We start from the raw sequence: 121,896 nt of genomic DNA, 5'->3' as shown, positions 1-121,896 counted from the left end.
TTCTCTTGCCTCAACCTCCCTAGTAGCTGGGACTACAGGCGCCCGCCACAACGCCCGGCTATTTTTTGGTTGCAGTTTGGCCGGGGCCGGGTTTGAACCTGCCACCCTCGGTATACGGGGCAGGCGTCTTACCCACTGAGCCACAGGCGCCACCCGAGACTACTCTTTTCAACAAATGATTCTAGGATGCTAGAAATTCACTTGCAAAAGAATGAAGAGAGATGTCAACCTTACACCATATATAAAAGTAAGTTATTTGGCCGGGCACAGCGGCTCACACCTGAAACCCTAGCACTCTGGGAGTCCAAGGCCCATAGATTGCCTGAGCTCAGGAGTGTGAGACCAGCCTGAGCAAAAGCGAGACCCCGTCTCTAAATATAGCTGGGTGTTGTGGCAGGCACCTGTAGTCCCAGCTCCTCAGGAGGCTGAAGCAAGAGGATTGCTTGAGCCCAAGAGTTTGAGATTGCCGTGAGCTGTGACAATATCATAGCACTCAACCCAGAGCGATTGAGACTCTAAGAAGAAAGTGATTTTATGCTATATTTTGTCACACACACACACACACACACACACACACACACACACACACAAATTGATTCAGTGTATCGAAGACCTAAATGTAAGCGTGAACGCTGTAAAACCCTAGGGCAGTGGTTCTCAACCTTGCTAACGCGGCGACCCTTTAATACAGTTCCTCATGTTGTGGTGACCCCCAACCACAAAATTATTTTTGTTGCTATTTCATAACTGTAATTTTGCTACTGTTATGAATTGTAATGTAAATATGTATAATGCAAGATATATTTTCATTGTTACAAAGAGGTTGCAACCCACAGGTTGAGAAACACTGCCCTAGAGGAAAACATAGGTGTAAATGTTCGTGACCTTCCAGGGGTCCTCAAACTGCAGCCCGGCCCGTAGGCCACATGAGGTGGTGTGATTGTATTTGTTCCCGTTTTGTTTTTTTTACTTCAAAATAAGATATGTGCAGTGTGCATAGGAATTTGTTCATAGTTTTTTTTTTAAACTATAATCCAGCCCTCCAACGGTCTGAGGGACAGTGAACTGGCCTCCTGTTTAAAAAGTTTGATGACCTCTGGTAGGTTTCTTAGCTATGAGCCCCAAAGCACATGCAACCAAAGAAAAATAGGTAAAATTAATTGCATTAAAATTATCCGGGCATGATAGCATGTGCCTGCAGTCCCAGCTACTGAGGGGGCTGAGTGGGGAGGATCTCTTTAGCCCTGGAGTTCAAGTGCAGCCTGGGCAAAGTTGTAAGACCCTATCTCTAAAAATTAAAAATATATATATTATAAATTTTCGTGCTTCAAAAGACTCTATCTAGAAGATTTAAAGGCTTGGCGCCTGCAGTTCAAGCAACTAAGGCACCAGCCACATACACCTGAGCTGGCGGGTTTGAAGCCAACCCGGGCCTGCCAAACAACAGTGACGGCTGCAACCAAAAATAGCCGGGCATTGTGGCAGGCACCTGGAATCCCAGCTACTTGGGAGCAGAGGCAGGAGAATCGCTTGAGCCCAGGAGTTGGAGGATGCTCTGAGCGATGCCCCGGCACTCTACTCAGGGTGACAGCTTAATGCTCTGTCTCAAAAAAGAAAGAAAAGTTGGGCGCTGCCTGTGGCTCAAGGAGTAGGGCGCCGCCTGTGGCTCAAGGAGTAGGACGCCGGTCCCATATGCCAGAGGTGGCGGGTTCAAACCCAGCCCCGGCCAAAAACCACAAAAAAAAAAAAAAAAAGAAAAGAAAAGTAGATTTAAAGACAACCTATAAGAAAAGAAAATATTTATACCTCGTACATTTGCTAAGGAACTTGTGTTCAGAATATATTAAAAACTCTTACAACTGGGCGGCGCCTGTGGCTCAGTCGGTAAGGCGCCGGCCCCATATACCAAGGGTGGCGGATTCAAACCCAGCCCCGGCCAAACTGCAACCCAAAAATAGCCGGGTGTTGTGGCGGGCACCTGTAGTCCCAGCTACTCGGGAGGCTGAGGCAAGAGAATCGCTTAAGCCCGGGAGTTGGAGGTTGCTGTGAGCTGTGTGAAGCCATGGCACTCTACTGAGGGCCATAAAGTGAGACTCGGTCTCTACGAAAAAAAAAAAAATAAATAAATAAATAAAATAATAAAAACTCTTACAAATACATATAAAATGACAAATAACCCATTTTTTTTTTTTTGAGACAGAGTCACTCTGTCACCCAGTTCTGTAAAGTCAGTCTAGCTCACAGCAACCTCAAACTCCTGAGTTCAAACAATCCTCCAGCCACAGGCTCCCAAGTAACTGGGACTACACGTGCCCACCATAACGTTCTGCTAATTCTTTTCTATTTTTAGTAGAGACAGAATCTCACTCTTGCTCAGGCTGGTCTCGAACTCCTGAGCTCAAGGGATCCTCCCACTTTGGCCTCCCAAAGTGCAGGGATTACAGACGCAAGCCACCGGCACTGTGCCCCAAAAATCCAATTTAAAAATAGACAGGTATCTGAGCAAACATTTTTTTTTTTTTTTTTTGTAGAGACAGAGTTTTACTTTATGGCCCTCGGTAGAGTGCCATGGCATCGCACAGCTCACAGCAACCTCCAACTCCTGGGCTTAAGCGATTCTCTTGCCTCAGCCTCCCGAGTAGCTGGGACTACAGGCGCCCGCCACAATGCCCAGCTATTTTTTGGTTGCAGTTCAGCCGAGCCCGGGTTTGAATCTGCCACCCTCGGTATATGGGGCCGGCGCCTTACCAACTGAGCCACAGGCGCCGCCCCTGAGCAAACATTTTTAAAATATATATATACAAACAATCTATAGCTACATAAAAAGATGATTAATAAAAACCGCAATGAGATGCTTTGCACACACACACACACACACACACACACACACTAAGATGTCCATAATAAAAGATGAACAACAATAAGTATTAATAAAGATGTAGAAAAATGGGACCCTTCATACATTGCTGGTGGTATTGTAAAATGGGGCAGCCACTTTGGAAAACAGTTTGCCAATTCTTCAGAAAGTTAAACATAGAGTTACCATATGACCAAGCAATTCCACTTCTATACCCAGGATAAGTGAAAGCATATGTCTACACAAAAACTTGCACATGAGTGTTCATAGCAACTTTACTTATAATAGCCAAAAAGTGGAAACAACCCAAATGTCTATCAACTGGTAAAAGCATAAACAAAAAATGTGGTCTATCCAAATACCATCATAAGAAGGCATGAAGGACTGATACATGGAACATGGAGGACCCTTGAAAATAGTTCATTATGTGAAAGATTACCTATTGTATGATTGCATTTACATGAAGATCCAGAATAGACAACCTATAGAGACAGAAAATAGATTTGCAGTTGCCTAGGGCTGGGATGGGGTGGGGGTGGAAGGAAATGGTGACTGCTGATGGGTATGGGCTTTTTTTATTTTGAGATGGAGTCTCACTGCATCGCCCTCTGTAGAGTGCTGTAGAGTCACAGCTGACAGCAACCCCAAACTCTTGGGTTTAAGCGATTCTCTTGCCTCAGCCTCCCAAGTAGCTTGGACTACAGGCACCCACCACAACTCCCAGCTATTTTTTTGTTGTTGTCATTGTTTAGTAGGCCCAGGCCGGGTTCAAACCTGCCAGCCCTGGTGTACGTGGCCAGAGCCCTAACCACTGAGCAACGAACACTGAGCTGAGGTGATAAAATATTTTTGAGGTGATAAAAATATTCTAAAATTGACTGTGAATTTAATAAAAACCATTGAACTGTATTATTTATTTATTTATTTTGAGACAGAGTCTCATTCTGTTGCCCTGTGTAGAGTGCTTGGCATCACAGCTCACAGTAATCCTCTTGCCTCAGCCTCCTGAGTAGCTGGGACTACAGGTGCCCACTTTAATGCCCAGATAGTTTATCGATTTTTTTTTTCTTTTTTTGAGACAGAGTCTTAAGCTGTCGCCCTTCGTAGAGTGTCCTGGAGTCACAGCTCACAGCAACCTCAAACTCTTTTGGTTAAGAAACCCTTTTGCCTCAGCCTCACAAGCAGCTGGAACTAGAGGCACCACCATAATATCCAGCTATTTCTTGAGACAGGGTCTTGCTCTGGCTCAGGCTGGTCTTGAACTTGTGAGCTCAGGCAATCCACCTGCTTGGCCTCATGGAGTTCTAGGATTATAGGCATGAGCCACTGTGCCCAGACCCTATTTTATTTATTTATTTATTTATTTATTTTTTGCAGTTTTTGGCTGGGGCTGGGTTTGAACCCGCCACCTCCGGCATATGGGGCTAGTGCCCTACTCCTTTGAGCCACAGGTGCCACCCTATTTATTTACTTATTTTTTTGGTAGAGATGGGGTCTTGCTCTTGCTCAGGCTGGTCTTGAACTTGTGAGCTTAAGCAATCCACCCACCTCAGCCTCCCAAAGTGCTGGTATTACAGGCGTGAGCCACCATACACAGCAACAATTGAAACTGGTGAAGGAGTGGGAGGGTAAATGAGGAAAAGGAGGATGTTAAAGTGTACAAAGTTTCAGATAGACAGGCTTTAGTGACTTAATACATAGAATGGTGACTGTAATAATATACTGTATACCTTTTTTGTTTTGTTTTGTTTTTTGTTTTTTGAGACAGTCTCACTTTGTGGCCCTGCAGTGGAGTGCCATGGCATCATCATAGCTCACAGCAACCTCAAACATCTTGGGCTCGAGTGATCCTTATGCCTCAGCTTCCCAACTAGCTGGGACTACAGGCACCTACCACAATGCCCAGTTAATTTTTCTATTTAGTAGAGACATGGTCTCACTCTTGCTCAGGCTGGTCTCTGAGCTCAAGTGATTTGCCTGCCTTGGCCTCCCTGAGTGCTAGAATTACAGGTGTGAGCCCTCTCACCTGGCCAGATTAAATATTTGCTGAAAGAGTAGATTTTAAATGTTTTTACCACGCAAAAAATAAGTATGTGATGGATTTGTTAATTAGCCTTATTTCGTCATTCCACATCGTAAACATATATCAAAACATTGTACCCCTAAGTATATACAATGATTATTTGTCAATTAAAAATAAATCGGTGAAATACATGGTATATGAATTTTCCATAAAGATATAAAACAATAAACCACGTGTATATACACAAAAACAAGGAATTGTTTCTATAGAAAGTGTTATGCAGTAAGTTTAGATAGGTGATGCTAGACAAATAGTTTAAATAGAGTCCCCACAGAACTTGGGGCATTATTATTGACCCTAGTTTATGGGTGATAAAACTGAACTCTAGAAAATTTAAGGTCATATAGCTGGTACAGAATGGAAGCCAGATTCAAATCCAGGAAGTTAACAACATATCTGGGACCTACTGCTACAGTGTTTTGCCTCCAGGGAACACATGTCTGCTCTAAGATTAAGGCAGGGCAGAGGACACCCATTGATGAGAATTTCTCCATGAGATTGCTCTCTCTTCCTAGTACCAACTCTACAGTGCTCTTCAGAATGTCCTCATCATTTGGGTGCCTACCATCTGTTTAAGAGACACCGTAGAAACCATTTCTGCAATTTCTAGAGCGAAATTCAGGACAAAACAATCTCTGCAAATATTCAGCATGGTGCTTCTCTCCTTCAGGGAAATGAGGAAGTGATGTCTATCTGCCAATGTGAATACTCTGCTGAGAATGAACACATAGAAGGCTTTGCGACATGGCCTCTGATGTCACAGCAACCTCTAAAAACTCATAAAAAACATGTACTGTATATAAGCCCTTTGAATGTATAGGACAACTGAGGACAATGCTAATTCTTCAGTATAAGTTTAGTACAGTAGACTTCTCTATCTCACGACATTTCTGGGCTTTAAGGGTAGAATTTGTTTGTTTGTGTTTGATTATCTCTAGATTTTTGCATTTTGGACTATTTCTGTGAGCTAGATTCCCAGATGTGGAATAATCCTGAGTCAAAGGGTAGGAACATCTTTAAGCTCTTGATCTGCATTGCCAAATTGCTTTGCAAAAGAGTGAACCAATTTACACTCCCACCAGCAGTATGAGAATATAGTTAAATGCAAATTCCAAACTGCAGAGCGTCTCTTTCTTAGGTATTTCACTTAAAAAAAATTTTTTTTTAATGCTAAGCAAAAGCTGACCCACGGTGTTAAAAAAAGAGTCTGCAGATAGTTAAAACAGCTGTTAGGCAGAAACAAGCTTTAAGAGGCCTGAGCAGGACGTAAAAAATTTAAGGCATTATAAGCGAGAAGCACGATTCTGAAGGGACCTTAACAGTTTGGCTGAGATTGGGAAAGTAACCGCCAAGAATGTTGGGTGTGGTCGATGTACCAAATACTAGATTAGAAAAAGCAAGCTATTTCGTTTATGTTTTCACTTTGTTCTGAAGGTGATTTACGATACCTAAAGGCAGAATCTTGAAAGAAGTAGCATTGTTTGAATAATCAATCTCGTGAAAAATTAAACCCACGCCCCCTAAACTGTGGTCAGCTCTTCTCTCTCCCTCCGCGGGATGCCTCTCTAATCTGAGTCTAGCTTAAAACCACAACGTCTCCACCCTACCGGGGACAGTGATTTTAGGGGGAATAGGGGTAGGGCAGCAGCAGGGCACCCCAGACTTTTGAGTACCCAAATCCAAAAGCTGCTAGCACCTCAGCTTTCAACCAGGACTCCTCCCCCAAACCCCCCAATTATTTGGGACACCGCCCCGGCCCCGCCTGTGAGTCTTCCATTACTACTTTTCGGTGGCCCCTTACGACCCGCTTCCACCAGACAGAAAGAGCTGACGGCCAAGGAGCGAGAAACTCGGTTTCGCCCCTCCCCAGGTCTCTTTTCTCACTTTCGTTCCTCTTCTCCAGGTTTCCCTTCCTTCTCCCGTCCTTTCTTCTCTCCTCCCATCCCTCGCTCCTTCTCCCCTCAGCGCCCTTCCTCCCCGCGCGACCCTCCTCCCCTCTCCTCCTCCGCACCCCCTCCCTTCTCCGCCCCGCTCGCGGCCCCGCCCCCAGCCAATCAGCGTGCAGCCTCCCGCGGCCCCGCCCCTCCCCGAAGGTTCCGGGCGGGCCGGGCAGAGCCCAGGCCGCGGGTGCGGAGGGCGGCGCCGCGGGGCGGGGGCCGATGGGGCCTGGCGGACGGACGGCGCCAGCGCGGGGCTCGCCTGGGAGCGGGTGTGCGGGCTTGTGAGGGGGCGACGCGGGCGCTGCGGCCCGCCCGGGATGGGCCAGCCCCGGCTTGGCTGGGCCGAGCCAGAGGCGAGGGAAACGCGCGGGCCAGGCCTGCCGGGCGGGCGGCCCGGGGGCTGAAGTAGAAGTGGGCGCGGAGGAAGGGGCCGAGCCAAGGCGGTGGGTGGAGCGGCGAGGGGGGCGGAGGCTGGGCCGCGGCCGGCAGGCAGAGCGGCGCGCCTGTCCGGAGCTCGGCTGTGGCGCCGGAGGAGGCTGAGGCGGCGGCGGCGGCGGCGGCGGGCCCGGACCAGCTCCCGGAGGTGGCGGACGAGGCGCCGGAGTCCCCCATGGGCGGGTGTGTGGGCGCCCAGCACGACTCTTCAGGCAGCCTCAACGAGAACTCGGAGGGCACCGGAGGTAGGTGAGCGCCAGGGGGCAGCCTCGGCCCCCCATTGTTCCCGGCCAGGCCCGGCCACCTGTCCCGACCCCCGCGGGCCGCGCGGCCGGGTCCCCGCACCCCTTTGTCGTTCTCCCTTCCGCGTCACTCTCGCGCTCGGCTTCCGGCTGCCTCGCCGGCCGCGGGGGTCGTCCCTTCCCTCCCCAGCCGCGGAGAAAAGTCCTCTGCACGACAGGGATTTAGTCCTCGGCCTCGCCGACCTCACTGCTCGGCTCGGGGAACTCGGACCCGAGACTGCCCTTCTGGCCACCTCACTCCGTCTCCAGCCGGTTTAATTATTCAGGAACAGGATGGCGGCGCTGGGGTTGCAGCAAAGCGAATTGATGGGGGTGGGAGGGAGACTAATGCGTTCCCTCCGACGGGCCCCCGCCACATCTCTCCGCACCCTTCCTCGTTCAGCAGAGTTGGCTGGTCTCAGCTTTCCTGAGTTTCAGATGACAGCTGCCCGGGTTGGTTCCAATTTGGGCATTTAAACCTGCGAGTTTCTGGAGCTGGGCTGGAGAAGTCTCAAGTGGCCACAGGCATTGTATTAAGAAGAGAAGGAAACGGTCTGCCCAAGTAAACGTGGCTTCTTGCTACAGTATGAGGGTGTTGGGCCGGTGTACTGTCGGGGTGGGCTAGTCAAATTCCGATCCATCTGACGTAAAAGGAAAATATGTAGGATAAAAGTACAAATCTTTTAAAAAGAGTCTGACTTACCCCTGAAGCATCAGTACTTTAAAAGTTTTCTAACACGCAACGCACTTTCACTTAATAGTAAATAACTGTGCTGTGAAGTATTTTAATCCAATCAATAGTTGTGTGGCGATAAAATAAAATAATTCTACTTTTACTTAAGTGACCTTTTACCGAGTCCATTCTATAGAATATTTTAGTCAAAAACAGCTTCTAGGAGGAGCAAAGATGGCAGTGGTGGTTTGATTGCGACCTAATGGTAGAAGCTTATTTGTAAGTTACTAAATTGTTTGGGTGTGGGAGGGCTTACAACTTTTTCTTAACATAGTAACATTTAGACCACTCGCTTTGCCCTGTTACTTAAGCTCTGTCCATGAACCAGTACACCTAGGTTTTGGCTAATGGATTTTCTGGATGACATGTTTTAGCCATGACACTTTATTAAAATCTATGAGTATCCTGTGTGACCAAATCCTGGGCACATAATTGGAGAATTCACTAAAGGTTGTCCTGAAAAAAGTAGTCCTTTAGTGCATTTCATGTCATCACATTATTGCTTGGTGGCACATTAATGAGTGACAACAAAAAAGAAAGATAAGAAAATGCCAGGAAGGCTATGTTAACCGGTGTGGTGAAAATGTGTCAAATGGTCTATAAAACCAGTGTATGGTGCCCCATGATCGCATTAATGTACACAGCTATGATTTAATAATTAAAAAAATACGTCATAAAAAAAGACAAAAGAGGAAGATAAAAAGGGCATGATTTAAAGCAGACTTGGGTTAAGGTCAAATTGGGGGTTAAATGATTCTTCCTGTAATTGAAGTGATTGTTAGTGATACCAAAGTATTAATCTAATAGTATTTGTTATAGGTAGGGTTTAGTTTTAATTATTTATTCACATTCATTTAAAAATTGTCATAAATATTTTTGTTTGTAATACATTTGAACTAATTTATTTAAGCCTTTTGGTAGTGTGACTTCTGAACAGCCAGGCATCATTACTATGGGCTTTTAAAAGCATGAAATCTTAGCTTTGGATAATTTATTACCAGTCTTACCCAGTTAGATAGCAATAGTATCGGTTTCTTTGAGCACTGAGTTCTCCCGACTGTGAACTGTAAGTTGTGCTCTACCTTTCCAAAGTAAAGTTTAGAAAAAGGAACATCAACCACCAACCTTATTTTCTTCTAGAGAGAGAGCATGGGCTCAAAAGTAACTGGAATGTGGAAGAGGTGGTGTGGATAAAAGGATTGTTTCTGGAATTTAATTATGGATCCTTTTATTGGCCATGATGTAAAAGTTAAGAGTTAATTGTGTTTTAACATCAACCACCAACCTTATTTTCTTCTGGAGAGAGAGCATGGGCTCAAAAGTAACTGGAATGTGGAAGAGGTGGTGTGGATAAAAGGATTGTTTCTGGAATTTAATTATGGATCCTTTTATTGGCCATGATGTAAAAGTTAAGAGTTAATTGTGTTTTAATGAAATTAGTTTAGGTGTGTTGCAGGTTAACATGTTTGAGAATTCTTGCTCATTAAGTAGGTTTTTATTGTGAAGGGAAAGACTTTTTCCTAAGGGTATTGTCACAGATCTTTAGTTTTTCAAACATACAGTGGTGGTTAGTGGTATTAATCTGCACGCGTAGGGTATGGAAAATTCTTTTATCAATGTGGAGTAAAATACAGTCTTCAGATGCTTTTCATGACAGTTTTAATTACACTGACAATGTTGTGCAAACATTCTAAATATCAGCCAGCCTTAGTTTAAAAAATAACTTTAAACATCTTTTTTGACCATTTCAGATACTACTTTACTTTCCTTTTCCTTCTAGAACTGTGTCTTATGTGTACAAATTTTTGTGTATGTATCAAGAAAAACTTATTAGGCAGATTACTTTGAAGAAATTTGGGAAATTTTTGCAACAGACTGTAAAATATGGAAATGGCTTATCATATATACAGGGGTCCTCAAACTGTGGCCCGCGGGCCACATGCAGCGGTGTGATTGTATTTGTTCCCGTTTTGTTTTTTTACTTCAGAATAAGATATGTGCAGTGTGCATAGGAATTTGTTCATAGTTTTTTTTTTTTTAAACTATAATCCGGCTGGCCCTCCAACGGTGTGAGGAACAGTGAACTGGCCCCCTGTTTAAAAAGTTTGAGGACCGGGCGGTGCCTATGGCTCAGTCAGTAGGGCGCCAGCCCCATATACCGAGGGTGGCGAGTTCAAACCCAGCCCCGGCCAAAAAACTGCAACCAAAAAATAGCCGGGCGTTGTGGTGGGCGCCTGTAGACCCAGCTACTCGGGAGGCTGAGGCAAGAGAATCGCTTGAGCCCAGGAGTTGGAGGTTGCTGTGAGCTGTGTGAGGCCACGGCACTCTACCAAGGGCCATAAAGTGAGACTCTGTCTCTACAAAAAAAAAAAAAAAAGTTTGAGGACCCCTGAACAAGATTTGTGTTATCTATTATTTTGGAATCTGTAGTATCTTCCTCTAGCACAGCAGTTCTCAACCTGTGGGTCATGACCCTTTTGGGGGGTCTCCTGCATATCATTATGATTTATAACAATAGCAAAATTACAGTTAGGAAGTAGCAAGGAAAATAATTTTATGGTTAGGGGTCACCACAACATGAGGAACTGTATTAAAGGGTTGCGGCATTAGGAAGGTTGAGAACCACTGCTCTAGCATATCCTGTCTAGGATTCTGTTTTTGAGTTTGAGCTACTTAGGCTATTTTTCTAATGCCTAATTTTTTTTTTTTTTTTTTTTTTGCAGTTTTTTGGCCGGGGCTGGGTTTGAACCTGCCACCTCCGGCATATGGGGCCAGCGCCCCACTCCTTTGAGCCACAGGTGCCGCCCTTAATGCCTAATTTTATTCAAGACAAGTCTATCATGGAAGTTATACAAGATTATTTAACTTGGCTTGGCATCCAAAGCTCAGTGAGCAGGGCGCTGGCCCCATACACCAAGGCTGGCAGGTTCGAGTCTGACCCAGGCCTGCTAAACAACAATGACAACTTCAACCAAAACATAGCTGGGTGTTGTGGCGGGCACCTGTAGTCCCAGCTACTCGGGAGGTTGAGGCAAGAGAATTGCTTAAGCCCAAGAGTTTGAGGTTGCTGTGGGCTGTGATGCCATGGCACTCTACCAAGGGTGACATAATAAGACTTGGTCTCAAAACAAACAAACAAAAAAAAAAACAAGATTATTTAACAGTTCTCTCCAAATTTCCATGCTCCTAGAATTCCCATTGTTTTGATATTTTTAGATATACTCTGCATGATTCTTTATTATGACATTGTGATCGGGGTTGGCATTGAAGGCCTCTAGACAAGGCTTTGGCTCATAGCAATTGCTAAGGAACTAAACCTCTTATGATTTAAAAAATATATATGTCTATATATATATGTCATACCTGTAATCTTAGCATTCTGGGAGGCTGAGGTGGGAGGTTTGCTTGAGGCCCGGAATTGGAAACCAACCTGAGCAAGAGCAAAACGCCTTCTCTATAAAAAATAGAAAAATTAGCTGCACATAGTCCCAGCTACTGTGGAGGCTGGGGCAGGAGAATTGCTTGAGCCTAGGAGTTTGAGGTTGCAGTGAACTGTGATGAAGCCACTGCAATCTAGCTGGGGTATCAGAGCAAGACTCTGTCTCCAAAACAAACAAAAAGACATACATGGGGAAAAACCCAATAAAATTATGTTAATTGAGGGCAGCCTAACCTTCTTTGTTCACCTGTACAATGAAAGTGTAGTCATGTATAAAGTACATCTCACTTTATGGGTGTGTCATTTATTCTGTACATTCAGTGATATCCCAAGAGAACTGAGCCTGGAGGTCACAAGTTTCCAGGTTTATAGGAGGATAACTGAATACTGGACATTCATTTGTGTAGACTTTATTTCAAAATGTGTTGGGAACATCATGGAGTTCTTTTAAATGCTGCCTTACACCTACTCGATGAGTAACATCTACCATTTATCTAGTATTTATTATATAACAGGTCCTCTGGTAAGTGATTAGGTTCTTTCATTTAATCCTCAACAACCCTGTGAGGTGGATAATATCTCTATTTTATAGACAAAGAGATTGACTCTCAGAGAAACTAAGTAATATCACATAGCTTAATGTGTGGCAGTCAGAACTTAAACCCATGGCTATAATAAAGAATGCTAGTTCCGCCCCTCCCCCCGTTTTATTTTAAGAAATTATGATAGCACATATAAAACTTGCCATTTTTACCATTTTTTATTTTGAGACAGTCTCACTATGTCGTCCTCAGTAGAGTGCTGTGGCGTCACAGCTCATAGCAACTTCAAACTCTTGGGTTTAAGTGATTCTCTTGCCTCAGGTTCCCAAGTAGCTGGGACTACAGGTGCCCGCCAAAATACCCAGCTGTTTTTTGTTGCAATTGTTTAGCTGGCCTAGGCTGTGTTAGAACCCTCCACCTTTGGTGTATGTGGCTGGTGCCGTAACCACTGTGCTATAGGCACCAAGCCTTTTACCATTTTTAAAGTGTACAGTTTAATAGCTGGGTATTGTGGCAGGCACCTGTAATCCCAGCTACTTGGGAAGTGGAGGCAGGAGAATTGGTTGAGCCCGGGAGTTGGAGGTTGCTGTGACCTATGATGCCACAGCATTCTACCCAGGGTGACAACGTGAGGCTCTGTCTCAAAAAAAAAAAGTATACAGTTTAGTGGCATTGATTGTACATACATATTCTCAATATTAAACAGCCATCAGCACTATTTATTTCCAAATTTTTTCATCACTCCAGAGATTGGATCCATTAACCAGTATCTTCCCCCTCCGCCAGTTCTTGGTCACCACTAATTCACTTTTTGTTTCTAAGAATTTTCCTATTCTAGATAGTTCATATAAGTGGAATCACATAATGTTTGTCCTTTTGTGGTTTATTTCACTTGGCACAATGTCTCCCAGGTTTATCCATGTGGGTTAATGGCTGAACAGTTCATTGTATGTCTATACCAATACCACATTTTTTTTATACCATCTGGTGACGGACATTTGGGTTGTTGTTTGCATGTTTAGTGTGAATAATGCAGCTGTGTACTTTGGTGTACAAGTATCTGTTTTGAGTTGCTGTTTTCAGTTCTTTTGACTGTATACCTAGGAGTGGAATTTCTGTATTTATCTTTTTGAGGAACTGTCATTTTTTTTTCATAGTGGCTGTACCACTTTTTATGTTCTCTCTGAAAATTCGCATCTTCAGCAATATTTGTTATGTTCCATTTTCTTTTTCTTTATTAGTATGTATTTTTAGAGACAGAGTCTCACTTTATCACTCTCGGTAGAGTGCTGTAGCGTCATAGCTCACAGCAGCTTCCAACTACTGGGCTTAGGCGATCCTCTTTCCTCAGCCTCCCAAGTAGCTGGGACTACAGGCGCCTGGCTATCTTTTTGTTGCAGTTTGGCTGGGGCTGGATTTGAACCCTCCACCTTCAGTATGAGGCCAGCGCCCTACTCACTGAACCACAGGTACCACCCACTTTCTTTCTTTCTTTTTTTTTTTTTTTTAGAATAGCCAAATCTTTTAACAGTTATTTCCCTGGGGTGATTAGCAGTGAAATGGTTTTGTAAAAGTTGACAGAAGTGGGTGGTGCCCGTAGCTCAGTGGGTAGGGCACCCACCACATACACCTAGGTTGGCAGGTTCAAACCTAGCCTGGGCCAGCTAAACAACAACTGCAACAAAAAAAATAGCCAGGCGTTGTGTCAGGTGCCTATAATCCTAGCTACTTGGGAGGCTGAGGCAAGAGAATCGCTTAAGCCCAAGAGCTTGAGGTTTCTGTTAGTTGTGATGACATAGCACTCTACTGAGGGTGACATAGTGAGACATTGTCTCAAGAAAAAAGAATTTGACAAAAGTAATCCATAAACCCTCTTCAGTTTCTTCTTTTTTTTTTTTTTAGACAGAGTCTAACTTGGTCAACCTTGGTAGAGTGCTGTAGCATCTTAGCTCACAGCAACCTCAAATTCTTGGGTTCAAGAAATTCTCTTGCCTTTAGCCTCCCAGGTATCTGGGACTACAGGCGCCCACTGTAGCGCTCTGCTATTTTTTAGAGATGGGGTCTCATTGCTCAGGTTGGTCTCAAACTCAAGCTGCTCAAGCAGCTCCTCTTCAGTTTCTTTTCTTTTTTTTTTAAATTGAGACAGTCTCACTGTGTCACCCTTGGTGGAGTGCTGTGGCGTTACAGCTCACAGCAACCTTAAACTCTTGGGCTTAACCTCATTCTCTTGTCTCAGCCTCCCGAGTAGCTGGGACTACAGGTGCCCGCCACAACGCCCAGCTATTTTTTTTGTTACTGTTGTCACTATTGTTTAGCAGGCCCTGGCCGGGTTTGAACCAGCCCGGTACATGTGGCCGGCGCCCTAACCACTGAGGTACAGGCGCTGAGCCTTCTCTTCAGTTTCTTAATCAAGAGATGATGGTTGTATTTTCTTGGGAAGCATTTTTTTGTTGTTGTTGTTGTTGTTGCAGTTTGGCCGGGGCCGGGTTCCAACCGGAACCACCCTCTTGGAAAGCATTTTATAATTAACAAACATTGAGTACCCAGTTTTTTTTGTTTGTTTGGGGACAGTGTCTCACTATGTCGCCCTTGGTAGAGTGCTGTGGCATCACAACTCACAGCAACTTCAAACTCTTGGGCTTAAGCGATTCTCTTGCCTCAACTTCCCAAGTAGGGAGGGCCCACCACAACGCCCGACTAGCCAACAGCAGTTTTAAGGTTGATGTGGTTTAGGAAGAACACATTCTTTATAAGACTTTCTTCACCTGGTGCATCATGTACACCTTTCTTATGTATTTTCAGTGTCCCATATGTTACTTCACATCATCTAATTAGGTTGTTTATTCAATTTCCTTATGCTTCTATTCTTTGAGTTGGGCTATAGTAAAGAATAAAGTAAAATTGAGCGTGAGAAGATTTAGTCTCCTTGTATCCATGGTGTGACAGTAGAAGTAAAAGTCCTTCATGTTTTCTGGGTTGATGAGCCGTGGGCCTTTATGAGAGGGGTGCATAAAATTTCATACCAGTTTGGAAAGAGAGACTTACATTGTGAAATATTAATTTACTTGATGTAAAGCAGAGAATGGCTAATTTTACTAGGAAAAATGCAGATGCGGGGAGAGGAACAAAAGGAAAATGGGCAGCAAGAGGTATAGATTGGAAATACATTAGTCTTCTGGGTGGGTACTTATGGGAGCCAAATCCTCTTTGGGAATTCAGCATTAGAGTTTATATTAAAAACTGATAATGGGTGGCGCCTGTGGCTCAAAGGAGTAGGGCCCCAGCCCCATGTGCTGGAGGTGGCGGGTTCAAACCCAGCCCCGGCTGAAAACTGCAAAAAAAAAAAAACTGATAATGGACCATTGTAGCTGCTACCTGTTCATCTACCTCTCATAGAGCTAGTTTCACCCTATTTTATTTTCTTTTTTTCCGAGACAACATTCTGTTGCCAAGGCTATAGTGCCAGGGCATCAGCCTAGGTCACAGCAATTTCAAACTCCTGGGCTCAAGTGATCCTCCTGCCTTAGCTTCCTGAGTAGCTGGGACTATAGGTGCACACCGCCAGGCTGGGCTAATTTTTCTTGCTTTTGTAGAGACAGGTCTTGCTATGTTATTCAGGCTGGTCTTGAACTTGTGGCCTAAAGCTATTCTCCCACCATGGCCTCCCAAAGTGCTAGGATTATAGGGATGAGCCACTGCACTCAGCCTCCTTTTTCTATTAAATAAGGGGTTAAAATTCCAGTGAAGATGATCTGGAATGTCTGTGGGAAGACGTTTTTAAAGAAGATTCTTGCAGTGGATATAAAATGAGACTTTTTTCATCTCTAGTTTTAATTTATTTAGGAATCATACTATGAACAGAAGCTTTAATCTACTAGAATTGATAGGAATCTTTATTCCTCTAACTTTTTTTTTTTTTTTAGAGACAGAGTCTTACTTTGTCACCCTGGGTAGAGTGCTGTGGTGTCACAGCTGACAGCAACCTCTTGGGCCTAGGCAATTCTTTTGCTTCACCCTTCCAAGTAGCTGGAACTACAGGCGCCTGCCACAATGCTCAGCTATTTTTTGTTGCAGTTTGGCCGGGGTCAGGTTCGAACCCACCACCTTTAGTATGTGGGGCCAGTACCCTACTCACGGAGCCACAGGCACTGCCCTTATTCCTCTGACTTTTGATAGCTCTAGTTTATTTTATTTATTTATTTATTTATTTCATTATTATTATTTGGCCGGTATATGGGGCCAATGCCCTACTCCTTTGAGACACAGGTGCTGCCCTTGATAGCTCTAGTTTATAATATCTCTTTCTTTTGAACAGATATTAATAGATTGAATTTTATTTTTAAATCTGATTTTCTTTCTTTTTTTTCTTTTTTGAGACAGAGTCACCCTCCGTAGAGTGCTATGACGTCACAGCTCACTGCAACCTCAAATTCTTGGGCTTACGCACTTCTCTTGCCTCAGCCTCCCAAGTAGCTGGGACTACAGGCGACTGCCACAACGCCTGGCTATTTTTTGTTGCAGTTGTCATTGTTGTTTTAACTGGCCCGGGCTGGATTTGAACCTGCAAACTTTGGTGTATGTGGCTGGCACCGTAACCACTATGTTAACGGGTGCTGAGCCTAAATCTGATTTTCTTACTATAAATGCAAAGCTTTAGTATTGCCTTGTTAGTAGTACTTTACCCGGTTGAGTCTTCTAATGAAAATGATTATTAACTGTTTAAATCACTAGTAATACCAAATTTTTGCCTTTATATTATGAATTAGTTATCTTAACTGTGGCTTGTGGCCAAAACATACTTTTATTTTGTTGCAGGAAGGCACTAACATTGACTTAGCTTAAGCAACATGATCAAATTAATTGTAAATGATGATTAATTTGCTGATTTAGTGGGTTCATTTTTTTCTTACTGCAGACCACCTATATGGTTTACCTCCATTTGGTGCACAGCCATACCTGATTCTTCCCGCCGCCTCTCTTCATTTCTCCCCGTTTTCAGCTTCTGCTTATCTGGCAGGACTAGGCTGCCTGAAGGCTCCTCTTGATTCACTGATAGTTTGAGGACCATAGTTGAGACTTTAATGCATATGTACTTAAAGGTGCATGTGTGTTGGCCAAGAACAATCTTCATATCTTGTCTTGCATCGGCTACTTTGGTGTGTAGTCAGCAAGAATCAAGTTTGGTTTCTTATGTATCCATGTATCGAGCTGACAGGTTAAATATTGAGTATACACTGGATGTTGTGATGCCATATTGCTGTATGTTTGCAATAAAACTTTTATAAGTATCCATTTTAGCTCTGCTTTCTGAAATAGGTTTTTTTTGTTTTTTTGGCTTTTTCTTTTTTTTTTGAGACAGAGCCTCAAGCTGTCACCCTGGGTAGAGTACCATGGCATCACAGCTCACAGCAGCCTCCAACTCCTGGGCTCAAGCGATTCTCCTGCCTCTGCCTCCCAAGTAGCTGGGATTACAGGCTCCTGCCACAGTGCCCGGCTATTTTTTGGTTGCAGCCATCATTGTTGTTTGGCCGGCCTGGGCTGGATTCAAACCCACCAGCTCAGGTGTATGTGGCTGGTGTCTTAGCTGCTTGAGCCACAGGTGTCGAGCCTGAACAGAAGTTTTATTGAAGTTAAACATCTAAGAAAAATGAAATATTTGTGTGTGTTATTTTAAATGAATTTTACTTGAGTATGGGGATCTTAGTGCTATACATTTGCTCAAACCTTTATGAAGTAATGAATTAGTTGCTGACTAATGAGTTATTTACTTTTGGGCTTTTCTGATGGAGTTCTTATTCTCACAGGAAAATGTTTAGATATTTTTTTGCATTTATCATAATTGGCTTTTAGGCATAAGCATGCCAGACTACTTCTTTGCACTGTTTTAGATACTTTCCATGCATGTGGGCTATGTGACAGAATATCAAAAGGGCAGAGTAGTAAACAGTTCAGTTCCTGTAGTTATGAATCTGCTTATCTGCTTTCAAGTCAGACTATTTCTTAGGTGGTAAGATGCATCTTCCTAAAACTTTTAAAAATGGTCTCTCTTATTCCAACTTCCTGTATTTGAAGCTACATGTAATTAGACATATAAATAAGGCCTGCTTTTTGATATCAAGTAGCTTATGCTCTACTGGAGGAATCATACATTTAAATAAAAGTTAGTTTTAAAAGTCTCTATAGCAATGAAAACAGTATTATAAAAGTTCAAGGAGTAGTAGAGAACAGCGTTATTAGAAAGCTTCACTGAAGAGGTGGTATAAGAAGTTGGTTTTAGGCTTGGCACCTGTGGCTCAAATGGCTAAGGTGCCAGCCACATACACCTGACCTGGCGGGTTCAAGTCCAGCCCAGGCCCGCCAAACAACAATGATGGCTACAGCCAAAAAATAGCCGGGCATTGTGGCAGGTACCTGTAGTGCCAGCTACTTGGGAGGCGGAGGCAGGAGAATCGGTTGAGCCTGGGAGTTGGAGGTTGCTGTGAGCTGTGATGCCATGGCACTCTACCTAGTGTGACAGCTTGAGGCTCTGTCTCAAAAAAAAAAAAAAAAAAAGTCGATTTTGGCTGAGTGTGGCAGTTTCTTCATGTTTCAAATGTAATCCTAGCACTTTGGGAGGCCTAGCTGGGAAGACTGTTTGAGACTAGGAGTTTAGACCAGTCTGGGCAACATAGTCAGACCTTGTCTGTAAAATGAAAAATGAGAACAAATTAGTAGGATATGGTGGTGTGTACCTATAGTGCAGTCTCAACTACTTGGGAGGCTGAGGCAGAAGGATCAATTGAGCCCAGGAGTTTGAGATTGCAGTGAGCTATGATTGCACCACTGCACTCTAACCTGGGAGACAAAGTTTGTTTAAAAAGACAAAAATGTTGGTCTTGAAAGAGTAGTAGATGAAGAAAAGGCAATAGAGTATTTTGCATGCAGAAGAGATTACTTATACAGAGATGTGAAAAAAAATGGCATTTTGGGGATTTGTGAAGTTGGTAGAGGGGATAGGTAAAATTTTAAATTATTAAGCTATGTTGTCAGATATAGGAAGGTGTAATTAGCATTATTAGTAGACCAAGTTATAAGACAATATTATAGGTGATATTAGCTGATTGGTTTAAAAAATTATTTTTGTCCGGGCACCCTGGCTCACGCCTGTGGTCCTAGCATTCTGGGAGACTGAGGTGGGTGGATTGCTCACGCTCAGGAGTTTGAGATTAGCCTGAACAAAAGGGAGACCCCGTCTCTATTGAAAATAGAAAAACTTGCTGGGTCCAGTGCCTACTGAGGTGAGAGAGTTGTTCAACCCCAAGAGTTTGAAGTTGTTGTGAGCTGTGACACCATAGCACTCTACCCAGGATGACAGAGTGAGACTATGTCTCAAAAAAAAAAATTATTTTTTGTTTTTTGTGCTTCTAACTATAATCCACATAATGCTGCATTTTGCAAGACAATTCTGTACAAAATTTTGATGTGTACTAGGTTGTTACAGTCTATCAGATTTTTATTCTTTTTTTTTTTTTTTTTAGCAACAATATCACTTTGTAGCCCTCGGCAGAGTGCTGTGGTGTCACAGCTCACAGCAACTTCCAGCTCTTGGGCTTAGGCGATTCTCTTGCCTCTGTCTCCCAAGTAGCTGGGACTACAGGCACAATGCCCAGCTATTTTTTTGTTGCAGTTTGGCCGGGGCCAGGTTCAAACCCTCCATCCTTGGTATATGGGGCCAGGACCCTACTCACTGAGCCATAAGCACCGCCCTATTCTTCTATAATTTTAATGCTCCAGTGAAAGTTTCCTTTGACTGTCATGCCAATACTTAAAAAGTTTGGGATTTGGAATATTTCAGATTAGGGATGCTCAACCACTATGTATGTATTCTACAAATATTCAAAATCTAAAAAAAATCCAAAGCCAGGCATTTTTGATAAAGGATATTCAACCTGTATTATCACAGTTTAAGCATAAAAAATGTGTTTAACTTCTTCACCATGTGTATGTTGGTCACTGATCAGTCTGTCTCTCAGGTCTCAGTTTTCTGGGGCTTGATAAGAGTTGTGCTAAGGGGTGGCGCCTGTGGCTCAGCGGGTGGGGCGCCGGTCCCATATGCCGGAGGTGGCGGGTTCAAACCCAGCCCCGGCCAAAAAAAAAAAAAAAAACAAAAAAAGAGTTGTGCTAAGATTCTGTAGACCTTCTTGGGTTTTACTTTTCTTATGAGAAGAGGCCTACATTAGCTATGGTACTTTGGGCTGAGTTTCTTCCATTGTTGAAAGGAGTTAATGGATTAAATTATTTTTATCAGGTTTACCTCTGGCCAGGTGCCATGGCTCATGCCTGTAATCGTAGCACTCTGGGAGGCTGAGGTAAGTGCATTGCTTGAGCTCACAGGTTTGAGACCAGCCTGAGACAGAGCGAGACCCTCGTCTCTACTAAAAGTAGAAAAACTGAGGCTTCCCAGAGTGCTTGGCTTATAGGTATGAGCCATCGTGCCTGACCATACTTAACTGTTTGAAAGTGAGAGTGGCCTCATTACGCTTGAGTATCAATCTCTTTAAAACTGCCTATCTAAATAACTATAATATGGGGTCGGCGCCTATAGCTCAAGCAGCTGAGGTGCCAGCCACACACACCAGAGCTGGTGGGTTCGAATCCAGCCCACTCCTGCCAAACAACAATTACAACTGCAACCAGAAAATGGCCGGATGTTGTGGTGAGCACCTGTAGTTCCAGCTGCTTGGGAGGCTGAGGCAAGAGAACCACTTGAGCCCAGGAGTTGGAGGTTGCCGTGAGCTGTGATGTAACGGCACTCTATCCATGGTGACAGCTTGAGGGTCTGTCTCTAAATAAATAACTATAATACCATTATCACGCCTAAGAGCTGATGCACCTGAGCTTGCTGTGCCATTTGATGGAGCCTAGACTTCTATGTATTGTGTTAGTGTGCTCACTTAACACAGTTTTACATGGATAGGTACATTTGTTCCTGTATTAATAAAAGGCACCATGCAGACTGTGGTTTTTTTTTTTTTTTGTAGAAACAGAGTCTCACTTTATGGCCCTCGGTAGAGTGCCGTGGCATCACACAGCTCACAGCAACCTCCAACTCCTGGGCTTAAGTGATTCTCTTGCCTCAGGCGCCCGCCACAACGCCCGGCTATTTTTTGGTTGCAGTTTGGCCGGGGCCGGGTTTGAACTCGCCACCCTCGGTATATGGGGCCGGCGCCTTACCGACTGAGCCACAGGCGCTGCCCGACTGTGGTTTTTCTTAATCGGTAACAAATTTGCAAGAAGTTCCCTAAGTTTTATATAGGCTTAGAGAAGGCAAGAAAAGCTTCATTCCAATGTCTTAATGATCAGTTTGATCAAATAGCATAAACTAACATGCCTCGTGTATGTTTGAAACTTAACATTTTTGGAGCTTTTTATTATAGTTCCTAAAAACAAAAATGTATTTTACAAAATACAGTAGAACCTCCAAAGTTGACCACCTCCTTAAATTGGGCTAATTTTCATAGACTGGAGATGTACCACGTATATGTTATCAGTATAGTAGGCCTAGTTTCTTATGTTGACCACCTTCAAATGTTGACCAGTTATTACAGTTGTTTGGGTGGTCAACTTACAGAGATTTGAACTATGCTTATAGAATTCTGAAGCAAGTATTTGTTTTGTTCTCTTGGCTTCTTTGGAACCAGTTTTTTTTTTTGAAGACAGTCTCACTATGTTGCCCTCGGTAGAGCGCCATGGCATCACAGCTCACAGCAACCTCAAACTCATGGGCTCAGGAGATTCTCTTGCCTCGGCCTCCCAAGTAGCTGGGACTATAAGCATCTGCCACAACGCCTGGCTGTTTTTTATTGCAGTTGTTTAGCTGTTTAGCTGGCTTGGGCCAGGTAACCCGCCACCTTTGGTGTATGTGGCTGGCACCGTAACCACTGTAGTACAGGTACTGAGCCTGGAACCAATTTTAAAAATCATGTGATAAGATAGGAAAAAATGTTTACCTAACAGATAATTTCAGTCAAGGCTTCTTTTTTTCTTTCTTTTTTCCTCTTCCTTCTTCTTCTTCTTTTTTTTTTTTTTTTAAAGATATAGGGCAGGGGTCCTCAAACTTTTTAAACAGGGGGCCAGTTCACTGTCCCTCAGACCGTTGGAGGGCCGGACTATAGTTTAAAAAAAAAAACAAAAAACAACTATGAACAAATTCCTATGCACACTGTACATATCTTACTTTGAAGTAAAAAAGAAAAAAGGGAACAAATACAATATTTAAAATGAAGAACAAGTAAAGTTAAATCAACAAACTTACCAGTATTTCAGTGGGAACTATGGGCCTGCTTTTGGCTAATGAGATGGTCAATGTCCGGTTTCATATTTGTTACTGCTAGTCATAACAAGTGATGCAAGTGTGCATCAGTTAGTCTAGATCTGGTTGGAGATTTCAGATTTTTCATTCTGGAACAAGTCTGTTCACAGACATAAAGGCTGCCAAAGATGGTTGCCATTTTGAGTGCATGGTTCCTGAGATTAGGATATGTCTCAGAGGGGAGGGATGCATAGAAATTAGGAAGGCTGCTTGACTTAAATGCGTCTCTCAGAGAGTCACAATTCTGCAGTTCAGCCAGTTCCATTTGGTAAATCGTATCCACATGTTCAATGTCAATAGAAAATGGGTTATGGAAAAGCTGTACGTCCTGTTCATGGAGATGAAGCTCTTTAAATTTAAATTGGAACTCCTTTTGCAACTTTTCCAGTGAATCCACACGTTTTATTTGGGAATGCAACCAATGAACTTTCCGCTAACAGATTTTGAGTTGTGGGGAGACAGCAGAAATTTTCCTCCTTCACTTGTTTGATGAGCAGGCCTAATTTTACTTCAAATGCTTTCACATGTGATTGCATATCACAGATGAGCTTCCCCTTTCCTTGAAGTTGCACATTGAAACTGTTGAGTAGCTCTGTTACATCTGTCAGAAAGGCAAGGTGCCATTTCCATTCTGCATCATTGAGCTCTGGTACTTCTTTGTTTTTTGAAAGCAGAAAAGCTGTAATCTGTGGAAGTAAGTCATAGAAATGTTTCAAAATTCTCCCTCGACTCAGCCAACGGACTTCTGTGTGGTACGGAACATCACAGGCAACATTTAGCTCAGACAGAAATTCCTGAAATTGTCTGTGGTTTAGTGCATTACCTCTAATGAAGTTAACACAAGATATCACAGTTTTCATAACAAGAGTCCCACTTCAGTGATTTACTACACAGTGCTTGTTGGTGGATGAGGCAGTATATGGCTATTGGGTGAGAATGGTTATGTTTGTCTGTCTCTTGGTTAATGCGAGCAATTACTCCTTTCTTAGACCCCACCATGCTAGGAGGACTAGTTGTCACACTGGCTAGTTTTGACCAGTCCAGCTCCAAACTATTCAGTTTGGCAAGCTTTTCATAGATATCTTCTCCTGTGGTTGTTCCTTTGATGCTTTGCAGTGCAGCAAGCTCTTCTGTGACTTCAAAATGGTCATTCATCCCACAAATAAAAATTAGAAGCTGTGCAGAGTCACGAACATCATTACTTTTGTCGAGTGCCAAGAAAAAATAGGAAAGATTTTTTTGCGGAGTTTTGCAAATACTGATGCAAATTGTCTCCCATTTCTTCAATCCTTCATCTAATTGAGGGTCCTGAAAGACTCGCTGTACTAAATAAATAGGCCTTCTCTGGACACATCTCTTTGGCAAAGAAAGAAGGCATTCTTTAACAAATTCTCCCTCCACGAATGGTCTGCCAGTGCATGCTATTAGCTTGGCAACTTGAAAACTTAACTCACAGTGATGAAGTATTTAGCTGTTTCCCCTTCACGAAAGTATTTTGCTGAGTTGTCGATGTATATTTCAGTTTTAATATTTTATCTTTTCTCACTTCTCCAACCAATCATATTTATCTTTATGTTGAGTTTGATAGTGTTGAAGCAAATTGTATTCTTTGAACACAGACACTATATTCTGGCATATCAAACACACAGCTCTTTCCTTGTACTGCATGAAAAAGTAATCATAAGTCCACTGTTCTTTGAATATCCTACATTCCGAGTCAGTTTTCTCTTTCTTTCTTTTTTTTTTTTTTGTAGAGACAGAGTCTCACTTTATGGCCCTCGGTAGAGTGCCGTGGCCTCACACAGCTCACAGCAACCTCCAACTCCTGGGCTTACGCAATTCTCTTGCCTCAGCCTCCCGAGTAGCTGGGCTGCAGGCACCTGCCACAACGCCCGGCTATTTTTTGGTTGCAATTTGGCCGGGGCCGGGTTTGAACCCACCACCCTCAGTATATGGGGCCAACGCCTTACCGACTGAGTCACAGGCGCCGCCCAGTTTTTCTCTTTCTTGATGATATTGTTTCCTAGGGATTCCAAATTGCTATTAGTAAAATACATATATATATAGACAGCGCTCCAAAAACAATATACCAGCAATAACTTTGCCCACTCAGAGACATAGACTGCACTGCCCATTAATGCAGTCTGATCAGTGCCCATCAATGCTGCCCTGCCAGTCCATATCATTTCAGCTTTGCCAGTGCCCATGTGGTGGAACTCCGCTTTTACCTCAGGCTCACTGGTGCGGTGTGGGAATAGGCATACAGAGCCGGTTCCTACACCACCTTTCCAGTTCACACTACCTTGTGCGAACCGCACTGCGATCTGTGAACTCGCACAGGAATCTGATTGCATGGGTCTTCTCTGTTTTCTGCAGGAAAAAAGAAGGCACGTATGCCTTTTTTCTTCCAAATCTAATGTGAGTTCAGCCATACAAGCATATGGCTGAACTTGCACTGCTCAGAGATTGCAACGGTGTGAACCGGGGCTTATATAGCACACAACATACAACATCATACACAACTGAATAGCAATCAGAATATAAATGTACTTACTGTCAGTTAAATTGGGTTTCCTCCTCCTTGGCTGTCTGCAGAGCCAGATTAAGTTCCCATGGGGCCCTAGGCAGATTACCAGTTTGGGGCCCCCATGCGATAACACTGAGCACTGACCATTTACATTAACACTGACTGATGACCATTTGTGATAACACTGAGCATTGACCATTTGCATTAACACTGACCGCTGACCATTTGCAATAACACTGCTGAAAATTTGCATTAATACTGAGTGCTAACAATTTGCATTAACACTTACAATTACACTTACATTAGCACTTAACAATTATCATTACCACTGAGCACTATTTGCGTTACCTCTGAGCTCTGACCATTTGCATTACCTCTGAGCACTGACAATTTGCATTAGCACTGAGCGCTGACTATTTGCATTATCACTGTGATGCAACCCCCCCTAGAAGCTACCCCCAACCAACTTAAAAAAAAAAAAAGGCTCTCCTATCTTCAAAAAAAGGCTCTTCTAACTTCAAAAAAAATGGGACCCCATCTGCAAAAAAAAAAAAAAAATACCTCCTAATTTCAGAAAAAAAGGCCCCTCTTAACTGCAAAAAAAGGCCTTTATAACTGCAAAAAAAAAAAAAAAAAGACCTCCTAACTTCAAAAAAATCCTAACTTGTTCTTACCTCGGTCCTTAGGCAGCAGCAGGCTCTGCATAGGCAACCTGATGACTCCTCCGATTACACCAGAGACTGAGAGGAAGAGTCAAGAGACAGAGAGAAGGATTGGAGTCAGAGAGTTGGCTCACATTCCACACATGCACACTGCAGGCCAGGATGAGTGGGCTGCTAAGCAGGACAGCAAAAACACCCAGCGGGGAGAAACAGAAAGAAGGAGGGGCAGCAAGAGACAGAGAAAAGGAGCGGAGTTGGAGAGTTGGCACACATTCCACACATGTGCACTGCGGCTTGGGACAAGTTGGCTGCTAAGTATGACAGGCAGGGCCGCAGAAACACCTGGTGGGCTGGACTACTCACCTGTTAAGCAAGACAGGCAGCTGTGGCAAAAACACCCAGCGGGCCGGATAAATGTCCTCGGCAGGCCTGATAAATGTCCTCGGCAGGCCGCAGTTTGAGGACCCCTGATATAGGGTTTTCTGTAATCCTAGCACTCTGGGAGCCTGAGGCAGGTGGATTGCCTGGGCTCATGGGTTGAAGACCAGCCTGAGCAAGAGTGAGACCCCCATCTCTAAAAATAGCTGGTGTTGTGGCAGGTGCCTGTAGTCTCAGCTACTTGGGAGGCTGAGGCAAGAGAATCTCTTGAGCCCAAGAGTTTGAGGTTGCGATGAGCTATGACGCCATGGCACTCTATTAGGGGTGACATAGTGAGACTCTGTCTCAAAAAAAAGAAAAGAAATAGGGTCTTTTTTTGCCTAGGCTGAGGTGCAGTGGCATGATCACAGCTTACTGTGATGTTGAACTTCTGAGTTCAAGCAATCCTACCTCAGCCTGCCTTGTAGCTAGGATTACAGTCGTGTGCCACTATGTCCAGCTAATTTCTAAAAAATTTTTTAGAGACAGAATCTCATTATGTTGTTGAGGCTGGTCTTAAACTCCTGGCCTCAATTGAGCCTTCTGCCTTGGCCCCCAAAAGTGGTAGGATTACAGATAGAGCCATCTATTGCACATGGCCAATCAATTTTTCTCTACTCTGAGAATAAATATACTTTTTGCCATTGTGTTATAGGAAGTCTGACAATTAAGTTCACAAACTCATCCTAGAAAAAGTACTGCACACCTCATTGCTGAGTGTCATTATGGTCACTTTCAAAGTAACCTCCTTGAGAAACTATGCATCAAATGACACCACCTAGTCCACCCTTCAAAGCAATTTTAGAACTTTTTCTGGAACAACCATTAGAGCTGTTGTCATGGCACACGAAAACATGCAACAACAATAATAAACACCACTCAGTAAGACACCACCACACATCTACATGAACACAGCTGTGGGACACTGATATATAAAAGTTACAAAATCTTACTGAGTTGTTCGTATAGTGCTGCCAGCGTAAGCACATGGTGGCAAGTTTGTGAACTCAATTGTCAAATCTTCTACAATGGTATCTCTTATGGTTGTTCCAGAAAAAGAATGGGGTTTCATAGAATTACTGAAAGAATAGTACTAAATTGAGAAGTGTATACAATTCAGGCTGAGTGCAGTGTCTCACACCTGTTATCCTAGCAGTTTGGGAGGCCAAGGAAAGAGGATCATTGGAGGCCAGGAGTTCAAGACCAGCCTGAGCAACATAGCAAGACCCCATCTCTACAAAAAAAAAATAGAAAAATTAGCCAGGTGTGGCACTGTACCTGTAGTCCCACCTACTCTTGAGGATGAGGTGGCAGGATCACTAGAGCCCAGGAGTTTGAGGTTTCAGTGAGTTATGATGGTGCCATTGCACTCTAGCGTGAGCAACAGAATGAGACCATGCCCTCCCACACCCCAACAACATAAAAGAAATGTATACAATTTGGAGGAAATAATTGGTACCCAAATTAATTGTCTTTTTTGTTTGTTTTTGAGACGGAGTTTCAAGCTGTTGTCCTGAGTGCCGTGGCATCACAGCTCACATCAATCTCAAACTCTTGGCTTAAGCGATTCTCTTGCCTCCGCCTCCCAAGTAGCTGGCTGGGACTACAGGCACCCACCACAGTGCCCAGCTATTTTTTGGTTGTGGTTGTCATTGTTTGGTGGGTCCAGGCTGGATTCGAACCTGCCAGCTCTGGTGTATGTGGCTGGCACCCTAGCCGCTTGAGCTACAGGTGCAGAGCCCCAAATTAATTGTAATACTAAGAAAACTTTAAAAGTAAACAAAAGAAAGATAAAACATTACAAATTAGCAGAGGGATCAGTGAAATGGTGACTGTGGATATCCCACTAACCGAAGTCTGGTTATGGAAGTTTGTTTACTGTTCCCCCACCCCCTAGTTGACTTTTGTAGGAATTAAAAGAGCAAGGAACAAGCCCTTAGTCTTTCTTTTACAGGGCAACTGGAAGTGAAGTTTCATTATTTATGATGTGAACCTTACCTCTCCCATTTAAAGCTAGAAATGCAACTTGGTGCTGTTAGGCCTAGTCCTCCCTATCTTACTACTTATTTCCTTTTCTTCTTTCTTAGCATAAAATATTCCTGCAATTGGAGCAGACTCCGTATTATTTTAACCTTAGAAGTCTGACAGGAAGTACTTCATGGAAAAGGAACTGGTGAATTTGATGTGTTTGACAGTTTGCCTATAGCCTGTGGAGGAAGAATCAGAATCAGATGAGATGTTGGGAAGGACCTGGTGGTGAAGTCTAGTGTCTACAGAGTTTTTAAAAAATCTGTTGCTTATGAAAAATGGATTAGATTGAGATGAAACAGAAGGACGTCAGTGAAAGGTCTTTGCATATAGTGAATAAGGCACAGCTTCTTCCCATGTCAGGACTTTCCCCCTGTTTCCTTTACTTAGAATATAAAGAATGTATGGTGCTTTTTATTAAAGTTCTTAAAAATAGCATGCCCCTGCCTTGTTGTTTTTAAAAATTACTTTTAGAAATCATTTACTTATGGGTGGCGCCTGTGGCTCAAAGGAGTAGGGTGCTGGCCCCATATACCAGAGGCGGCGGGTTCAAACCTGGCCCCCACCAAAAACTGCAAAAAAAGAAAAAATTATTTACTTGTCTCCTTTCCTGCTTTCCCCCAGAATATTGTAAGCACTATGAGGGCAGGGACCTCATCTGATTTATTCTTTATCCTGGTATCTGGTATAGTTCTTAGTATATCTGCAATAAATAGTTGTTGTTTGAGTAAATAAATGAAATAAGGAATGGGCGGTTGTGGCTGTTTTATCACTCGGAGAATGAAAAGTTTACTACTTAGCTTTAATTATTTCTTTTGGTTTTTGGGTGAAATTATTTTATTACTAACTGGCTCCCCAGTTGTACAAAAGCCCATTATCTTTAGAGATTCTTTTCACAGTAATTGATGCTGGGATGGATTCTTTTTTTTTTTTTTTGTGGTTTTTGGCCAGGGCTGGGTTTGAACCCACCACCTCTGGCATATGGGACCAGTGCCCTACTCCTTGAGCCACAGGCGCCGCCCGGGCTGGATTCTTATTTGCCCTAATGATGAAAGGAGGCAGCGACGTAATGTGCTTATTAAGATCTCCCTGCTTATTGTGTGTTTGCATGTTGTTTTATCCTGTGATCCTAGGCAAACTTAGTAGTGATTTAACTTGCGTCGGATGTACACAGAGAGTTTAGTATATTTATAGTCTACCCAGCCTAGGGGAATCTGTGTCTTTGCTTATATTGAATGAAGCAGCAATTTGGGTTTCGTGTGCAGCCTGTACTGAGTTCTATGGAAAATGATGAAGACATTCTTTAAGAATACTCTATAAAGTTATGGCTTAGCACCTGCAGTTCAGTGGTCAGGACACCAGCTACATGCACTGGGTCTGGTGAGTTTGAACCTGGCCCGGGCCTGCTAAACAATAGCAACAGCAAAACAACCGGGCGTTGCAGTGGGCACCTGTAGTCTCAGCTACTTGGGAGGCTGAGGCAAGAGAATTGCTTAAGCCCAAGAGTTTGAGGTTGTTGTGAGCTGTGACACCACCGCACTCTACCGAGGGTGACATAGTGAGACTCTGTCTCAAAAATAAAAGAATTCTCTGAAATTAGTTTTGTTTAAGAGACATTTTGGAGGATGCTGGAAGAGGGACAAGTTATTGGCTGGAACTGATCTTTGAAATACTTTAGTAAAGATTAATTTCACTTCAAGGGTCAGAATTACCCATTTTTCATCTTTTTACTTAAAAACTATATGTCTTCAAATAAAAATTATAAAGAACATGTGTCTTGGAAAGAATTTATTATTCAAGTATGTAAATACAACTTTGAAATATATAATGTAGTTTAAACTTTATAACATAACTTGAACTTTACGTAAATATCCCTACGCAGTGATTCGTAAGTAGTGGGTAGGTAATAAAATATTTTTTGAATATGAGTGTATCTTATTGAAATCATTAAAATAATGGCTTTTCAATTGCTTAAGGCTCACAAATATAATTAACAAATATGTAAGAATCATGATTATTAGTGATAAATTTTGTTGAACATTTTGGTTATAAAGAATCTTCACGTAACATTTTCTTGATTGTTACGAGGAGCTTTTGGTTATAGGGAAGACATGTTAATATTGCCATTTTACAGGGAAGGAAACAGGCACAGAGATGTTTTGATGCAAAAGAAACAGAAAGCGTAACCCATGCTTTAAGCTGTTGTTTAATTCAGTATTCACAGATGTTAAGGGCTTTTGGTTGGCTTTTTCTTTCCTTGCAGCACAACTGTGTTTTTCCTCATGATAGTAAATGGACTTGAGCTGAAGTTAATGGACTGTGGGTCATGAGGACTCTTGTGCTCATACTCCAAAATGGAGATAATGCCAGTAAAAATTTAGGTGGGTGATTGTCTTTGATCTTAATTAACAAGTTATATTGCATTTCACAAGTTAGTAATTTTGAACAAAGATTTTATTTTATTATTATTATTTTTTTGGCCAGGGCTGGGTTTGAACCCACCACCTCCGGCATATGGGACCGGCGCCCTACTCCTTGAGCCACAGGCACCGCCCTGAACAAAGATTTTAATTATCTAACCAGATCAAATAGAAAAAAGGAATAATCCTGCTTATCCTCATTTGTGCTCTTTTCCTGGCTTATCTTCTTTCTCATCATTACCTCTGCCTCCTATCCCAGACTGAATGTTTGCAGCTTAAAATTCAGTTCATTCAAGCTTGACTTGAACTGAACAGTTGAACTGTGTAGGGAAACAAGTTTCTTTGAGCTCCTTAAGATACAAAAAAGGAAGGCTTTGTCTAATCTGAAAGCTTAATAAAGTTTTTCTTTGCCCATGCTCTTAAATCACTCTTAATGGAGTATTGGAAAATCTATCTCAGATTATAAAGCAGTGATTGTCCCAAGGGCTAAATTGCAGGTGATTACATAAAAGTGCTCTCTATACTTACCAGCATATGGTCATTTGGAACTCTGTCTTGGTTTTATAGCTGATGACAGGAAGAGAGCAATTCTTACTTCCTAAAAGTGTCTTACTCTGAAGTGAGTGAAGGAGGAGGGAGCCTACAGTGGTCACATAATAGAGTTTCATTATCATAGTTTATGACTTTCTTGATAGTCACCAATTTCTGCCCTGGATGGTTATCTGCCAATAATTTAAACTTGGTGATGATTAAGAAACTTCTGGATCTTTGATCATTATCGTGTTGCCAAAAATTAACACGAAGGGGCCTGTTGAACAATATCTGCTGTGAATCTGGCTTTTGCTGCGCTGGGTTTGCCATGGTTGCATCACATCACAGAAACATCTCTTTCCCTCAAGTTTCTGTTTTTAAATTCTCATAATTTAGCTCGGTGCCTGTGGCTTAAGCAGCTAAGGCGCCAGTCACATAATACCTGAGCTGATGGGTTCGAATCTAGCCCTGGCCTGCCAAACAATAATGATGGCTGCAACCAAAAAATAGCCGGGCGTTGTGGCAGGCACCTATAGTCCCAGCTACTTGGGAGGCGGAGACAGGAGAATCAGTTGAGCCCGGGAGTTGGAGGTTGCTGTGAGCTGTGATGCCACAGCATTCTACCCAGGGTGACAGCTTGAGGCTCTGTCTCAAATATAAATAAATAAACAAATTCTCATAATTTTGAAGTTAAAAGTTCAGGTGTGCCACTACATAAACCAAATAGGACATGGTGCAAAGGAACTTGAGAAACAGTAAAATGATCCCTAATGCTTCTGAAATGAGCTTTGATTAAAACACTGTAATCTGTAGTGAGAATAGGAAGAACTGTTTATCTGTTTATTGAATAAAATGAAATATAATAGTATTGAAAGGAGACTATCTTCTGCATTGGATAGGTCATAGAAAACAGGTTCTTGTGTGTATTATTGTTTTTAATATACCAAGACTAAATGTACTAACTACAACTTACAATGTCATCTGCATTAAGTGAGCAAATGACTGAAAAATAAGTTTATTCTGTAATAGGTGATCCTTAAGGATTTTTTTTGTTTGTTTTTTGAGACAGGGTCTCCATATGTCGCCCTTGGTAGAGTGCTTGGTGTAACAGCTCACAGCAACCTCAAATTCTTGGGCTTAAACTCTTGCCTCAGTCTCCCAAGTAGCTGGGACTACAGGTGCCCGCCACAACGCCCAACTATTTTTTTTGTTTGTTTTGTTCCAGTTGCCATTGTTGTTTAGTTGGCCCCAGCTGGGTTCGAATCCACTAGCCTTGGCGTATGTGGCCAACACTGTAACCACTATGCTACGGGCACTGAGCTAGCACTAAAAGTCTTATGTTTAGGAAGTTTCACACTTGGTTAGAGAGGGAGGAAAGATAAGTTTTCAGTCAAAATGTTGAGGAAGATTAAAGAAAATTAAGATGTAGGATAAAATTCAGTTTCCACTAAGAAATAGTTCTGATTTAGTAATAAGTAGGAAGTGTAAAACTTATCAGTAGGTTATTTTTGTAGTGCAGTCTCAGGGAAATATTATAAAATTTTAATGAATAGGAAAATATTGATTAATAATGTCTTTGCATTTATTCTTGATACAATCTAAAAGCTTATTATGACTTTGCTAAACTAAATCAATACCTTGTCAGAAGTTCCGACTGAAGCACTTACAAGATTACTTTGCCTCCTAGGTAACAAAAGAGAAAAATTAAAGCTTTGATTCCATAAATATACATGGATACCTAAATATATATGTATATATAAAATATATATACACATATATACATACCATGTATGAGTGTATATATACACATACATACATATGTACAGACACACATTATGATGGTCTCACTGGGTTCAGGATAGCCATTACTAAGTTTTCTGTAATTGCTATATGCTGCCTGGGAAATAGTTTATTGGTCACTAAAGATGAGTATCAATCTGTTTTCCTAGTGGAGATAGAAAGTGCAGTCCTGCTCCCCATTATGTATGGAGGCAGAGCGAAAGGCTCAGGCCCCCTAGGCATTATGTCTTCAGTGCCAGCATCTTCTTGTACCCTGGTTCTAACTTCAATTGCCAGGATACCAATTAATAAGAAAAAAGATCAATACCAACTGACCATGCCATCCTAAACATAGGTTCACATCTTTGAAACCTAATGGAGCCCTGAGACCCTCACAGATGGGTTGATGATGCAGTTTCACTTAGGGAGAGTAGGTGAAAGTCCAGGTCCATGATGAATTTTCTTTCTTTTGTTCTTTCTTTCTTTCTTTTTTTTTTTTTTTTGTTTTAATTAAATCATAGCTGTGTATGTTAATGCAATCATGGGGTACAATGTGCTGGTTTTATATGCAATTTGAAATATTTCCATCAAACTGGTTAGCACAGCCTTCACGGTATTTTCTTAGTTATTGTGTTAAGACATTTATATTCTACATTTAGTAAATTTCACATGTACTCTTGTAAGATATTTATTCAAGTAATTTCTAAAGACTATGAACTTTAGAAATGAATATGGAATCAGTCTGGAATTGAATCCCTGCTATACCCTTTGGCTGTATGATCCTTGAGAAATATTTACTTTTAATTTAACATACATCTGTGTATAGTAATGACAGGCACTGTACTAATTGTTTTAGAAATATTACCTCATTGTGTCCTTGCAATGATTCTATGAAAACAGATGCTATGATCATGTCCCTTTTCTTCCTTCCCATCCTCACCCCTACCCAGTTTCCCTCCTCATGTGTGTTTCCAAAGTCAGTTGTACCTTCCACATTGGGAACTATCTATATTCTTTTTTTTTTTTTTTCTTGAGATAGAGCCTCACTTTGTCACCTTGGTACAATGCTGTAGCATCATAGCTCACAGCAACCTCAAACTCCTGAGCTTAAGTGATTCTCTTGCCTCAGCCTCCTAAGAAGCTGGGACTACAGGCACCTGCCACAATGCTGGCTATTTTTAGAGACGAGGTCTCACTCTGGCTCTGGCTGGTCTTGAACCTGTGAGCTCAGGCAATTCACCCACCTCAGCCTCCCAAGTGATGGGATTATAGGTGTGAGCCTCCGTACCTGGCCTGGGAGCTGTATATTCTTGATTTGAGTGTACTTGAAGTACACCCCAGTGACTTTTATACTTTCAAATGTTCTTGTGTTACTCATTAGCATCTTAATCATTCAGGTTGAAAAACTGTTTTTAGTATTTCTTATAAGACAGGTCTGGTGGTGATGAACTTTCTCTGTTTGTTTGTCTGGGAAAGCCTTTATCTGTCCTTCAATTCTGAAAAACAGCTTTGCTGGGTAGTGTAGTGTTGATAGGCAGGGTTTTTCCTCTTCTGTTAGCACTTTCAGTGTATTATCCCACTCTCTCTTGGCCTGAGGTTTCTGCTGAGAGGTCTGCAGCTAGCCATATTAGAAACTCCCTTAGATGTTATTTGCTTCTCTTACTTGTTTCAGAAACTTCTCTGTCTCTGATTTTTTTTTTTTTTTGTAGAGACAGAGTCTCACTTTATGGCCCTCGGTAGAGTGCCGTGGCCTCACACAGCTCACAGCAACCTCCAACTCCTGGGCTTAAGCGATTCTCTTGCTTCAGCCTCCCAAATAGCTGGGACTACAGGCGCCTGCCACAATACCCGGCTATTTTTTGGCTGCAGTTTGGCTGGGGCCGGGTTTGAACCCGCGACCCTCGGTATACGGGGCCGGCGCCTTACCGACTGAGCCACAGGCGCCGACCTGTCTCTGATTTTTGACAGTTTGATTATGAAGTCTTTGAATGGGCTTGTTTGGATTCAACGATTTGAGACCTTTAGTTTTCCTGTACTTGGAACCATTTGATTAAATTCCTGATAGGAACTGCTTTTATTCCTAAATACCTTAATAGCTTTTTCTTAAGGAAAAAAAAATCATATTTATTTATTTTAGAGACAGAGTCTCACTTTTTTGCCCTTGGTAGAGTGCTGTGGTGCCACAGCTCACAGCAACCTCCAACTCCTGGGCTTAGGTGATACGCTTGCCTCAGCCTCCCAAGTAGCTGGGACTACAGGCGCCCACCACAATGCCTGGCTATTTTTGTTGCAGTTCGAACCTGCTGCACTCGGTATATGAGGCCAGCACCCTACCCATTGAGCCACAGGTGCTGCCCTATTTATTTATTTTTTGAGACAGAGTCTCACTTTGTCACCCTCAGTAGAGTGCTGTAGCATCATAGCTCACAGCAACCTCAAAATCTTGGGCTCAAGCGATCCTCCTGCCGCCTCCTCCCTTGTATCTGTAACTACAGACACCTACCACAACACCCAGCTATATTTAAGGATGGGGTCTCTCTTGCTCAGGCTGATCTCAAACTCCTGAGCTCAAGCAATACACCTGCCTTGGCCTCCCAGAATGCTAGGATTATAGGCATGAACCACTGTGCCCACCTAAAAGAACAGTCTTTTTTTGTTTGTTTGTTTGTTTGAGACAGAGCCTCAAGCTGTCGCCCTGGGTAGAGTGCCGTGGCATCACAAGCTCACAGCAACCTCCCAACTCCTGGGCTTACGCGATTCTCGTGCCTCAGCCTCCCAAGTAGCTGGGACTACAGGCGCCTGCCACAACACCCGGCTATTTTTTGGTTGCAGCCATCATTGTTGTTTGGCGGAACCAGGCTGGATTTGAACCCACCAGCTCAGATGTATGTGGCTGGTGCCTTAGCCGCTTGAGCCACAGGTGCCCAAGCCAAAAGAACAGTCTTTTCATAAGCATGATACAATTATTACAATTAGAAATTGGATATTGACATAATGCTATGTCTACTTCACAGACTTTATTCAGGTTTCCCCATTATCTCCTCTAATATTCAGAGAAAGTTATCCAGGATCAGACATCATGTTTAGTTCTATCACTTTAGTCTGCTTTGATTTGAAACAGTTCCTGAGACTTTTTGTCTTTTCATAACCTTTGAATTTGGAGAAGTTCGGACCAGTTATTTGGCAGTGTTCATTAGTTTAAATGTGTAAGTTCCTTGTGGATTACATAGGAATAGTACAGAAGTGTAATGGTGTCCTTAATGCAGCAGTGTCAGAAGTCATAGAATGTCTGTTTTTTCCTGTGATATTGATTTTCATCTCTCAGGGTGTCTACCAGCTTTCTTCTTGTAAATGGTAAGTATCTTATGAGAAGATTTATGTCTATATAAAACCCTATTTCTTATCAAATACTAGCTTTAGCATCCATTGATAATTCTTTTTTTTTTTTGAGACGCAGTCTGACTACCGTGGCGTCACAGCTCACAGCAACCTCAAACTCTTGGTCTTAAGTGATTCTCTTGCCTTAGCTTCCCAAGTAGTTGGGACTACAGCTACCATAATGCCCAGTTATTTTTTGTTGGAATTGTCACTGTTTTTAGTGGACCCAGGCCAGGCTCTAACCAGCCACCTTTGGTGTATGCAGCTGGCATCGTAACACCAAGCCAATTGATAATTCTTACGTGAAACATCTATTTATGATAATTGCCAAATGGTAATTTTCTAATTTCATCATTTCCTTTATAACTATTAATTGGCATTTTTAAATGTAAACAAATCTTTCTCATCGCCCCCATTCATTTACTTATTGATGTTGGTATGAACTTAATATTTAGATTTTCTTTTTTCCCCCCAAGAACCAGTGCTATAGTAAAGATTTTCTTTATTCAGTGGGGTATAATCTATTAATTATTATTTATTTTGATGCTCAAATTGACTAGATTGGCTAGTGGGATCCCCTCCCACGGTGATTTTATGACATGCCTTCAGCATTCCTTGAGTACTTCTTTGGTTTCTGCCATAACAGATGTTCTAGACTCACCTAATATTTTACTTGGTCTTGTCCTAGACTGAACCAGGGTTCCCTTGTTCATTTAGTGGAGGGTGATATTCAGAAGGTGAGATCTAGACTCTAGGTAGTATGCTTAGTCCTATGAGGGTGTCATTGCCTCTAGGTTTTCTCAGTTTTAAGAGTTAGGACAGACATACTTACAAATAACACACATCTGCATCTTTTATATATTAAAAACAATGAAACAATGATTTTATACTCATAACTCTGATTCCAGCATGACACTAGGATTCTTTTGAGCTTTCCTGTATCTGCATTTATGTCTCTTTTCTAACAGAAATCTGGCTTCTAATTTCCACAGTATATTTGCTTGTGTGTTCAATCTGAGAATGCACACAGTTTCAGAGTTGCTAATTTATATCATTATGAGAAACAAAACTACCAGTTAGAGTTAAATATTTGTTTATATTTTTTTTTCTTTAGCCTGATGGTAAAATTACTGACAAAATTACTGTGTTCAAAATTTGGGTTAAATTCACACCCCTTTAGAGTAACTTTAGGTTATTTATTTGAAATATAGGTAGATTCATTGTTTCTATTTGTTTCCTATTTTAGTTTCTCCCTCTTTCCTTGATTTTTTTTCTTTTTTTAAATTCGAGTAAGTGAAATGTTAACATACTTTCCTGTCTTCCTTAACCTCCGGATGCTTTATCAACCCTTGCCTACTTGGATATATCTGTATAAATGTATAGTAATTATAGATAACTAGTTTTAGATGTGGCATTTGTTATAAAATCTCTTTATAGTTATAACTATGTTCTAGGATTTGAACATCTTATAGAACTTCTGTTTTAAAGTGAGGCTACCGTGTTTTCATTGTATAACTGTATGTAGTGCATTTCTTCAATTGAATATTTAAATGAGGTTTAAATATCATGGTAGCTCCAATATGTCTAACCAAAAAGTTTTTTGAGTTTCCAAAGAATGATAACTTTTTTCTTCATTGTGCAATTAAGCATACTATACTTAGAATATACTTTTTGATTATTGAATATTATTGCTATAGGATCTCTCTCTCTCCCCCTCTATTTAAACTTCAGCAAGAATTCCTTAGCTCTTACCTCGTCTTCTTCCTGAAAGGTGGGGGAAACTTCCAGTGTTTTTTCATTGAATATGATGTTAGATTTGAGTTTTTCTTTTTTTTTTATATATCTTTTTTCTTTTTTTTAGAGACAGAGTCTCACTTTGTCGCCCTCAGTAGAGTACTATGGCGTCACAGCTCACAGCAACCTCCAGCTCTCGGGCTTAGGTGATTCTCTTGGCTCAGCCTCCCAAGTAGCTGGGACTACAGGCACCCGCCACAACGCCTGGCTATTTTTTTGTTGGAGTTTGGTCAGGGCCAGGTTTGAACCTGCCACCCTCGGGATATGGGGCCAGCACCCTACTCACTGAGCCACAGGCACCGCCCAGATTTGAGTTTTTCATGAGGATTCTTTATTATGTTGACATTTTATTCTGTCCTTAGTTTTATAAATCTTTTTATCATGATATAGAGTGTTGGGTTTTGCCATTTTTTCTGCATTAATTGAGAAGATTTTATGGGTTCCCCCCTTCATTCTATTAATGTGCCACAGTACACTGATTTGTCTTTTGTTTTTATATTCCTGGGAAAAATTCCATTCGTTGTGATGTATAATCTTTTTTAATGTGCTGTTGAATTCAGTTTGCTGGTATTTTATTGAGGATTTTTTTTACCTACCTTAAGGGATGTTAGTCTATAGTTTTCTTGTATTCTCCTCATTATAGGGCAATGTTGGCCTCATACAATGAGTTAGGAAGTATTGTCTACACTTCTGTTTTTGGGAAGAGTTTGAGAATAATTGGTGTTAATTCTTTAAAATGTTTGGTGGAATTCACCAGTGAAGACATCTGGTCTTGGGCTTTTCTTTGTTGAGAAGTATTTGATTTCTCATTGCTTCTCGGCCTTTTGGCTGAGATCAAGTGGAGAAGTATTTGATTTCTAATTAAATTTCTTATTATAGGTCTGTTTAGAGTTTCTGTTTCTTCTTTAGTCAGTTTTGATAATTTGTGTTTCTAAGAGTTTGCCCATTTCATCTAGTCATCTATTTGCATACAACTATTGATACTATTTCTTTATAATCTTTTTTATTTCTGTAAGATTGGTAGTAGTAGCCACACTTTTATTTATGATTTTAGTTGTGCCTTTTTTCCTCCACCTAACTAAAGATCCTTCCATTTTTTGAATCTTTGTTTTTGTATTCTGTTTTATTTATGTTTGCTCTAATCTTTTATCTTTTAGTTTTTGGATTTAGTTTACTGCATTTCGGGGTTCCTTAATATGTAAAGTTAGGTTATTGATTGCGATCACCTTTTTTACGGTAGGTCTCTACGGTTTTAAAATTCCCTTTGAGCACTGCTTTCACTACATCCCAGGAGTTTTTATGTTGTGCTTATTTCTGTTCACCTCAGTGCATTTTCTTTTTTCCTTGTGACTTCTTTTTTGACCCATTTTATATGATTGTATTAATTTCTATGTATTTATAAATTTTCAAGTTTTCATCCTAATGTTGATTTCTGGCTGCTTCAATGTGGTGATAGAAGGTGCTTTTTATGATTTCAGTCTTACATACTATAATCTTTCTTGGAGAACTTCAGTGTGTACTTAAGAAGAATATTCTGTTTTGGGGTGGAGTGTTCCATTTGTCTACTAGGTCTAGATGGTTTATAGTGTTTTTCCTCTGTTTTCTTATTGATACTCTGTCCAGAAATATCCATGACTGAAAGTGAGATATTGAAGTTTCCAAGTTTTATTATAGAACCATATTTCCTTTCAGTTCTGTCAGTGTTTGCTTCATATGTTCTGGGGTTCTATTGTTAGGTATGTGCTTATTATTGTTTTATCTTTCTGATGAATTGACCCTTTCATTACAATTTTTGTCTTGACGTCCATTTTGCCTGTTATATATATTGCCACTCCAGTTTTCTTTTAATTATTGCTTGCATGGTAATATGTTTTTTTCCATCCTTTCGCTTTCTTTTTTTGTTTACAGAGGCTCACTCTGGTACCCTGAGTAGAGTGCCATGGCATCATAGCTCTTGAGCTCACGTGATTGTCTTGCCTCAGTTTTTCTATTTTTATTAGAGACGGGGTCTCGCTATTGCCCAGGCTAGTCTTGAACTCCTTAGCACAAGCAATCCACCCGCCTTGGCCTCCCAGAGTGTTAGGATGACAGACATGAGCCACCATACCCAGCCCCCATCTTTTTGCTTTCATCTTATCTGTTTTTGCAGCTAAAGTTGCATCTTATGGTCAGCATAGTTGGATTGTGGCTTTTTGCTCACTCTGCTAATCATTTCATGTAATTAGGAATAAGGTATGATTTATAATTGTCATTTGCTATTTTTTGCTATATGTTCTATTTATTTTCCTCTCTGTATTCCTCCATATGTGCCTTCATTTGTATTAAGTAGATAGTTTCTAGGATACCATTTTCATTCCCTTGTTTTCATTCCCTTGTTTTACTGTTTTTTTTTTTAATTCTTTTCTTAGTGATTGCCCAGACATTATAATTAACATTTTAATTTGTAACAGTGTACTTCTGATGGAAACCAACTTACTGGTTAGTTTAATTTCTTTTTTTTTTATTAAATCATAGCTGTGTACATAGATATGATCATGGGGCATCATACACTAGCTTCATTGACCGTCTGACATATTTTCATCACAATGGTTAACATAGGCTACCTGGCATTTTCTTAGTTACTGTGCTAAGACATTTACAGTCCACATTTACTAAGTTTCACATATATCCTTGTAAGATGCACCGTAATTTCTTTCTTGCTTTTTTTTTTTTTTTTTTTTGAGGCAGAGTCTCAAGCTATAGCCCTGGGTAGAGTGCTGTGGTATCACAACTCACAGCACCTCAAACTCTTGGCCTTAAGTGATTCTCTTGCCTCAGCCTCCCAAGTTGCTGGGACTAGATTGGTTTAATTTTAATAGCATATAAAAGCTTTTATATAGTTCCATTTCCTCCCCTTTATTTTGTACTGTTAACTGTCATACAAAAATCTTTTACACATATGTGCCTATAAACAAATTTGTAATTATTGCTTTATGCAGCTGCTTTTTAAATAGGAGGGAAAAATTTGTAAAGAAAAATACGTATGTGCTATCTATTATGTTTCCCTAGCTAGTTACCTTTATCAGAGTTCTTTATTTCTTCAGGTACATGGTATATTTGAGTCTCATATCCTTTTATTTCAACCTGAAGGATTCACTTTAGTACTTTTTGTAAGGTTTCCCTGTTAGCAACGAATGCCCTCAGCTTTATTTACCCTAGAAGTGTTTTATTAATTTTTTCTTAGTTTTCTTTTTTTTTTTTTATAGAGACAGAGTTTCACTTTATTGCCCTCGGTAGAGTGCCGTGGCGTCACACAGCTCACAGCAACCTCCAACTCCTGGGCTTAGGCGATTCTCCTGCCTCAGCCTCCCGAGTAGCTGGGACTACAGGCGCCCACCACAACGCCCGGCTACTTTTTTGTTGCAGTTTGGCCGGGGCTGGGTTTGAACCCGCCACCCTCGGTATATGGGGCCGGCGCCCTGCTCACTGAGCCACAGGCGCCGCCCTTTTTCTTAGTTTTCAAAGGATACTTTTTGATATTTATAGCATTTTTGGTTAACATCCTTTTCTTTCTTTCTTTTTTTTTTGAGACAGTCTTACTCTGTCACCCTAGGTAAAGTGCTATGATGTTGCTCACAGCAACCTTAAACTCTTGGACTCAAGTGATCCTCTTGCCTCAGCCTCTCAACTAACTGGGACTACAGGTGCCTGCCACAATGTCCAGTTAGTTTTTTTCTTTTTAGTAGAGATAGGGTCTAGTTCTTGCTCAGGCAGGTCTCAAACACCTGAGCTCAAGCAATCCACCCTCCCTGGCCTCCCAGAATGCTAGGATTATATGCAGCAGCCACTGTGCCTGGTCCATCCTTTTCCTTTCATCCCCCTGAATATGTTGTCCCACTACTTTCTGGCCTCTATGGATTCTGATGAGAAATCAGCTATAAATATTTTTTTTTAATAATTTTATTAAATCACAACTTTATACATTGATGCATTTATGGGGTTCAGTATACTGCTTTGATATACAGTGTGAAATGCTTACATTGAAGTAAGTAACACATCCATCACAATTATACTCATTTCTTTTTTTTTTTTTTTTTTTGTGGAGACAGAGTCTCACTTTATGGCCCTCGGTAGAGTGCCGTGGCCTCACACAGCTCACAGCAACCTCCAACTCCTGGGCTTAAGCGATTCTCTTGCCTCAGCCTCCCAAGTAGCTGGGTATACTCATTTCTTAATAGTTTTGAAATGTACCATTGCATCATGCACATTAGGTAAGGTCCCCCCCAAATACCTTCCCTCCTCCCATATTTCCCCTTGTTTCCCCCTCTTTCCTCTTCCCTTCTACTTTCTGGACTATAGTTGTGTTTTGCCATTCATATGAATGTATAGGTGATTATATATTGATTTCATAGTAGTATTGAGTACATTGGATACTTTTTTTTCCATTCTTGAGATTCTTTACTAAGAAGAATATGTTCTATCTCCATCCTTTTTATGGCTGCATAGTATTCCATGGTGAACATATACCACAATTTGTTAATCCATTCATTTGTTGATGGGTACTTGGGCTGCTTCCAAGTCCTGGCTATTATGAATTGGGCTGCAGTAAACATTCTAGTGCAGATGTCTTTGTTGTAAAATAATTTTTGATCATCTGGGCATATACCTAGTAGAGGATTTGCAGGATCAAACAGTAGGTGTACTTTTAGTTCCTTGAGCGTTCTCCAAACTTCTTTCCAAAAAGGTCATATTAGCTTGCATTCCCACCTGCAGTATAGAAGTGTTCCCTTCTCACGGCATCCACGCCAACATCTGTAGTTTTTGACGTGGGCTAATCTTACTGGAGTTAGATGATCTCAAAAGTGGTTTTGATTTGCATTTCTCTGATGATTAAGGATGATGGACATTTTTTCATGTGTTTGTAGGCCATGCGCTTGTCTTCATCAGAGAATTTTCTATTCAAGTCTTTTGCCCACGAAGCAAGGGGGTTATTTTTTCTTTTCTTTTCTTTCTTTTTTTTTGTGAGAGAGTCTCACCTTATCGCCCTCGGTAGAGTGCCGTGGCGTCACACAGCTCACAGCAACCTCCAAATCCTTGGGCTTAGGCGATTCTCTTGACTCAGCCTCCCAAGTAGCTGGGACTACAGGCGCCTGCCACAACGCCTGGCTATTTTTTTGTTGCAGTTTGGCCAGGGCTGGGTTTGAACCCGCCACCCTCGGCATATGGGGCCGGCGCCCTACCCGCTGAGCCACAGGCGCCGCCCTATTTTTTCTTTTCTTATTGATTATTTGAGTTCTATGTGGATTCTAGTTATCAGATCTTTGTCAGAAGCATAACTTGCAAAACTCTTCTCCTATTCTGAAGGTTGTTTGTTTGCTTTAGTTACTGTGCTCTTGGCTGTGCAAAAGCTTTTTAGTTTGATCAGATGCCAGTATGTATTTTTGGTGTTGCTTCAATTGCCCAGAGTGTCCTCCTCATGAAATATTCTCCCAGGCCAATTTCTTCAAGTGTTTTTCCTACATTCTCTTCTAGTATTTTTATAGTTTCATGCCTTAAGTTTAAATCTTTATCCAGTGAGAATCAATTTTTGTTAATGGTGAAAGGTGGGGGTCCAGTTTCAGTCTTCTACACATCACCAGCCAGTTTACCCAGCACCATTTGTTAAATAGGGAGTCTTTCCCCCACTGAATATATATATTTTTTTAAGTTTTTTTTTTTTTTTTTTAAGATAGAGTCTCACTTTATTGCCCTTGATGTGGTGTCACAGCTCACAGCAACCTCCAACTCCTGGGCTTAGGCGACTTTGCCTCAGCCTCCCAAGTAGCTGGGACTACAGGTGCCCACCACAACGCCCAGCTATTTTCTTCTTGCCGTTTGGCCATGGTTGGTATATGGGGCCGGTATATGGTATATACACCCTTGGTATATGGGGCCGGCATCCTACCAGCTGAGCCACAGGTGCCACCTCCCTCCCCCCATTGAATATTTTTGATAGGCTTGTTGAAGATCAAATGATAACAAGTGGCTTGGTTCATCTCTTGGTTCTCTATTCTGTTCCATAAATCTACCTCTCTGTTTTTGTGCCAGTACCATGCTGTTTTGAGCACTATAGATTTATAATATAGCCTGAAGTCTGGTAATGTGATACCTCCTGATTTGGTTCTTATTTCTGAGTAATGTATTTGCTATTCGAGTTTTTTTCTGATTCCATATAAAATGAAATACTATTTTTTCCAGTTCTTTAAAGTATGACAATGGTGCTTTAATAGGGATTGCATTAAATCTGTAGATTGCTTTGGATAGTATGGACATTTTCACAATGTTGATTCTTCCCAGCCATGAGCATGGTATGTTTTTTCATTTGTTAACATCTGCAGCTATTTCTTTTCTCAGAGTTTCATAGTTCTCTTTATAGAGATTTTCCACATCCTTTGTTAAGTAAATTCTCCCAGTATTTCTCTCAAAGTAAATTCTTTGGCACTACTGTAAAAGGAATAGGGTCCCAGGAGGAGAGCAAGATGGCGGCCGAGTAACAACTTCCTCGCATCTGGGCACCGTAAGTCTGGGGAGATAAAAGACTCCAGGCATCCCTGGCTGGTGGAATCTCCTTATAATCATCCCTTTGAGGATACAGGGAATCAGTGAGAGACTTCTGGACCCCAAGAGGAGAACAAAAACAGTGGAAAACTGGCAAGTGGTCGCATGTGTTCAATTGGTCCAATCCCACCGACAGCTGTAAGTATAGTAGCAGAGAGACTATAAACGGAAAGGTCTTACCTGTGAACTGTTTTGGTGTTTTTGGACTTGGCACTCAGTTGAACTGCCTTGGGGAGAGCTTGAGCAGAGTGCGGAGAACTTTGGGCGTTGTCTAGGACCCCAGACTGAGCCGCTGAGCTGGACGGAGCTAATAGTGTTTGGCTGTGGGCATTAGGGGGCCATTCAGAGAGAACTACCCCAGCAAGGTCTGCCCTCAGGGTTGCAGAGCAAGGATCAGGCGGGAGCTAGTAACCTAGTAACTGAGCAGCCTAAAGGTGGGAACTGAGCTGCCTTACAGCCCTAACCCTCAGGGGCAGAGTGAGACCGGTTTTGGCACACTGGGTAAGTGGATAGCCACTTTGGCAGTGATTCCAGTGACAAACAGGTTCCTGGGAAAGCTTCTGCTTAGCAAGTTTAGAACTTTAGAGTGCCTTTTAAGAGGGCTGAAGAGAAATTTAGGGTGTCTACCATGTGGGATTTGAGAAATCAGCGGAGGCCTCCAGTCGTATCAGCATTGTGATTAACATCTCATACCCTAGAAGACCACCTGTTGCCCAGACAATATACAACTAGATATATATACTGCTTTGTTTTTGTTTTTGTTTTTTTTGTTTGTTTTTTCTTTATTTATTTATTTTGGTAGAGATACAGTCTCACTGTACCGCTCTCAGGTAGAGTGCCGTGGCGTCACACGGCGCACAGCAACCTCTAACTCTTGGGCTTACGCGATTCTCTTGCCTCAGCCTCCCGAGCAGCTGGGACTACAGGCGCCCGCCACAACGCCTGGCTATTTTTTTTGTTGCCGTTTGGCTGGGGCTGGGTTTGAAACCACCACCCTCGGCATATGGGGCCAGCGCCCTACTCACTCAGCCACAGGCGCCACCCTGTTTTTTGTTTATTTTGACGTTGTTGTTGTTTTGTTTTTTAATTTCAACCTTTTCCATACAGATTTTTTCATTTCTTTCTACATTTTTCTAGTTTAAATATAATTTCCCATTGCTGCCTTTTTCAATAACTAGAACTTCATTTTTGCTAGTGTTTCTACCCCTATTATTTGGTTTTTCACCCAATTTTATCACATAAAGTTTTCTGTTTGCTTGTTTTGGTTTCATTTACAGCATTTTTGTCTTTCCTCTCTACTTGGTTGAGGTGGGGTACTGTGTCTGATCAGGTTAGCAAAGAGTTGCTGACCTCAAGGGAATCACCCAACCGGGCACCCCCAGAGGTTGGGGTTTTTTAAGCTCATGTCAAAGTACCCTACTGTACACCTATATTGCTCTGTCTCCCTCTTTCTGTGCCTCTCTTCTTTTTGTCAATATTCCTTTTACCCACCCCCTCTCCTTTCTCTATTTTCTTTTCATTCTCTCCTCCTTTCTTTAATCCCTTCTTGCTTTTCAACCTTCTCATCCTTCTGGTCCTATACCAAAAGGACTCATCAAAACCTTAGTCCACAGGTACGGGAACTTAAAGAGGAAATGAAAGGAAAATTAGGGCAAGGAAACACATAAATCACTCATGAGGAAGAATCAGCAGAAAACTCCAGGCAACATGAAGAACCAGTCCAGAGCAACCCCTCCAAGGGGCCATGAGGCAGCTACTGTAGAGGATTCCACTTATAAAGAAATGTTAGGAATCACAGAAGGGAATTTAGAATACACATGATGAAAACAATGAAGGAAATGATGGAAACAATGAAGGAAACTGCTAATAAAGTGGAAAATAACCAAAAGGAAATCCAAAAACAGAATCAAATAAGAGATGAACGATATGAAGAATATAGAAAGGATATAACAGAGCTGAAGGAACTAAAGCAGTCAATTAGGGAACTTAAAGATGCAATGGAAAGTATCAGCAACAGGTTAGACCATGCAGAAGAAAGAATTTCAGAGGTAGAAGACAAAGTTCTTGAGATAACTCAGATAGTAAAAGAGGCAGAAAAGAAGAGAGAGAAAGCAGAACGTTCACTGTCAGAATTATGGGACTTTATGAAGCGTTCCAACATACGAGTTATAGGAATCCCAGAGGGGGAAGAAGAATGCCCCAGAGGAATGGAAGCCATACTAGAGAATGTAATAAATGAAAATTTCTCATATTTCACCAAAGATTCTGACACACTGCTTTCAGAGGGATATTGGACCCCAGGTCACCCAAACTCTAACCAAGCTTCTCCAAGACACATTGTGATGAACCTGTCCAAAGTCAAGACAAAATAAAAGATTCTGCAAGCTGCCAGGAGTAAGCTCCAGTTGACCTACAGGGCAAATCCATCAGAGTGACTGCAGACTTCTCTAATGAAACTTTGCAAGCATGAAGACAATGGTCATCTACCTTTAATCTACTTAAACAGAACAATTTCCAGCCCAGAATTCTGTACCCTGCTAAACTAAGCTTTAAAATTGACGGAGAACTGCTCGGGAGGCTGAGGCAAGAGAATCGCTTAAGCCCAGGAGTTGGAGGTTGCTGTGAGCTGGGTGAAGCCACAGCACTCTACAGAGGGCCATAAAGTGAGACTCTGTCTCTACAAAATAAATAATAATAATAATAAAATAATAAAATTGATGGAGAAATCAAATCATTTACGGATATACAAACATTGAGGAAATTTGCCACAACAAGACCAGTTCTACAGGAAATACTTCAACCTGTTCTACACACTGACCATCACAATGGATCAGCAGCAAAGTAAGAACTCAGAAATTAAAGGACAGAACCTAACCTCCACACTGATGGAAAAGATAAAACCAAGCAATGGACTCTCACAAAATAAGATGAATAGAATACTACCACACTTATCAATTATCTCAATAAATGTTATTGGCTTGAATTCCCCACTGAAGAGACATAGATTGGCTGACTGGATTGAAAAACACAAGCCATCCCTTTGCTGCCTGCAAGAAACACACCTGGCTTCAAAAGACAAATTAAAACTTCGAGTCAAGGGTTGGAAGACAATTTTTCAGGCAAATGGAATTCAGAAGAAAAGAGGAGTTGCAATCTTATTTTCAGATACATGTGGATTTAAAGCAACTAAAGTCAAAAAAGACAAAGATGGTCACTTTATATTGTGGTCAAGGGAAAAATACAACAAGAAGATGTTTCAATTCTAAATATTTATGCACCGAATTTAAATGCTCCCAGATTCTTGAAACAGACCTTACTCATTCTGAGCAATATGATATCTGACAATACCATAATAACAGGGGACTTTAACACTCCTCTTACAGAGCTGGACAGATCCTCTAAACAGAAATTAAACGAAGATATAAGAGATTTAAATGAGACCCTAGAACAACTGTGCTTGATAGACGCATATAGAACACTCCACCCCAAAGATAAAGAATATACATTCTTCTCATCACCCCATGGAACATTCTCCAAAATTGATCATATCCTGGGACACAGAACAAATATCAACAGAATCAAAAGAATTGAAATTTTACCTTGTATCTTCTCAGACCGTAAGGCACTAAAGGTGGAATTCAACTCTAACAAAAACGTTCAACCCCACCCAAAGGCATGGAAATTAAACAATCTTCTGTTGAATAACAGATGGGTGCAGGAAGAAATAAAACCGGAAATCATTGACTTCCTTGAGCATAACAACAATGAAGACACAAGCTACCAAAACCTGTGGGATACTGCAAAAGCAGTTTTGAGAGGAAAATTTATCACTTTAGATGCCTACATTCGAAAAACAGAAAGAGAACTCATCAACAAACTCACAAGCCATCTTATAGAATTGGAAAAAGAAGAACAATCTAAGCCTAAACTCAGTCGAAGAAAAGAAATATCCAAAATCAAATCAGAGATCAATGAAATTGAAAACAAAAGAATCATTCAGAAAATTAATGAAACAAGGAGTTGGTTTTTTGAAAAAATAAATAAAATAGATAAACCATTGGCCACACTAACGAGATATACAAAAGTAAAATCTCTAGTAACCTCAATCAGAAATGATGAAGGGGAAATAACAACTGATCCCACAGAGATACAAGAGATCATCCCTGAATATTACCAGAAACTCTATGCCCAGAAATTTGACAATGTGAAGGAAATGGATCAATATTTGGAATCACACCCTCTCCCTAGACTTAGCCGGGAAGAAATAGAGCTCCTGAACAGACCAATTTCAAGCACTGAGATCAAAGAAACAATAAAAAAGCTTCCAACCAAAAAATGCCCTGGTCCATATGGCTTCACACCAGAATTCTATCAAACCTTCAAGGAAGAGCTTATTCCTGTCCTGCAGAAATTATTCCAAAAAATTGAGGAAGAAGGAATCTTCCCCAACACATTCTATGAAGCAAACATCACCCTGATACCAAAACCAGGAAAAGACCCAACCAAAAAGGAAAATTTCAGACCAATCTCACTCATGAATATAGATGCAAAAATTCTCAACAACATCCTAGCCAATAGATTATAGCTTATCATCAAAAAAGTCATACATCATGATCAAGTAGGCTTCATCCCAGGGATGCAAGGCTGTTTTAACATACGCAAGTCCATAAACGTTATCCACCATATTAACAGAGGCAAAAATAAAGATCAGGCGGTGCCTGTGGCTCAAGGAGTAGGGTGCCGGTCCCATATGCCGGAGGTGGCGGGTTCAAACCTAGCCCTGGCCAAAAACCACAAAAAATAAATAAATAAATAAAGATCATATGATCCGGGCGGCGCCTGTGGCTCAGTCCATAAGGCGCCGGCCCCATATACCGAGGGTGACGGGTTCAGACCCGGCCCCGGCCAAACTGCAACCAAAAAATAGCCGGGCGTTGTGGCGGGTGCCTGTAGTCCCAGCTACTCGGGAGGCTGAGGCAGGAGAATCACTTAAGCCCAGGAGTTGGAGGTTGCTGTGAGCTGTGTGAGGCCACGGCACTGTACCGAGGGCCATAAAGTGAGACTCTGTCTCTACAAAAAAAAAAAAAAGATCATATGATCCTCTCAATAGATGCAGAAAAAGCATTTGATAAAATCCAGCATCCTTTTCTAATTAGAACACTGAAGAGTATAGGCATAGGTGGCACATTTCTAAAACTGACTGAAGCTATCTATGACAAACCCACAGCTAATATTTTACTGAATGGAGTAAAACTGAAAGCTTCTTCTCTTAGAACTGGAACGAGACAAGGTTGTCCTTTGTCACCTTTACTATTCAACATAGTGCTGGAAGTTCTAGCCAATACAATTAGGCAAGACAAGGAAATAAAGGGAATCCAAATGGGAGCAGAGGAGGTCAAACTCTCCCTCTTTGCTGACGACATGATCCTATACTTAGAGAATCCCAAAGATTCAACCACAAGACTCCTAGAAGTCATCAAAAAATACAGTAATGTTTCAGGATATAAAATCAATGTCCCCAAGTCAGTAGCCTTTGTATATGCCAATAACAGTCAAGATGAGTAGCTAATTAAGGACACACCTCCCTTCACCATAGTTTCAAAGAAAATGAAATACCTAGGAATACACCTAACGAAGGAGGTGAAGGACCTCTATAAAGAAAATTATGAAATCCTCAGAAAGGAAATAGCAGAGGATATTAACAAATGGAAGAATACACCATGTTCATGGATGGGAAGAATCAACATTGTTAAAATGTCTATACTTCCCAAAGCAATCTACCTATTCAATGCCAGTTCCTATCAAAAGAACAACATTGTACTTACAAGATTTGGAAAAAATGATTCTGCATTTTGTATGGAACCAGAAAAAAACATGTATAGCTAAGGCAGTTCTTCCTAATAAAAATAAAGCTGGGGACATCAGCATACCAGATTTTAGTCTGTACTACAAAGCTATAGGGGTCAAGACAGCATGGTACTGGCACAAAAACAGAGACATAGACACTTGGAATCGAACCGAAAACCAAGAAATGAAACTAACATCTTACAACCACCTAATCTTTGATAAACCAAACAAGAACATACCTTGGGGGAAAGACTCCCTATTCAATAAATGGTGTTGGGAGAACTGGATGTCTACGTGTAAAAGACTGAAACTGTACCCACACTTTTACCCACTCACAAAAATTGATTCAAGATGGATAAAGGACTTAAATTTAAGGCACGAAACAATAAAAATCCTCAAAGACAGCATAGGAAAAACACTGGAAGATATTGGCCTGGGGAAAGACTTCATGAAGAAGACTGCCATGCCAATTGCAACAACAACAAAAATAAACAAATGGGACTTCATTAAACTGAAAAGCTTCTGTACAGCTAAGGAGACAACAACCAAAGCCAAAGGACAACCTACACAATGGGAAAGGATATTCACATATTTTGAATCAGACAAAAGCTTGATAACTAGAATCTATAGAGAACTCAAATTAATCCACATGAAAAAAGCCAAGAATCCCATATATCAATGGGCAAGAGACATGAATAGAACCTTCTCTAAAGAAGACAGATGAATGGCTAACAGACATATGAAAAAATGTTCATCATCCCTATATATTAGAGAAATGCAAATCAAAACCACCCCGAGATACCATCTAATCCCAGTGAAAATGGCCCACATCACAAAATCTCAAAACTGCAGATGCTGGCGTGGATGTGGAGAGAAGGGAACACTTTTACACTGCTGGTGGGACTGTAAACTAGTACAACCTTTCTGGAAGGAAGTATGGAGAAACCTCAAAGCACTCAAGCTAGACCTCCCATTTGATCCTGCAATCCCATTCCTGGGCATCTACCCAGGAGGAAAAATATTGTTTTATTATAAGGACACTTGTACTAGACTGTTTATTGCAGCTCAATTTACAATCGCCAAAATGTGGAAACAGCTAAATGCCCACCAACCCCGGAATGGATTAACAAGCTGTGGTATATGTATACCATGTAATACTATTCAGCTATTTAAAAAGATGGAGACTTTACATCCTTCGTATTAACCTGGATGGACGTGGAAAACATTATTGTTAGTAAAGCATCACAAGAATGGAGAAGCATGAATCCTATGTACTCAATTTTTATAGAAGGACAGTTAACGACAATTAAGGTCATGGGGGGGAAGGAAAAGCAGAGAGAGGGAAGGTGGGAGGGGGTGGGGCCTTGGTGTGTGCCACACCTTCTGGGGGCAATACATGATTGCAAAAGGGACTTTACCTAACAAATGCAATTAGTGTAACCTGGCTTATTGTACCCTCAATGAATCCCCAACAATGAAAAAAAAAAAAAAGGAATAGGTTCCTTGACTATTTTCAGCTTGATTGTTGTTGGCGTATGTCAAAGCTACTGATTTGTAAGTATTAATTTTGTATCCTGAGGCGATGCTGTATTCCTTGATCACGTCTAAGAGTTTTGAAGTTGAGTCCCTGGGATTTTCTAGGTATAGGGTTATATCATCAGCAAGGAATGAGAGTTTGATCTCCTCTGATCCTATAATGGATACCCTTGATTGCCTTCTTTCGCCTGATTGCTATAAATATGCTTTAGAATGTCTTGTATATGATGAGCTTTTCCTTACTGCTTTCATGATTCTCTTTGTCTTTGTTTCAACAGTTTGATTATGACGTGTTGAAGTGAAGAAGTCTGGATTTTTTGAGCATCTTACATTTATTACATTATATTTTTTATGAAATTTGAGAAACTGTGGCTTCTTCTGCTACTCTTTATGTCCTTTTCTCTCTTTTCTAGGACATCCCTGATGTGTATATTTGTATACTTGATGGTGCCCACTGTCACCATCAAGAGTTCTCTTGAAACTCTATTATTTTCATCATTATTCCTCAGACTGGATTGTCTCAATTGAGGTATCTTCAAGTCATTGATTTTTTTCTTTTGCCTGCTCAAATCTGCTATTGAATGCTGGACACAGTAGCTTACCCCTGTAACGCCAGCACTCTGGGAGGCCATGGTAGGTGAATTGCCTGAGCTCACAGGTCAAGACCAGCCTGAGCCAGAGTGAGACCTCGTCTCTAAAAATAGCTGGGTGGTGTTGTGGGCATCTGTAGTCCCAGCCACCAGGGAGGCTGAGGCAAGAGAATCTCTTGAGCCCAAGAGTTTGAGGTTGTTGTGAGCTGTGTTGCCACGGCACTCTACTGTCTCAAAAAAAAGAAAAAGAAAAGTAATTTCTATCACTTTATTAAGGCTTAGATAGTAATTTCTATCACTTTATTCAGTTCTTCACACATGGCTTCCTCTAGTTCTGCAGACATATTTAGAAGCTTGTTAAAGTTTGCCCGTTATCGGGCTTTCCTTAGCAACAGCTTCTATTATCTTTTTTCGTTACTGTATTTTGTTTCTTTGTGTGTCTTACTTTTGGCTTGAAAACTGGACATTTAAGATAATTTGGCAGTCTGGAAATCAGACTCTTCCTTCTTTCCTTAGGGTCTGTTGTTACTGCTGCTTTTTGTTTGTTTACTGCTTTTTTTTGTTTGTTTGATGTGCAAGCTTTATTTTATTTTATTTTATTTTTGTTTACTGCTTTTCTTTTTTTTTTTTTTTTGTAGAGACAGAGTCTCACTGTACCGCCCTCGGGTAGAGTGCCGTGGCGTCACACAGCTCACAGCAACCTCTAATTCTTGGGCTTACGCGATTCTCTTGCCTCAGCCTCCCGAGCAGCTGGGACTACAGGCGCCCGCCACAACGCCCAGCTATTTTTTTGTTGCAGTTTGGCCGGGGCTGGGCTTGAACCCGCCACCCTCGGCATATGGGGCCGGCGCCCTACTCACTGAGCCACAGGCGCCGCCCTGTTTACTGCTTTTCTTGAACTAAGTCTGTCAAATCTTTATTGGGTGTAGCAACCGAAATCTCTGCTTTGTGATCAGCTAATGATTGGACAGACATTTCCTTAAAACCTTGGAACTAATAAGTCTCACAGTTTTCAGCTGCATGGCCCTGTATTCACAGTGGGCACACCTTGATATTCAGGCAGTTCATAACTCTACCTTGGCCTTTGCTTCCTGCTTGAGTAGTCGTAGTTAGGAATGAATGCTTAGGACATTTTTTGGTCTTTCCTGAACAAATATACAGGCCTCATATATGCAACAGGCCTATGGAGAGTTTTGTGTTTTTGTTTTGTTTTGTTTTGAGACATTGTTTCAAACTGTTGTCCAGGGATTAAATGCCATGGTGTTAGCCTAGTTTGCAGCAATCTCAAACTCCTGGGTTCAACCAATCTTCCTGCCTTTAGCCTCCCAAGTAGCTAGCACAACACTTTTAATGCTATTCCCGTATTGATTTTTTTGCATAGTCCCTGAGGCTCTATTCACATAACACTTTTTTTCTTACTTCAAATTGGATAATTTCTAGTCTCAAATTCAGTAACTGTTTCCTCTTCCATCTCTATGGTGCTTTTCAGGCCATCCAGTCAGTTTTAAAATTTTAGATATTTTCTTTCATCTAGCCGTCATAAAAAATTTTCAGCTATTGTATTTTTCATTTCTAAAATTTGTTTTTGTTTCTTGACTACAGTTGTTTCTCTGTTAAAAACTTTTCATTTGGGGCGGCGCCTGTGGCTCAGTGAGTAGGGCGCCGGCCCCATATGCCGAGGGTGGTGGGTTCAAACCCAGCCCCGGCCAAACTACAACAACAACAACAAAAAAAAAAAAATAGCCGGGCGTTGTGGCGGGTGCCTGTTAGTCCCAGTTGCTCTGGAGGCTGAGGCAAGAGAATCACATAAGCCTAAGAGCTGGAGGTTGCTGTGAGCCGTGTGACGCCACGGCACTCTACCGAGGGCAGTAAAGTGAGACTCTGTCTCTACAAAAAAAAAACAAAACTTTTCATTTGTTTTAATAGCTTTTAACCTCATGGAATAGGATGATAATAATTGCTTTAAAGTCTTTGATAATTTCAACATCTGGATCATTTCAGGGTTTTTCATTTGCTGATTGTCTTTTCCCTTGAAAATTGGTCACATATTTATGGTTCTTTGTGTGTTGAATAATTTTGGATTGTATCCTGGGTATTTTGAATATTATATGAGAATCTAGTTCCTTATAAAATCTTCTGAAGAATGTCTTTGTTTTAGCAGTCAATCAGCCCTGTTAGGTTCAGACAGTATGTTCTTTCTCTCCTTTTGTTCTTAGTGGTTCTGATGTCAAATCTGTTTTAAAAAGCCTTTTCTGTGCTTTGTGCTCAGGCTACCATGGGGCTAAGAGTAGTGGTTTTTATCAGAACCATTGAGGACTGTTCTGTGCATGCACAGGTTAGACGTTAACTGCAAACTTGGGTCAAACACAGAATTTTTGGTTCATACAGATTTTAGGGTATTTTCTTCTCTAGCAGTTTGTGCTCTGCGATTTCCCTTATTACCTCCATTCCCAAGGGCCTTTTTCTCTGCCTTATGGCTAGAAAGACAGGTTCTTCTCAGAGTTGTTGCTACCAGGACAGGCGCATAGTTCCCTGTAACTGGGACTGCCTTTGGGGTAAAGTGGTGATAATAAAGTGGTAAGAAGAGAAGAAACCACTTTCTTCATTTTCCTGGTTCCTTTGTATAGAAAAATAGATTTTTCTCAGAGTTTAACTCATCTATCGTACTACAACTATTGCTAGGAAATTTTAGAAATATATAAAACAGGAATTCCCCTCATATCTTGTATAGAAGGGCTGTGTATTTTCATGCTGAGACTGCTATCAGGTCAAATCTGAGAGAATAAAGGAAAACAACCACATGAAGCTCAACTGCAATAACAAATGTTCTTCAAGTTTTGGGTCTTCCCCATTTGTCTACCACTATAACTTTTTCAGAGTCCTTAGTTAATTTTTATACTTTGTCCCAAGATTTTGGTCATAATCACTGAGCAATAGATTCTAATGGGCTTATAACATCTTAGACTACACTGGGTATCCAGTACATTTAACATTAAAAACTGGGAGGAAAGGAAAAACAGTCTTGCGGTAAGAATTGATTCATTAAATAAACTTTAGCATTCTTTTAACATGTATTTGCTGATTTATTAGCTCTTTGTTCCAAATAAGCACTAGCCCACAGATGTGGATTTTTTCATCCCTTTACTAGTTGGATTCTGACTGTAAATGTGTCAGGCCTCCTTTTGTGTTCAGTGAACATGAGAATATGTAGGATGATTAGACATGGGCATAAAGGCCATACAGAAATAGAACCTTGAAACTCTATAGAGATTTTCCTGCCTGTTGAAACCTGAGGTGATGGTCTCCCCTTTTGAGACCACAGAGGTAGCCCTAATGATTTCTAGTCTGCCTTTGGAATCATTCTTCTCTTATCTCAAAGAATATAGTTTATGTTCTTAGCCATATAGCTCTGAGGTGCTATCCTGTAAAATCCAAGGAGTAGTATGACAGCCTGCCTTATTTCTGACTTTAGTTCAGACTGTCCAGAGTTTCCTGCTGTTATGGCTCATTAAGTCCATGGTTCATATCCATGCTAATCACCTTATCAAATGGTTGGTCTGCCACATCCTTAGTGTATTCTTCTGAAAGCACTTGATTGGTTTTTTTTTGATAATGTAGACACACTGAGAATTTTCCAAGTCTTTACATTTTAGTTACTTTTTACTTAAGAATTCTGACTTTTCTCTTTTCTTATATTTTACTATATAAGTAGTTAGGAGGAGCCATGCTGTTTCTTCAACACTTGGCTTAGAAATTGCCTCAGCTAAATATTTTTATTGCTTCATGAGTTCTACCTTCTACAAAACACTAAAACATGAACACAATTCAGCCAAATTCTTTGCTGCTTTATAGCAAGGATCACCTTTCCTCCAATTTTCAGTAACATATTCCTTGTTTCCACCTGAGACCTCATCAGGATGGCCTTTATCATCGATAGTATTATCAGCGTTCTTTGTGTTCATAATTATTTTTGTGTTCTTTAGAAAGATGGAGGCTTTCTTTCCAGCTTTTCTCTTTTCTTTCAGGACCTTCAACAGAATCTCCTTTAGCAAGTCCCTTCATGGCAATCCTTAAAACTCTTTCAGCCTCTACCCATTGTGCAACCACTCCCAAGTTCTTAGTATTTGTTACAGCAGTACCCTACTTCTTGATACCAATGTTTATCTAAGCTCAGGCTGCTAGAACAGAATACCCTAGTCTGGGTGACTTAAACAACAAAAATTTATTTCTTACAATTCTAGAGGCTTACAAATTCAAGATCAAGGTACCTGTTGATTGGTGTCTGATGAAGGCTGTCCTCCTGGTTTACATACAACTACTTTCTTTCTGTCTTCACCTGGCAAAAAGAAATCGTCTCGCTCATGTCTCATAAGGGCTCTAATCCCAGTCACGGCTCTATCCTCATAAACTATTTACCTACCAAAGACCCACTTCTAAATACTCATTGGGTATTAGGTCTCTAACACTGGAATTTTGAGGGGACATGAAACATTGAGTATGTAGCAATGTGGAATTTCAGTTGGGTAAATATAATAGTATGTAGTATCAGGGTCATAATTAAAGTACCTTAAGTATTGTATTTACGTCTTACTGCTTTACAGAGTTGGCGATATTTTTCCCCAGAATTTCTTGTTGTGAAACTGTTGAAACATTAAAAAAAAAAAAGAAAAAGAAAAAGGTGGGTGGCGCCTGTGGCTCAAAGTGCTAGGGTGCTGGCCCCATATGCCGGAGGTGGCGGGTTCAAACCCAGCCTTAGCCAAAAACTGCAAAAATGAAAAAAAAAAAGGTATAGTAAGATTTCCGGTGCAGCACCTGTAACTCAAGTGGCTAGGGTGGCAGCCACATACATCAGAGCTGGCGGGTTCGAACCCAGCCCAGCCTGCCAAACAACAATGCCAACTACAACCAAAAAATAGCCAGGCATTGTGGTGGGCGCCTGTAGTCCGAGCTACTTGGGAGGCTGAGGCAAGAGAATCGCTTAAGCCTAAGAGTTTGAGGTTGCTGTGAGCTGTGACGTCATAGCACTCTACCCAGGGGGACAGCTTAAGACTCTGTCTCAAAAAAAAAAAAAGGATTTCGTATTCTTACCATGTAAATTTGTAAATTCAGTAGTTAACATTTTGCTATATTTTTAGTATTTTCATTTGTATATTTATATGTATAGACATGCACACACTCCCCTGTTTGATGACTGAACCATTTTAAAGTTTAGGACATCATGATGCCTTACTCCTAAAATTCTCACCGTGCTTCTCCTTTGTGAATAAGACTATTTTCCAATGTTACTCCAATACCATTGTCTTACCTAAGAAAATTAAAAAGTGATTTCTTACTAACTACTGTCATCTAGTCTTGTTCAGATTAATCCAGTTATTCTAAAATATCTTTGATAACATTTTTTCATACCAAATTCTAATTGAGGTTTATGCTTTGTCTCCTTTGATGTAGACCAGTGGTTCTCAGCTGGGGACAGTTTTGCAGAGGGATATTTGGCAGTGTCTGAAGACATTTTAACTTGTTACTTTATTCTTTGTATTTCCTGTAAAACAGGAACTTAAGTTTAAAGCTTTATTAGATTGAAGTTAAGTTCAACATTTTGAGTACATGTTTTATAGTCTTTATATTGCAATACATGAAGAGGCTAAACTTGACTATTTGGTTAAAACAATAAATACTATTTACAATGAAATTTCTTTTTGGCAATTCGCAATACCTGGAATGATCCTCTGATTTGAACATCCTGTTACCCATGATCCTTTATCTATTGATGATCCTTACCTCAGTCAGTTATATGATTGTAAAAGAGTTGTTCTTCTAAATATATCATTCTTTTTCCTTTATTATTGGCATTCTTTGGTAAGAAAGAATCTGTCTTCTCTCACCCCATTTTTAATTATAGTAAGGATTCATGATTTTATTTATTTATTTTTTGAGACAGAGTGTCACTATGTCGCCCTCAGTAGAGTGTTGCGGTATCACAGCTCACAGCATTGAGCTCAAACTCCTGGGCTCAAGCGACTCTCTTGCCTCAGCCTCCCAAGTAGCTGGGACTACAGGCACTGACCACAATGCCTGGCTATTTTTTTGTTGCAGTTGTCATTGTTGTTTTAGCTGGCCGGGGCCGGGTTCAAATCTGCCAGCCTCAGGGTAGGTGGCCAGCGCCCTTACCTTCTGAGCTATGGGTGCTGCCATTATTTTTTATTTTTTGAGACAGGGTCTCACTTTGTTCCCCAGCCTAGAGTGTAGTGGCATCGTCATAACACACTGTAATGTCAAACTTCTGGGCTCCAGTAGCCCTCCTGAGGAGCTGGGACTGTAGGCACCTGCTGCTGTGCCTGGCCAACGTGTCCTTCTTCCTTTCTTCCTCCCTCCCTTCCTTCCTCTCTCCCTCCGCCTCTTCCTTCCTTCTTCTTTGTTCCTTTTTGTGGAGATGAGGTCTCACTGTGTTGCTCAGGGAGATTTCAAACTCCTGGCCTCAATGATCCACCCAATTTGGCCTTCCAAAGTGCTAGGATTATAGGTAGGTGCCATCAAGCCCAGCCTAATGAATTTTTAGTTATCCAGTGTAGTAAAATAAATTTCAGTCACTGTGTACACTCCACAGTTGACCAAGATATTTCTCCTTATAATTTATCCCCCTGAAGATATATAGTCAGAGAGGTTGGGCATAGTGGCTCATGGCTGTAATCCCAGTACTCTGGGAGGCTGAAGCAGGCAGATCACCTGAGCTCTTGAGTTTGATACCAGAGTGAGCTAGAGCCTGTCTCTAAAAATAGGTGGGTATCGTGGCAGGTACCTCTGCAAGATCCTCTTGCTTCAGCCTCCCAAGTAGCTTGGACTGGAGCTACGTTCCACCACACCTGGTGATTGATCAATCGATAGATATAGATATAGATATATTTTTAATAGATATGGGGTCTCACTATGTTGCCTGGGTTGGTCTCAAATTCATGGCCTTAAATAATCCTGCCTCACCCTCTCAAAGTGCTAGGATTATGGATGTGAGCCACCATGTCTGGCCAAGGTTTTATAATATGGTCTGATATCTGGTAGGGCCAGCTTTACCAGCTCATTTTGCTTTATTTTCACAGTCTTCTAAACAGCTCATTGTGCTTCATTTTCAGGAATACTTTAACTGTTCTTGCTTGGGTTTTTTTTGTTTGTTTTCTTAAGTTTTTTTAAATGTGAATTGTAGAATCAACTCATCTAGCTTCAGGAAAAAAATGTAATTATTTTCATTGACATCATGGTAAATGTAGGTAATAACTTGGAGAGAACTACCATCTTTATGATATTGAATCATCTAGTTCAAGAACAAACAGAAAAAGAACAAGAGATATCTTCAGTTTGTTCATTTTACGTCTTTTAGGAGTTAAAAACATTTTTCCTAAAATAGGTGTTGTGTTCCAAGTATCTTATCTTTTCTGTTGCTGTTATAAATGGGACTTCTTCCTCTATTATAACGTCTAGATGAGTATTTTATATATACAAGAAGGTCTATGTTTGTATTCCACTGCCATATTGAATTCTCTTATTTAATTTTAGCATTGATTTTCTTCCTTTTCCAGTCTTACTATCGTATCATCTACATTTAGAGATGGTTTTCTTTCTTTCTGGCCTTACACTTCTAGTTGTTTTGTTCTGTCTGCATTTGCTGGCCAACAGGGTCCATATGGTGTTAAATAGTAGTGGAGAATAGTGGGCATCCTTGACTTGTGTATGCTTCTCCTCTTAGGAATTGAGAGGAGAAGGTCCTTACATTCCAAAGAATGTAACTCATGATAAAGCCAATTCCTCCTTTCAGTAAAATGAACTTTCTCAGTTTAATGTACTCAGAATTATAGGGGACTAGTGTTAAGTGATCCTATTCTTAGTCCCAATTTTATATCATGTTATTTATCTCAATAAAGTAGTTGGGAGGCTTCATTGTATGCTTTTTAGCACTTTTGATTAGACTCACCCATTAAGACTAATCTTTGAACATTATATTGCAGGCAGGCTTTATTATTGCCAGTTTGTATGATCCGATCACCTGTAAGTAGATTTATACTTACCAGGAAGTAAGGGATTAGGGCCAGGAAGCCATTATGAAATTATTATGTTGATGTCCCCCCTGCCCCCTTCCCCCAAGTAAAGCTACTTCAAACAACATTAAAATTTTTATGTCTTTAAAATGATGATGCTTTCGGCTCGGCGCCTGTGGCTTAAGAGGCTAAGGCACCAGCCACATACACCTGAGCTGTTGAGTTCGAACCCAACCTGGGCCCGCCAAACAACAGTGACAGCTGCAACCAAAAAATAGCCAGGCGTTGTGGTGAGTGCCTGTAGTCCCAGCTACTTGGGAGGCTGAGGCAGGAGAATCGCTTGAGCCCAGAAGTTGGAGGTTGCTGTGAGCTGTGATGCCACAGCACTGTACCAGGGCGACAGCTTGAGGCTCTGTCTCAAAAAAAAAAAAAAAAAATTATGATGCTTTGACTCAGCGCCCGAAGCACATTTGTTACGCTGCTGACCATATACACTGAGGCTGGCAGGTTCTAGTCCTGCACAGGCCAACTAAGCAACATTGACAACTGTAACAAAAAACAGCTGCTCATTGTGGCAAGTGCCTGTAGTCCCAGCTACTTGGGAGACTGAGGCAAGAGAATCTCTTGAGCCCAAGAGTTTGAGGTTGCTGTGAGCTGTGACGCCATGGCACTGTACCGAGGGCAACAAGACTCTGTCTCAAAAAAAAAAAAAAAATTATGATGCTTTAATTGTCTGATTTTTATAAATTTTAGGAGACATGAACATGGCAAAAATTTATTTTATTTATTATGAAATAATATCAACTTAGTGCTGCATACATGCAACCTTTAATGCCTAATCTGTTATAGATGCAAAGTACTTACAAGTTGAAAGTAATAGACAAGAAAACCATAGCACTTTTTTTTTTTTTTTGTAGAGACAGAGTCTCACTGTACCGCCCTCGGGTAGAGTGCCGTGGCATCACACAGCTCACAGCAACCTCTAACTCTTGGGCTTACACGATTCTCTTGCCTCAGCCTCCCGAGCAGCTGGGACTACAGGTGTGTGCCACAGCGCCCGGCTATTTTTCTGTTGCAGTTTGGCTGGGGCTGGGTCCGAACCCACCACCCTCGGCATATGGGGCCGGCGCCCTACTCACTGAGCCACAGGCACCGCCACTTTTTTTTTTTTTTTTAAATAGTGGACCATATCACTTATTATACTAGGATTCCTCTTTGGTGATCTTGATATCCCCAGATAAATGAATTAAGGTGGTAGATTCTACTGGGCTGGGGAGCCGGTGCTTTTCCTTTGTCCAGTTATAACCATCCCATTGGCCATAATGAAGCCCATGAAAGATGGATCAGTACTATAGAAAAACAGTTCAACAAATGCTTTATTTATAGTGAATCTTCATAATTGCTTTGCTTATAAAAGAAAGCACATTTCCCAGCCCAGGTAAGACATGGAATAGTGCAATGGAAAGACAGCTCTGGACTTCGAATTTGGGCATCTGAATTCCAGTACTGGCTCTTTGGAACTAACAAGTCATTATTCTTGTTAGATCTTAGTTTCCTATCTGTTGAATAGTAAGTTTGAATTGTAACATTTAAGGTCTCTTCTACCTTTAAATTATCAAACAGTAGAGAAGATCTGGGTATGGTATTGATTGTTGGAATTTTAGGCATTTCAATTTCCATATCCTTATTTTAATTTTGACAGTTGGTTGCTTTAGGTAAAGGGAATATATGTATTATGCATGTATGTATATATGTATATATGTATATATAGTACAATCTAAATTTGCATGAGAATAAAATATTTTGCAAGTATCTTTTTGGTTTAGTGCAGTCTGTAATGGAAGGGTTCTGTACTATCTACTCTTAAGTTGAGTGACAGAAAAGTTTCCCCTCTATTTTATGATCTTATGGGAACCTGTGGCTTTAAGACCACATGTGGCCCACCAGATCCCCAAGTGCATCCTCCCCCTGACAGAATCCAAACTTCACAGAACAAATCCATTTATTAAAAGAAATTGTTCTGTAAAATTTGGATTCAATCAAAAAGCTGCTCTCAAGGATCCAGAAGGTCACATGTGATCTAAGACTGCAGGTTCCCCACCTCTTCAAGGTTATCTGCCATTTATCTCTGGCATATTTCTTGCTGCTTTAAAGTCTTCAGAATTTCTTGAGACACCATTTTATCTTTTGACAAAATATTAGTATTTAAATACTCAGTTTTTTTCTCTTATGCTGTTGTATAAAGGAAACTGATGCTTCCAACTTTGAATCTGTTAAAGCTATTGTTTGAGTCATATCTTGGGAGAAAAACACATTTATTTATTTATCTATTTTCTTTTTTTTTTGTTTTTGTTTTTTTTTGGTTTTTGGCCAGGGCTAGGTTTGAACCCGCCACCTCTGGCATATGGGACCGGCGCCCTACTCCTTGAGCCACAGGAGCCGCCCTATTTATCTATTTTCTTAGACAGGGTCTCACCATATTCTCCAGGCTAGAGTGTTATGTCAGCAGCCTAGCTCACAGCAACCTCAGATTGCTGGGTTCAAGTGATCCTCCTGCTTCAAGTAGCTGGGACTACAGGCACCTGCTATTATACCTGGCAAAATAGTGGTGTAAAAAAAATTTTTCTTTTTCTTTCTTTTTTTTTTTTTTTGAGACAGAGCCTCAAACTGTCACCCTGGGTAGAGTGCTGTGACATCACAGCTCACAGCAACCTCCAACTCCTAGTCTTAAGGGATTCTCTTGCCTCAGCCTCCCAAGTAGCTGGGACTACAGGCACCTGCCACAACTCCTGGCTATTTTTTGGTTGTAGTTGTCATTGTTGTTTGGCAGTCCAGGACTGGATTCCAACCCGCCAGCTCTGATGTATGTAGCTGGCGCCTTAGCCGCTTGAGCTACAGACGCTAAAACAATTTTTCTATTTTTAATAGAGACAGGGTCTCGCTCTTCCTCAGGCTGGTCTTGAACCCTTGAGTTTAAGTGATCCTTTTTTCATTTGAAGAGTCCCAGCATTAAATCAAAATTTCCAAAGAGGAACTAAAAGCAGGAAAACAACCATAATTATACTTCATTTTGAAGATTGTTGTTGTTTATTCATGAAATGGCAAAATAAGTTTTGGTAAAATATTTTTAATTGTGTAATAAAAATATTTAAGATTATGTGCTGTTTAGAATTGAGAAACAAGGCTTACTTGGGTTTTCTGTGTATTAGATCTGTTTGCTGCCTAGAGTGGGGAGAAGTATTTAAAAGTTGCAAGGAAAAAAAGGGATTTCTCATTGCTTTGTAGGAAAACCAGGTTGACAAGAACTCAAAGTGCCTTTTCTCCGGTCTCCTTCAGCCCCCTGTTCACAGGTGAAACAGTGTCACTTGTGGATGTGGACATTTCTCAGCGGGGCCTGACCTCTCCACACCCTCCAACTCCCCCTCCTCCTCCAAGAAGAAGCCTCAGCCTTCTAGATGATATCAGTGGGACGCTGCATTCATCTGTCCTTGTGGCTCCGATGGGGTCTTCCTTGCAGTCTTTCCCCCTACCTCCGCCTCCTCCACCCCATGCCCCAGATGCATTTCCCCGGATTGGTCCCATCCGAGCAGCTGAATCCCTACACAGCCAACCTCCCCAGCACCTCCAGTGTCCCCTCTACCGGCCTGACTCAAGCAGCTTTGCAGCTAGCCTTCGAGAGTTGGAGAAATGTGGTTGGTATTGGGGGCCGATGAATTGGGAAGATGCAGAGATGAAGCTGAAAGGGAAACCAGATGGTTCTTTCTTGGTACGAGACAGTTCTGATCCTCGTTATATCCTGAGCCTCAGTTTCAGATCACAGGGTATCACCCACCACACTAGAATGGAGCACTACAGAGGAACTTTCAGCCTGTGGTGTCATCCCAAGTTTGAAGATCGCTGTCAATCTGTTGTAGAGTTTATTAAAAGAGCCATCATGCACTCTAAGAATGGGAAGTTTCTCTACTTCTTAAGATCCAGAGTTCCAGGACTTCCACCAACTCCTGTCCAGCTGCTCTATCCAGTGTCCCGTTTCAGCAATGTCAAATCCCTCCAGCACCTTTGCAGATTCCGGATCCGGCAGCTTGTCAGGATAGATCACATCCCGGATCTCCCACTGCCTAAACCTCTGATTTCTTATATCCGAAAGTTCTACTACTATGATCCTCAGGAAGAGGTGTACCTGTCTCTAAAGGAAGCGCAGCTCATTTCCAAACAGAAGCAGGAGGTAGAACCCTCCACGTAGCGAGGGAGGGGCCCCCTGCTAATCGCCACCAAGGGCATTTGGTTGCCAAGTTCCAGTTTTGAAGAACCAAATGAAGCTACCATGACGAAAATCAAGAGGGAATAGGAAGGGTTGGGATTCTTTGCGCAAAAAGTTTGGTTCCCCTTCACAGCCCTGGGGCTTGGAAGAAGCACACAACCATAATACTCTGAGTGGGGGCTCCACTGCTCACATCCACTCGTGTGGCGTCCTAGAACTGGAAAAGCTCCTTGGAAAACTGGAAGAAGTCTCAACACTGTTTCTTTTTTAGAACTTTTGTTTTTGATGTTTGTATTTCTTGGTATGGAAAAATTAATCTCGAAGGCAGCTGGGATTTGTACTCATTGGATTAAAAGTGGTATGAGGAGTGAGCAGGTCCAAAGAAGGGGAGGGAGGAGAGCAGTCATGAAGCTGGTGCCAAAGGCAGAGTTAGAGTCTCCACCAGGGACCTTGAAGAAGGCAGGAGCAAACAGGATTAGAGGTGTCTGAGGGAAGGTGAATATGCTTCTCATTGCCATGGGTAATCTCAGTAGGAGCAGGAGAGAAAGGAGGATGGGTGGTCTTAAAGAGAAGATTATTGAACACAAACTGGCAAATGGTCTTTGCTGTGGAAAGTAGTGATACCCTGCATCCTTTCATTTTAAGATTTAAGAAAATGATTTTGGAATCAACTTTCATGGAAAAAAAAAAAAAGTTGCAAGGAAAGATAATGGAGTAAGTGAATATGATTTAAGAGGCTTTTGTGAAGAAAGTGAGTTTGGGACAATTTTTTTTTTTTTTTTTTTTTGAGACAGAGTCTCTAGCTGTTGCCCTGGGTAGAGTGCTGTGGCGTCTCAGCTTACAGCAACCTCAACCTCTTGGGCTGAAGCAATTCTCTTGCCTCAGCCTCCCACGTAGCTGGGACTACAGGCACCCGCCACAATGCCTGGCTATTTTTTGGTTGGAGTTGTCTTTATTGTTTGGCAGGCCTGGGCTGGATTCGAACCCGCCAACTCCAGTGTATGTGGCTGGCACCCTAGCCGCTGAGCTACAGGTGCTGAGCCTTTGAAAGATGTATTAACTGTGAGTTGATGGGGGAAAAATTGATATTTTCTGAAGTATGTTAGATTGCATTTTTAAAAAACACTAGTTTGCTTTATTAATTTTTTTATGTTAAACCATAGAACAAAACTAAGCATGGTTGGTTGCCTGCAATTTAAGATGTAGAAACAGATTGGGCGGCGCCTGTGGCTCAGTGAGTAGGGCGCCGGCCCCATATGCTGAGGGTGGCGGGTTCAAACCCAGCCCCGGCCAAACTGCAACAAAAAAATAGCCGGGTGCTGTGGCGGGCACCTGTAGTCCCAGCTACACGGGAGGCTGAGGCAAGAGAATCGCTTAAGCCCAGGAGCTGGAGGTTGCTGTGAGCTGTGTGATGCCACGGCACTCTACCAAGGGCCATAAAGTGAGACTCTGTCTCTACCAAAAAAAAAAAAAAAAGATGTAGAAACAGAAATTCGGGGAATAAAAGATACTTCCTTTCTTTAAATTCTTCACTGTTATAGTACTTAGTCCCATATATTATGAATGATACCAAACAACTATCTTTTGGTATCAGGAGTAAGAAACGTATGCAACAGATAAAACTAAAAGTTTAAGAGCATAAAATAAAATCCAGTTTGGTATATAGATGTACATTTTACAATCTGATTTTTTTTTGAGATGGAGTTTTATTGTGTCGCCCTCGGTAGAGTGCCATGGCATCACAGCTCCCAGCAACCTCAAACTCTTGGGCTTAGCAATTCTCTTGCCTCAGCCTCCCAAGTAGCCAGGACTACAGGCGCCTGTTCAACACCCGGCTATTTTTTGGTTGTAGTTGCCATTGTTGTTTGGCAGGCCCGGGCTGGGTTCGAACCTGCCAGCTCCGGTGTATGTGGCTGGCGCTCTAGCCACTGAGCCACAGGCGCTTAGCCACAACTTATGATTTCTTGGTATTTAGCTGCTAGGCTGATTTCTGCGTCTAAATACTGTATTTTCAGAAATACAGGTTTGTGGAACCACCTAAAATCAAAGTACAAGGTTTTAGTGAGGAAATTCCTAGAAAATGTATTTTGATAAATGCTTGGGAAGTGTGTGGCAATCATAGAACAGCTCTTTTTTTATTATTATTATTTTATTTTATTTATTTATTTTGAGACAGAGTCTCACTTTGTCACCGTGGTAGAGCGCTGAGACATCATAGCTCATAGCAACCTCCAGCTCTTAGGCTTAGGTGATTCTCTTGCCTCAGCCTCCCCAGTAGCTGGGACCACAGATGCCCGCCACAACACCCAGCTATTTTTTGTTGCAATTTGGCTGTGCCTGGGTTTGAGCCCATCACTCTCGGTATATGGGGCCGGCACCCTACTGACTGAGCCACAGGCGCCACCCAGAACAGCTCTTTTAAGAATTCAGGAAGAGGCCGGACATGTGGTGGCTCATACCTGTAATCCTAGCATTCTGGAGGCAAGGTGGGTAGATCTTTGAGCTCAGGAGTTCAAGACCAACCTGAGCAAGAGTGAGACCCCATGTCTGCTAAAAATAGAAAAAAAAATTAGCCAGGCATGTGGACCTGTAGTCCCAGCTACTTGGGAGGCTGAGGCAAGAGGTTCACCTGAGCCTAAGAGTTTGAGGTTGCTGTGAGCTATTATGTCACAGCACATAATAGCTAGGGCAACAGTCTCCAAAAAAATAAATTAATTAATTAAGGAAAGGAGCCAGGTGAAGTGGCACATGCTTGTAGTCCAAACTACTCAGAAGACTGGGGAAAGAGGATTGATTGAACCGTGGAGTTTGTAGTGAGCCATGGCTGCACCCCTGCACTGTAGCCTTGGCAACAGAGCAAGATCCTGTCTCCAAAAAAAAAAAAAGGGGGAGGGGGAACTTGGTGTTAAATTCTTAGAATGTCAAATTCTGTTCAGAAATTACAAAGAGGCTTAGCCTGTACATTTTTGATAAGTATTTAAGGATTTTTTAAATTTTATACAATCGGGCGGCGCCTGTGGCTCAGTGAGTAGGGCGCCGGCCCCATATGCCGAGGGTGGTGGGTTCAAACTCAGCCCCGGCCAAACTGCAACAACAAAAAAATAGCCAGGCGTTGTGGCGGGTGCCTGTAGTCCCAGCTGCTCGGGAGGCTGAGGCAAGAGAATCACATAAGCCCAAAAGCTGGAGGTTGCTGTGAGCCGTGTGACGCCACGGCACTCTACCAAGGGCAGTAAAGTGAGACTCTGTCTCTACAAAAAAAAAATAAATAAATAAATAAAAATTAAAAAAAAAAATTTATACAATCGTTATCTAAACTTCATTTTTACTTATTTAACACTTACTTGCTGTTTTATTGTATATCATTTATTATAAATGCTCTTATTAAATCCTCATAACCTTAAATATTTCATGTTTTCATAAGAGGATAGTTTAAATGCTTTTACTAAATGCTCATTTTTTTCCAGTGTTTATTTCACAAAGGTAAGTTAAGCCACAAACTTCATTTAATTTAACATGAAAGTTGTAACCTCAGATTTCGTGATGAAAATTCTGCAGTAAGTGGTTTCACTAAAATAATAAAGATTTATTTTTTTGTTTGTTTGTTTTTGGCCGAGGCTAGGTTTGAACCCGCCACCTCCGGCGTATGGGACCGACACCCTACTCCTTGAGCCACAGGCGCTACCCAGTAATAAAGATTTAATCATTTTAGGGTGGTGCCTGTGGCTCAAAGGAGTAGGGTGCCAGCCCCATATGCCAGAAGTGGCGAGTTCAAACCCAGCCCCAGCCAAAAACTGAAAAAAAAAAATTATGATAAAAAAGATTTAATCATTTTAATAATATACATTCTATGGTGGATATTCTGTTATGTATGTTTATGAAATAGGGAAAAATAGAGACAAACAAAAGCATGAAAACATGCTTTCATGTCCAACCATTTATTTTTGTCTTCCTTACCTTTGTGGAGTAATTAGTATGGAACGTTTGCCAGCATATAGATTTGAAAATGCATTTGGAATGATGATTATCCTTCAGTAGCATTAATGTGTCATCTATCCTTTTTATGGAACTTTGCTCTTATTCTTGGTGCAAATAGAGAGGTGAAGTAAGTCTACCTGGCATTTGTAAGGAAGTGCTTTTACTTTTTCCAGAATATTTGTTGCCTTATTATAAGATTTTTTTTTTCTCTTGAGTTCCTCTTTCATTTGCTTTAGTTTTAGGTATGGAGATTGTGGAGGTTTTGTTGTTTGCTTATGCCTTGTGATTTCTCTCATGACAGGAAAAATTATACCAAGTTAGCCGTATTCAATACATATGTGACTAGCTAATTCTCTGAAATTACTCAGGTAGACCCAAAACTTTATTCAAATAGGTACCGTCCTGAGTCTTCTACTTACTGTATCTTTTCTTCTACTTCCTGCTCAGTAAACTGAGTGTTGTCCATAAACTGTTACCATCTCATCTAAAGGGTATGGTAGCAAAAAATAAATACCTTGCATTTCACTTGTTAATGGAATCTGTGGGTAGATTATTGACATACTCTGAATACTTTCTAAAGAATTACATTCAATCTGTATTATTTGGAAGACGCTAGGAAAAATCATTAGAATAATTTGTGTTTCTGACATTTAAATTAAACCAGATAGGCAACCTATATAGTGTTACCCTCACTAGATACTCACTTAGTCAAATAGTACATATTTGTCGATTAAATAAGGAAACTTGGTTTCTGTTTCTAGCTCTGCCACTACATGGATTGTTTTATTTTATGGCCACACTCTTTTAGAACTCACCTGATTTGCATTTCACTAGGACAAGTTAGAAGGCCAAAAATATCTGCGTTAACACTGAGTGATTTAAGTGGAAAACAGCGGGTGGGGGTATCGAGCACAAGAGCACAACCGTGAAGGTGAGAGAAGAGCAGAGACCTTGATGTGCCTAGGAAATATGGTTTAATCTCCAGGTCAAACCAGATACACTTTGCAGCGTTAGTTGGTCCTTCATCCGGTAGTACAGACTAGATAGGGTACAGGTACAGAGATTGCCCAGAAGTTGGAGTCATTTTATTTTCTGTTTTGTATAGCCTAAATTTCATTTGGCCTTGAGCCAATGAGGTAGTAGTTTAATTTCGTGGATGCTTTATACCCATTTTGAGAATAATTTCTTTTAAGTTGGTATTCTCTCTGTAATTATAGAACATTGAATTTTGACACACACCCTCTCTTCTTCCCACCTGCTCTGTCATTTATTTCCCACCCACTCTCTCCCAACACTCTTGATCCTTGTTCAGTTTTTTTGTTTTTTTCTTTGAGACAGGATCTTGCTCTGCCATTCAGGCTATATGGTACAGTGGGGTATCATAGCTCACTGAAGCTTTGAACTCCTGTTCTCAAGAGATCCTCCTGCCTTAGCCTCCTGAGTAATTAGGATACAAGCATGTACTACTGTGCCCGGCTAATATTTAAAAATTTTTTGTAAGATTTTTTTGTTGCTCAGGCTTATCTCAAACTCCTGGTCTTAAGTGATCCTTCTGTTTCAGCCTCCCAAAGTGCTGGGATTACAAGTGTGAGCCACTGCACTTGGTCTCAATTTTCTTTTTGTTAATGAACCCTCCTACACATGGGCGGGGGGGCGGGGGGGGGGACAGGGGCCGCGGTGTTTTCAGTTGCTTACCACAGAAAGCCAATTACTGACATTAGGATTGTCAAGGAAGAGGGGATTTATTTGGGGGGATGCATCAACCAGGAGGTGGGAGAATGGAGTGCCTCAAATTCACCTCCTCAATCAACAGGGTTGGGAACAGGTTTTTCTGGAGGTGAAATGAATAATGCATGAGGGCAGAGTGCAGGGTGTGCAAGTGCAGTACGAAATCATGCTGATACATACATCCATGGTCAGAAATGGGAGATAAGTCCCTCCCAGGGCAGGGGGGTTAATAGTGGGCATTGTTTCAGCCTTGTGCCCAGATGGGATATGGGAAGTAGACAGTTTAGTGGGTCCTTGGGTATAATCTGTGGTGGGATGTCACCTTCCTTCTTCAGACAAACAGGTGGTATAAAGTGTTGTAGTTATCTCATGGTTGCAAGGAGGCTCTGCTTTTCCTGGGAAAGAAACTCAAAAGGGAATCCATCAGTGCAACAGAAAGCTACAAAGTTCTGGCCAGCAAATCTTACTGACCTGGGACCTTGAAACATAAGAGCTATAAAATATAAATACATGTACATATATAAAAGATTTTGGGGGGAGGGGTGCCTGTGGTTCAGTGAGTAGGGCCCAGGCCCTATATACTGAGGGTGGTGGGTTCAAACTCGGCCCCAGCCAAACTGCAACAAAAAAATAGCTGGGTGTTGTGGGACCTGTAGTCCTAGCTCTTCAGGAGGCCGAGGCAAGAGAATCGCTCCTCCTAAGCCCAGGAGTTGGAGGTTGCTGTGAGCTGTGACGTCACAGTACTCTACCGAGGGCGATAAAGTGAGACTCTGTCTCTACAAAAAAAAAAAAAAGATTCTTTTGCTTCTGGAGCTGGTTACATTTTTTACTTCTTTGATCTGTCAAACTGTTATCTATGGCAGTGTATAAAATGTATTTTATGTATAAAATACATAAAAATGGCTCTGCATGTCAATATGACCCATGGAAATAGATCAGCAATCATCTGCCAGGTTAGTATTTGGGGGCAAAGAAGCTGCTTCTGACTTGTTCTAATACTACTACTGTGTAACATTCTTTAAGGAGAGATGCTGTCATTTAGGGCCCTCTGATTTTCTCTTGAGTTGAATGAAACAAGAGCAGGGTATAGTTCTGTTCCTTGTGGTGGGAAACTTACTTATTCATTGGCCCAGTATCAAGATATATCTTCCATTCCTAAATCTTCCAAAAAAAGGGAAGTACTAATTCTACCCCTCTCTCTTATCCCTTTGTAAATTAGCGCCTGTTCAGATTTTAGATAGAGGTATTCACAGTTCTTTGAAATCCAGAGAGGAGAATCTCCCGCTTCCGGGCTTCATGTGTCCTGAGATTCCAGCTACTGTTGCCATTTGGTTTCCCCTGTGTATCTTGTCTCTCTTCTGTGGTATTACATCCTTAATGATTACATCCTGCCATTATAGTCTGGTGAAACGCTTATTAATGGTTCTTCTAGGCAGTTCTTCTAAAACGAACAGAACAAAACTTTCATCATATTTTTTAAGATGATTTTTTTAGAGCAGTTTTAGGCTCACAGCAGAATTTAGAGGAAGGTATAGAGATTTCCTATGTCCTCCCTGCCCTCACAAATGCATAGCCTCCGCCTTATCAGCATGCTCTACTGGAGTGGTAAATTCATTACAATTGTATTTCTTTTTAATCATACTTTGGAGAAACCATGCTGAGTGGAAAAGAGCTACTAATTTGTCCTTGGAAGTGTTGCATAGAGCCATTTAATGTCTCCACTTGTTCTTATAGTTCAAAATGGCTTAGGGGGGATTTCAAAATGTAGAAATTACCTATTAGGCAACCTTCTAACTATAAAGTCAGTGAAGGAATCCAAAGGAGGATTCCAAATGTCCAGATAACTTTTGATATGTCATTTGTAAATTTTGGTTTTGATCTCAGTCTTCTGTTTTTCTTCTCAGTTGCTTTAGGTCGTAACCAGCCTTTGAAAAAGGAGAAACCAAAATGGAAAAGCGATTATCCTATGACAGATGGACAACTGCGCAGCAAGAGAGACGAATTCTGGGATACTGCACCAGCATTTGAAGGCCGTAAAGAGATTTGGGATGCCTTGAAGGCTGCTGCGCATGCTTTTGAGAGCAATGATCATGAACTGGCACAAGCGATCATTGATGGTGCAAATATAACATTACCACATGGTAGGTTTGGTGTTCCTCAAGGACAAAGGCAACATGATCAGCTTGTTTCCAATAGCAAGAAACTGAAAAGGAAGGTTTTTTTCCTTTGTTATGTGTTATTCTAACTTAAAAAAAAAATGTAGCAGGGATTATCATTCCTCTTTGTTTCTTTGTATATCTCTTGCTAGAGATAGGTTTTACTTTGTGTGTTCATATTTTTTTATGTTTCTTTAAATCTTAATCTCAGAAAAGAGAACACTTGGCTCTGCGCCCATGCTCAGTGGTTAGGGCACCGGCCACATATGCTGGGGCTGGCAGGTTCAAACCCAGCCTAGGCCTGCTAAACAACAATGACAACTATAACAAAAAAATAGCCGAGGCTGGCGGGTTTGAACCCAGTCCAGGCCTGCTAAACAACAATAACTACAACAAAAAATTAGCCAGATGTTGGACCCGTGTCTGTAGTCCCGGCTACTTGGGGAGGCTGAGGCAAGAGAATCACTTAAGACCAAGAGATTGAGGTTCCTGTGAGCTGTGACACCACAGCATTCTACCGAGGGCGACATAGTGAGACTCTGTCTCAAAAAAAAAAAAAAGAATACTTGGTAATTTATATATTGTAGGTGCCTTGTAATTTGGTTCTCCATGAAGATCTCTTTTCTTCACAACTCCACCCCCATCCCACTACCATCCCTATCGCCCCCGGTCCCCTACCGTCACCCATCAATTGGAGCTTCTACTTCACTGGTTTTCTACTAGCACTAGAGATACAGTCTCAAAGAGTTTATAAGCTGTAGAGATTCAAATGATTCTCCTTTAGTCATTGTACTTTCTCATCAAGCCTATTTTTAGCATAGTGAGCAAACTTGAACTTAGAAATGAGTCCCATGTGTTTTTAAGGACAGTTTTCTATGACTGTAACTCTGAGCATTATTAGAAACTTCTTTATATTGCTTAGGAATGTGACACTAAGGATAACCATAAACTTTGAATGTTTTCAGGAATACATTTTCATTGTATACTGAGATTTAGGTATTAATTTTATATTTACATTCTTCTTTTGATTTCTGTATTAGTATACAGGGTGGCCATAAAGTTGGTGTGTGATTTAAAGTAGTTTATGGCTACTTTGTATTTATTTTTCTCTTTAGGTTTTCAAGTAATTACCTTTCCAGGTTGTCTTTTCAGGTCTATGTAATAGATAACCATCTAAATTTCCTTGAAGTTTTCTATTCATTATTAAACCCTCATTACTTTTTTCCTTCAATATCTTCCTTTGTCTGCATTCTTAGAGGAATGGTGCTTTTTATTATTTAATCATCTCCTTGTGTCCTTTGACTCTGTCAGATAAAAGATATTTATTTTGCTATCCTTGCCAATTCTAAATCTCCCATTAATTTTCTGATTGTGCTTTCAAGAAACATTCCTCTTTTTACAGCTATCTGTTCTCTATTATGAAAGCTTATTAGCATCTGCTTGTGTGCTAACATTTATTGAACACCAACTGATAACTTTTTTCTACAACTACATGAAAATGATTTCTCCTACATTTGAAGAATTTATAATAGAATGCCATTTCAGTATGACTCCTAAGTCCTGTAAGAGTTCATCTTACTCCATTTACCTTTTTTAGTTCTGTAATTATTGTCTTCAAATACTACCTTTATGTAATATGAAGGGAAGAAGTCATTCCTTTACAAATGGTTTTATCCTCCTTCTCATTTTGATGTTTATTATATAGTATATTTTTCAAGCAGGGTATATGTTTGTATAGGCCTACAAGTGGGTGGAAGAAGAGTCGTATTATGTTTGATTATTGTAATTTAGCAGCCTGAGATCCAGAACCTTGGAACTTTGAATTTCTTACTTTGTCTTTAGCATGATCACCTACAGAAATATGTAGAGCAATGGTTCTCAACCTTACTAATGCCTCGACCCTTTAATATAGTTCCTCATGTTGCAGTGACCCCCAACCATAAAATTATTTTCGTTGCTACTTCATAATTATAATTTTGCTACTGTTATGAATCGTAATATAAATATCTAATACCTCTAAAGGGGTCCCAACCCACAGTTGGGAACCACTGATTTAGTGTTTTGTGAAATATGGCCTTGTTTAAAAGTTCATGGAGGCAAAGTTGCTCTGTTTCATGTAAGGCAAAGGTTAATTCATATCCTTTTGGATATAGGCTCTCTAAAGACTCAAGTCCCTCATTTCTGCTTATCTGTATAAACTGCCAAATAATGTTGTTAGCTTCTTTACCAACCAACACATTACAGAGAATTATTCTTAAAAACTTGAGAATATTGGATGGGCCTCTACACTTCCCTTCAATGTTGAAGGAATATTTTCTGTGTAAACATGAAAGAATCAAGCTGATGTCTGAGCTTTCTTTTCCTCTTTCAAAAACTTTTTTTTTCTTTTGAGACAGTCACACTCTGTTGCCTTGGGTAAGTGCTGTGGTGTCACAGCTCACAGCAACCTTAAACTCCTGGACTCAAGCAGTCTCTTGCCTCAGCCTCCCAAGTAGCTGGAACTACAGGCGTGCACCACAATGCTTGGTTAGTTTTCTATGTTTAGTACAGATGGAGTCTTACTCTTACTCAAGCTGGTCTAGAGCTCCTGAGCTCAAGCAATGCACCTGCCTCAGCCTCCCAGAGTACTAAGATTATAGATGTGAGCCCCCATGCTCAGCCTGAAAGCTTTGTCATAAGTTTCTGGGTATTAATACTATATGTATTTGTGCCTTTGATTGAATTTGTTTATATCTGAAGTTTATCAGTGACATTTCTTGGGTAGACCTTTTAATTGTGTTCTGAGATACATTCTTTAACTCACCATCAGTTTATAACTAAGCAATTTAATTGTATGCTTTTATCTAGACCTCCTCAGTGGTATTGCTGAAATTCTTTCCGTCTTTTTTGTGTAATTACATATTTGAAATTTTACTTTGGGTACATTGTGTTGATGCTCCTTAATCATCTCATGTAGTTCATATTTTGAGTTTAAACTATTGCATAGACTTTGGCTGTTGTTTAACTCAGGCTTTGATATCAGATCTAATATTACATCTGCCCCAATGTATTACTTACAGATATATGACTTTGGACTAATTGTTTCTTCTCTGTAGGCCTCAGTTCTCTCATCTGTAAAATATGGATAGTAACTATCTACCTCATTGTATAGGTGTGTTGATTAAATGTGATACTAATACATGTAAATTATTTACCATAGTACCTGGTATAAGAAGAACACTTAATAAATAATAATAGTGGCTCAGCACCTGTAGCTCAAATGGCTAAGGCACCGGCCACATACACCAGAGCTGGTGGGTTCAAATCCAGCCCAGGCCTGCCAAACAACAATGACAACTACAACCAAAAAATAGCTGGGCATTGTGATGGGTGCCTGTAGTCCCAGCTACTTGGGAGGCTAAGGCAAGAGAATCGCTTAAGCTCAGGAATTGGAGTTTGCTGTGAGCTGTGATGGCCATAGAACGCTATCCAAGGCAACAGCTTGAGGCTCTGTCTCAAAAAATAATAATAATAATAATAATAATAGTGGCGATTTTATTTCCTGAACTCTGACATTAACAAGGAAATTTTCCTGCACTAAAATCTTGAATTATAGATTTTGATCATTTTCTGGATTTATTGTCTACTAGTGACATCTTTTTATGACTTTCAGGGGGTTCTGCTCTTGGGCACCTTGGAGTATATGCCTGATAGATTTTGGGGACTGGTTGATTAAAATAGAATACTAGGAGATTTGTTAACGGGATGCCAAAGCAGTGAAGACCTATCTCATAATAGATTTATCCTTGTCACCTTCACCTATATCTCTCAGTATCAATAGATTATCAATCTGAAGAGATCCTGGGCCATACACTCCTTTCTAAGCTTTCTTCAATCAAATCTCTCTCCTTTTTTTCACCTTACTCCATCTTCTCTTCCTATCATGTTTTATTATTTCTTTTTTTTTTTTTTTTTTTTTTTTGGCCGGGGCTGGGTTTGAACCCGCCACCTCCGGCATATGGGACCGGCGCCCTACCCGCTGAGCCACAGGCGCCGCCCAATGTTTTATTATTTCAACTTTATTCATACTATTATCCTTCCAACACAATAATACAGAGTTCTTAAATATGTAAATATTGTTTGTATGTCTTATCTATTTTGTTATTTTAGATAATATGCTCAAAATACGCCTCTTTTGGTTTAAACCATATTTAGAATCTGTCAGTGCAGTCTTCCTCTGTTAATATCAGTGATACAATAATATCTTTAGTTTATTATTCTCAGGTGGCAGTAGAGAGGAAACTTGGTGTTGGAACTGCCTGGCTATTTTATGTATACACATATAGTATATTTTCACTTTGGAAATTATGACTCATATTGAGAATGATATGAACATGTGCATTTAGTGAAAAAACTTTCTATGTGATTCCAGTACCTGGTACCCCTTTTCCACAGCTTCCCTGTTCTATAAGAGCTCTATTTTTCATGATTTGCACAGCATCTTTTTACTCATTGTCTTAATTTCTTGAAGCCCTTTTTGTCTTTTTCTCATTGATTTGTATTTTACCGGTGAAGCAAGGTCATAGAGATTTACCCGAATTAATACAAACAAGGCCATAAAAAACAATAGGTAGTTGTTATTGACATTTTTCAGAATTTGGTCAGTAATTTTCATTTCAGTTAAAACTTGTTAAGGAACAGTATCTGTTTATATTGTGGAGATGAATACTTAATGCTTTTTGTAAGTTATTATATAGAAGATTTTTTTTAACTTGCCTTCTACCTTCCTTTTTATCTTTTAATTTTCTAGAAAGGTTGTTGATTTCTTTAGCATTTGTAATTATCTCATAAATTCTTTTTTTTTTTTTTTTTTTTGTGATTTTTGGCCGAGGTTGGATTTGAACCCGCCACCTCCGGCATATGAGACCGGCGCCCTACTCCTTGAGCCACAGGCGCCGCCCTATCTCATAAATTCTTAAAGTGAGAGTATTTTGTCTAGCATATTTGCAATTGAAATGTAAAATCTCCCCTTTAAACTTTACATGCATAGATGGAGTAGTTACTTAACTATTACTCCAACAGAAACTTCCCTGAAGAAACAAATTTAAGATGATTAACTCCAACTTTATTCTTGCCTTTTCTTTCTTTTTCTTTTTCTTTTTTTTTTTTTGAGACTGGGTCTCCCTCTGATGCCTGGGCTAGAGTGCAGTGGCATTATCATGTATCATAGTTCACTGCAACCTCACACTCCTGGGTTTGAGTGATCCTGTTGCCTCAGCCTCCCAAGTGGCTGGGGAGGTAGTGTGCTTACTTATAGCTGTGTTGCTTTTCAAACAGGGGTCAATTCACTGTCCCTCAGACCGTTGGAGGGCCGGATTATAGTTCAAAAAAAAAAAATGAACAAATTCCTGTGCACACTGCACATATCTTATTTTGAAGTAAAAAAACAAAACAGGAACAAATATCAGACTGCCTGATGTGGCCTGCGGGCCGCAGTTTGAGGACCCCTGGTATAGATGGATAAGCAGTGAGTCCTTTAAATGCTTCAAAACACATCTTTCTTTTTAGCCTGAAAAATTGCTTAAGAAAGAATAAAGTATTAAACCTAATGACATTTAGTAAAGCTGTTTTTATTATTTGTCATCTAATTTAGTTTTATCTTTTGAATTTTCTAGTGGAATATTTTGAAGCATAATTAAAAACAGCTATAGGAAACAGTTGACTAAGGAAAATGGAACATTTAAGCCAGTCATCTAGATGAATGATAAATAAAAACAACTTCAGAAAATTATGTATGAAATCAGAACAGAAGGTGGAGGCTTGGCAGCATTCTTCCTACCATGAGGAGCTTTCAGGGCTTCTTAGCCTAGGGAAATGATGCCCTGGCACTTATTTATCCTGGTGGCCATCTGTTTCTGCTAGGACTTGAGTCTACAATGGGTATTTGAGAAGAGGAATAAAAAAAGAAAAAGACTGTCCTTCTACAGAGGTGAGGTGAGCAGTATAAGCAAACCTGGCTAGAACTTTATTAAAACTAGTGAAGGATTGGCTAAATGAACTACACACTTGGTGGCCAGTCAGTGGGGATTAAAAACCTTTTATAAATTGCAAATATAAACATGGCTAAAAGTAGATAATTTTTCTACTTTTGTCAACTTTTAGAGTGTTCCTTTCCTTTTTTGTTTAAACATACTGGGTTTCTCTAAGCATACCTCTCTGCAGTTGCCCCATTGTTTTGTTTTGTTTTTTTAGAAGAGTCTCACTGTGTCACCCTCAGTAGAATGCTGTGGCATCACAACTAACAGCAACTTCAAACTCTTGGGCTTAAGCAATTCTCTCACCTCAGCTTCCCAATTAGCTGGGATTACAGGCGCCTGCCACAATGCCCAGCTATTTTTTGGTGTAGCTATCATTGTTGTTCAGCTGGCCAGGGCCGGGTTTGAACCCGCCACCCTCGTTGTATGTGGCTGGCGCTGTAACCACTGTGCTATGGGCGCCGAGCCTGCTCCACGGTTTTTACATCTCTCAAATGTTGAGGATGTGACAAGACTATTTTGTCACTACTTGTGGCAATCTCATACCACTGGAACTTGGTCACCAACATTTCCTTTGGACTGCAAGAGCTCATTTTCCATTTCCTTTGACCAGTCATCGGAATCATTAGCAAATACTGTAGAACCTCATAGTTCATCACCTCCCACATTGACTGTCTTCTTAAGTTGACCTTAATTTTTGTAGACCTGACATGCATCACATGTATCAGAGTAGGCATAGTTCCTTAAGTTGACCACCTCTGTATGTTGACTGGTTTGTTACAGTCCTTTGGACGGTCAACTTACTGAGGTTCTACAGTGTGTTGTTGGGCTGCATTAAGCATTGTTACTTTCTTACTCCTTGTTATTCATGTTTGGCTTTTCATCCCTCTTGTATGTAGTGTTTGTCCCCTGCCTTTAGTTTTCCTTCAAGTACATTTCTTCCTTATTATTAACCGTATTCCTAATCTTGAGCCTGTATTCTTATCCTTATGTTAAACATTTACTTCTTTGAGAGTCTGATCATTTCAGTTATTAGTTGTGTGACCCTAAATAAAAGTTAGTTCTCCAATTTTACTACTCCAATTTTTTCATCTATAAAATGGGTATAATAGGCTTGGCACCCATAGCTCAGTGGTTAGGGCACCGGCCACATACACAGGGGCAGACGGAATCAAACCCAGCCTGGGCCTGCTAAACAACAAATGACAACAACAAAAATTAGCTGGGCGTTGGGGGGCTGGAGGTGGTGGACGCCTGTAGTCCCAGCTACTTGGGAGGCTATGGCATGAGAATCACTTAAGCCCAAGAGTTTGCTGTGAGCTGTGATGCCGTAGCACTCTACCATAATAAAACTCTGTCTCAAAAAAAAAAATAAAATTTGGTATAATAGACTTATCTTATAGTGCTCTTGTGAGGATTAAATTGTTAATATAGCCTTTCGGCTGGAGACTCCATCTTCCAGTAATTCACCAAAATGACGAACACAAAGGGAAAGAGGAGAGGCACCGATACATGTTCTCTAGGCCTTTCAGAAAACATGGAGTTGTTGGGCAGCGCCTGTGGCTCAGTCGGTAAGGTGCCGGCCCCATATACCGAGGGTGGCAGGTTCAAACCTGGCCCCGGCTGAACTGCAACCAAAAAATAGCTGGGCGTTGTGGCGAGCGCCTGTAGTCCCAGCTACTCAGGAGGCTGAGGCAAGAGAATCGCTTAAGCCCAGGAGTTGGAGGTTGCTGTGAGCTGTGTGAGGCCATGGCACTCTACCGAGGGCCATAAAGTGAGACTCTGTCTCTACAAAAAACAAAAAAAAGAAAACATGGAGTTGTTCCTTTGGCCACATATATGTGCATCTATAAGAAAGGTGATATTGTAGACATCAAGGGAATGGGTACTGTTCAAAAAGGCATGCCACACAAATGTTACCATGGCAAAACTGGAAGAGTTTACAGTGTTACCCAGCATGCTGTTGGCATTGATGTAAACAAACAAGGGCAAGATCCTTGCAAAGAGGATTAATGTTCGTATTGAGCATATTAAGCACTCTAAGAGCAGAGATAGCTTCCTGAAACGTGTGAAGGAAAATGATCAGAAGGGCAGCGCCTGTGGCTCAGTGAGTAGGGCGCTGGCCCCATATGCCGAGGGCGGAGGGTTCAAACCCAGCCCCGGCCAAACTGCAACAAAAAAATAGCCGGGCGTTGTGGCGGGCGCCTGTAGTCCCAGCTGCTCGGGAGGCTGAGGCAAGAGAATCGCTTAAGCCCATGAGTTGGAGGTTGCTGTGAGCTGTGTAAGGCCACGGCACTCTACCGAGGGCCATAAAGTGAGACTCTGTCTCTACAAAAAAAAATAAATAAATAAATGAAAAAAAAAAAGAAAATGATCAGAAAAAGAAGGAAGCCAAAGAGAAAGGTTCAACTGAAGCGCCAGCCTACACCACCCAGAGAAGCCCACTTTGTGAGAACTAACCGAAAGGAGCCTGAGCTCCTGGAACCCATTCCTTATGAATTCATGGCATAATAAGCATATAACATAGCACACAGGAGTTCTAGTGGACCCATGATTTTAGGTGCTGGAACCTATTTATTCCCCATGAGCTCATGGCATAATAGGTGTATAGCATAGCACACAGGATAACCAATAGTCCCCATGTAACAGTGATACAAGGTGCTGGAACTTATTTCCCACGAATTCAAAAGTCAGTCAACACTTTGTCACATTCAATGGCAAGGTGCCTCCCTGAGCTGCTGGAACCTCTTTCCCTATGAATTCATGGCATGGTAGATACAAATAATAGTATAAAAATGTTTCTTGTTCATTCACTACAAGTGTGTTCCCCCCCCCAAGAAGTATTAAAGCAAATTTTAATGTGTCCTAAAAAAATAAATAAATAATAATAAATAAATAGTTAATATATGACCCAACTATAGCCCAAGAAGAAGGGGAAAGAAGAGAGGGAGTGGTGGGGAGAAGGGAAGATGGGTAGAGGGAGAATAATTGGTGGGAATACACCCACGGTGCATTTTACAAGGGTACATGATATTACTAAGTGTAGATTATAAATGTCTTAACATAAAATTGTTAATATATGTGAAGGGTGGGTTTAGGGCCAGAGCTGGTAAGTACTCTTAAATATTTGTTTTATATATATATATATATTTTTTTTTTTTTTTTTTGAGACAGTCTCACTATGTTGCCCTCAGTAGAGTGCTATGGCGTCACAGCTCACAGCAACCTCAAACTCTTGGGTTTAAGCAGTTCTCTTGCTTCAGCCCCTGAGTAGGTAGGATAACAGGCACCTGCCACAATGCCCAGTTATTTTGTTTTTAAATATTTTTGTTGTTGTTGTCATTGTTTGGCCGGCCAGGGCCGGATTCGAATCTGCCAGCCCCCATGTATGTGCCCGGCGCCGTAACTTCTGAGCTACAGGCGCCAAGCCTGTTTTTATATTTAAACTTGTCTTTTGGAAATTATTACTCTGCTAACTCTTTTCCAAATCTGCTTCTTCAGTTAAGCTACAGATAATTCAACTGAAGTATCTCACTGAACCTGAAGCAGTTAAAAACCAAGCAAAAAATCTTGTAACCTTAAATTCACATTTTTCTGTCACTCTAGTTTCCCAGTTACATGATTATTCTTTCCTTTTTGTTTTTCATCACATCTAACCTATTGATAGGTCCTGACAGTTACCATGGATTCTCTCATCAGATTTTTTTTTTTTTTTCATTTGTATAGTCAGGGCTCCCTGATTCCAGTCTGCCATTCTCCCTTCATCTTAGCACTTAGAATATAGTTGGGTTATAAAAGGCAGTGAATATTCATTGAATAAATGTCTCACTTGCCTGTGTTAGCCACCTCGAATAATTTTTATTTTCTTGAGACGGAGTCCCACCTACCGAGATGTTACACTCGGTAAAGTGCTGTGGCACCATACTCACAGCAACCTCAAATTCTTGGGCTTAAGTGATCCTCTTTCCTCAGCCTCCCAAGTAGCTGAGACTATAGGTGCCCACCACAGCGCCTGGCAGTTTGTTAGAGATGGGGTCTTGCCCTAGCTCAGGCTGATCTTGAACTCATGAATTCAAGCAATCCACCCACCTCCGCTTCTTAGAGTGGTAGGATTACAGGCATGAACCACGTGCCTGGCCCCACCTTTAATAATTTCTTATAGTATTAAGCCTAAACTTCTGAACATTACTATTAGGTTTCACTATTGTTACCTATTTAGTAATTACACGTCAATTATATTTCACCTCAGGCCACACACTATTCCCTACTTACTTTGAAATTATTCTTATTTCTGTATCATTCCTATTTCTTGAGTCCTTCATTTTTTTTCTGTGTCTTTAAAGCCATGTCCAGAACACATCATTTCTACAGAATTTCTTGTCAGCTCTCCCAGCGCTAATCACTATTCTAATGTCTTAGCACCTATCTTTGATTTTCAATTTGTACTGAAATCTGTGATGAGCATGTTGAATCTGCTCACTTTTTTTTGCAGTTTTTGGCCGGGGCTAGGTTTGAACCCACCACCTCTGGCATATGGGACTGGCACCCTACTCCTTTGAGCCACAGGCACCACCCTATCTGCTCACTTTGATTATAAACTCTTGGGAATTAGGGACAATCTGGGCTCTCTCATACCTTATCTCTTCGGTACCAGTAATATATGCCCTATATACTTCGGGGTGCTCAGTAAACATTTATGCAGCAACTCTGTAGAATGTAAGAATTGTTTTGTAGGGGGCAGCACCTGTGGCTCAAGGAGTAGGGCGCCGGTCCCATATGCTGGAGGTGGCGGGTTCAAACCTAGCCCCGGCCAAAAACCAAAAAAAAAAAAAAAAAGAATTGTTTTGTAGTGATCCTCATTAAGTTCTAAAGAGGTTACCTGGTAAAGATCATTATCAGCAGAGCAGTTTTGCCTCTAGTAAAGAGATTTGGGGCCATTAAATGGTGGGAGATTGGGAATATATTGTTCAAGAGAATCTGGGCCACAAAGGAGCCTGTCTGCTCTGAGTAGGTAATTCTGTAGTAATTTTCAGTTATATGTAAACAAACATTTTTTATTGATACTTTATGTTCTTAGATATTTAATTTGGGAAGAAGGTAACCTATAAAACTGTAGTCTTAAAATGAAGTTAAATAATATTTGACTAAATAATATGGATTTTTCTCCTATTTAGGTATTTTTTTAATGAGTTTTATTTTTTAGAGTAATTTTAAGTTCACAGCAAAACTGGAAGGTCCAGAGATTGCCCATATACTTCCTGCCCACACACATGCATAGCTTTTCCCATTGTCAACATCTACTACCAGAGTGGTTTCTTTGTTAAAATTGATGAACCTACGTTGACATATCATTATCACCCAAAAGTCCATAGTTTATATTAGAATTCATTCTTGGTGTTTTACTGTAGGTTTGGACAAATTTATATTGGCATGTATCCACCATTAATAGTATACAGAGTAGTTTTATCGCCCTAAAACTCCTCTGTGCTCTATCCTTTCCTTCCCACTAACTCCAGGAAACCGTTGATTTTTTTACTGTCTCTATAATTTGCCTTTTCAGAGTGTGAAAACAGTTGCAATCTAATAGTATATAACTTTATCAGATTAGCTTTTTTCACTTAGTATTGTGCATTTAAGTTTTCCCCATATGTTTTCATGTTTAATAACTCATCCATAGTCTAGATGTACCATAGTTTATCTATTCACCAACTGAAGATATAAAGTCATCTTTTTATGGCTGATTATTATTCCATGGTATACCTAAGTATGACCATTTGACTGAATCCAAATTTTTTTTTTTTTTTTTTTTTTGTGGAGACAGAGTCTCACTGTACCGCCCTCGGGTAGAGTGCCGTGGCGTCACACAGCTCACAGCAACCTCCAACTCCTGGGCTTAAGCGATTCTCTTGCCTCAGCCTCCCGAGCAGCTGGGACTACAGGCGCCCGCCACAACGCCCGGCTATTTTTTTGTTGCAGTTTGGCCAGGGCTGGGTTTGAACCCGCCACCCTCGGTATATGGGGCTGGCGCCCTGCTCACTGAGCCACAGGCTCCGCCCCTGAATCCAAATTTTATGTAGCAAATCCTTTCATTAATGGGTGCAGCAGAGAAAGATGAAGCTTTTCTTGCCTTCTTTGGAGTTTAAAAAAGAATGATCTTGAAATCAAAAGGTTGCATGTTCTCTGCTCCTGCAAAGTTTTTATAATATTTTGAATGGCTTTGTCGAATGTTTTTTTGGCATCCATTGATATGGGTGTGTGATTTTTCTTTTTTCACCTGTTGATGTGATGAGTAACATTAATTGGTTTTCAAATGTTGGGCCAGTATTGAATACTTGAGATAAATCCCACTTGGTCGTAGTCTATAATTCTTTTCATACAGCATTGTTTTTGATTTACTGATACTTCGTTGAGGCTTTTTCTATCTAGATCTATGAGAAGTATTGGTCTGTAGTTTCTTTTTCTTTCAATTGTCTTTGGTTTTGGCCTTATAGAATGAGTTAGGAAGTACAGTAGTCCCCTCTTATCCACTGGGGTATACAGTCTTGGTACATTCTGAGACACACACCCCCCAGTTGGATACCTGAAACCTGGGGTAGTACTGAACCCAATTGCCATCAGTCCAAACCCAGTTATTTTCATGTCTTCCATTCACAAATTTAATGTCATTTTTTAATCACTTAGCGTGTACTATGTCTGTAACTTGTGTAGTTTGAGGTGCCACAGCAAAACTAGCACAAATGTCTTCTTCCTTTTTCACAATTTCGGGAATAGAAGATTCATCCTCACTGTAGATGTTAGCAACTTTAACATATGATTTTTTTTTTTTTCTTTTGAGACAGAGCCTCAAGCTGTCACCCTGGGTAGAGTGCTGTGGCATTACACCTCATAGCAACCTCCAGCTCCTGGGCTCAAGCAGTTCTCCTGCCTCTGCCTCCCAAGTAGCTAGAGCCGAGTGGTGCCTGTGGCTGAAGGAGTATGGTGCCAGCCCCATATGCCGTGGGTGGCAGGTTCAAGCCCAGCCCAGGCCAAAACTCCAAGTAGCTGGGATCACAGGCGCCTGCCACAATGCCCAGCCATTTTTTGGTTGCAACTGCCATTGTCGTTTGGTGGGCCTGGGCTGGATTCGAACCCGCTAGCTCAGGCGTATATGTCTAGCGCCCTAGCCTCTTAAGCCACAGGCACCAAGCCCAACATATGATTTTTTTTCTTTCCTTACTAATTTGAGAATTTTGATAAAGGCCTATTCATATTGTTTCTTCGCGTGTGAATATTGGCAGATTGTGCTTTTTAAGGAATTGGTGCATTTCATCAAACTTATCAGATTTGTAGGCATAGAATTGTTCATAGTATTCTTTTATTATCCTTTTAATGTCTGTGGGATCCATAGTGATTGTCCCCTCTTCAATTTCTGGCATTGGTAATTTGTGCCATCTCTTTTTTTCCTTGGTTAGCCTGGGTAGAGGATTATTAGTTCTTTTCCCCAAAAAGAACCAGCTTTTGATTTCATGAATTTTTTTTTAAGTTTATTTCCTATTTTCAGTTTCATTGATTAATGCTTTAATGTCTTTTTTCTTCTGCCTACTTTGGATTTAATTTGCTATTCTTTTTCTATTAATAGTTTCCTAAGGTGGAAGCTTAGTGATTGATATTAGATCTTCTTTTCTTTTCTATGCATTATAAAATTGATATTCGATCTTTTCTTGTATAAGCGTTATGCACTTCCCTGTAGGCACTACTTTCATTGCATTCCACAAGTTATGGTAAGTTGTGTTTTCATTTTCCTTTAGTTGAAATATATTTTAGTTTCTTTTGAGATTTCTTTTTTGACCCATGTATCATTTAGAAATGTGTCTATGGGGCGGCACCTGTGGCTCAAGGAGTAGGGCGCCGGTCCCATATGCCAGAGGTGGCGGGTTCAAACCCAGCCCCGGCCAAAAACCACAAAAAAAAAAAAAAAAAAGAAATGTGTCTATGGCTTGGCGCCTGTGGCTCAAGCTGCTAAGGTGCCAGCCACATACACCTGAGCTGGCGGGTTGGAATCTAGCCTGGGCCCGCCAAACAACAATGATGGCTGCAACCAAAAAATAGCCAGGCACTGTAGCGGGTGCCTGTAGTCCCAGCTACTTAGGAGGCTGAGGCAGGAGACACGCTTGAGCCCAGGAGTTGGAGGTTGCTGTGAGCTCTGATACTATGGCACTCTACCCAGGGTGATAGCTTTGAGGCTCTGTCTCAAAAAAAAATTAAAAAATGTGTTAATATCCATGTATTTTGTATTTTCAGCTATCTTTCCATTACTTGTTTCTAGTTTATTTCAATTATGGTGTGAGAGCAGACATTGTATAATGTCTGTTCTTTTAAGTTTGTTATGGTGTGTTTTATGGCCCAGAATGTGGTCTGGATTAGTGAATGTTCCTTTCGAGTTTAGAAGAATATTTATTTTTCTGTCATTGGATAAAGTAGTTTAAACATTTGCATTATATCAAATTGATTAATGGTGTTGTTGAGTGTCATTTCTGATTTTCTATCTGTTGGATCTGTCCATTTCTGATTGAAGGGTGCCAAAGGGTCAACAGTGAATTCATCATTTCTCCTTGTAGTTGTATCAGTTTTGGCCTCACATAGTTTGACTCTCTACTGTTAGGCGTACACACATTAAGGATTATTATTATTATTATTATTATTATTATTCTTTTTGAGACAGAGACTCAAGCAGTCACCCTGGGTAGAGTGCTGTGGCATCACAGCTCACAGCAACCTCCCAGTCATGGGCCCAAGTGAGTCTCCTGCCTCAGCCTCCCAAATAGCTGGGACTACAGGTGCCTGTTACAACGCCTAGCTATTTTTTGGTTGCAGCCGTCATTGTTGTTTGGCGGGCCCGGGCTGGATTCAAACCCGCCAGCCTTAATGTATGTAGCTGGCGCCATAACCACTGTGTTACGGGCACCAAGCCAGTTTTTCTGTTTTGTTTTGTTTTTTTGTCGGGGGGGGGGTTGTTTTGTTTTGTTTTGTTTTGGGACAGAGTCTCAGTATGTCACCCTCAGTAGAGTGCCATGGCTTCACAGCGCACAGCAACCTCAAACTCTGGGGCTTACGCAATTCTCTTGCCTCAGCCTCCCAAGTAGCTGGGATTACAGGTACCCGCCACAATGCCCAGCTGTTTTTTGGTTGGAGTTTTCGTTATTGACATGCAGGCCTGGGCTGGGTTCAAACCCATCAGCTCCCGTGTATGTGGCTGGCGTTCTAGCTGCTGAGCTGTAGGCGCTGAGCCTTTTTCTGTTTTGTTTTGGTTTTTTTTTTAGAGACAGGGTCTCACTCTTGCTCAGGCTCGTCTCAGACTCCTGAGTTCAAACAATCCACCTGCCTCAGCCTCCCAGAGTGCTACTATTAGACATGAGCCCCTGGACCCAGCCTCTTTCAAATATTTCTCCTGTTTCTCTGATTCTTCTCCTTCTGATATTCTCATTATGTGTATGTTATTGGATATGCTATACTCTTTTGTTTTGTTTTCTAGTCTTTTTTTCTGTTTCCTTTCCAGTTTTAGAGATTTCCATTGAGATATCCTCAAACTCAAAGGTTCTTTCCTCAGTCATATTCAGTCTACTAATCGGCCCATGAAAGGCATTCCTCATTTCAGTTATAGTGTTTTTGTTCTCTAGCATTTCTTTTCGGTTCTTTCCAATTCTCTGTTTACATTGTTGATCTATTCTTTTTTTTTTTTTTTTTTTTTTTTGAGACAGACCTGGGTAGAGTGCCATGGCATCATAGCTCACAGCAAACTCAACATCAGACTCAAGCCATCCTCTTGCCTCCATTTTTCTATTTATTTTTAGTAGAGACGGGGTTTCATTTTTGCTTAGGCTGGTCTCGAACTCGTGAGCTCAAGCAATCCACCTGCCTCAGTCTCCCAGAGTGCTAGGATTATAGGCATGAGCCACCACGCCCCGCCTGTTCATCTGTTCTTGCATGCTGTCTACTTTATCCATTAGAGCATTAGCATATTAATCACTATGTTTTAAATTTCCAGTCTGATAATTTTAATATCCCCATTATATCTAAGTCTGCTTTTGATGCTTGCTTTGTGTCTTCATACTGTGTTTTTTGCCTTTTGGTATGTTTTGTGATTTTTTGTTGTTGTTGTTAAAAGGTGGGCATGATACACTAGATAAAGGAACTGCAATAAGTAGGCCTTTAGTGACGTGGTGCTAAGATGTGGGGGGCAGAGAAGAATTCCACAGTCAAGGGTTAGGTCTCAGTTTTTTCCTGAGCCTCTGCCTCTGGATTGGGAATTTTACCAGTGCTTCTTAGTTATAGTGCCAACATTAGGTGGGACAGGGTGGCTAAAGGGGCCAGAGTTGCGTATTTCCCTTCTCCCAGGTCAATTAGGCTCTGATAAAGCCCTAACAGGTTAGTCTCTAGTTAAATAATTTCTCTTGACAGAATGCTTTGACATATTTAAAACTGATTTCTTTTTGCTCTTCCCCCTTTGCCTCCTGGCCAAAAGCATAGGGGATGTTTCTCTAATACTTGCTACAAGGAGGTGGTAGAGAGGTCTAGGAGGTAAAACTCAGAGAAGTATCACTCTCCCGGGCCTGGGTCCCCTGGAGCTTTTATCCCTGGCTTTCTTACACTGAGCCTCCAGCAGTGCTCCAATTACATTTCAGGTGTCCCTAATCTGCACGACTTCCACAAAGGTTTTAGCTCCTGGTTTTCTGCTCTGATAAATATGACTCTCTGTATTCCCGTCTGTCTCTCCAATTTGGGGGGCAGTGGTTTTCCCTGCGATTGATCTTATCTTATAGATCCAAGAAGAGTTGTTAAATTTTCACTTTGTTATAGCTTTTTCTTTATTGTTAGGATGGAGTGGTGATTTCCAAACTTCTTACATGACAGACTAGAAACTGGAAGTCTAATTTTTATTATATTTTATTTTATTTTTGAGATAGAGTTTCACTTTGTCACCCTGGGTAGAGTGCTGTGGCATATAGCTCACAGCAATCTCAAACTCCTGGGCTCAAGTGATGCACTTGCTTCAGCCTCCCGAGTAGTTGGGACTACAGGCGCCCACCACAACACCCAGCTATTTTTTAGAGATAGGGTCTCACTCTTGCTCAGGCTGGTCTTGAACTCATGAGCTCAAGTAATCCAACCGCCTTGGCCTCCCAGAGTGCTAGGATTACAGGTGTGACCCACCATGCCTGGCCCTCAAAAGTCTAATTTTTAGTTTAATGTAAAACTACAGCCTATTTATAACTCAGAGTCTGATTTTTTTCTTTTTTTGAGAGTTTCACTTTGCCGCCCTTGGTAAAGTACTCTGGCATCATAGCTCACAACAACCTCAAACTCTTGGGCTCAAGCAATCCTTTTGCCTCAGCCTCCCAAGTTGCTATGACTACAGGTGCCCACCACAACAGCTGGCTATTTTTAGAGACAGAGTCTCACTCTTGCTCAGGCTGGTTTCAAACTCCTGAGCTCAAGTAATTCACCTGCTTCGGCCTCCCAAAGTGCTAGGATTATAGGTGTGAGCTACCATGCCTGGCCTCAGATTATAATTTTATAGGCAGAAATAAGGGAAAGAGTAAATAAACCAGAAACCTTTCTACTAAACAAAAAATAAGTTGCCTTTTCTAGATTAAAACTTAGGAATCTTCTAAGCAATAGAGTCTAGATTGCTTATTCCAGTATTGTAGATATGAGCACTGCCTGAGCTTGAGTAAAAAGATACACGGCTACATGGCAGGCACGGTGGCTCATATTTGTAATCCTAGCACTTTGGGAGGCCAAGGCAGCAGGATCACTTAAGGCCAGGAGCTTAAGATAGGCCTGCACAGGGTGGCGCCTGTGGCTCAGTCCGTAAGGCACCGGCCCCATATGCTGAGGGTGGCGGGTTCAAATCCGGCCCTGGCCAAACTGCAACCAAAAAATAGCCGGGCGTTGTGGCGGGCACCTGTAGTCCCAGCTACTCGGGAGGCTGAGGCAAGAGAATCGCTTAAGCCCAGGAGCTGGAGGTTGCTGTGAGCTGTGTGAGGCCACGGCACTCTACTGAGGGCCATAAAGTGAGACTCTGTCTCTACAAAAAAAAAAAAAAAAGATAGGCCTGCACAACATGGCAAGACCCTCTATTTTTTTTTTTTTTTTTTTTTTTTTGTAGAGACAGAGTCTCACTTTATCACCCTTGGTAGAGTGCTGTGGTGTCACACAGCTCACAGCAACCTCCAACTCCTAGGCTTAGGCGATTCTCTTGCCTCAGCCTCCCAAGTAGCTGGGATTACAGGCGCCCGCCACAACGCCCGGCTAGGCAAGACCCTCTATTATAAAATCTTAAAAATGAGTCAGGAGTGGCACGAGCCTATAGTCACAGTAGCTCAGGGGGCTGAGGTGGAAATGCCACTCCAGTGAGCCGTGATTGTACCATTGCATTGTAGTCTAGGCAGCAGAGTAAGACCATGTCCATGGAGTTTTTCTCTCTCACATGTTTGAGATTTGAAAACTAAACCCTGACTTGTTGAGCTGAAAGGCAAGAAGGAAAAGACTGAGCTTCTTTTCGTCATGTTGGAGAATTGAGTATTCGGACTTAGTAAGAGCCAAAGTGCCTATTAGCTGTTAAGTTTTGTACTTTTTTTTTTTTTTAGACAGTCTCACTCTGTTACACAGGCTAGAGTGTCATGGTGTCAGCCTAGCTCACAGCAACCCCACACTGCTGGGTTTAAGTAATCCTCCTCAGCCTCCCAAGTTAGCTGGAACTGTAGTCACTCACCACCATGCCTGGCTAATTTTTCTTTTTTGTAGTAGAGACAGTGTCTCACTCTTAACCCAGGGTGGTCTCGAATGCCTGACCTCAAGTGATCCTCCCACCTCAGTCTCCCAGAGTGCTGGGATCACATGGGGTGAGCCTGGCCTGTGCCTTTGTTTTGAGGTTGGCTTACACTACTGTTTTAGCACTGTACAAAAGGCTGCCATGCATCGCCAGTTCTAGTTTCTAGAGAGTCTGCAAATGTAGGATAGTTTTCAGTCAAGACATCATTCTGCCTTTAGTTTGACTGCTTTGGTTTGCAATCCTGCTGTATTATATCTGTTGTGGTATGAGAACATACTGAAGCTTGAGACAGTGAAGATTGCCCAATTGACTATACCCATATTTATAAGTACACTGGTACTAAAGTGGGACCTTACTGGTATAGGGAACTGCTAGTGATCACAGCTGTGTTTGAATTTGATTCACTTCTTCAATGTCATGGCAGTGTTAGTGAATAACACAGAGAGAAAGTCATGTATATCCTGCTTTCTGATAAGCTACCACCACAGCCCCTTTTATGTTACTTAGAAAGCAGACCAGATCAGACCCATGGTGAACTGGTGACCATTTTGGTCTCATTTCAGATGCTTTATGTTTTCATCCAGTTGACTACAGTTCATTAACTCATTTGTTCATTGATAATCATTTCTCAACATCCTGCTCTGTATATTAACTACCTTGTGTATGAGTATTCTGAATATGATAGGTATTTTATTTATTCCAATTGATAAACAACTGCTGTTAATATTCTTTTTTTTTTTTAATTGAGACAGAGTCTTACTTTGTCACCCCACGTAGAGTGCAGGGTGTCATAGCTCGCAGAAACCTCAAACTCCTGGGCTCAAGCCATCCTCTTGCCTCAGCCTCCCAAGGAGCTGGGACTACAGGCGTCCACCACAATACCTGGTTATTTTTAGAGACAAGGTCTCACTCTTCCTCAGGCTGGTCTCGAACTTGTGAGCTCAAGCAATCCACCCACCTGTGCCTCTCCCAGAGTGCTAAGATTACAGGTGTGTGTCACTGCACCCAACCTGTTAATATCTGGTTTGAGGAAAGGATATATTATATATAACTTTAAAATAAAATATTTATTAAGCTGTGCTTTTAAGACTTCCCCATGGAAGTCTTGGTAGTTACAATGTAGGTTATGTTCCTGTCTACCAAAGTACTCAGTTGGGTGGAAGCCCAAGAGTTCAAGGCCTGCCTGCACAACATTGCAAGACCCAGTCTTTAAAAAAATAAATAAAATTATAATGTAGTTATGCTTTATAAGGAAATTAGCCACTAATACTTTAAAACCGTAAGTGCTTCTTCACCTCTCCTGAGCTAGCTTGTTATAAACTTCATACCCCTTTTGTTCTTCCTTTTAAAAAGCCATAGCTTCGGGTTGGCACCTGTAGCTCAGCGGCTAGGGCTCTAGCCACATACACCGGAGCTGGCGGGCTCTAATCCAGCCCGGGCCTGCCAAACAACAATGACAACTCCAACCAAAAAATAGCTGGGCGTTGTGGCGGGCACCTGTAGTCCCAGCTCCTTGGGAGGCTAAGGCAAGAGAATCACTTAAGCCCAAGAGTTTGCGGTTGCTGTGAGCCCAACCAAGAGTTTGCGGTTGCGGCACTCTACCCAGGGCGACATAGTGAGACTCTTGCCTCAAAAAAACTATAGCTTCTCTGTAATAGATGATTAATAGGGATTAAATAAATACCTCTAATAAGACTCACATCTAAGCAGTGAGTGAGTCCGTGACAGCTGGTAAGGCTCTCATTTCTAGTTTGTAATCTCTTTGGACTAAGGACTTTTGGCCAAGTAGTTCAATTTAGGAAGTAAGAAAACTGCTCTGGAATACTTGGTTGTGGTGAGATGGGCTTAAGGTATCTGTTTTTTCCTCATTTGTTTAAGATACTGATTCTGGGGCAGCGTCTGTGGCTCAAGGAATAGGGCGCCGGCCCCATTTACCGGGGGTTGCAGGTTCAAGCCTGGCCCCAGCCAAAACTGCAAAAAAAAGGATAGCTGATTCTTGTTCTTAAAAAGATATCCCAGTGTAATTTGAATTTCCCTTTATTCGACCTAAGCATTCGTAATAAGCAAATTTGAATTTTTTTTATGCTTTCAGTTCCTTTTCTTTCTTTCTTTTCTTACTTTTCTTTCTTTCTTTCCTCCCTGGGCAGAGTGCCATGGCATCATAACTCATAAGAACCTCAAACTCCTGGGCTCAAGTGATCCTCTTGCCTCAGCCTCCTGAGTATCTGGGACTATAGACGCCTGCCACAATGCTGGGCTAGTTTTTCTATTTTTAGTAGAGAGGAGTCTTGCTCTTGGCTCAGACTGATCTAGAACTCCTGAGCTCAAGTAATTCATTCACCTCAGCCTCCCAGAGTGCTAGGGTTAACAAGGGTGAGCCATGGGACCCAGCGCCTTCCATTAATATTTTAATGAAATTGTGAACTAGACATGAAATGACTTAGAAGAGGGTTAGGGGTAAGGAGCTAGGGTCCTGAGAAGAAGGGGCTAGGTAAGTTTCCCACCTAACAGGTACAGTGTACAGGTATATGGCACACATCCTGGGTGAGGGACACAATTACATCTCAGACTTTACCTTACAAACACAAGGAATGTAATCTAATTGTGTGTACTCTCACATCAATCTGAAACTTCAAATATCCTGGTTAATGTAAAATTAGATAAAAATAGTCAAATAATTGGGTATGGGACTTGATCATGATTGGCTAATAGTGATTGGCATTATTTTATATATTTTTTTTCTCCACAGTGGCATGCTAGCAAGAGAAGCTTAAGCATTTTTCAAGGCATAAACAAATACGCATTCATTTAAACTCTTCTTCATATCTTCTCTTTCTGAAGGTGCACTTACAGAGTGCTATGATGAACTGGGGAACAGATACCAGCTTCCAGTCTATTGCTTAGCACCACCAATCAACATGATAGAGGAAAAGAGTGACATAGAGACTCTGGACATTCCTGAGCCACCACCCAATTCTGGATATGAATCTCAGCTCCGTTTGCGCCTTTCTACAGGCAAAGACCTCAAACTTGTGGTTCGTAGCACAGACACAGTATTCCACATGAAGAGACGGTTACATGCAGCTGAAGGAGTGGAACCAAGTAGTCAGCGGTGGTTTTTCTCTGGCAGACCTCTTACTGACAAAATGAAGTTGGAAGAGCTGAAGATCCCAAAGGACTATGTTGTACAGGTTATCGTGAGCCAGCCTTTGCAGAACCCAACACCAGTGGAAAACTGAACTGATCCTATTGGCTGGTTCCCTGATCCTTCTGCTCCTTTTTATTGTGATGTTATTTCCTACTCTATGGCGTGAAATTTATTTTCACTGCTCTAAATTCCCTATGAATGGATTTAGTTCTGAGGAATTAACCAGTGAAAATTTCCATCTGTGATGGAGACCAACAAAAATAATAAAACACAAAGAGCCAGCCTTTGAGACTCGTGTAATTACAATTTCTAATTTGAGAAGCAGTTAAATAGATAACCATTTATTTTAAAACAACTATGTAATGGCTATATTTAAATGATTTGGAACATTGCATCACGAAAATAGCACCAAGCACCTTTTGAATACAGATTTTTAAAATATATATCAAACTATAGAATTTCCAGAAAACGTCAATAACAGTTATAAAATGTAAGCTTTTTTCTTTAATGAAAACTGAAAAGAGTAGTATTTGATGTTTGCTTCTTTTCTGGTTTTTGATTCTTAGTTCATATATTTAGCCATAAAGGAGTAGAGACTGGCGAATTGTGCTTCAGTGTTGCTTTCCTCATCCCCACACGTTGAGGTCTTGATTTACATGCACACTAAATTTTGGTGCCTTTCAGCACATTGGTGGCAGGCATCCTTCTGTAACACTAGGCAATAATTTAGTCAATGCAGTCTCTGTGGTTTTCAACTGATACTCAGTTGAAAAGTCTCTTATCGTCTTGCTGCATACACATTTTGAAAGGTCTATATAATGAAGCTGTTTTCATATCGAGGCTTAGAAGGTCACTACTGTATAATACCTTCATTGATTTATCTGTTCTCCTTAGAGCTTTTCATAGCCAACTATGACCCCAAATGTATGGTTCCTGAGCCAGGGAACCCAAGAATCAAGTACAGTTGTTCCCACTACTACAGGATAATCAAGTAATTATTCTCTTCTCCTCCACTTTGCGGAAAGAGTGTAAGGAAAACCCATTCTATCTGTGCCTGGGAGAACTGTGCCCATTTTCAGTCTCTTAGAGAAAATTTCAACTTAAAATTTACAAGTATGAAAGGTTTACTGGCATCACCAAATTATGAAACATTGCTTTATACCTTAGTCTTAGAGCTTCCCAGTTCAGTTACCTCTGTTCATGGTGGATGACAATTTTCCTCCCTCATCTTTCCTAGCAAAAGCAAATTAAGAACCATCTGTAAGTCAGGGGCCTAAGAAAAAAGTGCAGTGAGATAACCTGATTTTTCTGTCCTGTGACTGGAGTAAAGCTGCCAAGGTTTATGTTTAATTTGGAGCCTTTTAAAAGTTGGTTCCTTAGGGCGGCGCCTGTGGCTCAGTGAGTAGGGCGCCGGCCCCATATGCCGAGGGTGGCGGGTTCAAGCCCAGCCCCGGCCAAACTGCAACAACAACAACAAAAAAATAGCTGGGTGTTGTGGCGGGCGCCTGTAGTCCCAGCTGCTCGGGAGGCTGAGGCAAGAGAATAGTGTAAGCCCAAGAGTTAGAGGTTGCTGTGAGCCATGTGACGCCCCGGCACTTTACCCCAGGGCAGTACAGTGAGACTCTGTCTCTACAAAAAAAAAAAAAGTTGGTTCCTTAGATGAGAAGGGGTTAAGAGTTGACCACTAAACTCCCGAGAATCCATGAGATGGAAAAGTAGAGGACAGAAGGCACTTAGACAGTTTCTCAGTTGGAAAATAGAAACCTTCGCACCTATTTGGATGTGAAACACCATTATTAAGTCTGATGACAAAATGAAACTGCTAATTAGTTTAAATGTAATGTTTAAAATGGTATTACACTTTCTATAGCCTTATTAAATATATCTATAATTGTAACTTACCATGTTTCTTAAAGCTTTAACTACTTCCCTATTTTTATGCAATCATTTTAAAGACTGTGGCTGTATCGAATTTAGGATTGCTGATGATTAAATCTAAATTCAAGAGAAAACAGCATTAATTCAAAAGGAGAATTCTCCTATTTAGACGTGGAGGTATGAGAGAGTATTTTAATATGTTGCTCTGTCATCAAAAAGTTTTGTGTGCCACGTTGAATAGCACCATCTCTCAAAGTTTGTCAGCTGGGAAAAAGGTGTTTAAGCCTACTTTTCTTAAGGAAAACTAGTGATACCATCGTTATCTATGATTGACAAAAGGTTGGTTTGTTGAGAATTTGAGCTCTCTTAAGAGTTTATTTTATTTTAAAGGAACACATACTTTGAATAACACTACTCTGGGCATGTTCAACTAACCTAGATGAGAAAACCATGGTGCTGTTTAATTGTAAATAGATTGATGTAAGATTGGACCAATACTTGATGTGTATAATTTTAGTATGTAGGGTTTTTGTGCTTTTTTAAAAAAAAAAAAAGTTCAATTCTCTCTTTGTCTTTGCCTTTATTCTGGGTTTTTCATCATTGTTACTCTCTAAAAGGGTAATCTGCCTCATTCTAATGAGAAGTGTGAAGGCCTCCTTTTTAAAACCCCAGCTCAATAAATAAGTTCATTATCACCAAACTTAGGCTCTGCTATGCCAAGTCATACATGGTCATTTATAAATGTGTTTCATTTCTGCATTGAGATCTTGGTCTCAAAAAGGCTATTGATTTTTCTCTTAAGAATCATGCTATAGGCTCGGCACTTGTAGCTCAAGCAGCTAAGGCGCCAGCCACATACACCTGAGCTGGCGGGTTCAAATCCAGCCTGGGCCCACCAAACAACAATGACGGCTGCAACCAAAAAATAGCTGGGCGTTGTGTCAGGCGCCTGTGGTCCTAGGTACTTGGGAGGCAGAGGCAGGAGAATCGCTTGAGCCCAGGAGTTTAAGGTTGCTGTGAGCTATGATGTCACGGTACTCTACCCAGGGTGATAGCTTGAGGCTCTGTCTCAAAAAATAAAAAAATAAAGAATCATGCTATAAACCAAAACTCAATTTTTCTTAAGCTCTGAGCTCATTTTTGGAACAAAAGTGACAAGTTTTGTTTTAAATACTTAGTATTTTATTTAAAATCGATGATACTTGCCAATGGAATATAATCCAAACATACCAAGGTGAAAAGAATCTCCTTTGCACTGCCTGCCCTCATCTCTTATTTCTTTTTCCCAAAGGTAACAACTTTTGCCAGTTTTCTGGGTATCTTTAAAAGGGTACTCTAGGGCGGCGCCTGTGGCTCAGTGAGTAGGGCGCCGTCCCCATATGCCGAGGTGGCGGGTTCAAACCCAGACCGGCCACACTGCAACTAAAAAATAGCTGGGCGTTGTGGCGCGCGCCTTGTAGTCCCAGCTGCTCGGGAGGTTGAGGCAAGAGAATCGCGTAAGCCCAGGAGTTGAAGGTTGCTGTGAGCTGTGATGCTACGGCACTCTACCGAGGGCCATAAAGTGAGACTGTCTCTACAAAAAAAAAAAAGTACTCTAGCACAGTGGTTTTCACATTTAAATATGCATCAGAATCACCTGTAAGGCTTATTAAAACAAATTGTTAGGACTCAGTGCCTGTAGCTCAGCAGCTAGGGCGCCAGCCACATGCCCTGAGGCTGGCGGGTTCGAACCCAAGCCTGGACCTGCTAAACAACAATGACAACAGTAACAAAAAAATAGCTGGGCATTGTGGCAGGTGCCTGTAGTCCCAGCTACCTGGAAAGCTGAGGCAAGAGAATTGCTTAAACCCAAGAGTTTAAGGTTGCTGTGAGCTGTGACACCATTGCACTCTACATAGTGGGTGACATAGTGAGACTCTGTCTCAAAAAACAAAACAAAAAAACAGATTGCTAGGCCCTTCCCCAGAGGGTTCTGAGTCAGTAGGTCTGGGTAGGGCCCTATAATTAATTGGCTTTTTTTTTTTTTTTTTTTTTTGGAGGCAGAGTCTCAAGCTGTTGTCCTGGTTAGAGTGCCATAGTGTCATCATAACTCACAGCAACCTCCAACTCTTGGGCTCAAGCAATCCTCTTGCCTTAGTTTTTCTATTTTTAGCAAAAACGGGTGTCTTGCTCTTGCTCAGGCTTGTCTCGAATTCCCGAGCTCAAGCAATCCACCTGCCTCGGCCTCCCAGAGTGCTAGGATTACAGGTGTGAGCCACCACACCTGGCCTATAATAACTGGCATTTTTAAAAGTTCCCCAGTGTGCTTCTGCTGATCTTAACAGCACTCTGAGAACCACACACACACAGATCTAGATGTGCTTCACTGCTCTTTGTAGCTCCAGTGGTATTCCATTGTTTGGGCATCCCACAATTATTTCAGAATCTTAGTTCCGGTCAGCTCTCTGCTCGGCTGTTTTGTGACTGTGAACCATGCTGCAATGAGTTTCCTTTTATATAGACACATCTTTGTGACTATATACATCTATATACATGCTTTCCCAGGAAGAGTGCAATCTATACATGTATGTGACTTGCCCTCCAGAAAGATTTTGCATTTATACTTAACAGCAGTAAGACTATTATTATTTTCCTATATCTTGACCAACTTTTTGATCTTTGAGAATCTGGTAAGTGAAAAACTTTGTCCTTTGTTTTTTTTTTTTGCAGTTTTTGGCCGAGGCTGGGTTTGAACCTGCCACCTTCAGCATATGGGGGCAATGCCCTACTCCGTTGAGCCACAGGCGCCACCCTGTCCTTTGGTTTTAAATTCTATTTTTCTTGAGTGAAGTTGAGCATTTTCCTATTTATTTGCGGGCATTTATCAGTGAATTGTCTATTATGTTTGTCCATATTCCTATTACATTTTGGTCTTTATGCTCGTGATTTGTAACTATTTTTTCTTTATTTAGGAAATGTTTTCTATAATATGTTGTCCTATCTTTTGTTTTTGTGGAATTTGCCATGTATAGGTTTTAAGTTATTCATGGTCACATCTATTGGTGTATTTTATGCTTCTGGGTTTTCTTCTTCAAAAGGTTTCTCACTCTGTGATTATAAAAATTTTCTCATGTTTTTAGTATTCCCTTTTCATTGTTCTGTGGAATTTATTTTGGTGAAAGGAATAAGGTAGTAGTCCAGATTTATTATTTTTTCAGATAGCTATCCCACTTTTCCTGATACTACTTATTGAATAATTTTCATCTGACTTTTCCCCATTTATGTGGAAAAACCCTTACTTTATGACAGTTTTAAAGGCAATCTACCTTTTTAAAATAATTTTCTGGTTAATAGGGCACAGCAGATATAATTTTGTCAACCTCCAGCTCTTCTCAGACACTGTGATATAATGTTTTTACTTATGGAGAAGAGAAAAAGAAGAATGTAGCTGATAATTTCCCTTGCAATAGCCAGTTTCCTGTCTTTTTTTTTTTTTTTTAATGAGACAGAGTCTCACACTGTTGCCCTGAATAGAGTGCCATAGAAGCTCATGGAAACCTCTCCTGTGCTCAAGAGATCTTGCCTCAGTTTCCTAAGTAGCTGGGACTATAAGCACCTACCACTATGCCCGGCTAGTTTTTCTATTTTTAGTAGAGACGAGGTTTCACTCTTGCTCAGGCCAGTCTTAAACTCCTGAGCTCAAGTGATCCACCTGCCTCGGCCTCCCAGAGTGCGAGGATTACAGGCATGAGCCACCAAGCTAAGCCTCCTGTGATTTCTTTTTGGGTCTCTTGTGATGCTTTTAGCCTCTGATACCTCTATTCTACAGAGGCTGTTCAGGTGGTTAACTCTCCATCTCAGCAGATGTCACACATGTCGGTCTCTTCAAGCCGTTGTCTTTGGCATGAGGTTGAGATGGTAAGACATGACGGCTGCTGGGCACCGTGGCTCACACCTGTAGTCCCAGCACCAGGGAGGCCAAGGCGGGTGGATCACCTGAGCTCACAGATTCAAGACCAGCCTAAGCTACAGTGAGAACCCATCTCTAAAAATAGTCGGGCATTGTGCTAGGCGCCTGTGGTCCCAGTTACTTGGGAGGCTGAGGCAAGAGTTCGAGGTTGCTGTGAGCCTTGACTGTCACAGCACTCCACTGAGGGTGACAAAATAAGACTGTATCAAAAAAAAAAAAAAGACGAGAGCTAAGGACTGATGGGAGAAAAATGATTGTATTTTATTTATTGTTAGCTTCCTCTAAAATTCTTCCCTCTTGATAGCTCATATAAATTGTGGAAGAACCTATCCATAGCCCTGGGCTAAAACTGTAGCTGAGGAAGCCTCTGTCCATTCAGGCCATTCTTCTACCCCGTTAGTGCCGCTCCTCTCTCCCCATCCCTTAGACCCCTAAACATCCTTTATTTAACAAGGAACTCTAAGGTAGCTAGGACATAGAGTGTTGGTGAGATTCAGAAACATACCTGAAATGTACGTAAGCTAGTAAACTCTACCCTAGAAAGCATAATCCAGTGGATTTACTCACTGTGGAAATAATGAAACTTAAATTGAAACATTTATTCATAAATGTACAAACATATTTTAAGAAATTTTGTCATGCAATGTAATTGAGAAAAGTCCTGAAGTGGACATTCATACGTTGTTTTATTTGTTGTATTCTTAGTCCCAAAAGAGCGTCAGTTCAGTTGTGCATTTGAACTGTACTTTTGTTTTTTTTTTTTTTTTTGGTTTTTGGCCGGGGCTAGGTTTGAACCTGCCACCTCCGGCATATGGGACCGGCGCCTTACTCCTTGAGCCACAGGCGCAGCCTGAACTTTAGTTTTTACACTGAATGTCAGTTTGGACCCATCAGAGATAAAAGCTCAGTTTCCTGATGCCATTCTAGAATTAGTGGTGATGATGTTCTTTAAAGGAAGAGCATTAAAAAAAAAAAAAAATCTGATAGTTCACCTTTTATGGTCACCCTAAAGACAGCATAGAGAAGGGGAAAACTTAATACCTGCTCATTCCTGAAACTTCATTACATGTGGTTTAAAGTTATTTAGTCAAAATTAATACCTATTAAACCCATTATCTTTGGCTATCCTTCTTTGCCCCATTCTGAGACAATAGTATAGTATTTTCATTGCTTTAACAACTATATCCAGAAAAAACTTAAATGGCCTGGTTACCCTTGATATATCTCAGGACCCCCTATCTCCTGGAAGACAAGAGAGAAAGAACTTCTTTTTTTTTTTTGGCCAGGGCTGGGTTTGAACCCACCACCTCTGGCATATGGGACCGGCACCCTACTCCTTGAGCCACAGGCGCCGCCTGAGAAAGAACTTCTTGAGACCTCCTTGCAGCTTCTTCTCCCAGAACCATGCGTAGATCCTAAGGCTGTCTGGTGGCAAAGGCCACCTAGGCTGCCACAAAGACACAAAATCCTATACCAAGATGAGCTTACTGGTAAGGCACTTTGGAACTATGGCTAATTTCTAGCTGCCATTTTCTGGCCAGATTGTGCTAGTCTCAATACTGTGTAGTGTGTCCATATTTATTTCCCAGAGGATAAATTTCACCTTAGAAAATGGCAAAACTCTCCCCCAAATCAGAGAAAGAAAAAAAGCACTGTTGGGAGATGTTTTGTATTTTTTGGTCTCCACAACAAATCCATACTATTTATCCCCATGTGGAAAACAGTGACTTGAGTTGGGTTTTTTTTTTTTTTTTTTTTTTTTTTGTAGAGACAGAGTCTCACTGTACCGCCCTCCGGTAGAGAGCCGTGGCGTCACACGGCTCACAGCAACCTCTAACTCTTGGGCTTACGCGATTCTCTTGCCTCAGCCTCCCGAGCAGCTGGGACTACAGGCGCCCGCCACAACGCCCGGCTATTTTTTTTTTGTTGTTGTTGCAGTTTGGCCGGGGCTGGGTTTGAACCCGCCACCCTCGGCATATGGGGCCGGCACCCTACTCACTGAGCCACAGGCGCCGCCCTTGAGTTGGGTTTTTTATTTTATTTTATTTTTTGCTAGTTCCATTCAGATTTTGTGGTACCATTGTAGGGAAGAGTTTTGGCTGCTAAAAATATACTGGTCATGTTCAAAAGCATGTTATCAACATCCCATGTCTATTAAATATAGAAGACATAGGCTCAGCACCCATAGCTTAGCGGCTAGGGCGCCAGCCACATACACTGGAGCTGGTGGGTTCGAATCCAGCCCAGGCCTGCCAAACAACAATGACAACTACAACTGAAAAATAGCCTGGCATTGTGGCAGGTGCCTGTAGTCCCAGCTACTTGGGAGGCTGAGGCAAGAGAATTGTTTAAGCCCAAGAGTTGGAGGTTGCTGTGAGCTGTGATGCCATGGCATTCTGCCGAGGGCGACAGCTTATGACTCTGTCTCAAAGTAATTAAGTGAATAAAATATAAGAGATAGTCCTAGTATCTAATGTGACTTCTATTATTGCAAGTTTAACTTATGACTGTCTTAGGGCTTGGCGCCTGTAGCTCAAGTGGCTAATGTACCAGCCACATACACCAGAGCTGGCAGGTTCAAATACAGCCCGGGCCTGCCAAACAACGTCAACTACAACCAAAAAAACAGCCGGGCATTGTGGCGGGCACCTATAGTCCCAGCTACTTGGGAGGCCAAGGCAAGAGAATCGCTTAAGCCCAGGAGCTGGAGATTGCTGTGAACTGTGATGCTACGGTACTCTACCCAGGGCAACAGCTTGAGGCTGTGTCTCAAAAAAAAAAAAATGACCATCTTAGGTAAGCAGTATTGTTGCAAATTGGCAAAGTATAATTAGATTTTAGTTTTGATGCTATTAAGTACTCTGGAACTCACTGAATGCCTTAAGGTCAGTTATACGTATTATGTAATGTATCCTTGTTTTAAAATTGTATCCCTGTTTAAAATGTATCCTTGTTTAAAAATTCATTGTTTTATAGTAAATGAGCTATATCTCTTTAAACTTGTTCCTCAGAAACTTAAGGTAGAAGGAGACGTGGTAATTAACATTATGCAGAAGAAATTTCTGAGCTAATAAAACACTAGCTTAAAACTTAAACAGAGTCTGCTAAAACTGGAGTTACTCAGATCCTGGCTGTAAAGATAAGCATAATTGATCTTGAATTTGAATCCTGTTCACTACCACTTGTGAGCCATATGTTCTCAGATAAGTTTCTTTTTTTTTTTTTTTTGAGACAGAGCCTCAAGCTGTCGCCCTAGGTAGAGTGCTGTGGCATCACAGCTCACAGCAACCTCCAACTCCTGGGCTCAAGCAAGTCACCTGCCTCCACCTCCCAAGTAGCCGGGACTACACGCGCCTGCCACAACGCCCGGCTATTTCTTGGTTGTAGCCGTCATTGTTGTTTGGCAGGCCCAGGCGGGTTTCGAACCCGCCAGCTCATGTGTACGTGACTGGTGCTTTAGCTGCTTAAGCCACAGGCACTGAGCCTCAGATAAGTTTCTTAATCTCTCTAGGCCTCAATTTCCTCATCTGTAGACTAAGGATAATAACACCTAAATTACAAGGATAAAGTCATGCATTTAAAGAACTGCCTAACCTATATCAAGGACATAATATATTGTAGTTGTCATCATTATTAACCTCACAGTACACTCAAGTAGGGAGAATTCCCAAGTCCTATGCCAAAAAAAAATTTTTAATTACTCAAGGCAGTATGCAAAAAATTATATAAGGGTGCATAGTAATTATTTTACCCTAGTAGATTTGGTACAGTTGCTCAAGTATCAAACTCAGTAATTCAGGTTCTAGGAAGAGCATAACTTCCATATCCTTAAAGGTTGACTTCTCTTACAGTTGGAGGCACTTCACTATTGGCCAATTTGGAATCTCTGGCATCTAGGTGGCCTTAGCCTAAGGATTAGGAGACTAGAAAGGATCCTGAGTATTGGACCACTAGTAATGAGTATCAGGAAAGCCTCACATTCTAGCTCCATAAGTATTGGCAATTACAGTAGAAATACCATAGTTGACCACTTCATTAAGTTGACGTAATTTTCATAGACCAGACATGCACCACATGTATGTATCAGTACAGTAGTCCTAGTTCTCTGTATATTGACCAGATTTTTGTTTTTTTTGAGATAGTTTTGCTCTGTCACTCTGGATATAGTGCTTTGGTGTCATAGCTCACAGCAACCTCAAACTCTTGGGGTGATCCTCTTGCCTCAGCCTCCCAAGTAGCTGGGATAACAGGCATGTTCCACCACACCCAGCTAGTTTATCTATTTTTAGTAGTGCTGGGGCCTCAATCTCGCTCAGGCTGATCTCAAACTCCTGAGCTCAAGTGATCCTCCTGCCTTGGCTTCTCAGAATGCTAGGATTACTATTGACCAGTTTGTTACAGTCCCTTTAGTCAATTTACAGAGGTTCTACTATATTTGGATACATAGGGCCCTTTTGAGTAGGGTTGATCTGCAAAGCAGCAGCGGAATTGGGATTATGTCAACAAAAAGAAAGTGGTTGCTTCACATTCCATTATTGTGTGTTCTGTATGAGGTCAATTGGTTATTAAAATTCAAAACCTGGGGTGGTGCCTGTGGCTCAGTTGGTAAGGCGCCGGCCCCATATACCAAGGGTGACGGGTTCAAACCCAAGCCCCGGCCAAACTGCAACCAAAAAATAGCCAGGCGTTGTGGCGGGCGCCTGTAGTCCCAGCTGCTCGGGAGGCTGAGGCAAGAGAATCGTGTAAGCCCAAGAGTTAGAGGTTGCTGTGAGCCGTGTGATGCCACAGCACTCTACCGAGGGCGGTTCAGTGAGACTCTGTCTCTACAAAAAAAAAATTCAAAACCTGCTGACTGAGGAGAGCTCTTTTGAACCCTTCACATATAAAAGTCATTGTAAAGATACCCATTTTGATGCTTTACATTTATTTTTAGACATGTTAATAGTTTGAATTAGTTATCATTTTCTACTTTCAGATTCCATTTATTTTCCAAGAGTCATTCTTCGCTCATAGAAATTTGATGAGGCATTTTCAAGACCAGAGTTTTTCTCTTTCTCTCTCTCTTTCTCTGCTTTCTGCCTCTCCAGGGATTTGTCAATAGAGAAGATAGTATACAGCTTAAATTCTTTGTAATTAAGACGCTTTTGTTGTGGGAAAGAAAAAAAGAAAGCTACTTCAGAAAGGATTTGATACTTTGAGATGACAGCAGGAATAATAATAAGTAATAATTTCTTATTAAAAACTTGGTAACTGGCTCAGTGAGTAGGGGGCTGGCCCCCTATACCGAGGGTGGCGGGTTGAACCCAGCCCAGGCCAAACTGTAACAAAAAATAGCCGGGTGTTGTGGCGGGCGCCTGTAGTCCCAGCTACTCGGGAGGCTGGGGCAAGAGAATTACCTAAGCCCAAGAGCTGGAGGTTGCTGTGAGCTGTGATGCTACAGCACTCTACTGAGGGCAACCAGGTAAGACTCTGTCTCTTAAAAAAAACAAAACAAAAAAAACAAAAGTTGGTAACTTACAGAGGCTCAGTAGTTAGGACATAATTATAGTCTGATTGTAGTACAGTAGTCTAGTACCCAGGAATGGAATCTACTATAGACTGTCAAGGAACAAGGGTCACTTTATTCTACTAGGTCAAGTCCAGGCTTCAGGCCAGCATGTAAGGTTCTTCACAACATGGTCCATTACCTTCCACCTTAGCTCCTACTCACTTCCCTAAAATGAATCTCCTCTTTCAGTGGGCAGAATTCACTGTCTTCACTATGGCTTTCTCCTAAGATATTGCTCACATGTTCCCATCATAAAATTTCTCCCTTTCTACATATTCAAAACAATATAAATCTGCCCCAAACACCAGTTACCACCACGTGTCCTCTAAACTATAATTTGGTATTTATATTACGTGGTGTGGTACTTGGTCAAGCCTCTCTCTTCAGGGGGCCACAAGTCTCTTCAGCTTTTTTCTGATCCTGGTGCCACGCAATACACTTAGCTGAATAGGTTTCCCCACCCTCTTCCTCACCCAGAGTACATTAGGGTCTGCTTCAGGGAAGAGCTTGCCATGCCACACTTTTGGGATCCACACTTACACGGTCACCTGTGATGTCAAAGTCATGGAAGAGCTCTCTGAGATGGTGTCTTTTAATATTGAAGAGAAATCTGAAAGTTTGGAATGTGGATTCACCAATTCTCAGTTCCCCATCCGTGTCAAGCAGGTCAAAAACAGGCCGAGAATGGCGATAGATAAACTGCCCTTCCAAATGGTTCTATTTTGAGAGAAATAGGTAAGACAAGGAACAGTGTTATTGGTGCTGTTTTCTAAGCTTCTTTCAAGACTCATATCTACACCAGCCATTCCCTAAAAACAAAAGTCAATATCACAGGACCTCAGGGATGAAAGGGTTCTGTCATCAGTACACAATTCCCCTTCAGTTTCTGTGTTCCAAGGGCGCATAGGTCCCCAGCAGTAAGCGCCCCTGCCAGACAAAACTCTAGTGGCTCTGATGCATTTCTGTATATTCAGTGAAAATCTTGTGGACCACGTGGCAATGGGGATAAAATGATGACCTCCCTTCCTGACAGAATGGGGAATGCTAGAAGTGTGCATATGGTAAGGAGGGGATTCAAAGAAGACCATTGCTTAGGCTGAGCGCAGTGGCTCATACCTGTAATTCTAGCACTTGGAGAGGCTGAGGTGGGAGGATCTCTTGAGCTCAAGAGTTCAAGACCAGCTTGAGCAAGATGGAGACCCTGTCTCTACTAAAACCAGAAAAACTAGCCAGGTGTTGTGGTGGGCACCTGTAGTCCCAGCTACTCAGAAGGCTGAGGCAAGAGAATCACCTGAGCACAAGAGACTGAGGTTGCTATGAGCTATGATGACACCACAGCACTCCACCTCGGGCAACAGAAAGAGATTCTATCTATAAATAAATAAATACATTAAAATAAAGAAATAAAAAAATTTAAAAAGAAGAATGTTGCTTGTCTCCATCACGCATTCCCCTCTGAGCAAAGGGATCATGGAGGTAGCGAGCCCCTTCATAAGATTACACTTCTTTGAAAATTGCCAATAGAGCAGGGGAGGAAGGGCATGCCAAGATCGGCCCCGAGAGGGTAAGATCTGTTCTTTACAACAGGCAGCAGAACCAGCAGTGGGGGGAGACTGGGGGAAACTTCCAGATTATGGATGGACCATTTGGGGATCAAAATTCATTTTTCTCCCCCCATTTTTTTCTCCTTCTTGTTCTTCATGAAGGGAAGAAAAATTCTGATGCATTCCTAATTTTGTGAGAGGATGGCAGCAGCCAAGCTCCACCTGCACCCCGGCCCCCGCCTGCTCCTCGCCTGGTGGGCCAGCAGTATGCACACCAACATGTAGAACTGGTCAAAGCCAATCTCGCCCACAGCGTTCCAGTCCAGCATGTCAAATACAGTCTTGATCTGCGGTTTTTTCAGGTCAGTCACATGATGAAGGAAGTGATAGAACACCACATCTGTTAAGGTGGGGAGGCAAGGAGATGGATGATTCCCCAACAGTTCTGAAATGCTAAACAAACAGCAGCCATATAAACAGTAGAAGCGTTGTAAGCTTGTCGACCTGGGAAGAATAATACTATTTTGTTTCTGGCTTTGCCGCTACACCTTCCACAATTCCTCGAACTTTAATTGTTCTTGAGGGATGTGGAAAAGGACTGTGCCTGAAGTTGCAGTGAGTGAGACAGGGGATGGTGCTGAGTTCCCGACACACAGACACACACCTCCCACCCCCCGCAGCTCACAGCACTGCACAGGGCAGATGGCTGTGCACACAGCACCCTCGGCAAAGGCGACGTACGACACTGTCACACAGTGCTTCCCATGTATGGAAGGGAAAACTTAATTCTCTTAACTGGGGACCTAGGCTTCTTCCTTGGAAATGCTGACATGATGTTTCCTGGGCCTTTTCCTTGAGCTAATTAAAAGGAAAAATAAAAAACCATTCTTCCTCTATAAAAGTCTCGATATCTCTCATGGTTATAAAGCAAATACATTTGGCCATTGGAGGAAGGGAACAAAACTTAAAGGCCAGGTCTCACTGAACTCTGACCAACCCCCAAGGGGAAGTGGCACCAAACTTCTTCTGTAAGATGCCCCAGCTATCAGTGTGTATGGGCACATCTGGAACTCTGATGCGCAAAGTTGCACCTTCTGATTCAGAAGCTCTGGCAGGGGGCCTGGAGTCCACATTTCCCCAAGCTGCCAGGCGGTGTGACTGCTGCTGGTCTGTGGACCATACTTTGAAAGACAAAGCTGTGCCTCACATAGCGTAAAGCTGGGATTCAAACCTGGGTCTGTCCACAGCCTTGCTTTTTCAATGGCTCAAGCCATAGCTTTTGAGCATTAGTTAATGGATACTTCATCATATACATTCAACAGAAAAATACTTCAAAATACTAAAAAATACTCCTTAAAGAACAGGAACATTTTTTCACTCACTAATCATATGTCTCAATGAGTAGAAGTGGAAGAAATAAGCGTGGCGATATATTTATATGGTGGCGTGTGCTGTCTACACGTGTATATACAGACAGTCCCCAGGTTACAGATGAGATAGCTTCTGTAGGTTCGTTTGTTTGTTTTTTTCTTTGAGACAGAGTTTCAAGCTGTCACCCTGGGTAGAGTGCCATGGCATCACCGCTAACAGCAACCTCCAACTCCTGGGCTCAAGCGATTCTCTTGCCTCCACCTCCCAAGTAGCTGGGACTACAAGCACCCGCCACAACGCCTGGCTATTTTTTGGTTGCAGATGTCTTTGTTGTTTGGAGGGCCTGGGCTGGATTCGAACCCACCAGCTCAGATGTATGTGGCTGGCACCTTAGCCTTTTGAGCCTACCGAGCCTGTAGGTTTGTTCTTAAGTTGAATTTGCATGTAAGTTGGAATAGGTACGGTTACCCATTACCTGTAATAGTCTCCATTCATAAGCGCAAGTCAACATCAGTTGGATATGTGTAACTGAGGAGCTTACTGTAATAGTCCCTGTTTGTAAATGCAAGTTGTATGTAAGCCAGACGTTTGTAACTCGAGGACTGCTGGTACAAATCCCAGAGGGTAATAAAGAATTTTTTTTTTTTTAAACTTTTTTTTATTTTTTTTTTTATTTATTTTTATTTTTTTGGCCGGGGCTGGGTTTGAACCCGCCACCTCCGGCATATGGGACCGGTGCCCTACCCGCTGAGCCACAGGTGCCGCCCGGTAATAAAGAATTTTTAAGTGTAACTTTGCCTATGTGTGTGTGCCCCCTGCCCACTGATTACAGACCCTATCCCTAGCATAAGAAATGACTGCTGAAGGGCAGAGAGAGGGTGATTGGTGGGATTACACCTGCGGTGCATCTTACAAGGGTACATGTGAAACTTAGTAAATGTAGAATATAAATGTCTTAACACAATAACTAAGAAAATGCCAGGAAGGGTATGTTAACCAGTGTGATGAAAATGTGTCAAATGGTCTATAAAACCAGTGTATGGTGCCCCATGATTGCATTAATGTACACAGCTATGATTTAATAATAATAAAAAAAAAAGAAATGACTCCGCCGAAGATGTAAACCGTATCTATGTAATTCGGAGGTACAGCTGAAACCAGCTGCACAGTGAGTTTGTGGTCACAGGGTCATGATTTGGGGCCTTCTGACAGCCTCATGTTGTTCCCTCTCCACATCTCACTAGGTATGAGCACCTGGGAACAACACACCTAATATGTGTGCAGAGATGTCTCCTTGAGAAATGTTTCCATGTGGGCCCTACTAGCTACTTATTAGAGACTGTTTCGAAACCAGCTGGCTCTGGCCCAGTCAAATCTCTAAGGCCTTAAGTCACTCCTCCCCCAGGAAAACAAATATTAAAGCCACAGCTTCACCTGTAGGTCACTATCCAGTTCATGGGTGACAGAAAACATGACTTTATCTCTCGGGTGTTGCATCCTACGGGAGTAATTTCATTACTGGGGAGATCAGACTCTTAAGCAAACGTTTCAGTGAGACTAAGAGAGTGTGGGCTTTGAAGTCAGAAAGCCCTGGGTTTCGATCTCAGCTTTTTATTTAAATTAGGGTTCCTGAAGCTGCCTTAACTAGAGCAGGGTTATTTGGAACGTTTGGTACTGTATGTGAGTCTATATGTAAAGTGAAAAAAGGAGGCGTCCTCTTTTTGTTGTTTGTTTTTTAAGATTAAATGGGCGCTTTGAAAAATCTGTATGGAAGGAACCAGGAATCCCTTCTTCAAAAATGACATTTCTCTCTCTCAAGTCAGAACGAATGAATGGACAAAATACTGATACAGTTTGGGTATTTGTCCCCTCGAAATATCATGTTGAAATTTGGTCCCCAATGTTGGAGGTGGGGCCTAGTGGAAAGTATTTGGGTCATGGGAGAGGATCTTGAGGCAACAAACAAGTTCTCCCTCCATTAGTTCCCACAAGAACTGATTGTTAAAAGGAGCCTGGCACCTCCCTTCCCTCTCTCTCTGCCATCCCTCTCCCCTTTGCCTTCCACTATGAGCAGAAGCTTCCTGAGGCCCTTAGCAGAAGCAAAAGCCAGTATCACATTCCTCGTAGAGCCTGCAGAACTGTGGGCCAAGCAACCCCTTTTCCTTATAAATTACTCAGCCTCAGGTACTCCTCATAGCCACTCAAACAGACTGAGACAGATACCTTATTTATACCCAGACCTCTAAAGAACTTAATTGGTCTCCTATTCATTTGTGGGCTTAAGAGGCAAGGCTGAGAGCTTCAACATTTTTTCAGTTATTCACAAGTACTGAGAATTAGAAAGGATCTTACAGGTCATCTGATTCAAACCTCCCATTTGACAAATAAGAAGTCACATCTAGCTGGGGGTTAATGCCGAAGTGGGGCCCACCTCCCAAGAATAATAACAACAAACACTTATTAAGTCCTTACAGTGTGTCGGGTACTGCACTAAGCATTTGCCAAAATTATGGTATCTTATTAAATTATCTTTTCTTTTCCAACTATGAGATGGACTCCATGATTAGAAGCCTCAGCTCTAGAGGAGAAAAATGGGACTTAAAGACAATGATGACATGTTTTCCAAATCACCAAGGAATAGTGGAGAGAGCTGGGATTTAACCCCAGAGCCAGCACTTTTTCCCTCCTATCAAACTGCTGTCAATCTTTCCCCTCAGTCGGCAAGTTCTCTCTGCGCTTCATCTGGATGATAAAGTATTTATTAATTAAATACTTTCTGATTCTGCAAATTTCCTGGCACACCAGCTAAAACCGGGTAATGACCCAGAGGAAACACATCTGAGAGTACTGACCGTTCAAGGTGTTCTTGCTGTGCACATCAAGAATGTGAAAATATTCCACCAAGGCCTTCACGTTCCTCACAGACAGTAAGCAGTATATTTTGTCCAGATAGAGGTACCACAGAAACGACCCTTCCTTCAATTTCATCTTGGCACTCTCTAAGTCAAAGGCTCCGACCACCTAAAGTAGAATAAAGAATCCTGCCTCGGAACCGGAAGGTTGGATTCTGAGTATCTGAGAAGCTCTGGCAGCAGAATTAGCAACAAAATAGTCCCAAAGTTAAAACTGCTTCTGCTCAATTCTCCAGCTTGGCTACAGATATTTATTGTCCTAATTCTGTTGTTAATTTGATTATCCCTCTGTCACTGAAATATAATCAGTTCTGCCTGGTGCGGTGGCTCATGCCTATAATCCTAGCACTCTGGGAGGCTGAGGTGGGTAGTGTTTGAGCTGAGGACTAGACTGAGCAAGAGCAAGATCCTGTCTCTACTAAAAATAGAAAACTAGCTGGGTGTTGTGGCGGGCACCTGTAGTCCCAGCTACTAAGGAGGCTGAGGCAAGAGAATTGCTCAAGCCCAAGAGTTTGACGTTGCTGTGAGCTATGATGATGCAATGACACCCAATCCAAGGCAACAGAGTGAGACTATCTCAAAAAAGAAATAAATAGGCTCAGTACCCATAGCTCAGCAGTTAGGGCACCGGCCACATACACCGTGAATGGTGGATTTGAACCTGGCCCGGGCCCACTGAACAACAATGACAACTGCAACAAAAAAATAGCCGGGCGCCTGTAGTCCCAGCTACTAGGGAGGCTGAGGCAAGAGAATAGCTTAAACCCAAGAGTTGGAGGCTGCCGTGAGCTGTGATGCCATGTACTCTACCAAGGGTGACATAGGAAATCTGTCTCAAAAAAAAAGAGGGCAGGTCCTGTAGCTCAGCGGGTTGGGTGCCGGCCACATACGTCGAAGCTGGAGGGTTCAAACCTGGCCTGGGCCAGCTAAAAGAATAATAACAACTGCAACAAAACAAATAGCCCGATCGGCACCTGTAGCTCAAGCGGCTAGGGAGCCAGCCACATACACCAGAGCTGGCAGGTTCAAATCCAGCCCGGCCTGCCAAACAACAATGACAACTACAACCAAAAACTAGCCGGACGTTGTGGCAGGCACCTGTAGTCCCAGCTGCTTGGGAGGCTGAGGCAAGAGAATCGCTTAAGCCCAGGAGTTAGAGATTGCTGGTACACTACCCAGGGTGACAGCTTGAGACTCTGTCTCATTAAAAAAAAAAAAGAAAAGAAAGAAAAAAGAAAAACTACTTTAGAAAAAGTAAGTAAAACATAAAATATAATCAGTTCTAAACAGGAATCACAGGCTAACAAATGACAACTGTGCTACTTGGCCAGAGTGGTTTTCAGAGTATTTATAGCTCAAATGCACTTTTAGGAAAAAAATAAAAATTAAAAAATACATGAAAAGATACTAAAAAGACCTAGAATTAAGTACAGTAAAATAAAGCCAAAATAGAAGGAATTTTTAAAAGACCAAAATGCAAATCAGTGAAGCAGAAAACAAAGCAGTAAAGTTGATTAGAACAACTAAGACCTTTTTTTTTTTATTTTTGCATAATGGAAAACTGCAAACATGTCCATAAGCAGAGAGATTAGTATAACGAAGCCCCATGTGCCTGTCACTCAGCTTCGGCAACAAGCAGCTCAAGATTAATGTCATTTCATCTACTGTCACTCCCCTCTGCCACCATCACTGGATTATCTTGAAGCAAATCTTTGTTTGTTTTGAGACAGAGCCTCAAGCTGTGGCCCTCGGTAGAGTGCCAAGGTGTCACAGCTCACAGCAACCTCCAACTCCTGGGCTCAAGCGAGTCTCCTGCCTCTGCCTCCCAAGTAGCTGGAACTACAGGAGACCGCCACAACGCCCAGCTATTTGTTGGTTGCAGCCATCATTGTTGTTTGGTGGGCCAGGGCTGGATTCGAACTCGCCAGCTCAGGTGTACATGGCTGGTGCCTTAGCCGCTTGAGCCACAGGCGCTGAGCCTTGAAGCAAATCTTAAACACAACTCATGACTGTGAATATTTGAATATATCCTTCAAAAAAGAGTGGCTCTTTTTTTAAAAAAACATAAATGCATATCATTATCAGACCTAAAGATAAATAACAATCATTCCTAAATGTTATCAAATAGCTAGTCAGAATTCAAATTTCCCTAATTATTTCCTAAAATTTTTATTTTATTTCATTTTTGAGACAACATCTTACTCTGTAACCTTTGGTAGAATGTCATGGTGTCACAGCTCACAGCAACCTCAAATTCTTGGGCAAAAGAGTCCTCTTGCCTCAGCCTTCTGAGTAGCTGAGACTACAGGTATCCGCCACAATGCCTGGCTATTTTTTTTGTTGTTGCAGTTCGGCTGGGGCCGGGTTTGAACCTGCCACCATCGGTATATGGGACTGGTGTCATACCCACTGAGCCACAGTCGCTGCCCTGGGCATGTAATTTTATATATTGGTTTATATATTGGTTTCATATTAGTATGGTGTACATTGGATAATTCTCTCTCCATTCTTTTTTTTTTTTTTTTGAGACAATCTCACTATGTCTCCCTCAGTAGAGTGCAGTAGCGTCACCACTCACAGAAACCTCAAATTCTTGGGCTGAAGTGATTCTCTTGCCTCAGCCTCCCAAGGAGCTGGGACTACAGGTTCCTGCCACAACACCCAGATACTTTTTGTTGTTGCAGTTGTCATTGTTTAGCTGGAACGGGTTCAAACCCGCCAGCTAGCCTCCGTGTATGTGGCTGACACTGGAACCACTGTGCTACGACAACAAGCCTATTTTTCCATTCTTACGGTACTTTACTAAGAAGAATGTATTCATTCTTAACTTCATCCAGGTAAATGTAAATATAAGAATATTAGGTACAGGCTCGGCGCCTATGGCTCAAGTGACTAAGGTGCCAGCCATATACACCTGAGCTGGCAGGTTCAAATCCAGCCCAGGCCTGCCAAACAGCAATGATGGCTGCAACCAAAAAAATAAATAAATAAATAAATAGCCAGGTGTTGTGGCAGGCACCTGTAGTCCCAGCTACTTGGGAGGTGGAGGCAGGAGAATCACTTGAGCCCAGGAGTTGGAGGTTGCTGTGAGCTGTGACGCCATAGCACTCTAGCTTGAGGCTCTGTCTCAAAAAAAAGAGTGAGACCCCATCTCTAAAAATAGCCAGGGATTGTGGAATGGGTCTATAGCCTCAGCTACTTGGGAGGCAAAGGATCACTTCTTTTTTTTTTGAGACAGACAATATTATGAAAATATTTATGACAATAAATTTGAATTTTTTTTTTTTGAGACAGAGTCTCACTTTGTTGCTCTTGGTAGAGTGCCGTTGTTGTTGTAGCTCACAGCAACTTCTAACTCCTGGGCTCAAGCGATTTTCTTGCCTCAGCCTCCTGAGTAGCTGGGATTATAGGAACCCACCACAATACCTAGCTATTTTTATTTTATTTTATTTTTTTTTTGTAGAGACAGAGTTTCACTTTATGGCCCTCGGTAGAGTGCCATGGCCTCACACAGCTCACAGCAGCCTCCAACTCCTGGGCTTAAGCGATTCTCTTGCCTCAGCCTCCCGAGCAGCTGGGACTACAGGCGCCCGCCACAACACCTGGCTATTTTTTTGTTGCAGTTTGGCCGGGCCGGGTTTGAACCCGCCACCCTCGGTATATGGGGCCGGCACCTTACCGACTGAGCCACAGGTGCCGCCCTACCTAGCTATTTTTAGAGACAGGGTCTGGCTCTGGCTGGCTCTGGTCTCGAACCTGTGACCTCAGGCAATCTACTCACCTTGGCCTCCCAGAGTGCTGTGTGAGCCACCATGCCCAGCTCAAATTTGAATTTTTTTTTTTTTTTGAGACAGAGCCTCAAGCTGTCACTCTGGGTAGAGTGCATGGCATCACAGCTCACAGCAACCTCCAACTCCTGGGCTCAAGTGAGTCTCCTGCCTCCACCTCCCAAATAGCTGGGACTACAGGCGCCCACCACAATGCCCGGCTATTTTTTTTTGGTTGTAGCAGTCATTGTTGTTTGGCAGGCCCAGGCTGGATTCTAATCTGCCAGCTGAGGTGTATGTGACTAGCGCCTTAGCCACTTGAACCACAGGTGCCGAGTCAAATTTGAATTTTTTTGATGAAGTGAGAAATGTTCTAGAAAAATGAAACTTGTCAAGGTTTTCTTTAAATCTTGTAACAATACAAGTAAATTAATATTTAAAAACATAAACTTCACACAAAGAACTTCAGACTTAAGTGACTTCACTGGTAAATTCCACCTAATATTCCAGAGAAAAATAAATTCTTATAGAAACTAGTAAGGAGAGAAAACTGGCCAGGAATTCAAAGTTATAGGGACCAATGTCTGTGCCACTGCACTCCAGCCTGGGTGACTGAGTGAGTAAGAACCTGTTTCTTAAAAAAAAGAGAGAGAGAAAACTCTTCAACTAATTTTATTGCTATTGCTAACCTTCAGAGCAACACATAGCAGGATTAGTATATGAAAGGAAAATTACAGGGCGGCACCTGTGGCTCAAGGAGTAGGGCACTGGTCCCATATGCCGGAGGTGGTGGGTTCAAACCCAGCCCGGGCCAAAAATCACAAAAAAAAAAAAAAAAAAAGAAAAAAAAGAAAGGAAAATTACAGATCTTACTTAAGAACATAAATGCAAAAATCCTTCATTAAATGTCTCCCATCCAAGTAGTAACCAGGCCCGACCCTGCTTAGCTTCCGAGATCAGACGAGATCGGGCACATTCAGGGTGGTATGGCCGTAGACCATTAAATGTCAATAAACTAAATCCACACACACACACACAGAGAAAATTAACACCCATAGGGAATTCTTTAAGCAGGAGAAACATAATCCCATTTAGAAACACAAAATTCAGGAAGAAATAAAGAGCATCAGAAACTGAAAATGTATAAGTAAATTTAAATCAATATTGACTATATAAAACAGCAAAAACAGGCTGGGCAAGGTGGCTCACACCTGTAATCCCAGCACTCTGGGGGGCTGGGGCAGCTGGATAGCCGGAGCTCCTGGGTTTGAGACCAGCCTGAGCTGAAAGTGAGACCTTATCTCTACTAAAAATAGGAAAACTGGGCTCGGCACCTATGGCTTAAGGGGCTAAGGCACCAGCCACATACACCTGAGCTGGCGGGTTCGAATCCAGCCCAGGCCTGCCAAACAACAATGATGGCTGCAACAACAAAAACAACAACAACAAAAAATAGCCGGAGTGTTGTGGCGGGCACCTATAATCCCAGCTACTTGGGAGGCGGAGGCAGGAGAATCGCTTGAGCCCAGGAGTTGGAGTTTGCTGTGAGCTGTAATGCCATAGCACTCTACTCAGGGTGATAGCTTGAGGCTCTGTCTCAAAAAAAAAAAAAAAAAAAGAAAGAAAGAAAATAAAAGAAAAATGGAGGCAAAAGGATCACTCGAGCCCAAGAATTGGATGTTGCTGTTAGCTATGATGCCACAGTACTCTACCCAGAGCAACAGTTTGAGACTCTGTCTCAAAGCAAACAAACAAATAAAAACAGCAAAAACAATGTTGTATTAAGAAGCTAGCCAAGGTGCCTTCAGAACTTAACCAGGAGCTACCTGTGGGGTTGTGAGGGAGCTCACTGGGAAACTGGGAGGGACACCCATGTGTTGTAAAAACTGTCTGCTGCGTGCTGCTGAAATCCACCTTAATGCACAAAGTACTACAAGAACCAGATGGAAGAAACCACCAGAACCAGGATAAGCAGCTCCTTCCTTCTCCAGTGTCCCTCCAGTGCCCTCTACTAAACAAAAAGTTTAATATTGTGCCAGATGGCAAGAAGATTCCAGGATCACAAACAAAACAATGAAGGGGAAAGATTTGGACTCAAGAAGTAACAAATAGTACCTGACACAAAGATGATAGATATGTCAACATATTTTAATTGGAGAATTCGCTCCATTTTTGTTTAATGTAATTGGTGATATATTTTAGTTTAATGGATCTCTCATCTTTGTATCAGGCATAGTTTATTGTCTCTCGGGTCCAAGACTATTCAGTCAGGGGAAAAAAATGGTCTCTTCAACAAATGGTCCTAGTACAACTGAGTATCTACAGGCAAAAGAATAAAGTTGGCCCCACACCTTGCATCACCAGTTAATTCAAAGTAGATCTAAGGCCTGTATGTTAGAGCTAATACTATAAAACTCTTAGAAGAAAACACATGAGGCCAGGCACAGTGCTCATGCCTACAATCCTAGCACTCTGGGAGGCCAAGGTAGGTGAATTGCCTGAGCTCAGGAGTTCAAGATCAGTCTTGAAGAGTGAGACCCTCGTCTCTGAAAATAGCCAGGCCTTATAGTGGGTGCTTGTAGTCCCAGCTCCTTGGGAGGCTGAGGCAAGAGGATTGCTTAAGCCCAAGAGTTTGAGGTTGCTGTGAGCTACAATGCCACGGCACTCAACCCTAGAGTGACTGAGGGAGACTGTCTCAAAAAAAGAAAAAAAAGAGATTAAAAGAAGTAAACTGCACCTATCCTTACTATTGCTGGCTTTACCTCCCCCAGGTCCTGCTGAAAAAATGGCAGACTCAAATCATGGTAGCAGCCAGAAGAATTTCTCTGAGGAGGAAATAGATGATAAAGAAAGTGTGATTTTTAGCTGGGCATTGTGGCGGGCGCCTGTAGTCCCAGCTGCTTGGGAGGCTGAGGCAAGAGAATCGCTGAAGCCCAGGAGTTGGAGGTTGCTGTGAGCTGTGTGAGGCCATGGCACTCGACCGAGGGCCATAAAGTGACACTCTGTCTCTACAAAAAAAAAAGAAAGTCTGATTTTGACATTGGTTCCAGTTAAAGACGATTCAGATAATGAACAAACGGAACCAACTATTTCTTCAACTTCTGACGTCAAACTGAACAATCCCCAGAAACACAATGAAGATATGGCCTCAGTGAGCCAGCCCTACAACTCTGAGAAGTTCAGGAAAATTCATCCACCTCCAACGAATAAACAACCAAAAGCCATTTGAAAAGCTGGATGTAAAAACCCTGATCTTCCCTTGCCAACCGTTTTGCCTCCCATGGATGATGTGCGTCGAGACACTTTGCGGAACTGGGGCCAGCAACTCAAGCTGAGTACTGACGGCAAGGAAACAGCAGTTTTTCTGAGGCTTCAGGAGCATGCCTTTCCTGAACAGAAATGGGAAACTCCTAAAACACCAAAGGAGGCCAGAGTACATTCACGTTCAAGGAAACTCAAGGCAGAGACCAAGAGAGCAAGACCTGAGGAAAGGTCCAAGATGGGTGTTAAAACAGAAGAGCTGGATAGAGTGGAAGTGATAACGTCGGCTCAGGAATCTGCAGGGGCATCCTTGACAAGGATTGCTGCAAAAGCTGGTCAGCCTAAGACTCTGAATTTACGGTCCATTCCTGCTTCTGCTGAGGCCTTTTTGGTAACAGCTTCTGGCCTTAGGTGGTGTGTGATGCATGGAGAGCTTCTCCCCGCAGACACAGAGGGTTGGGTCCACCTACAGTTTCCTGCGGGTCAGGCCTGGGTGCCTGCCACTCCCCGGAGGAGGATTTCCCTCTTCCTGTTACCAGCCTGCATTTTCCCATCTCCAGGCCTAGAAGATAATTTGTTACGCCCTTACTGTGCTAAGAGAAATAAGAAGATAATGAAAAGATTAATGATAGCGAAGAGGAAGAAGCGATCTACTTCAAACCCAAAGTAGACCAGAATGTGCCACCTCAAAGTATTACAGAGTGATGGATATACTTTCAGAATGTGTAAGCTGATTTGAGGAAATGAAAGAAGAGGTCATTGGAAGGAACCTCTGTGATCTACAAAACAGAATCAAGTAATTAGGACTCCACTGTGAAGACGGTTGACTGGGTGCCAGCCCTGGCTAAGGAGACCCTTTGGGAGGCTTGGAAAGCCACTAAAATAAAGTCACTGCAGTTGGAAAAAAAAAAAAGAAGAAGAAGAAAATATCTGAGTACATCTTTATAACCTGGGATTTGGCAATGGTTTGTTATACAACCAAACAAAGAAAAACGGGTAAGTTGGACTTTGCCAAAATTAAAAGCTTTTCTGCTGCAAAGGACACTGCCAAGAAAATGGAAGGACCATTTACAGAATGGAAGAATATATGTGCAAATCACTTATCTCATAAGGGTCTAGTATTCAGAATATATATGTTATATATAAAATGTATATTTTTATTGTATGTATACATTTTTTTTTTTGAGACAGAGTCACTATGTCGCCCTTGGTAGAGTGCTATGGCGTCACAGCTCACAGCAACCTCAAACTCTTGGGCTTGGACGATTCTCTTGCCTCAGCCTCCTGAGTAGCTGGGACTACAGGCACCCGCCACAACACCCAGCTATTTTTTGGTTGTAGTTGTCATTGCTGTTTAGCTGGTCCAGTCTGGGTTTGAACCTGCCAGCCTCCGTGTAAATGGCTGGAACCCTACTCACTGAGCTACAGACGCTGAGCCAAGATAAGCATCTTTAGGGTATAACAAACCCCCTAAATACCAGAACTAACTCTTTTTTTTCAATGCCATGTTGATGAGCACCATTCATACCTGAGTCCTAATTAAATGAGAAGATCTTCAGTGCCAAACTATAGCATAAGAAATTTTTGTTGTGGGGCGGCGCCTGTGGCTCAGTCGGTAAGGCGCCGGCCCCATATACCGAGGGTGGCGGGTTCAAGCCCAGCCCCGGCCAAACTGCAACCAAAAAATAGCCGGGCGTTGTGGCGGGCGCCTGTAGTCCCAGCTGCTCGGGAGGCTGAGGCAAGAGAATCGCTTAAGCCCAGGAGTTGGAGATTGCTGTGAGCTGTGTGAGGCCACGGCACTCTACCGAGGGCCATAAAGTGAGACTCTGTCTCTACAAAAAAAAAAAAAAAGAAATTTTTGTTGTATTAGGCTGCCAAGAATTTGAGGGCTTTTATTATTAATTGTCTGTTTACTGGTTATGCAGCATAACCTGGTCTGTGCTGACTCAGTGGTTTCTATGCATTTCACCAATGACTAACGATGTTGAGCAAGGTTACATGCACATATTTGCATCTGTATACATCACCTGTTCTGTTTCTGGACAGTGGCACAAACACTGTGAGGACAGATGTTTCCTGTCTTAAATCTAGACTGTACTTCTCCAAGGACCCATAGTATCATTTAGCAAAAAACTGTATTTGGAAATCACAATCTGAGATTCTTTTGGCTTTTTAGCATTGAGCCTTTGGGCTCCATATTTGATTTCTTGGCCTCTTTTCCTAAGTCCTCAGGGATAAACTAAGTTCCCTAAGTAGCTTATATTTGACAAAAACCTAGAAGATACTATTGCTGGAATATTGTGATTTATAATAAGAAATATATACATTTGGTTTTCTTGCCTGGCTGGCCACACAAAGCTCTTAAAACCCTAATTAAATGATAAGAGCAATAAAGGTGAAAGAAGCATGTTTTGTTATTCATAAAAGCTCCTGTAACCACACCTGAGTTTATGTTAACACAGTGACTTCTGCAAAACCCCTAAGGATGGTGGGGGTGGTTGCCAGGGGAACTCACTGTGATTAGAAGGTTGGAACTCTCAGCAACACCCCTCCCCCAAATGCTCTCCAGGGAGGGGAGAGGTGTGGACACACTCTTAATCACCAACCACTGATGATTTAATCAATCATGCCTACATAATGAACCTTCCATAAAACTCCCAAAGGGTGGGGTTCAGAGAGCCTCTGGGGTGGTGAATATGTGGAGGTGCTAGGGGTGGTATGCCTCCCGCATACCTCGCTCTGTGTGTCACTTCCAACTGGCTGTTACTAAGTTGTATACCCTTTTATAATAAACCAGTAG

At 41.6% G+C, this 121,896-nt stretch overlaps 2 protein-coding genes and 1 non-coding gene across 3 annotated transcripts; 2 read left to right on the top strand and 1 right to left on the bottom strand.

The window, feature by feature from the left end:
* Positions 1-7,024: 7,024 nt before the first annotated feature.
* UBTD2 (ubiquitin domain containing 2) lies at positions 7,025-95,148 on the top strand. Its single transcript, XM_053567360.1, has 3 exons — positions 7,025-7,560; positions 72,639-72,875; positions 94,560-95,148. The coding sequence occupies exons 1-3, from the start codon at positions 7,491-7,493 to the stop codon at positions 94,955-94,957; spliced, it is 705 nt and encodes a 234-aa protein (XP_053423335.1). The 5' UTR covers positions 7,025-7,490; the 3' UTR covers positions 94,958-95,148.
* On the top strand, positions 33,183-33,329 carry LOC128569413 (small nucleolar RNA SNORA57). The gene has a single exon (XR_008375365.1). It is a non-coding gene; the product is annotated as a small nucleolar RNA SNORA57 (small nucleolar RNA).
* Positions 95,149-105,675: 10,527 nt separating the features above from the next.
* On the bottom strand, positions 105,676-112,145 carry EFCAB9 (EF-hand calcium binding domain 9). The gene is made up of 4 exons (XM_053566222.1): positions 112,009-112,145; positions 108,037-108,185; positions 106,782-106,958; positions 105,676-105,834 (listed from the first exon to the last, which is right to left on the bottom strand). Exons 1-4 carry the CDS (start codon positions 112,142-112,144, stop codon positions 105,676-105,678), a joined length of 621 nt encoding a protein of 206 aa, XP_053422197.1. The 5' UTR covers position 112,145.
* Between the last annotated feature and the right edge of the window lie 9,751 nt (positions 112,146-121,896).

The sequence above is a fragment of the Nycticebus coucang genome, chromosome 17, assembly GCF_027406575.1.
Source record: "Nycticebus coucang isolate mNycCou1 chromosome 17, mNycCou1.pri, whole genome shotgun sequence".
Taxonomy (NCBI): Eukaryota; Metazoa; Chordata; class Mammalia; order Primates; family Lorisidae; genus Nycticebus; species Nycticebus coucang.
This window is presented reverse-complemented; position numbering and strand designations above follow the sequence as displayed.

What these genes read in the sequence shown, in the direction of transcription:
- UBTD2 (XM_053567360.1), top strand. Translation starts at nt 7,491, where the DNA reads ATGGGCGGGTGTGTGGGCGCCCAGCACGACTCTTCAGGCAGCCTCAAC. An exon ending in GAACTCGGAGGGCACCGGAG is followed by an intron (nt 7,561 to 72,638) that starts GTAGGTGAGCGC and finishes TTTTCTTCTCAG; the next exon opens with TTGCTTTAGGTCGTAACCAG. An exon ending in AAATATAACATTACCACATG is followed by an intron (nt 72,876 to 94,559) that starts GTAGGTTTGGTG and finishes CTCTTTCTGAAG; the next exon opens with GTGCACTTACAGAGTGCTAT.
- EFCAB9 (XM_053566222.1), bottom strand. Translation starts at nt 112,144, where the DNA reads ATGAAATTGAAGGAAGGGTCGTTTCTGTGGTACCTCTATCTGGACAAA. An exon ending in GCATACTGCTGGCCCACCAG is followed by an intron (nt 106,959 to 108,036) that starts GCGAGGAGCAGG and finishes CTCTCAAAATAG; the next exon opens with AACCATTTGGAAGGGCAGTT. An exon ending in TTGACATCACAGGTGACCGT is followed by an intron (nt 105,835 to 106,781) that starts GTAAGTGTGGAT and finishes CCACAACAAAAG; the next exon opens with CGTCTTAATTACAAAGAATT.